This window comes from Boleophthalmus pectinirostris, unplaced genomic scaffold (assembly GCF_026225935.1).
Source record: "Boleophthalmus pectinirostris isolate CB_2022bp ecotype Guang Dong unplaced genomic scaffold, ASM2622593v1 HiC_scaffold_21, whole genome shotgun sequence".
Lineage (NCBI taxonomy): Eukaryota > Metazoa > Chordata > Actinopteri > Gobiiformes > Gobiidae > Boleophthalmus > Boleophthalmus pectinirostris.
Genome location: NW_026571175.1, coordinates 17263950 through 17408128, shown reverse-complemented (window position 1 = coordinate 17408128; position 144179 = coordinate 17263950). Strand labels below are relative to the sequence as shown.

At 39.0% G+C, this 144179-nt stretch overlaps 2 protein-coding genes across 2 annotated transcripts; one reads left to right on the top strand and one right to left on the bottom strand.

Annotated features, from left to right (window-relative positions):
- Positions 1 to 38823: 38823 nt before the first annotated feature.
- col16a1 (collagen, type XVI, alpha 1) lies at positions 38824 to 93611 on the top strand. The gene is made up of 69 exons (XM_055157616.1): positions 38824 to 38945; positions 46994 to 47081; positions 54383 to 54451; positions 55065 to 55182; positions 61497 to 61620; positions 62819 to 63100; positions 64065 to 64145; positions 64969 to 65037; positions 69117 to 69149; positions 71403 to 71453; positions 72035 to 72067; positions 72206 to 72250; positions 72958 to 72996; positions 73093 to 73155; positions 74066 to 74110; positions 74188 to 74283; positions 74482 to 74520; positions 74804 to 74848; positions 74954 to 74989; positions 75069 to 75191; positions 76019 to 76054; positions 76307 to 76342; positions 76977 to 77099; positions 77406 to 77450; positions 77704 to 77739; positions 77822 to 77875; positions 78134 to 78184; positions 78257 to 78388; positions 78823 to 78858; positions 78994 to 79101; positions 79193 to 79315; positions 79397 to 79450; positions 79540 to 79581; positions 79870 to 79905; positions 79979 to 80023; positions 80090 to 80158; positions 80527 to 80580; positions 80944 to 80970; positions 81953 to 82009; positions 82225 to 82269; positions 82356 to 82427; positions 84306 to 84353; positions 84490 to 84582; positions 85034 to 85072; positions 85147 to 85218; positions 85284 to 85328; positions 86226 to 86270; positions 87329 to 87382; positions 87462 to 87515; positions 87606 to 87659; positions 87738 to 87782; positions 87882 to 87935; positions 88010 to 88045; positions 88139 to 88201; positions 88331 to 88402; positions 88476 to 88529; positions 88689 to 88733; positions 88898 to 88942; positions 89081 to 89134; positions 89263 to 89316; positions 89408 to 89458; positions 89621 to 89710; positions 89813 to 89848; positions 89958 to 90002; positions 90953 to 91147; positions 91345 to 91408; positions 91490 to 91666; positions 91741 to 91818; positions 92521 to 93611. The coding sequence occupies exons 2-69, from the start codon at positions 47006 to 47008 to the stop codon at positions 92712 to 92714; spliced, it is 4704 nt and encodes a 1567-aa protein (XP_055013591.1). The 5' UTR covers positions 38824 to 38945; positions 46994 to 47005; the 3' UTR covers positions 92715 to 93611.
- A 199-nt stretch (positions 93612 to 93810) lies between these two features.
- Positions 93811 to 108719, bottom strand: col9a2 (procollagen, type IX, alpha 2). Its single transcript, XM_055157449.1, has 32 exons — positions 108533 to 108719; positions 107548 to 107622; positions 106862 to 106897; positions 106725 to 106787; positions 106409 to 106462; positions 106269 to 106304; positions 105503 to 105526; positions 105351 to 105404; positions 105223 to 105276; positions 104255 to 104305; positions 104117 to 104173; positions 103982 to 104035; positions 100973 to 101026; positions 100817 to 100870; positions 100301 to 100354; positions 100158 to 100211; positions 99705 to 99758; positions 99572 to 99625; positions 99437 to 99490; positions 98561 to 98605; positions 98238 to 98291; positions 98085 to 98138; positions 97960 to 98013; positions 97822 to 97893; positions 97438 to 97473; positions 97297 to 97341; positions 97091 to 97123; positions 95997 to 96143; positions 95819 to 95873; positions 95512 to 95700; positions 95351 to 95428; positions 93811 to 94942 (listed from the first exon to the last, which is right to left on the bottom strand). Exons 1-32 carry the CDS (start codon positions 108602 to 108604, stop codon positions 94737 to 94739), a joined length of 2076 nt encoding a protein of 691 aa, XP_055013424.1. The 5' UTR covers positions 108605 to 108719; the 3' UTR covers positions 93811 to 94736.
- Between the last annotated feature and the right edge of the window lie 35460 nt (positions 108720 to 144179).

The window sequence follows — 144179 nt, the reverse complement described above, 5'->3', positions numbered from 1 at the left end:
TATCATGCGCCCACTGCTTTTCAATTTATTCCACTGCTCCCATGACAACCATATAATATCTCAAAATGAACTTTGTGTTTGAAAAGTGGACCCGACCTATCAAATAAAAAACATGTGGGGATAGCAGGGTGAAAAGATGTATTTTACGAATTGTCTGAGTTATCTTGCTAAAAGACAAGTGACTGAAATAAAAAATATGCATTATTTTTTACTAAGATTAAGGTAGACTACGTTCCCCTACCCTAGGGAAATTTGTTCATCCTTTAATACAACTTGACAACCTGTCTGGAGCCATGGGAGACACCAGTGCATTCCCCAGTTACCCATCTCCAGATGTTGAGCTAGGCTTGGTCAGGACTACCTCAGCCGGAGGATTTTACATATTGTGCATGTTTTGAGTTGATCATGAAAACCAGAGAGCCTGGAGGAAATCCACCCAGAAACCAAGATAAACATGTAAACTCTTAACAGCCAGAACCACATGCTTGGACTTTATAAAAACGAGTGGATCTGGAGCTATATCATGGCTCACTGATTTCACAGGGCATGATTGACATGTGGATTAAACAATCAGAGAGATGCATGGTCTAAAGGACAGAGAAACAGCACAGATTTTAGCTGAATCAACAATCCAAGCACCGGGTAAAAGAAGTTATATATTTTGTTCAGAATGAAGTCTTCTGTATTTGAGAGACACGTTAGCAGCTCTGGTTGGATCGCCTCAAGTTAGGACGAAGAATTTTCAGTCTCTATTGTCCAGTTCCAGTCCCTTCAGGATTCAAACAGAATGTAGAAAGGAGTAGCTGGTCAAGCAATGTAAACTCCACACAGAAAGGCCTGATTTTAATCAAACTGAACCTTATTGCTGTGAGTGCTAACTACTATTTGAACTAAGAAGCACTAACCACCATTTGCTCCATAAGACATAAAGTTAGGATTGATTATGGTAGACATTTTTTTTTTTTTGGTATGGAAAATAAGCCTTGCATTTGACCCATCCTTTAATAGATCTTTTTCACAAAGGTCAGAAGTGCCATGATGTATAGGTAAATGTAACTCCCAGTTAATTTTTTTCTATGGAAAAATATCTGTGGAAATGTCTCTCGTATTTTCCACCAGCTTCATAAATCTGCCCCATCACCAAATCTTCATCCAACAAGCTCCAGAGAGGATATATTCTGTCCATGAAGAATTTATCCACAACTATCAAGGTAAGAAAAACGAAAACATAAATGCTAACAACGACTAGCATTAGTGAACTACTCCTGAACAAAACTGATCTTATGGTCATGAATAAATAACTTGTTAACTAAGACTGATTCTATAATTAAAAAAAAAAAAAAAAAAAAAAAAAAAAAAAATGATTTCATGAAGTAGATATTAGCATAGACAGATATTTGTGTAGCTCAAATGCTAGATGTGTAATCTGTAAACATCTATGTATGCTAATATCTACATCATGAAATGGATTTTTAATTTTAACTCTAAAAACAGTCTGAGTTAACAAGTTACTTATTAACGAATTACGTATTACTTATGTTTTATTCATGACCATAACATTAGTTTTGCTGAGTAGTTCACTGTTGCTAGTTGTTGTTAGCATTTATTTTTTCGTCTTTCTTACCTTGATAGTTGTGGATAAATCCTTCATGGACAGAATATGTTCTTTGTAGAGCTTGTTGAATGAAGATTTGGTGTTGGTTAAGCAGATTTATGAAGCTGGTGGAAAATACGTGAGGCATTTCCACAGATATTTTGCCATAGAAAAGCATTAACCGGGAGTTACTGTTAACTATACGTCACGGCACTTCCAACTGTAGTGAAAAAGGTCTATACTATTGAGGCAACAACTCAGGAATAGTGGGGGATATCATTCCAGCTTGAAACCGGTAGAAAGAGTACTCCTTTACGCCTGCACGCCCCTTCACTAAATTCACAGCCCAGTCTGCTTGTCGTCTCTAAATCTCTATCTTTTTTGGACAACTTAGCACTCACTTAACACTGGACTGTTTAATTCTATGGACAAAAACTCCTTTACGTAATTGTACTGAGGAAGACGAGACTTCAGCTGCCAGTCAAACAGCACCAGAGGAAAAAGCAAAGTGATAAAAGTTCCATAGACTTTCAAGGTGCTGCAATAAAGTAATTATTTCACCTGTGAGTGTTTGAAAACTCTTTGTGACTTTGACAGATGCGGCGGCGCTGGTAATATGACATTTCCACAGAGGAGCAGCAGAAATGTCAGACTGGCCGTCGCCCCCTCATCTGCCCTCTCTCTCCACTGTCTCTGCTCTGTGTATCATACTGTATCTGTCTGTGAGCTCACACTCGGGCCCCGTCTCCAAGGTAACATCACAGAAAACACAGGTAGCTGCATCGCACGTAAGGTACACTTTTTCACACTCATTTGTCCTATTTGGTTTATTCCTGTTTGCTTTGAATCTCTTGAGATGTTTTTCATTATTTTATTACTATTTTTTTATCATGTAGAAGTCACTGATGGCATACTAGTTTGAACAAATACTTAGTGGCAGTTTTCAAATACCAGAAATTAAATTAAAAGCTTTCATGAACTTTTAAGTTATAAAGGCATTCACTCATTATTAGTTTACTAAAATTTTGATTGATTTGCATGTGTTACAGTAATCCTACTTTGGCCTACATTTTTAGGCTTGAGTGGAGTTTTCACCTAGCCTGATTCATTAGCCAGTTTCACTTCGTAGAAACCATTTGACCTCGCAATGTTAGGATTCGTTCGCTCGACAGTAGGTGAGTACTTTAAATCATTTAAGAAATCGCTGCTATTTGGTAGTCACATATGTAATGCGCCGCTAACGGGGCCTACTGGTATATTAAGCTTTTCCCAAATCCTGTACGAAGAAGGGCAATTATGCTTTTCCCCTTGATGAAATTCACCCAACATTCTCTTTATTCCGGCTTTAAATCCTTGATCTCGGGAATCGTGGGCAACACTGAATATATGACTCTTCGCTGATTGGCTGGTGCCCAAACTTGCACTTACGGGGTTTTTGTGAACCGCCTAGTGTATTTTCATTCCTGACCCAGTTGCTGGAGAGAAATGAAATTGAGTGGAGGCACTAGGTGGCTAGTTTTCACCGGCCCAACTTCCCTATTTAAACTAGCAGACTCCGGGTCATAGGTGTAAGATTGTGAAATGTTCTGAAACCATTTTCAACAGCAAAAACACGAGAGAAATGCAAATAAGAAGAGGGGCTTATCAGTTCTGCATTTATTTAACAGGAAGTCAATTGGCCCATTTCTATTACTGACCCATTTTAGAAACACATAGTATGTCTCCATTAGAGGTGCACTAGGTAATTTTACTTTAAATAGCAAACACGTTTTAAAGGTCCTATATTACAAAATTTTACTCTTGTGAATGTTAAATAAAGTTAGAATGCTTAAAAAAATACCTGGAGTTGTGTTTTGTATATCTCCAAAGCTCAAAATGCTCTCTTCCACCTTGTGGAAACTCCATGAACCTGTGAGAAACCATGGAGCACTTCCTATATTACAACATGATGTAGTGCCTTTAGCATACATGTTTACATATAGAATTCACAGCTAACTAGAGACACATTAGTTACATGCTTACCTATGTTCAGTGTTCAGTTTTCAGGTTTGTGCTTTATATACAGTATAGTCGCGACCTTTTTAAGACCTGTTGATGTTTGAGGCACGCTGTTCTGTTTACCGTTATTAGCAGTTCTGTTGTGGTTAATAAAGCAACACAAGACTTTGAAGTTGTCGGCTTCTTTTTATTACGCACAACTTCCACAATGACATCACACGGTGGAAGAGACGTTTCTCAGATGAACTCAGCCTAAATATTCAGGATTTGTGTTAAAAATGTGTGAATGAAACAAAACACAACTCCAGGTATGTTTTTGATGAGGAAACAACCTTATAACATAGATCAGAACATAGAACGTTAGTATAACATAATATTTGCTCTTCGGGTTAAATATGACACATAAACTTCACTGTATACTTTCCAATATATACAAGGTCATAATCTTTCCCATTGCTTTAATGCGTTATAGGTTCCATTTGTGTTTTAAAAGTATTGCTGTATTGCTGCAGTGAGAGATGTGCTGATATTGTAGCCACCACTGCATCCTTATATTGATCCCTGTGATACATGTTTACCGTGACTATGGATATGAGAGGTAACACAAGGTTAACAGCACAACAGAATCTTTATTGAAATCCAATACAAACAATCATATCTTTTCACTTTGTTATTATATTGATTTAGATTAGGTTTAGGAAGTCACTACCCTGGCATATAGAGACCAGCAATATTTCCTTATGTACAAGAATATGCATCATTATTTTGGCGATATCTCTTTAAAAAGCTATAAAAATAGATTGGGATTTATAGCTTATAGTGAAGCAGATATGTTTCAGATTCACTGGCAGTAAAGGGGAGTATATTACAGTACATTCACAGCATGGCATTTCCAGTATTCACATTATCCTACAGCCTACAGCCCCTGACATTTGTGAACTGTTGCGGTGTGCTTTTAGAGCTTGTGCCATTTGTATCTGAAAAGGAGGCTCAGGGCATCTTTGCAGACCCAGATAGATCAGTGGAGAAAAATAGCATCCTGCATCTTGGATTTATGGGCCAGATATTAAATACAAGTGCCGTGGTATTAAGTGTAATGTCCAGGGAGATGAAGAAAGTTGAAGTACTTTTAAAGGTGCTATACCGTATTATGCTATTTTCTGACATGTTATAATGTTGTTTCCTCATCAAAAACATACCTGGAGTTGTTTCATTCACACAATCCCTGCATATTTAGGAGTTGAAAACACTTTGTTCCTCCTTGTGATGTAATGTGGTAATACAGGAAGTGCTCCACTGTGTTTTTAAACTCCATAAACCTTCTCTAGAGAATGTGAACTGGAGATGTAGACAGATTAATAATAAAGGGTTACTCAAACATGTGTGAATGAAACAAAACACAATTTTAGGTATGTTTTTGATGAGGCACGAACATTCTAACATGGCTAAAAGCTCACAAGAGTCAATTTTGTGTAATACAGGACCTTCAAAAATGCATATTAATTTAGCTCTAGTGTAATAAATCTATCACCAGAGCTAAATAAGTTTAAAAATTACTCAAATTGGATTTACTTGCTACTTTTACCACTACTTCAACAATAACTATAACCTCACTACACACTAATACTGCTACTTCCATTCTTCACATGCTTTTACATCATTTAATACTGCAATTCTGCTCAAAAGCCAATAATAGCCAGTAAGAAACTGGCTCCTCCTAAGAAGCTCTTCATATCATTTGTACCACTACTACAACGACTACAGCAACTACAGTTTTCACAAGTACTTCCCTCAGCCCAGACACGTCACCGGTTGCACCTCAAGGCATTCCCAGGCCAGCCAAGGAGCACCAAAAATAATTTAAAAAATGTTTTATGCATTTCTTCCAAATTATAATTCAAAGTGAGATTGCCTGTACAGTTACAATCAAAGTCAACAATAATCTTCATTTCCACTTTCTGTGTAGTTTGAATCTCATGTGAGAAAGCATTTTTACTTCTTCCCCACAAGACACAGATGCAAAGCAGCCTTCCAGTCTAATGTTGCTGGATTTGTGCGTCTGCATGCCCTCTCCTCGTGTGCCTACTCACACTTTATTTTTCCCTACGTGTCATAAACAGGAAAGCCGTACAAGGCACTGGGTGACAGAGATCCAAGTTGACAAGCTGGAATAACAGTTAACAGCTCCTCTGCCTGCTTCTCTCTGACAAATGTGCAGGGCTGATGTTAAATGGAGTGTACTGTGGACAGAGGCAGGTGCTCTCTCACACCAGGCCAGCACAGCTTTACGGCCTTCTTCTCTAACGCCATGATTATCAGCACTGCTAGACATATTCCTGTTTAATATTTTGAATGAAGCTGAAGACTCGACTCAGCAAATGCAATGTTACTACTACTCACATGTGGCTCTCAGCTAGCTATCTTCTTTGAACAATCTGTTCTCAAGCCATTTGCATGTGGCCTTGTGATTAGGGATGTACTGTTCCAGCTTTTTCAGTTCCTATACCAATTCCGATAGTATGACAGCCAATATATATCTGCCTATATATATCTGCTAATACCTTTTATCAACAGATACCAGTGCAGAGACTGACAACAGCATTTATTTCATTAAAACAAAAATAAAATAAGAAAAAACTGATACAAATGTGTTATGTAGATGTGATTTATCTCTTAAGTCACTATACAACAACATTGTGTAAGTGAGACTTTAAACATTATGAGACTACGACCACAAAATAATCTTATTACATCAATTAATATGTCCAACCAGGATATTGGCTGAACCAATAATTGGAAGCCAATAGCCAATCCAGCAAATTTTAAAGTACTGGCACCAATATTCTATACCAGTATTGGTATCGGTGCATCCCTACTTGTGATCACTGTTGCTGTTTACATGATCATGATACTTAAAAATATTTTCAACATTTAGAAGATGCATTTTATAAAATACATCTCAGTTTTTATCAGATTCCAATGAGGCTTTCTGGTGTTGGAGCTCAATTTGCTGTCAGGAATGTGAATCAACAATGAGAAAATAAAAAAATGAAGCCCTGAAGCCTGAAGGCAATGTGAATGCTACGCTAATAGAGTCATGTGTTAGTTGTGAACACAATTTGATCACAGAAAGAGTCAAAAAGAGTGATGTTTTATGAACTTAAAAACTGCACAGAAGAAGTCTTGGGTTTTAACTGTGATGCAACAATTCGGGCAGAATGCAGAAAGCCTTTTTTTAGTGCTCAAATGGTGAATTGCATGAATGGATTGATGAAACAATCAACAAATATACAACTCCAGGTATGTTTTTGATGAAGAGATCATGTTGACTAGTATGTTCCCGTTCAGCTACATACATTTATAGTCTCTAAACAAATCCTCTAAAACGTACAAAGTATCAAATTGCCAAGTTCATTCAACTCCTTTGAGAATATTGCTCACTGAACACGGCAAAATGCGTTTGATTCTGATTCACAATGCATGCATGTTTTATGCCTAAATCAAACCCATGTTAGATCAACTTTTTAATGTAAATATTATTTGAACAGTGTAAATTTCCCTACAGACACAGTAAATTATGCAGTTATTATGACGTTTTACTCTCGTAACTTTCAAAAGCCTTTAAAATACTGGCTTGGAGCAGATACTAATAATTAGGGATGCCAAGAGTTATTTCGCTGATTAATAATTGAGATTACAGGTGACACTAGGATTGTCAGAACAAAAAAATTAAACATAAAATTATTTCATTAGCAAAAATTGTATTTCAATTCAACCCATGACCCCAAAAGTTAATTTAACCTAAAATGTAATGATGTTGTGTCATGCTGTTTACGTCACGTTTACATAATTATTTTTCAGAAAGTTTCACAGAGCTAATTTACATATCTGACAAAGAATGACAAAGAACAAGAATTAAGGATATCACTGTAGCTTCATCAAGGTGTAAATAATTGAGAATAATCTTAAAAAATAATTGTAATACTAAAATTTTATGTTGTGAAATCACTGTTAGTGCTGGATTATAAATTCCAAAACTTTTTTTCATAACATTTCATTTCATTCACAATAGGAAATATGAAAAAAGTTGCTACTTTGATTTGAATCTTACTTCTTCATCACTGAACAGTCTAACTCTGTATGCACAGACGTCCTATATACTGCATGACCTCCAGCAGATTCCTCATTAGGAGCTCCATTGTAGTGAATCCCACCTCTGATTGCCTCTGCGTTTTACTGTGCACGTCTTTCTTTCAGTCCTTTTTTCTATGCCGCCTTTTGTTTCAGAGCAACCACTTTAATTACTTGAGCCTTTAGTGAGCTCTGCATGACAGCTTTCGCTCAACTGCAGCACCGGGGAGAGCAAGCTGAACTGATTTGTATTAATGATAGGTGGTCAAGAAGAAGGCATGACGAAACAGGGGAAAATTATATGAGACAGGAGCAGAGCCGGAGCTGTCGGGAGAAATGCATTTATCAGACTCAGATAAGGGTTGCAATGAAAACTTGGCCAGTCTCTTGGCATTGGTGACGGTACGAGTTGGGTAAACAGACAGGTGGAGGTACGAACAAGACAGATGGACTTGTGTGGGTTAAAACAGTAGCTCAGTTGGAGGTGCAGAGGTCCTTGAGAAAAACCATCAGGGGATGTATGAATGCAGTGAAAGATAGTTGAAAAGAGTGAAGAAGACATAGGAATGAACTGACCTTAAGGAAAAAAACTGAACTATGCTCAATTCCACTTAAGGAACTGTAGGGGAAAGGAGCAAATAAGAACTTGAAGCAAAACTTGACTAACAATTCTAGACTCTTTTACTGCATGTTTTTGTCCTTATAAGAGTGTATAAATGTAACACTAATGTAGTTTTCTATATTGAATGCATTGTGTCCTTGGGCAAGACACTTCACGAACCTAGCCTAGTATGAATGAATGAATGTGATGTGTGAGTGACTGGTGGAGGTCAGAGGAACCACTGGCTAAGACTGGCAGCCTTAAATTCTGTCAGGCTACCTCAGGGCAGGTGTGGCTACAGAAGTATCAAAAAGTTAATTCCTAATTGATTAATTACTATTTATAGTTACAACAGTTTTCTACTATATGTTACTATATTCAACTCAACAGAACCCCTGGTCTTGTCTCTGATATCTTACAAATAGGCCTTGCAGCAAGTCAGATTGGCGTACTTGCCATCAACATAAACCCAGACGATGTTATCATTTGAAAAGCTGAGAGGTGATCCACTCTGCCGCCTTCCGACGGGGTGGGCCACTTGGTAATGTCTGGATCTTCGTTTTGGTCTAAGCGTTGATCAATGCCCCCAAAGCAGGCCTGGACAGAGGAGAGGGGACTTTAAAAAAAACGTAGAGAGAAAGGCCAACGCCATCGCTCTTCCCTGACGCTGAGGATCTGGATGCGCTGTGCTCCCGGGCTAAATTAAAACAACGGGCATCCCATTGATTCCAGTGCTGACAGGGACCATACATCACCCTGGTAGCCCGCGCAGAGTCGGGCGGAGAGACCTGCGGAGGGCTACAGGAGGAGGCGGTGTAATAGAGAGGCAAAGGGAAGAAAATGATAACCAAAATGATAGGAGGAGAGGAGGAATAAGAGGTTGGGGTAAGAGAAAGAGGCTATTAGAGAAGTGACACGGAGAGAAAAGAGGCAGGGAACGGGCCAGAGAGAGAGAGGAGACATGCTGTAATCACATGACAAGTGGGTTTATAACTTATGCATTGGATATTTGTGTTAAGCCAAGGAAGGAGACAATGGAAATAAAGCGGCCAGTGTGCAGAGTGATAATGAAATATTAAATTGTGTTATTCTGAAATTGTCTTTTCCTTGGTGTGAGAAGACTTTAATGAAGCTAGAAGGAAGAAGTGGTTTTTAAGGGCTTAAGGGCTGAAAAATCAATTTTAGTATGACTGAAGAGGTGAGAATAACCAAAATTACTACTTATTTCAATGTTTTTAAGACAATGGGTTCTAATGCATTTTGATGTTGTGTTAATTTTTTGTGGAGTTTCATTTTGCACATATTATTTTAGTGAGATTCTTACTTCAAATTTTTTAACTTCTCAAATGGTTAACAATGCCATAGTAGGATTCCTATTAGTGGTACAAGTAGCAATTATAGTAAAAGAAGTTTTAGTTTTATGCTGACCTAAATGGCGCATTCATTAATTTCTTTTTGCCTATGTCACGGTTCATCCTCGACCAGCAGCAGCAGCAGCAGCAGCAGTAACAGTGGTAATATTAGAAACAAAAGTAGCACTAGTAGTAGCACATTTTCTTTTCATTGAGAAAAGCAGCACATACAAAATAAAAGAGCATCATTCTCAAAACTGTACTCCTTTGTAGGACTATTTTCATACCAAATTATTCTACAGTAGTTAGTAAAAGCAGGCTCTCCCCATTAATCCATAAATGACAGTGTTTTTGTTTCAGATAGCCGGCTCTAATGAGGTTTCAGAGTCCAGTGGAGGTCTCTTAACAGACACTATGGGTTTGACATTTCAGATGAGTTCCTGTGACAACCATTATACTGGGGAAGGCTGGAATAAGCCTTAGTAATTCCAGTGTAGTGCTGTGAAGGGTGCAAAACTAATCCACTAACTTAACTATAGGGGGGCAAAACATGTATAATTACTTAAAGGGATAGTCTGGAATTTTGGACATAAGGCCTCATTTCCTTGTGAGCCAGAGTATTGGAGACATGTGGAGACACTTTTTAAAATATTCCATCCAGTCATTGTATTTGCAGAGGTCGCTGTTGCTAGGCTAGTGCATGTCAAAGGCCATAGTTAACCTGCCACTAAAAACAGTCTTATCCACTCCACAAAGCACCTGAAGCAAATCTACTGTTATGCCAGACTGTCAATGTGAATGTCTGTGCTGATAGAAGCATTTTAGAAGTAAAACCAAACTTGCATTTCAAGGATTTATGTGTGGCAGCAGCAGCGAGTTGTACTTTGTGATAGAAAGCTTGGCAGCGGCGGACTGATATCACCTAGCACCTATCTTACCAGCAAAGTAAAATTCTGCTGCTGCTGAGAAACTAGTCCCTCAACATGCAAGGATCCATGCGATGCAAGGTTAGTTTAATTTCAAACATCTTTCAACACAGACAATTACATCGATAGAATGGCGTAATAATAGATTTGCCTCGGGTGCTTTGTGGAGTGGGTAAGACTGTTTTTAGTGGCAGGCTAACTATGGCCATTGACATGCACTAGCCTAGCACCAGCGACCTCTGCAAATACAAGGACTGGATGGAATATTTAAAAAAGTGTCTCCACACATCTCCAACACTCTGGCTCACTAGGAAATGAGGCCCTATGTCCAAAATTCGAGTCTGTCCCTTTAAAGGAAACTTATATAATAAAGATTATATGGTTGTCCTGTGATTACTGAATATATTTTTATGTCATGCAGTTATTAGTAGCTATAGTAAAGTCCAAATAGTATTAGAGTACTCAGTGGTGGTCTAAGAGTATACAAACTGTAAACTTGTAAAACAGGTATAAATTACTAACATCCAAAATAAATAATGTAAGAGAATCCCACAACAATACTTATTTTTCAACACAATTTCTCAGAAAGCACAACTAACAAAAAAGCTCCCTTGCAGCAGCACCACTGGAGACTCCTGCCTTGTAAAAGTGTGGGGTCTACTTAAAGGTTAATTCAACCTTGTTTTCAAAAAGTTTACTCATCATGTTGCACAAACATTTTGAAGTTTTGTTTGAAATTTATTGAGATTGAAAATGTTCTTTTCAAATTGAAATGTACTCTTTTAGTGTCTACTGTTATTTATTACTGGAGATTTGATATAGCCACCACCACCACCACCATTACTACTACTACTATTATTACTACGTGTAATTAAAATCTCTTCTCCAAAACCTGACAGGATTAAATTCTATGCGCGTCCATGATCCATCTTTTTATCATAGTAAGTAATCTTGGGTGCTTAGTCATTGAAATCCTTACTCCATGTTTCAGCTACTTTTCAGAATGCTCTGCCTTTGTTCCTCATATTCTCATTTCAGAGCCTGCTGTAGTTCTGCTCTCTCACTCCTCTCTCATTCATTGCAAAATCTTTGGGGTGTTCAGTGCTCTTTATTTTGCGCTCTCCACTCTCGCCTATTATGTCTTGTGATTTGGGCCTTTTAATATTTCTCTTATTATTTAAAGTATGCTTGCATGGGCCACAGGGTTTGGAATAAAAAGGGTTGCAGACTTGCAAGTGAAGATGGGTCTGTGCTTCCTCAGAAAATCAATATAATTAGTTCTGGAGAAAATTACTTCATACAATGTGATGTGTGACAGTGTGATGTAGTCAACTAATGTATAGTCAAGAGTATTAAAAAAAGTGTACATAGATTTGAAGAATAAAAAATCATTTTCAGTAATAGTAAAATATACCATCAACCATCAAGTTATTGTATGTACAGATACCTGTGATGCAATCACGCTGCGGGTGTTCTGCATGTATGTCTATGGTGGAATGTCTCCATGGTGACACAATGCACACATTAGCAAACAGACAAAAATGTTTTTTTAGAAAAAAAATACTAAATGAATTTAAATCACACATTTTCAGTGTGAGCGCTCATGGACCTGTTGTATTTTTTCCTGTTGATTTTCAACAAAAAGGTGAAAATGACTAACTGAAAAACTGTTGGTTAATGCTAGATACTGACTGTAATGTTATTTGAGAGGGACTTGTTTAGCAGCACAGATCAGCTTGCCTGTCCATAAGCTAAGTCAGTTCTTTATTTAGGTCATGTTGAACTCAGATTAAAGTCTAACATGAGTAACAGAGTTTCAGACACAACTAAGCCCACAGTTAGCATCAGATCCCGGCAAAGTATGCCTTTAAAATTATGCTTTAAAATTGTAATAAATACTAAAAGATTAAAAGAAATGATGGTAGGGGGGCACGGGGAGGAAGAGAGAGAGAGAGAAAAGGAATTTAAACTAGAAAAGCACTCAGAGAGCGCAGACCTCCGCCAAGGACTACCCCCATTTTTTATATAAATTGCGATAAAATCAGTCTTCTGGATCAGATCCGGATCAGCCTTTGGAATATGAAAGAGGATCCCATTGTCCATCCCCGAGTCAAATTTCATGGGGTTTGATCAATAATTAACCGAGATATTGAGAAACAAAATTTTTGGCCCCATTTACCACAATGTTAACTAAAATTTCAAAGTGATCCAGAATCCAGGATTTCTTCTGGATCACCCCCAAAATGAAATCAGTTCTTCCTTTTCACATTTCCAACAAATCCTGAAAATTTCATCAAAATCGGTCCATACATTTTTGAGTTATGTTGCTAACAGACAAACAAACAAACAGACAAACGCCGGCAAAAATATAACCTCCTTGGCGGAGGTAATTATAAATTGGCCAAATATCAATATAAGGGTGCCTAGCAGTGTGGTTATGCTGCACTACCACATTACTTTTGGTTTATTTAATTAAGTTTGTGTCAGTGTGTGTGTGTTTGGGGGGCTGGAATTGAATAAATGTTTTTGTGTTTTGTTTTTATGTTGATTGTTGTATTTTGTTAAATGTTATATGCTGTTGTCTTTTGAAAATACCAGTTCGGTTTTGTTCTTTTATAAATCAAATGATAAAACTGGTGTTACGACTGGATTCTTAAAATAATACTTAAGTTATGGTTAAGTTGTAGTTTCCCAAATACTACTATGCGTTACTCACTCACTTTTTTCTGCTAGGGTAGTAAAATGTGGAAGTAGCATTCTTGAATACAATGTTTAGCTATTCTCCCCACCCAAAGACAGAACACAATTGAATGTGAGCCTGATTCATGACCTTTTCTAAAACAGTAAAACAATTACAAGTACATGGGTATTTGAGTATCACATTTGTAGCTGGATTGGACTGGCGATAATAACACAGTAAATGAATGTAAATGAAAACCAGTGAACTCAAATACCCACACTTACATTCTGCACTCTGCTATTTTCTGGTTTGATGGGATTGGACTCACGCCACCGGCCATCACTGTGAAAGCCATCCCTGAAGCTGCTGGAGAGAGCTTTGGGCCTGAGTTTACCCCCACCTCCCCTGCCTCACCTGCCTGTGTACTCTCTGAGCGACGGGCAGTATGCTAATGACCAGGATGAATGCTGAGTTTCTAGGTCTTTTCCCATTCGAGCTTGTAGTATCGCTGTATGTGTGAATGTGCGTTGGGACAGGCCTGGACCCCCAGCTGCTCCCTTGGCCAGAGCAGCCATTACTGAGCAGCAGCAAGGCATCGGAGCATGGCACACACCAGCTGGAAATGCACACACCTCCACGGAGAGGTACAGGGCTGAGCCAATGAGACAAGAAAGCGGCGGTGAGAGAGTGAGAGAGCGAGGGAGTGAGGGAGGAGTGAGCAAGGAAGGGGGATGAGGGACAGAGGTGCCAGAGCACAGCCAAGGAGAGAGAGGAGATATAAGTCCTCAAGGTAAAATGAAAATGGTTTACAAGTAGGGACCGGAAGAACATGCATGTCGTTGCTCTGCTATACTGGCAGGTCCAAACGTTACAGTGACCTCCATGTCATATTATGTGTGAAAGGAAGTGTAGGCGGCCAAAAAAAAAAAAAGAAAAACCTGAAAATATCCTCATATTGTCATGGCGACCACCAGAGCAGTGGCAATGGCCTACGTCCAGCTCGGGGTGCGAGTACATAGGTGTTGGCAGCACAGCAGGAGCTGAAACTGCCTTCCATATTGTGCTAAATCAACATGTTTGAGCTTGTAAGCCTGTTGTAGGGATGGAGCCTATTCAAAGTTATACCTGGAGTAGTAGACCCTTTCATTCATGCATAGACAAATTAACTGAAAAGGCAAATATTCCTCTGCATCTATACAGCCTTATATTTTGAATCCTTTTCAGGTGACTGTATTCATTGTTTTCCATACGTTATCACCATAATCCCAAGGTACAAAATGTGAAATACTATTGCACATGCGGATCCTACAGCTGTTGGAAGGCCTAAGATATGCACAACATTTACCTTAGCGTCACTTAGCCTTAAAGGGAAGGTCCAGAATTTTTGACATAGGACCTCATTTCCTAGTTAGCCAATCTTGGAGATGTGTGAAGACACTTTTTAAAATATTCCATCCAGTCCTTGTATTTGCAGAGGTCGCTGGTGCTAGGCTAGTGCATGTCAATGGCCATAGTTAGCCTGCCAATAAAAACAGTCTTACCCACTCCACAAAGCACCTGAAGCAAATCTGTTATTACTCCAGACTATTGATGTGAATGTCTGAGTTGAATAATTTTATAAGTAAAACCAATCTTGCATTTGAAGGATATATGTGTGAGCAGCAGCAGCGAGTTGCACTTCCTGATAGAAAGCTTGGCAGTGGCATACTGATATCACCTAGCACCTATCTTACCAGCAAAGTAAAATTCCACTGCTGCTGAGAAAATAGTCCCTCAACATACGACAATTCAGGCGATGCAAGGTTAGTTTTATATCAACACAGACATTTACATCGATAGTCTGGCATTATAATTGTTTTGCCTCGGGTGCTTTGTGGAGTGGGTAAGACTGTTTTTAGTGGCAGGCTAACTATGGCCACTGACATGCGTTAGCCTGCACCAGTGACCTCTGAAAATACAAGGACTGGATAGAATATTTTAAAAGGTGTCTCCACATGTTCCCAACACAAGGAACTCACAAGGAAATGAGGCCCTATGTCCAAAATTCCAGACTGTCCCTTTAATATTTTCTGACCTATGGTATAATATTGTTTCCTTATCACAAACATACCTGGAGTTGTGTTTTATATTATTCATGCGTTCCACCCTGTGATGTCATGTGGTAATACAGAAGTGCTCCTCTGTGTTTTTAAACTCAATACACCTTCACTAGAATAATGTGGATCATTTCAGCCCTGCAATTTCCAACTTCTGTTGAACTACTAAAGGTAAAAGATGGCTATTAACTTGAAAACTAACACTACATGACATCACAAGCTGGAACAGAGCATTTTGAGCTTTGGAGAAGTCAGACTAATACTGAAGGTTTACTGAAAGATGTGAATGAAACAAAACACAACCCCGGGTTTTTGATGAGGTAACAACATTATAATATGGCTTAAAGCTCACAAGAATTCATTTTGAGTAATATTGGACCTTTAACAATGATTCAGGCTTAGTAACTTCTAAATTAATGGATCAGGATATTAACTCTTTATTAAAAGTGTGATGACTATAATGATGGAAAGGTATGGATGGATTTCTTTGGACTTTCACTATGGTTTAAATATAATTCATCGAAAAATTCTATGACAAAAATAGTACATGCTGGTATAATGCACTTACGTGTTATTATGTGTTTTCCAACAGCTGCATGTCCCTTTCCAACATACACTACCATATGTGTTACTTTGTCCACCATGTACTGTGCATCCCCAACCTTTGATGCCCCTTACTTAGCTCACCATCTTTTCTCTCTCACAGCTTTTACTGCGCCTTATCTGGTGATGAAGAAAAACATTATGCATGGACGTATCAGGGGTAGCTGCAACGGAGGTGTGGATGGAGGAGAGATTCATATGGCCCAAGATAAATGTATTTCCTCTCTCCTCCCTCATTCCCAGGCCTCCTCCATCTCTCCCTCTCTCCTCATTTCATATTCCTGGGTCCGGCCGCATTATTCCCGCTCTCTTTCCTTCTAGGCGGCTGTCTGGCGGGCTGACACGAGACGATAGAGCATTCTGTCATGGTGTTTTGGAACACACAGAACATCACTTTTCAGCAGAGGGACTACAATGGTTGGCACAGAGGCAGGCAAACGGCCGCTTAAGCCAGGCAATCTCTGCAGGCTTCTGTGTCGGTTTAAATGCCATTGTCCTAAGACTGGAGACTCATTTTGTTGGCTGCATTTTAATGAGAGTCTCACTTTGCCTCTGTTATTAAAAATACATTGAATTTGATACTCCACATTTGAGAAAGTAGTCCTATTACACATTAATTAATTTTAGAAACCACTCCGCCTGTCAAAGTCAAGATATCATTTTCATGCAGTTTGTTATTGAGTAGAGGCTGAAATTACTATAATTGATTTCTCAGAAAAGCATAACTTTTGGAAACATTTGAAAAGCTTATTAGTGAAGTATTGCAAACTGTTATGCTGTATAGTTGGTGGTTCAAACCTTGCTCTCCAGTTTGAATTGTTACTGTGTCGCTGAGCAGGACACTTCACCCTCCTCCATAAAAGTTTTAGTGTAGGCGGGGATGCTGTTGCTATATGGAAGATTACAAATACTGATACGAGTAAATTAACAGTCCACATAGAAAAGTGCTGTATCTATTGTGAATAGAAAAGTGCTGTATATACTGTATATCATCAGTGTTTGAGTCAATTTTTTTGAGTAGCGTCATGAAATTAACTGTAAACACACACTACACACACTGGGACTAATGTGGAGGACAAAAACCTGGAACTAAACTAAACTAGTCTTGACCATGAAAAAAACACAATTCAAACAGGACCAAGTCTGAGTGAGGCTACAGATGATCTTCTGAGAAAAAATAAACAAAGTAAAAATAAACATCTTGACCATTGCGTGTACAAAAAACACTCATAATTAACTTAGCTGAAAACAACAACTTCCCCACAGCTGTGATTGCCTCTTCACACTGTTGTATATAATTAATTTCTTCATCTGCACTCACTCTCCCTGCTATTTACCTGATTCAAAGCTACCTGCTCGGGGTGGCTGATGCCGGTGCCATCTGCGTCAGTCAGGAGTGGCCTATTTAAGGGCAGCTAATTCATCACGGCCAGAGCGCTTACATACGGCACATATAATTACCCCCCAACGCAAACAGAGCCTCTATGTCTGTGATTTATGGCCATGTCAGGGGAGAAGAGACGTATAGGTAAAGTTAGGCAGAGGGGTAAGGAGGAAGGTAGGGAGGGAGTAGAAGGAAGGGTGAGTAAAGGGCTCTAACAAAGGAAATACTTTGTTTTGTACGTGATTGGAGTAAGGATGGATTCAAAATCAGGTACACTTTTGAGTCAGTATGCTAATTTTCTAACACATTTTAAGGGACTGTGCCTTTTTTTTACCATTTCAGAAAAAGTTGTCATGCCCCAGTAGAGATATTGTATAAGCAGCTTTTGAGGTCAAAATAAGATAGCTGTGTGCTATCAGCATCTAATTATAAAGTGTTATATTGGCTGAGAATCAGGAAGTGTGCACTTAGCATGCTATTTGTTAGCACTAACATGGCAAACTCTGGTCTCTGAAAGTTGTGAAAAGCACATATGAACTAATTACAGTGAATAATTACGATTCATGGAATACTTTGGACTATCGCAAAGCATTTAAAATGAACTAGTTACATTTTTCATGTTTTAAGACTGTAAAAATCAGGTACAATGGTAAGAAACTATAATATACTTTCCCAGTGGATATTAAGGTATGACTTTACAAAATCATACTTTTTTTTAGCAAAAGCAAATTTTCAAATGTTGCAGTGTAATTAAGTAAATATTGAAGAGCTTTCTAATTCATTATCCTGATTTAATTGGTACTCTGAAAATATATTCATATGTTGTAATACTGTTTCTAAATGCATAAAACTAGCAATATTTTCTTTCATTGATGCCAGTAAACCAAAGAACAAAATCTACTTCTCTATTGATTGCTATTTCATCTTATCTCCAGGATGAGCACTGTTTTTATTTACCTCTGCATGTCCTCCTGTCCAGTCCCGAAGGTTCAGTCCATTGATTTTGAAGCCATGCACTTTGACTGCGTTGATGAACTTGTAGCTATTGTTTTGCCAGATCTGCCCCTGTGGTCCGCAGTCATTTCTGCTGCATGCTATTGTTGGACTACTACCACTCGACAGCTGCTGGAAGGGCTGCAGAGAGGAGAGAGAGAATACAAATAAATAAATAAGAGAAGAAGAGAGATGGTGGAGACAAGAGCAACAATGAAAGATTTATGACAGGCATTGAGCGCGAGCGGAGGATTTATCAGACTATTATCAACCAAATCAGCCCTACTCCGATGTATCCATGCAGTCCTGTGTACTCAGTGTGTTCTATAGACTGCAGTCTGATGCCTGACTTTGGCCAATCTCAACTTCAACCAATTGTTCAACCATGTTTTTACCTGGCATTATTCTATTTGTACAAGGAAAACACAAAACAGGACTCAACAAAAAGTCAAATAAAAAATACTGGTGCCAAGTCATAGCAATACTAATGCTATACACACATGTAGATGTTATAGAAATAAATAGATAACAAAGTAGAGTATTTGAAGTATGTGTTTTAAATATACAACAAAACTCTGAAATCAACCAATTTTATACTGACTCACACAATATACATACCCATTAGTAATCATACGTAGAATCACACAGTATCCATGATAGTTGGTTAGTTAAAATAACTCTGGTAAAAGTGCAAGACTTTTAACTAGAATGAATGGCGGCCATGTGTCCATGAAAACACTGAGCACATAAGCAACAATAATTTTATAAAAATAGTGCTCTGCCGAGAAGGTCTCTTTTCACTGGAAAGGCAATTCATATAAACATTCACAAATCGCAAAACTCTATAGTAGGCCTTCCTTTATAAACTTAGTATATTTGGGCTTTCTCAAGGTTTTGTTGTGTTTGCTAAAAACCTTAATGACTTGCAGCTCATATACTTATGCATATAGTGCTTTTTCTTTGAGATAAAAAATCTTTTAATACATGGTCCACTAAACACTTGAAAGCAGTAAAAATCATCTATCCCAAAAATGTTGTCTTTTACGATCCACCTTAAAGCATCATGGGAGGGAATGCTAATGCGTGACCTATATTTATGAAGGTGGGTGTAGAGATCTTAAGGTCAATGACAAGCAAGAAATAATGCCAAAGGGCATCTATGGATCACTGAAGAATGAAATAGGGACATTTAAGGTAGTTTCCGCTTGTGTTCATTGAATCAATAGATCAACAATTATTCAACAGCCTCAATACAAAACCATGTCTTTCTACTCCCCTTTCAACCACCTCTCATCTTGTTGCACCCCTTTACCTACCTGTACCTCCCCCCCCCCATGTTGAAGCCGGTGTATCAGCCTTCACGTTGTAACCCAGGGCTCTTAATCAATGCCAGTACTTCTCAGTCTCCACCAGCTCCCCAGCCTCTCTCCCAACTACCCCCTCCCCCACCACCCTGTCCTCCCCCCACCCTGTCCAAACCCTACCGCCCCTGTGGAGAAAAGCAAGGCACCTAAGGGTGAACAGGTTAATGTCTTGGCAGTTTGAGATACGCTTGTGACATTTCAATCCGGCATCTGTTTTTATCGCGGCTGATTTAAGGAGTGTGGGGTGAGTGCCGTTGAGGGGAGGGGTACGGGGTATAATGGAGAGAACAAGAGAAAGAAGAGAAAAAATAAAGGAAAGACCCCATGGGAGGATTTGGCGACCAGGGAACTGCAGGAAAAGTGCACAGCAAGATGATCTGCATTGGAGGGTGGGTGGATTAGTATATGGTTATGTCTCCCCCATGTGGCCGGGAGAGGAAGTGAAAAGCCACTGCAGTGCAATACATATCTGAAGCAAAGCGACGTGTCATGAGTATCTTGCACTCACAAAAGCCTCTGAATGTCAAAACGAGTAAAAAGAACGAAATGGTTGAGTTTAGTGAATAAAAAACAGGAAACGGCTTATTCAAACTGGCAACACAGAAGCTAAGTCAGGGGTTAAACAAGGACAAATAAAATGAGTGGTTTTTAAGGGGAAAATAGCAGACATATACAGTGGCTCCAGAGTTAGAAAGAAAAGTGCATGATACTCCGGAGAACCATGCACGGTTTTTTGAACAGCCAAAGAATCCTATAAAAGAAACTCTTGACGTTTGACCATGAGAAAAGAAAAAGACAATGTGGAGAGGGCAAGCAGACTTCCAATGAGAGCAAAAGGAAGTACCAGATCAAGCGAGGAAGTGATATGACAGAATAAGTAAATTAGAAAGAATAGTGGTTGGGGAAGAAGCAGCTAGGGCTTTCTATGCTGGCAAAAGGTCCTATAAGCACTTCTTTCTCCTTTCCAAGAAAGAGAGGGAGTTTTTATTTGATATGAATTCAATAAGCAGCAGCCCGATTCGTGCCCCGGGTGTAATTACCAGCGGAACAGCGGGGGCCATTGTTCGGCACGCCACCGACTAAACGCTCCCCCCGCTCACTTCCAGGTCAGCACTGATCTTGTCGGGGAATGTCAATTATCATCTTAAACAGCGTCTTAGGAGTGCGGCAAATAAAAAGAAGGAGAGAGAGAGGGAGAGAGGTGGGGTTGTGGGGGTGGATTGTTTAAAGATGAAAAATGGCAAGTTATATAGGAAATATTTGGCCAACATCGCAGTTTAAGAACAGAGGGAGGAAGAAAGATACGGCTAAAGGCTAGAATACTAATGCCCTCCTTACCAGTCTCTATTATTAGAGGGAGGGCGGACAATCTGTTTTGCCAAGTCTACTTCCCTTTATGTTCATGAGCTGCAGAACATGATCAACTACGAGCTGGTTGTTTAAGTGTGGGGTTTTGGATTAATCCGATAAGTGAAATAGTTCAACAGTGGAAAATGGTATGAACTCTCCAGACTATTTATCTCTTTGTCAAACCTTCTCAAACTCATCTCTCTGAACACTGTGCTCTTATGTACTTGTTTTGGAAGGTAGACTCATAGTTATCCTCCAATGCACATGCTATTTATTTTATTTACAGCTGAAGTCCATCAACAACCTCCTCTCAAGTACTACAATGACAAGATCAATATTCATCAAACTACCTGACTCCATGGTGCTATAATCTCATAGATGTTCCTTTAACAAATGTCATAATAGTTTTTGCACTTCACTACATGTGTATTATGAGTATAATGTACTTCAAAGTTCACTGTACTTGCCAGGAGCACACTTCCTCTTCACAGTAGACTTTCTGACCTTTTTGTAACATAAGCACTGTTAATCTCTGTCTATGTTGCTCTAGTGCTTGGCCACTAGCCATGTCGTTTTCATAATGAAAACTTGATCAATAACCATGGCGTATGTTATTTGATGAGAGTGGGTCTACAAGGTCCTTCATCGTGAATGCTATACATTCTCTACATGACATGAAGCTATTGTGCATGTGTGTACATCCATCCAAGTGTCTATTACTGAAGCCACACATTAATGATCTGAGAGAGCTAACCACTGTTCATAGACCCAAACTATAATGTATTTATGGATATAAATGTAGTTTGTTTTCTCGTCAGGCTTGTCATGATTATTACGATAGTGAATTATGCTTCAAAATATGCTAGATGTAACAATAATTTGTGTGGGTCAATATTTATCATGAGTATTGGAGAATTTGTGTTTTTTGTTTTCTGCTACATGATAAAATTTGAATTATGAACTAAAACTATACAATCTAATTACTAAAGTGTTGCATTTGGCTATTTATTTATTGCTGCTCATGTTTTTTAACAATAGTCCATATCGAAAACTTTGATCTGGATAAATCTACTTTGTGGTTTGGTTTCAGTATTATCGTTTATCATCTATATTTACTTCAGCAATTTATCTCATTCATATAATAATCAATGTGTGTGATGGGTTACACAAATAACTAACAAAGTGTTGTAGTCAGGATACACTATGGCTGAGAATTTAACTCATTTAAATGATGTTATATTAAGTTACATAATATTTTGTAGAAATTTCATCTTGTGATCTACTTATGTAATAAACATAATACGAACGTAGGTCAAATGCTGGAGGGTTTATTTGTTGCTGTTTTTAAGGACACGACAGAGAGCTTCCACTATTCTTGAACATGCTGCTTTAAAGAGATGCGTCTTTCCCCTCTTCAGATCTCACCAGACACCCATCACCCCCATCACCCCCATCACTCCCAGCTCCCATGGGTGCCAGTGGGAGTGGTCTTCTGTGGATGTGCTCTCTGAACAAACAGCCTGGTAAACATCATGAAACATTTAGAGGAGGCAGAGCAGCTTTCTCTAATTCACGCTGGCATCCCCAAGACGCTGTATAACATCTGCTCCCCCAGCTCACCGTGCAGCAGGGATTCACATGGAGTACGCGCCGCCATGTACTCAGTGTAACTCTAATACTGCTATGAGGCCTCTTATGGATTGTACACAGGGCTTTTGCATTGACAGGAAAGAATCAGTGTTAATAGGTAAAACAGTAGTTATGGTAACAAACACAATCTCATTTGAATATAAATCAAACCATCTAATAAATTGTAAAGTGCCTTCATGAAAATCTATCATGCAATATAAAAGGCATATTTTTCAAGTTAGGGGTCTTTACATAGAGTCTAGCCTGTGTTGTGTAATAGATCAGAATCTGAAGTACCTTGTGTGCCTGTGGTTGGGGAGAGCAGAGGGAGAAGAACAAATGAAGGGATTAGAACTTCCACTCTCACAGCTGGAGGTCTGAGACTATGCTTGTACAGAACAAAAACTCTCCTTATACTATGTTTCCTTCCAACTCTCGGCTCCAGAGAGTGCACTTGTGTTTTTACTGTTTAAAGTTATTTGTGAGAGTGGATTGCCTCGGGGGCCTGAGGAGAGCTACACAATATGCTCAGAGATCTCACCTGCATGTCAAAAGTATCAGGCGTAATCCCACGTACATTTAGCTCCTGTCACAGTCAAGTGCTATTAGGAATTTTGTAACTTACTGCTCCTGTCAGTCCTACGATGAGGGGTTTGATGATGTGGACTATTATTTTGTCATGGTATCCATACAAAACCTTTTAGTCATTTACTTGTTTGGTCCTATAAAATGTACTTTATTCTATCTCTACTCTACATTCAGTTCATTTTTTCAGTGCTGTAAAATCATTGTAATAATAATACATTTTTATTAGTTAAGTTATGAAGCTGAAATGTATTTTATTTTCACCAGGTACTCAGTTGTCAACAAAGACATATTTATTTACTTATTTTCCTCACTTTATTTAAAAAATATATATATATTTTTTTGCTTCTGGTCAACTGCATGTCTAAAATGAAAATAATTTCTCCTCAGGGATGAATAAAAGTCATTCTGATTCTGAAATAGTGGCTAACTGTGAGTTTTCTAAAAATGTGGATGTAATTAAAACTGTAATAAAATAAAATTTTATTCCCAAGAAAATAGTGTATGTGATGTTAGATCACAATATAAAAGACAACATTTATGAAAATGATCAAAACACAGTGAAATTAGATTAGATAATATTGATGCTACTTTCCAATGTTGATGCTTACATTGTTAGTGCTCATTTGTTTTACATATAGCCGAGCCCTTACACAGTATCCTCCAAGTAAGTTTTAATAGTTGTACTGAGCCCAAAGAATGACCAAACACTAACTTCAATTCTCATAAGTCAGTCATCACTGGTTTTATTTGAGCTTCGGAGAGTGGACAGCTCTTTTCCTCCTCCCTGTCTTTTTCACAGTGAAATATCCATTAAAATCAATGAATAATGAATTAAGGCATGCAGCCTCTTGCTCCTTTTTAATAAAATGTAGCAAGCAGAACAGCTTATTCAGTAATGTCATGGATAATTAGCCGCGCTGCCTAGACCACCTTCACGCAGTAATCTTTAGAGACCTAACCTGCATTCTTTTTTCTCTTCCTACCTCTTACAACATGCTTATCCGCACACATATTTTCCTGCACACTGCTTTATTCTATACCAGTTTACTTCTAATACTTTGTCTGAGAGATAGTAAAGTAAGAGAATACCTTCAAATAAGCAGCATCAAGGATATATCCTATAGCTACAGATTAAAGCCAAAACCTCCGTGTCAAACCCTGATCTCGCCTGATCTCAGAAGCTAAGCAGGGTTGAGCCTCGTTAGTACTGCTCATCTTTAGGCAAGGCACTTCTCCCACATTGTCTAGTATGATTAATGTGTGTGTGTGTGTGTTGGTCAAATGGTGCAGATTGGCAGCCTTGCTTCTGTCACTCTACCCCAGGGCAGCTGTGACTACATAAAATATCTCACCATCACAGAGTATGGGCTGAATTAATCGTGCACAAAATTGTAAAGCAACTTTGATCATCTGGAAAAGTCTTACATTATTCATTGTTATTATGAAAGCATCTTCTCATTTAATTGTCTAATTGCTAAGATTCTTCAAATGTCTTACAAGTTGTTTAAGGAACCAAATGCCATAATAGTGCTGCTGTATAATTTACCCAGTGTAAATTGTATTCATATGAGTTTTAATCAAAAATGTATAAAAAAAAATATAACAACATTTAGTTTTGTTAACTATGGGCCTTACATGTGGGATACAGGCAGAATTCAGTATCTGTCTTGATCAAACTATTTCCTGTTTCAATGATAGGTTATGTTTTTTATGACATTATAGGTTTGACTTGCAAAAAGAAGTGACATGTGTATTGAAAACAGGATAGCATAAATACTATTCCTTGTGAAAAGCATCATAATTTGGGTGTTCTGAATTTTGGAGCTGTAATATGTAGTGAGCACGCAATTCCGTTTTCTCTGTGATGGGTAAAAACAGAAAGAAATAAGCCTTTACATCAATAAACTCTGGACTGACTGAGCAACAGGTATTGAGGTTAACCACTCTGCCACCATGGATATAAGACAACAAATGTTTAACTGCATTGTTAGCAATTTTTTTACAGAAACTGAGAGAATTATTTTACAGTACAAACCCCAGAGAAACCGTAGAAAAATTTCCCTGGAACATGAACCACAGATCAGTCTCTTGATAAAAACTAAGCGATAATAGGCCTCCCGTGTAGCGCAGAATCCCTTGTGGTGTGGCAATTTATTTACTCACTCAATTTGAAAGCGTGCACTGTACATGTGAAGCCGCCCATGCTGCTTTAAGCCGTGACAAAAATAAAACTGTCCGAATTAAGAGCAGGCGTGTAAATAGTCATTGTGTAAGAGTTCGCCCATGTAGCAGCGCTGTGTGGCCATCTTCGCGCACTCTGGCTAGGCACCTACTTTACACTCCCGATCAATGCAACTAGGACCTGTTAGGGAGGGAATCGATCAGCTTAAGACTTGATGTGGAACAGTCTCTTTTCTCGCAATATAACTCCTGACTCCTCTCTGTTTGCTTTCCTTCTTCTGTTCTGCACAATCATTGATATCCGGAGATGATAGCACACATATTGAATGGTGGAAGGGTCGGTGTGAATCCCCGGGAGACAGTCTAATGACTAGAACAATAGGGGAGGGAAATTCAGGCATGGCTAACAGGCCTGAAAGCAAGGCTGTGCTAGAAATAGAAAATATCACCTGTCAGGTTTGAAGAAGAGGAGTGAGGTTATGTTGAGGTGCTTGGTAATTAGTAGAATCATGGATGCTGCATAGAACAAGTTCATTCTCCAGAGGGTGACGGTTTTAAAGGTCTTATATTACACAAAACAGACTCTAGTGAGCGTCAAGTCATGTTATAATGCTGTTACTTCAACAAACGTACCTGGAGTTTTGTTTCATTCACACAACCTTAAGTCTACATCTCCAAAGCTCAAAATGCTCTGTTCCATCTTATGATGCCCCAGCTCCTATTATCTTTGGTTTAGTAGAGTTTGTTATGTAGAGATTGGCAATTCCATGTCTGAAATAATCCAAATAATTCTAATAAAGGCATGTGGAGTTTAAAAACACAGTGGAGCACTTCCTGTATTAATTAAATATGTGTGTTTGTGTGTTAAACGAGTGAATGAACCAAAACACAACTCATGGTAGGTTTGTGATTACATACATTTATAACATAACATAGATCAGCTAGAAAATGGCATAATATGGGCCCTTTAAATTAGAAAATTATACAATTGCAGTAGTTGTGTTGCATGTTCATTTGTTCAGTGGTACTCTGAAACTCAAAAGCATGTTCCAGAACCATTGAACAATATTGGCCGATTGACTGTTGCTGGTGATTCTCTACCATTTCCCCACTACTATGCTGCAGAGGAGTTGGCACATACAAAGTCTAAATGAAGAATAATTCTTTTCATCTTCAGGAAATCTAATTTCACTCAGCTAACTCTTTCTTATTTGAAATTCACAACTGCTACCCAATAATCACTGTCTACATTTAAATGGCTCTGTCTCTCTGGTGAATTGGTATTTTTTATTTTTTTTTACAGACTGAAACAGCACAGCTACACTGTCTCCTCTTGTATAAGCACATTTAACAATTATGGAAAGAGCAAAGAAAGCTACAAAAAATGTCATACTGTCTTAACATATTTATTAGACAGAGACAATGTGATCAGGCATCGTTACAAAGAGTGTTTAGCTACTTGATCAACTCCCTTAATCTTTACCTATACAAAGAAGAGGATATTTTGGTATCCCTCTCTTCCACAAATACCTTCTGGACAAGTTAGAACACAAAAGAATAACACATCGCCATTCATTTCTTGTTGCATCACCATTCATTTTATCTGTATTGCCAGTATTAGCAGAGGACACTAGCTTACTTTGTCCAATCTCTCTGTTTCTCAGTCATTTGTGTATTTGTTCCATAGACTGTAGACAAAGGTGGACTAAGGGGGTGTGACGTCACATAGCATTTGGCTCCAGTCAAATGAAGCTCACGATGCCAGCAGTTATAGGAGCAAATTTAGAGCCAGGTCCACACTAGGGATATGAAAGTATTTACAGCCAAAATAGTAAAATAAAAACGCCAAAATGATGTAGAGCGGGTCAATACGAAATATTTTAAGACCACAATGACGAGGCTCACTGCAGCTGTTACAAAGAGGTGATACTTTTTCTACATGAAGTTGATGGAGCCGGAAGTGCCCGCATGAACACTTCCTATATGGAACACAGTGGCTAGTGGGTTAGTTATGTCCATTTATATATACATGGTATGAAATCTTCACAATATACGTTATTTTGGGTTAGACATGGAAAGGGCCATGCATTTCTCGATTGGTTTATTCTTCTGTCAATCCTGCTCATTGAAACTCAGGCAGAGCTTCATCTTGCCTTTTCACCACCTTAGCAGCAAAACTACCCTCCTCATCTAATTTCTGCAGTAGATGGATCATCTAAACCTTCTCCACCCATCATCTCCAAGCAGCCCAAAACATGCATTTCCCCCAGGCCACGCCAACACAACACACTCCACACAACACACTCCTCCATCAGCAGAACCATCTCATCCTTCTGTCCCATCTCAGCTGTTGTTTGGACCAGGCTTTAAGTCAGCAATCCAAACCCAAATCATGTGTACTGAGGTTGTTGCAAGATAACTCTGTTGACTGATACCCATGTCTATGTCTTTATCTATAATACGGACAGACTGCTAACAAAAGACAGCTCTGGGCTTCGGAGTGTTTAACCATCTGTTTTGTTTGTTGCTTCTAATTCAACCCATTCATTAACCCAAATGCTTTGGAACAATTCTGTCCACTGGTATTTGGAAAAAACACAAAAGTTATACGCACTAGGCAGGGAATGTTATTTTTACTACTTTTTCTACATTCTATAAGTACCCATCAATCAAAGTTTTAACTTATAACAGATGCATACTTCATAAGCTGTGAACTAAATAAAGAACACAGCAGACTGTATTGTTCTCAGAAATCTCAACATGGTGTCAAAGGTATCCCAGAACAAAAAGCCAAGGGAGCCTATTGTATCTACACTTCTTTTCTCCACCTTTTCTATAAATTAAATACAAAGCACTTCGAGGTGCAGCGCCGCTCACTTGATCAGCTTTGCGACTTAGGCTGCCTCAGGCTCTTTCCCTTCTTGTCAGGAGTTCTGCTTTTATGAGGAATAAAAACTGTGTAAGTTCTCAGCCCAGGAGAGTCAGGTACAGAAGTAATAATTTGGTAATCATAAGATCTATTCTGTAAGGAAAGGCCAATGATCGCTACAGAATGTGGAATGGAGGGTAGAAAGGGTAGAAAATAACATGTTTTTATGGATCAAATAGAGCCACCACTGTTACAGTCTTTATAATTTACAGACATTTGACCTTTACTTTTTTCTGTAACCTTTTGGGTGAAAAGCATGTTTATTGTTTATTGGTCAGGTTGCAAGTCACAAAATTTCACCTGCTGTTCCTGGGCAGCCCGATGTTAGTATTCATAAAAGCAGAGAATAGTAATACGTTAGTTAACCATGAGGAGTTATGGCCCAGCTCCACTAAGAACAGCAAGTAAAAATAGTACATACAAAGAGTTAATTGTAGTAGCAGTGGTAGTAGCATTCTAGAGTTGTTGTTTTTTTTACTCCCTGGGTTACTCTGGTCTTAGCCAGGCTGGTGCCACCCAGTGCTTCTGCTCAATTTTGTTTCTCTCCAGCGACTAGGTCAGGAATCAGAATATACTAGATGGTTTGCAAGAACCCCAGAAGTGTGAGTTTGGGCACCAGCCAATCAGCGAAGAGCCATACATTCTATGTTGGCAGCAATTCCTGAGATCGAGGATTTAAAGCCGGAACAAAGAGAATGTTTGGTGAATTTTATCAAGAAGAAAGACGTTATTGCCCTTCTTCCTACGGAATCTGGGGAAAAAATATATAAATATAAATATAAATATATATATTTAATATACCAGTTAGCCCCATTAGAGGCGCATTACATACATCACGACCAAATAGCAGTGATTGGTTAAATAAAAAAGTACCCGCCTATCGTCGAGCGAACAAATCCTAATGCTGCAAGGTCAGACAGTTTCCACAAAGTGAAACTGGCTGATGAATCAGGCTACTCTGGTCTAAGATCATAGAAAAAAAATAGTAGTTGAAATGACACGACTCAACTCGGAATAGTAATATAAGTAGAAATAGGATGTAGTAATAGTATTTAGTACTAGTAATAGTAGCAGTAGCAGTAGTATAGTTTGTTGTTTGTTACAGTGTATTACCTATGAGCGGTACAGAAATACACCCACTTACAGCTAAATGCACAGGCTTTGAAGGCAATAAGTCTGACCCCTGCGGTGCCACTGATTGCACAGCTCTAAAACAACCTGTTCTAACATTTCTTCAAACTCCTGCAAATGTTTTTAGTGCTGAAACCAATTACAGCCATTGCCGTGGAAGATATCTAGTGGGATAACAAGCTCCGAAGGACTACTGTCTCGGGCCTATGTTAATGAGGGGACAGTTTCATTAAAGCCACCATCATGAGCTGCCACCCTTCCCCTGAACTCCCGGTGTCCCGACTTGATTTGATTAACATAAAAACTTGTGGCATAGGGCTGATTTGCATTTACACTCCGATCGGCTTTCCAGTCTGGGAAGCCAGCCACTTGTGACAGTGCCTATATCCAACTACTTTCAGGACACATTCTGTTTCGTGAAAATGCATGAATATTGATTTGTAAAATGGGAGATATTTCTAATGCATGCACAAAATTTTTTTTTCTGAATACAAGCTATGGAGGTTCTTGTACATTTCATTCCCACTTGAGTTAATAATAGAGCAGATAAAAAAGACAGGCATATGGATGAGTTTACAGCCGCGATATACAGCACTCATTGGTGATATTGATTTGGTGATAAACTTGCGGTGTCTGTTTGCGTGGCCGGGCAAGTCTGTGCCCACATGGAGACTAGTTCATATTGATTCAGACTGCTGTTAGCTGTAGTATGTGTTTTGCATGTTCCTCATCTATTCTTTTTTTCCCCCAAAGCCCCCGGTGAATGGATTCCCGGTATGCTATTTGGGTTTCTTCAATATTTGCTTTTGAGCTGTGCAGACACACTCTATGAACTTGTTGACAGAGAGAAACAGTCTTGCTGCTAAAAAGGTAATAGGTATTCTAGCTGTGTCTTTGTAATCTCTTAAAGTGCTGTTTGAATTGAAAGCAGATTGCAGGTCCAACCAGCCCCTGGCAATTAATAGGCGAGTGTCAACATTCGACCTTGGACAAGCTTAATCCTCCTCTGGCCACTTCTGATACGAAAAGCATCACTTCCTGTTTATTCATTGAAGCTATTTATTCTGCGCTGTATTGTTTTGAACTGATTTAAGTACGTAGGTTATATCTACAAAGAGTACCAGAGTCATCATCATCATCAAACCTTTATGGCTGTAGTCCATATTGATATCAGGTTTGAATCAGTTCAATCAGACTAGTAGGTAAGGGTTTCTAATTCTGTTGTTGTAATAAACTTCAAATGTACTGTATGCCCTACAGCAGTGATTCTCAACCACTGTGCCGCGGCACACTAGTGTGCCGTGAGAAATTATCCAATATCACATAATTATTACCTGCAAATATTATGTCATTGTCGAGTGTCCGTGCTGTAGTACAGTGTAGTGTATATGACTGGCAGAGTGATCTAATATTCGTCCGGGTGGCGACAGGCAGCTAATTGCCTCGTTCCTTTAAAACAGAGGTGCTCAATACGTCGATCGCGATCTACCAGTCGATCGCCAAGGTCGTGTGGGTAGATCGCCGTGTCTCGTCTCGGACTCGCGTTTGGACTCGGTCTTGTCTCTCACTCAAGGTCTGACACTCAACAAGTGCGATCATATTTCATTACGGCCGCTGCTGTTGGCAATAAACTTGTACAGGTGTGCCAGAGCGTGTGGGGCGTCTCAGTGCAGCCTGTGCGCTCATTTGAAACCCGCGGAGACTCTACGGCACATCACAAACACACACGCTCCCTACGCACGGCTTGTCTGCAACAGCGTGTGCCCTCGTGTACCAGCGTGCATCACAGGGCAGATTAAACTTCCTAAACATCCTACCTGTCCATCTGCCTCACGTCAGCACGCCGCCCCTCGCCTTTTCACGCTCTCACCTTCCTGCGTACAGCGAACCCAAGCCCCTCCCACAGTGCGCGCTGATTAGAAGAGCAAGACGAAACGTGGAGCAAAAACGAGTCTAAATTTGTGTTCCAGTGTTGGCACAAAGCAGGTCTACAGCATAGAGCAGATCTACAGAACAGACCTACTGCCACATTTGGCTGAAGTTCGCCTAACAAAAGTGCACAAATGCATCTGTGTTTGTCACGATGTGCGTTTGGTTTGGTAAACGTGCAGAGGCTGGTAAATATCACTGCAAAACCAGAAAAGAATGCAACTCCAGTTTGGAACTTTAAAAAACAGGTTTAAAAAATCTTCCTTCACTTTTTTCACAGTTTTGTGTAAAGTGCCAGAGGAAGTTCTCTTAAAGAAGGGGTTCTCAAACTGTGGGTGAGGGTCCAAAAAAGGGGCACAGAGTGTTTCAGTGCAGTTTGCTTGGTTTTGTATTAGGTAGATCTTTATGACTTGGTCATTTTGTAAGTAGCTCGTATGCTGAAAAAGTGTGAGCACCCCTGCTTTAAAAGAATTAGTAACGCATGTGCGTGGTGACAGTCATGGAAAAGTTTTTAAAATGGAAGAATGCAAACTCCGAAATGGGCCCTGGACAAGATTCTGACCCAGAAGAAGAGCTTTTCAAGCTTAACTGCTATAAAAACTAAAAACAGAGAGAGACTGAGAGCTGTTGATGAAGAGCTTCGTGTGTGTCTTTCTTCTATTCCTGCCAGGATATCAGCTTTGTGTTCATCTAAACAGGCGCAGGTCTCACACTGAGTAAGTAGAAATTAATGTAGAAATTATATTGTAATTAAATATACTGTATAGTGTCATTTTGTAACATTTTGGTTAGTCGTGTGCCGCAAGATTTTTCCAATGTAAAAAAATGTGCCGTGGCTCAAAAAAGGTTGAAAAACACTGCCCTACAGTATATTATGCTATTTTCTGATCTATGTTATAATGTTGTTTCCTCATCAAAAAAACATACCTGCAGTTGTGTTTTCTTCCATTCACACAGAGTTCTTCTCTCAAACCTCATGATGTCATGTACAGGAAGTGCACCAATGTGTTTTTAAACTCCAGACGCATTTACTAGAATCATTTTAGCGCTGGAATTGACCATCTCTACTGAACTAAAGCTAGAAGGTACCTGGAAACTACAGTTTCATGACATCACAAGGTGAAACAGAGCATTTTGAGGTTTGGTGATGTAGTCAGACTAATAATAAAGGATAACTTAAACAGTTCTATGCATGTTTTTGATGACATGGCTTAAATCTCATAAGAATCAACTGTGTGTAATATAGGACCTTTAAGTAAGCAATCCTTATTCAAACATTCTAAGCAGAAATAAAAAAAAAAAGTACAATACGCTGAATAGGATAATTTATTAATGTGTGCCACGTTGGATCTGTGATTCATGTTTAAGCAAATCTGGACCACTGTTCTGAGTAGAGGATTACGTGGCTGGTCATGTGACTATAAAACATCAATTCTTTCCAGACTCCATGGAAAACTACAACTACAGTACTGCCTCTGCCCTGCAGTCTCTAGCTCGCCTCCTCTGTATCTGACTGTCTGCTCAGCCTTGTTCTCATTAGCCTGTGTCAGCATATTCCACAGACCCTCCCCCACTTCCTTACTGAGGTTTTAGCTCCAATGGAAAAAAATTAAAAAAAAATGAGAGGGGAAACTTTGTTGTGCACTTTGAACATGTGTCACTTGGCTACAAAGTCCTCATCAGACCCAGGATGTGGCAGCTCTCCTCCGCTAGCCTCTTTTGGCCTCTATCTCTAACCGTTTACTTTATAGAGCCCATTCCCTCACTTTATTGTGCACTATTTTGTGCTTTTCCCTGATGTCGTGACAGGCAAATTAGACTTTAGCAAAGCATTACGGCATGCTCCTGTGTGGTGATGTTGTAAGTTAAGTTGGAGTTTGCCACTTTTGCAGCAGCGGTGGGACTTCCTCGGCCCAATGGCGGCGCTCTGACTTTATTCCATGGCTTATTGCAGCAATAATGCAGACCAGCAAACTGAGAAACCCCACATACACGCACTGTTTTATTTATGCTAAGCCCAGGCTTTGGTTACATTATCAGGCCGACAAGAGCTGATGTTCTGTGTTAAGCCAATTTGCTGGGGGTGTACTGAAGCCTTTTAATGATTATCAAAACAAGAGCCTCACACTAATTCACTGGTGTGTGCTACAGTGGCTCTCTGTGACTGTCCATTTATAAGCATTTGTGGCTATCTCTCTCCATACTGATTGACTGATTTATATCGGCACTCGAGCTTGAAATAGAATCCACTGTTCTTTCTGCAGAAAAACCCACAAGAGCATGGACTGTACCTTCCAACTTTGTGTGTGTGAGAATTTATGCATGTGTACGTGACTGCAGTGCACTCCAAATGCAAGGTTCAGTGACCCAGACCGCGAGGGCAGCCTTGTATTCTCTTCTTCGGGCTATTTCTAAAAACCTGACCAACGCCCACCCACCCATCTCATTTGGCCCTTTGCTTCCTCATTCCTCATCCTTTTAGGGAGCCACAGGGGCATGCAATGGAAATAACTGAGGCAATAAAGACACTGCCAGGATCCATCCTCTCCCTGCGCTTCACACAGTTACTGAGGGTAGACGCTGGAATAGTGTGGAGGCTACAGCCAGATTGGGCTGAAAAGAACTGAAAAAGTAGTGCCACAGATGAGAGCGGCAGTAGCGGCTAAGATGTTGGAGGTGTGTGCTTAGAACAAGATGAATGAGGAGGGATGGGTGAAAGATGGACTGAGCAGAATGAAGATGGAGGGGTTTGAGTAGTGGGAGGAGAGCTCTGGGAGAGAAGAATTTGCACTCACATATGGAGCTTTGACGTCTCATCCTGGCTGCAGGGTGTATGTGATGGAGAGCCAGCCTGGTGGATTCTTCAAGGCAACAAGTGCACTTCTTTCATACGTCCTATGGCAAAAGTTTCGAAAAAAGTTATTATTTCTGGCAAGGATTTAAGCATGACAAAGGCACCAAATTAGAAGAGATGGTAATAGGAAAATTCCACATTAACAGCTTAGTATTTAATTACTCAAGGATTATACCTACTCATGCAATTATTTCTTAACCACACCAAGACAGAGTGGATGGAGGTCTGCACTGTCTGTGGTAGAATAAAAAGACCATTAAAGCTGCACTGTGTGACTTTTCTTGTGGATTGTCAATGTCTTCTGCTTGTCTCCAAGGAGATGTTATCGTTTTGCCTGTAATGTTGCACAATGTGGCATTAAAATAATCAGTCTCCATGGAGATAAGCTTGGGATGACACCGAGCCAGAAAGCATATTTTTCATGGCAAGTAACAAAAAACCTGTATTGAAGTGAATTCTGGACAGACGGACAGACGGACATACAGATAGATAGAGGATTGTAGAACATTACACACAAAACAATAACAATCCCAGGAAGAAAAAAAAGGGTGGACAAAACAGTTACACAGTACACCTTTAACAAAGCATTGCTGTATATTCCATTACTGCTCTTTGTAATATATTATTATAATATAAATCAGCAGGAGCTTTGGAGTGAAACACTAGAAGCACAGTTCAACAGAAGGTGAAATGAACGAGTGATGACAGAATAAAGCTGGTTAGAGCATGGCCTCTCACATCATAAATCATGAATATTCTCCACCACCATATGATGCCACTTGACATGCTCATTGATCCTGCTTAACAAAGATGGCTCCCTGCTGAGATTTGGAAATCAGCTGAGCCCACCCACAAAGGACAGTATACAGGGCTTTGGTTTATGCACAGCAACAAAAACAACTACTGGGTTTTGAAAATTAATTTTAAAAATAGCAGTTTTTTTTATATATATATATTTAACTCTACTGCAACATCCTCACAAGCAACATACGGTAAATATAACAGACTAACAGAGCACAGCAGATAGAAAGACTAGAGACATTTGACATTTGAATTCTGTCAGCAGGACAAATCTTATTTGATAATGAATATGTTTCACCATGCAGCCAAAAGGCTTCTTTAGTTCTGACAGGGTTCTGGTAAGTGCTTTATGTCTGTCTGATGAGAGGAGCTAACTACACTGAAATTAACACACTCTAGTTATTAAGTCAACTGAACAACCCAAAGGTGTGAACTGATTCCTGGGTGATATTTGCATAATCGGTCATTCCACCAATGAGACATGTAACTCCTTGCATACTCTTGCTAGTCCTATTGTTTTCTTCTTTGTTTTGGTTTGGGCCTGCAGGTGGAGTAAATTTTTGACTAGTTGTGCCTTAGACCTCCATTTCTGTTCAGAGATGGACTGTCTTTCCTGACAAATACAAAACTTCTTTGACCCCTCACTCAAAACACCTCTGCTCCTGAGCATGGATCTGTTAAGGAGTAAAGAGACAACAGACAAATACAAGAGCGTACAGACAAGGTAGAAAATAGTCTTCCTGGTTGAATATACTCTGTAATTTTCATTCTAAATATCGCTGCTTTAAAGCCAAACCAAACCTCTTAGGCTATGCTTTGAAGCTCCATGGCACAGTTAGCACTGGAAGACAACCACATAGATAACCGTTTGAGAAGGGGCCAATTTCATCTCGACCCGTGATCCCTGAAGGCCCAAAGACAGAGGATAGTGCAGATATCTTGTCTGTCAATCCCTCACTGAAATTTAATATTCTGCATTATCATTTTTGTTTTGTTTTCACGATGAAGCATTCATTATTCCATCTCTCAGGGTTGTCATCACAGTTTAGTCCCATCAGGTGGGAGGGGGGACACGAATGGCTCATATGCATGTGAACCGGAGCATTAACATCAGCCTTGTGTGGAGCTGGCGTAGCATGCTGCTCCATGGCCTGATTTCCCTTCTTCAGAAAGAGACGCTGTGAAGAATAGGAAGACAAGACAAATCTGTTACCCATATGGAGCTCTCCGGAGGCCGCCGAAATGACATCCTTTCATGTATAATACAGAAAGTAGGAAAATAATTGCATCGTTCTTGTCAATCCATATTCACTTTCTATTTCATTCCAGCCACAAACACGCCTTTGAAGGAAAAGGTCTAGTAATTATTAAATGTGCCACTCCGCCATATTGACATGTTTGAAGCCAGTGCTATAATGCAGAAAGCTTTGGCAGAAAGATTTATCTCAGCTTCATAATCGATGGCCCCTGCATTGATGATGACAAAGTGGATCAGGCATAATAACTACAAGTCGATTATGAGGAACACAGAGGTAAGTGTTGCACTAGAACGTGAGCAAATAGCTTCTTCTAAGTGGTTTAACGCCTGTTTATGTTACTACCACCACAACAGGACGTGATGAACTACCTACAAACTCAACACAAGGGAAAGGAGCTTTAGTCTGGGTATAAGTGCACTACATACCAGCAGTCTTTCACACACATTGTTATGCACAAGCATAGTCAATATGCTGCCAATTGCTGTACTATTAAAAAAAAGCATACAAATATAAACACAAAATACGGAAACAAAGCATAATAACACTGAAAAGTTGGAATGTTCCATATAATGTTAAATTATCAGCCTCTTTGGAGACAAGTAGCATACAAAGTTACATGCAAGACCAGTGGAAAAGCAAGCTCACTGATAATAAGAATTAATGTTTTAGGGTAATTTTTAGTAACAATGCAAAGAAATAGCTCCATAGCATTCTCTATGAAGACAAACAGTGCCGGACCCCCAACCAGAAAAGTCTGTAAATGATTGGCGTTAATAGTGCAATTTAAAGCTGTGTACAAAAAAGTTGTATAAAATGTTCAAGTGTTGAAAATGCATTTGAGTTCTCAGCAGGCATGCTGATTGTACATTGTAAAGCTAAGGATTTAGTGTGGACATGTGATTTGCTGAAAGCTTTTATATGTTGTGAATAAACGTATAATGTAGGTCGTGTGTGGCAGCCTCCGTTGTGCAGGCTTCAACCAGAACATGTACATCCAGACAGGCTGTCTCCACATGCCGCACAGGCTACCATCACACAACCTAATTTCTTCCAGTCTGTAAAGTAAAAGGTTACATCCAGGTCAAACATGTGCTAACAGCTACAAAGGGAGCGCTGGAACATGCACATTTGCTGGTTTGAAGAAGAGGGGAAAAGAGGTGAAAATCCTGCAAAGTATTATAGACCAGTGACAGCAGGGAAATGGTGTACAGAGCATTTTAGGCCACAGCAGCGAAGGAGGTCTCATAAATCTACCCCCAAATAAATAGTTATTTAGAACCTGAACAATTTATTTACAGACAATAACAGTAGGATTTATGTGGCTATTAGAATGAGTGCTTCTGTATGGCCAAATCTAAGCCATATTCCAGGTCTAAAAAACAATACTGATGTCATGGACTCAAAGTATTTCTAGTTAGTTCATTCATTATCTGGTGTGAATGTGTGTGGTGGAAAATACCTAATTAACACAATAATTAAGTCGGCTGTTTTCCTTTTCTCCATACAGGGCAAGATAAAGGTACATTCTTCAGAAAATAATAGTTCTAGTTAATCATACTTAGTAGTACTTAATAGTAGTTATTAGTAGTAGGTAGTAGTAGTTAGTAGTACTTAATAGTAGTTGGTCTAGAAGTAGGTCGTAGTCATCATAATACAAAAATACCACAGGTTCTTCAGTCCAAAGATACATTAGGTATATTTCCTGGTGGAGAGTTCACTTCCTTGTATCATGAAAATGTTAGTTTTGTTTGGAATGTCCCAGTGTATAAATGTGTCCATCTTTTATTCAATTACAGATATTTTTATTGCCTAAAAATACTTGGCCTGCTTTCACATACTCGTCTCCATGGAAATTGCCATCCTGAGCCATTCTGGGGCAGATTCCTGGCAAAACAATGACATCTCCATGGAGAAATAAAGCTCCAGACTTTGCACCTAAAAAGTCATCAGCACCTATAATAGTAATATGGTAACACAGTCGTGAAAGGTGTGAGGCGCTCCTAAGTCAACCTTAACAACATGACCTGACAGCAACACTACTTTCCCCTCATCTGTCATAATACTCTAGAACCAAGTCTTTCCTTATGCCTCCAGAAAGTCATGAATCACACAGTAAGAGGTGAGCTGGTGGGGGTATGGATTTGGGTGGTACAAAGAGGAGGCAGAGGGCAAAGACAGCACCAGGAAAAACTTAAGATAAGGCCTGAAGGAAGCATGATGATGTCATTACTGTTTCACCAAGGGATATCCCTATGAGGAGTTCAGCAGGGGCTCTGGAGAAGAGGGGGGATAGTCTGAAGGAGTAATAGGACACCCCCGAGACAGACGGAAAACTGTGAGACAGAGAGAGAAAGAGTGGGCTGAGGCATTTGAGCAAAAAGGGGAGGGGAGGAAAAGTTGAACAATCTTACGGCAAACTTTTTTTCTTCTTCTTTCCCTTCACCCAGAAAGAAAGATATACAAAAAAGGACCAAACTGGATTTGCACTGTACTGGCCTAACCCCGACCTAAACGCGCCTGGATATTCTAGCTACATGTGGACCTAAACGCGTGGATCTATCTGTCACTGAAGGTTCGTACGTTTTGTTGACAGTTTTTACTTTTTCTTAGTTTTTTCAGTTTCTTGTTTAACTATAACACAATGAGCATACTACCTTAAGAAGTAACTGTTTCACTCTATTATCTGGAACCCAAGTTTGTAATAGTCATAGTGTTGAAGCCAGACATTACAATGGAATAAGTAGATGTTCAGTTGCTGTATACTATATGGCATTCCTCCAACTATTGTGAGAACGTGGCTTCAAGTTTTCGCTTCACAACCATGCATTCCAACTCATGCAAATACATAAACAACCGCTGACTATTCAAAGCAATGTTAGTTAGCACAAAGAAGCCACGGTAACATCTGTTTTGTTCATTACCCAGCAAGCCCCTGTTTTGGGGGATTTTGCATCCTGTCTCTACAACCCCTTCCCCTCTACAAGTCCCAAAGGCTCCTCACAGTTGGAAACAGGCAGATTTATAATCTGTTGCATGCATGTAATGTGCCTTATCTGCTTTATACAACACTGAAGGTCTGAGGCTTTTTAATAGTAGGGAAGTCTTCAGGGTCTCTTGGGATACTGATTCTCCCGCAGTGACAGATAGCGGTTCCTTTGCCTCAGCCTCTGGGGAATGGAGCCCTGTAAGCGATACAAATCGGTGTCCCTGAATTTAACTACATTAAGAGGTGCTCACTTAACCTGCTGCAGTGAGAATATGGAAAGTTTAACTGCAAGCTGGGCACAACTGCACTTTTAAATGCTGCTACTGCATCGCTACAAAAACTGGAATTTAAAGATTAGTTCTTTACTATGTGGTTAGCCAGAATTAACGATACGGCCCATTTGAATATCTTAATAATAATATGACAACAGCTGACATTTACATTGTGGTTTACAAGCTTTGGCAAGCCGCTCAAAGTGCTACACTCAAGTCATTCATTCGCTGGATACTTGGTGCTGGTAAGCTTATTTTCTTGATACAAATGTTCTGAGTTGACTGATGCAAAAGAAGCTGCCAATCTGCGCCACTAGTCCCTGCCCACTACACATCACAGTCATACATAGGCCAGTTGGGTGAATGATTGAATTGTTTAGCCCAAAGACACAACAACAGCAACTGCGTTTTGAAACAGTAGCCTACCATGAGAACTAAAGGGGTTAACAATGCTATCAATAATAAAATACTGATACGGTTTGAGTCCTGACTAGTCATACTTTTAAATGTAACATGTAGACACAGATCTGTATGTTTTTTTTGTTTGTTTTTTTTCATAGCCGATGTCAATTGCTTAGCATCCAGAGCAACAGATGGCCAATGAGCTCTGCCAATATTTTTGGGCTCATATGTAGGGCCAATTTAGATTTTCTTCCATAAATGATGTAATTTTAATTTACTACAAACTCACCCACAGCCTTCATATTTTGTGCAATTATCTCTTCAAAGTATTAAATAAAGCTTACTGTGTATTTTTTAGACAGCAAGTCGGCCAAAACTAAATATCAACCTGTGCAGGATATTTAAGACCAATCACCAATATACTAAAAAGTCTAAATATTGGCCTTATCAGTCTATACTTGTAATAACATACAAGTATAGGGTGTTAAGAAATACATTCTAAACAATAACAAACAAAAATGTCACAGTAGCTTTAATGTTACTTAATATGTGGTTTGACCCTGCAGCTGAACTCTACCATAAACACATAGTTGGATCTTGTCTTGATGTCATCAGAACATGCTTCTCTTTACGTCAGTTGTAAAAGCAAAATGGGGCTGGGTTTTTCTGCGCCTGGAGTGTCTTTCTGAGCAGAGTGGCAGATATTCAAAATCGGCCTTCATAGTGGAGCTAGTAAAAACTTGCTGCAGCTGCACTTCAGTAACTCTGGATAATAGTGCGATGAAATTGCCAAGTTTCCATTTCCTTTACATCAGTCTCTTTTTGTATTATTAGAAGTGATAAGGTTGTGTCTCTTCTCTCCAAAAGGAACGTTTGTAAGATTGATTGATTTTCTCTCTTTCAGTGGTGCGTGAGCTAGTCTATGGACAAAGTTTTATTATCACTCATGGAATGTACAGCTAGTAAAAACTTGTAGTGTTGTCCTAGTTTTAACAGTCTGTGTAGCTTCCTGTGCCTTCTGGTCAATAGTAATGAGATGATGATATTAAAGCCGCAAGGCCTGTTAATCTCCAGACTTCTATAATTTTCTGTCAGAACAAGTCTGAAAAATATGATTTGTTTTGAGGCAGTCCAAACATCTGTTATCTATTGGCTGTCATTGTCTTAGAAATATTCCATCACAGTAAAAGCATGCAAACTGAAGGAAATAAAGTGGCTAGTACAACTTCAAATAGATTGTGGGCTGGACACACGCATTGTTGTTTCAGACTGTCTCTGTCTAATCAAGGCTGCAGTTTCTTGTGTTACTATGGAATATGTCCTATTGTCTCACCCCAAATTCTGAAGTGAGTGAACAAGCACACAAAGGAACGTCACTGAAATATATATATATATATATATATATATATATATATATATATATATATATATATATATATATATGCGCCTTGGACTGAGCCTTGAATTTCCATGGTACTTGTGCAATTATATCCTATTCTTCTAAGATGAAAGTAGTGCACAGTAACTTTTTAGTGGAGAACTTGGAGAACTGTTTTGCTTTGCCTCAACCAGTTTGACACTAGATGTGTGTTTTAATGCTCAAAAACACTTTGAAAAACATGAATTCCTGGTGTGGTTGCATCTCCACAGACCACTTGTTCGCCTCCATGGAGATATGTCAATGTCACACATAGAACAAAAAGTGCAAAGCAATTAAAAATCAAATGTTGGACCCTTCACCAGAATAGTTGCATAGTGTATCTTTAAGGTTGGTTTTTCACACAAATTTTCAATCTATTTTAATTTAACCAGGCTCAGGACCAGCATTAATTGTGTGTGCAGCCTCTGGCTCCATTATTTAGCATGATGAAACCAGAAGTCAAATATTTCCCGGCTACATCAGTATTTACCTGCACCTGTTCAGGCCCTTAGTATTATGAATGTGTTTGGCTTTGACTTTATGTACAGCTGTGCATCTACTTACCCATGCATTATTCAGGCCTTCAGCATCATTGCAGAATCTCTGTCAGACTTTCTCCACACACTGGAGCAGACATCCCGTGCTAGGAAAGGTGCCTCTTGTGAGATTTCAATAGAGGTCATGACTCAACACGCCGATCAGCCGCTTGTTTTCTTAGCCAAGCTCCAAAAGCTCTCTGAGCTTGTGTTTGTGGGTAAGACTTGCTGAGATTGGAGGCAAATATCTTGTAAGTGAGCTGTCCATCAATCTCCCTGCAGCAGCAGAGGACAGGGTGGGTGAGAGGGAAAAGGGAAAAACAAAAAACAACAACAGTACAGTTTTACAGCACTGTAACTTTAATATGAGCTCTTATTGGAAATATAAATAGCTATGACAAGCAAATTGTCCGGGAATACTGGATTTGTGGGAGTTTTAGTCAAGAACAGAAATATATGTCAAGTTGAATTCTACTGAATTATGAGTCCAGTTCCAACTCATAACATAAGATGACATGATTATTAGTATTTGTATCACAATAACTTTAACTATTCTCACTGTTTTTCAGTGTAGTTGTAATAAATGAAAACTTGACTCAAATGTGCTGTAATTGGCAGCTCTATATTGTAAACGGGGTGCAATTATCATACTGATGTTGAGATAGCTGGTGACAGTTAACAATTTAAACCCTACATTTGACATTTTTGTTTTCATATAGTACATCAAATAGATTTAGATTGTTGTGCAAATAATCCAGTATCCTGGAAGAGAAGCAGGAGATTCTGGATGTTTTAACACAGCTGAAGTTTTCACCATCAGTACAAGACCCGAAGACATTCCCTCACCACACCGTGGAAACATTATTTATTCAAGTCTGTCCATGCTTCTATTGTAGGGAGCATTATAACTTCTGATGATGTAGATCAGATAGAGCTATCGGCAAAGAAATGTCAAAAAGGACAGAGCCAGAGGTGTCCTTGGTACAGTACTGCAATTTCCACTTCAGATATTAGCGTTGAAGAAAACTATGAAGTCTTTATTTTAAGATGGTAACAATCAAGTTGTGAGTCCTGGACAAGAGAAGAGACCATCAAATCAACACCTAAAACATGTCCTCTAGCCCTCTGTCTCTGCTGCGTAACAGTATGCACTTTTCTCTTTATATCACATTTGATTCCACGCTGTCAAAGTCACTTCTCACTGCTCTGACTCCATTGTAAGTGATGGCAATGATGATGAAATATGCCACAGCAATAACCGAACATGGCATGCACCACAAACTTTGGAATTTTACATTTATACTGTATCCCTACGTGTGAAAGTAGAAGGTCAGTCTTTTAAAATGTTAGTAATGATTTTATGTTGAAAATATGTGACTACTGCAGCACACTAAACAGACTAAACTGCAGTTGTGTAAATCCTTGGTTGATTTCACTACAAAACACGGAATCAAATATTTAGCTAACCAATTAAGCAGTACTTTGCGATAAATTGCTGTTGTTAATCTCTTCGCAGGTGCCAACTGAGCATATGCAGCTGAGACAATGCGACTAAAACAACATCAATCAATCCTCAATTGTTGAAATAGAAAGAGAGCAACTCAGTTGAAGAACTGGGCGAATTATCACAAAAAAGCGTATGTAATTTCTATTGTTGAATTCAAAGAAGAACAACAGGAAGTAGGGTTTCATAATTTTAATTTAATATGTTTTTCTTTGGATGAATTATCACAAAAAAGCATATGTCTTTTTTGTGGTTGAATTCAAAGAAGAACAGCAGAGAGTAGTGTTATGCAATGTTTTTTTTTTCTATCTAATTGTATTGCATGTGACGTACACAGCATGTCTACAGTATGCAAAGCAATTGAAGACCTGCTTGTTGTGGCTGTTGCGGTTGTATTGGCACCTATACTAGATGTTGGATTTTGTTATTGGCTGTGAGCTGTTCAGTCATAGCTCTTATGATTCTGGTAGTTTGTGAATTGGTAATTGTTTTCCTTCCCTGCACTGGCTGTGAGCTCTGTGGCTTACCGGGCATAGGTCCAGCTCTCAGTGACCTCACCCTGCACTTCTGCCTTTATCGCCTGAATCCAGATGGGTGGTTCTGAAGCTGCAGTCGGGCCGGAGGCGAGAAGAGAAGGAGACGTTCACTGTGTAGGACATATTAGAAAGGTTATTAGGCAGGATTGGATTACTGCCAGATAATAACAGCAACGAGGTGAAACTTTCCTTCAGCATGTGCTTTCTGGACGGATGCATTATGCGCTATGTACTGCGAGCGCTTTCCCATTACTGTGATCATAGGCCATGAAGCCTGTAATAATGGTTGTAGCTTCACTGTGAGCAAACCAAGTCGTCTTAGGCTTTGATTAACCTTCCAGCGGCTTAACACAATGCAGACACGCTGGGAACTTTGAGTTAACAATGCGTTTTTGTTCAGACAAAAGGCATTTACAGATGGAACCAATGTTTGCTGAGAAAGGAAAGTATTAAAGCACAATTTACCAAAGTTGAACATTTTTAATACTGTTGTTGCAACTATAAAAATGCATTGATGTAATGTTTAGTTTTGATGTGTGACTTGGACTTGCAAAATTGTTAGTTTGTTAACTGGCTTGTTTAGTAGTTGTTGAGTGGCCACCTGCTTGCTTCCATGGAGATGTTATTGGTTTGCCTGAAATGTTACACAGCACGGCAATTAACTGATCTGTCTCCCATTCATTCAGTTACAGGACTTTTATAGCTAAACAAAACATGCATTCATACTGTGACCTGACTTACCACTCCACTAATCTCACCTGTAACTAGGCCAAGAGGTACCACTTGCTATTCTCTATAGAGACAGATAAATGTAATGCCATACTGATGCTCATACATTCCAGGCAAAGCAATAACATTTTCATTAAGACATGCAGGTGGCTGATTCTCCACGAGAAAAGTTACCCAGTGCAACTCATGTTGATTTTGCCACAACACCAGCTCCTAATCTTAAAGTTGCAATGAGTAACTTTTCTGGTAAAGAGGTATTTTTAACAATAAAAACATAAAATAAATGCTGCATAGATGTTTAGTGCAATACTGTGGAATATCCAAGGCAAAACAATCATTTCTATGGAGACAAGCACATTGCAGACCCTCAAGAAACATATTGCACATTGCACCTTTAAATATTGCCCACCATCAACACACAGCCATTTTGACTCACAGTGCAGGTAGGCAAGCATTCACAGAGTGTCTCCGGTCAGACAGGGGACAGGACACTTGCAGAGCCCCTGGGAGCCCGGGGTCACGTCTCCAGGCAGATGGGACAGGTGTGCACAGAGACAGCCTGCCTGCCTCCTGCTGCATTAGGCTCCAGCTCTATCAGTAACCAGGGCAGATTTATGGTGTCCAAACACTCAAGGGGCAGGACTAGGTCACAGGGGGTATGTTTATGCCAGTGAGTGAAAGGTCTAATCCTGTTTACATGTATGGTCAGTGTAGGGCAGAGGCAAGGAATAATAAATTCTAACTTCAGTGCCTGAATCGTGTGGTAAAATGCAGAAACAACATTACAATTGCCTGGCAACTCTATCAATGTGTCTTTGGTTGTACTCGTAAATATTAGGTTTTTGGTTGTGGTATTTGTTAACTACATACCTACTATTCGTGGGTTTCAAGCTATAGCAATGGTCTTCTGTCAACACAAGAAATTCCAAAAAATCTATAATTTTGCTTTGGGAAAGGTCCTCATGTAAACACAGGGAGGATACTTTGGCTATCATTGTAAATGTAACCAAGTTTGAAGTGGTATTCTTTCTGATGTTTGCAAAAAGTGGAAACATATTTAAAGAGTGTGCTATATTCTGTTATAATGCTGTTTCCTCATCAAAAAGGAGTTTTGTTTTGTTTAATTCACACTTGTGTAACACCAATCCTGCATATTTAGGCTCCCTCTTCTCTCAAATGCAAAACACTGTATTTTAAACTCCATACACATTTAGTAGAATCATTTGGATAATTTCAGCCCTGGAATTGTCAGTCTCTACTGGTAAATGGTAGTTGTTAACTTGAAAACTACCTCCGCATGACATCACAAAGTGGAACAGAGTATTTTGAGTTTTGAAGATGTAGACAAACAATAATAAATAATAATAATAATAACGGATTACCCAATCATGTGTGAATTAAACAAAGCACAACTCCAGGTATGTTTTGGTAACAACATTATAACATGACTTAAAGCTCAAAAGAAACAGGTTTGTACAATACAGGACCTTTACATTTCATAGTTTTGCATTATCACTATTCTGTTTGGAAATACCAAATACTAAAACATATATTAGTGCTTATATGTTTAAATGTGCCTACTCTACTCTACCTACCTTTCATAATAAGGTAGTGCAATGGGACTTTTGCAGACTAAATTTGATGATTATTCAGACAAGCCCTGAATTCTAATGTGCATGTCTGATGTGGAGCCACGTGGAAGCATCTGCTACAACACAAGCCCGAATCCAAGCCCAATCGTCTCCAGATGTGTTTATGTGTTTTGGCCCCACTGTCTGTGTGCGAATAAGAGCGTTCTGCATGTAAATCATCTAGCTTCTTCTCCTTGCCACTGCAGTGTGCAATATTAACAGCTAAACTTTCTTGCTGCAGTTGTGGAGTGGTCATTTGCCATATTCAAGTGTGGGTGTGCATGAGCGCGTGTGTGGGAGTCTCACAGCTGCCCAGCGAAAGGCCAAGCAGATGGACAGAATAATGACTATGATCAGACTTTATAGAGTAACACTCCTTAATGAGAGACATTAAGGTTAATTCGTATGCCACTAACAAAGCCTGCATCATATCACATAATTAACACACCAGCCGCGAATGACTCATAAATATACATCAACGCCTATTTAGGAGTCAGACCCAACTCGCAGCTGTCGACGTGTTGTTGTGGAAGCCGGTGGTGTTGTGCTGTCAAAATGGAGGAAGAGTTTCACTTACTGAGTTTTTTCTGTTTGTCATTGTCAGAGGAGTGGAACCATGTGGCTTCTCTGCTCTTCACTGACGCTCCTGGTTTTTACCATTGGATCATGTGAGCCTATGACAGAAACACAAGGTGAGTGTAACCCCGCACTACACTTATCAACACATGCCACTGATGGTATTAGGGTTGAATACTTCAAACTAACTATATTTGATAACAACTTTGCTCTGTACATTTCATATTGTGCCTTTGTCTGCTATATAGTTAAAATATGACACCCAATGATAACTATTTCATATTTTGGATATTAAATGGCAATATTAATCTAAAGGTATTTAATAAAAGAAACAAGTCTGCTTAGCTCCGGTAGCGAGCAGTGCAATTAAGGAAGTAAATAGGAGTGGGCGTGTATGGGGCAGTGGGAAATGGGAATTTTAGGAGCACTGGTATTTTGATTCCAGCACAGATGACTCAAGCGTGAACAAATCACTCTAAATACAACATGTGAAAGAAAAAACTATTATAACAGGGTTTGAAGCTCTTATGTTGCATAGTGTGTCCCCTTCTATGAACATGATAAAAACTAATAATACCAAGGTCTGTTATTGATTTCTGACACAACTAGCTGAAAGTTGTAAATAATATTTAGGTCAATGTGTTGTTGTTTTTTTTATACCAGCAAAGTAACACTCTCCCAGTATTTGTCAATACTAAATAACTAAACTGAACAACCTTTTTCAATTTCAACTTGAACTGGTGGTGAATGAAATTGCTGCAATTAAGGCTCAAATTGTTCCAAAAGAATGAACATGTTCTGTGCTTGTCTGGAATTTTTATTTTTCACCATTTTAGCTTAGTTGGTGAAGATGTTCATGTTCACAAACTAAGCAAAAGGTTGAAAGTTCAAACTATGAAGCAGGAATTGCCTTATTTGGACAAGACACTTCACACATTTTGCAGAACGGTAGCCATGTTTTTCACAGTCTGCCCAGTGGTGACTTTGGCCAGCTTACTTGCAAAAAGTATCACTGAAAAAAGAATGAATAATATGAGTAACATGTATTATTATTTGTAGTTTCAAATACATATAAATATTTAGATTACTTTTACAATTTCATAACCCTGTTTTTGAGAGTTATATGCCCAGTCTTTAAAGGTAGTTCCTGTATCCTTCTAAGGCTACATAGATTTGAACACGTGCAATCAAAACAAGTAAACAATACTGCCATTTATAGTAAAGATCATATTATTTCTGAATCAACCTGACAAGTCTAGTTGGCATGGTAACAGTCCAGCATCAGTCACTCAGCTGAACAGTAGCACATTCAGAGCTTAAATGAGAACAAAGTGGTGTTCTTTTGACGGGAGTTGAGGGCTGTTAAAACTTTTTTTATGTTGGTCATCACACTTTAAAAGCCATTGAGGTCTGGTGGCATTTGTCTGTACTTCCCATTTGTCTACAGGCTGCAGTCACAGGGAGTATAATGATGGCTTATATGACTGGCTGCTTGCGGTTAGTGTGGTACTGTGGTTAAGCTGTGTAAAGGCAATGCATGTAACAAAGTGCTTTTGACTTTGAATGGTTGTACTTCATTCACTGCCAATGCCACACACAAAAAGGCTAAAGCTATTGTTTCCCTTATTTATTTAGTCCCAGAAAAATGATAGTTGCTAGTGTATCTTATAGTCCAGACAGTTTGTTCCCTCGCACTTTGTCAGTTGGTGGGGGCAGGCTCTATTTTCCACAGCTCTCGGAGATCAGAAGTGTCCCTCGTGGGAGACCCTCGGTTGGGGTTTTTGTGAGACGTCTGAGTCAGCGCGGAGCTCCCTTGGGTCATATCTTCTCCAGTAGCTCCAAAAAAGTGCTTTCTCAAGTGCGACGGCAACATTTTGTACCAGCAAGCAGCGCACACACTTCAGTATATTATGAGTGTGTTTTTCAGACTCATCCAAAATCTGCTCTTACCACTAATCTGCTGACATTAGTCTAAAAAAAAGGCAGGTTTAAGAAAAACTAGGGCTGAAGAGTAGAGTGGGAATTGCTATTTGAAAGTTGAAAAGTGCAAGTATTTAAATAAAAAAAATAACTATAGTTATCTCTTTGGCTTCAGTTTTAACTATCACTTCCTTAAACTATTATTTAAAAGCAGATCTCATTCAGGACCAAGACATGGTCAATGGTCACATTAAAATATAGTGTTTTTACACTCAAGGCACTCAAAGACTTTTATACACCAAAGAAAGCAGACTTTGTGGGTTAGGAGGGTTAAGTGTCTTGCGCTTGTCTGAGGAAGCTGGGATTGAACCACCAACCTGTGAGTCAGTGGATCAGAGAATAAACCCTCTATCATTATCACTATAAGACTCTACCATACTGTTTCCCAAAGACTGGGTCACCGCACTTCAGGTGGGTCGCAAGAGATTTTTTTGGGGTCACCTTGTCATGATCTGCATGCTTTGTATAATCTCTAATCTTTTTGTAATTTGTAATTTTATTAACTATTTTGTTCCAATATTGCTGGTTCAATGACAGTTTTCCATTGTTTAAAACTTAAGTAATACTAATTGTTCAGAGAGACATGATCACTCAGTCAACAATAAAATATCGTCATTAATGTTCAATAATGGTCAAGTCCACCTTAATTTTGCAATTTACAAATAAGGTCTATTGACTTGTATCGCGAAGGTTTGTGACTTTTAAAATATGGGTCCCCAGAAAAAAAGTTTGGGAATCACTGCTCTACCACATTAATACAGCAGCAGCACAGATTTTTAAATTTAAATTGAATTTTCTAGAACACATATTCTTCCCTTTTTGAATGCGGACAAAGTTTCTAACTCTACATTGTCCTATGCTGTTACCTCTTCATTATCTGACCATTTCTCTATAATTCATCACGCCTCCTATGCATGTTAGTCACGTCTTCAATATGTGTCCAGTCTTATCTTATTTTAGTACCACTGTGTTTTTCTCTATTGTGATAATAGCATTTCAATTGAACATACCTGACATTTTTCTGCCCCCATTCCAAACTGCTTGCAGCATTTTTGCACATATTACACCCCAAAAATCCTTTATCTCTCCACTTGTGTTCTCTGTGTTGCTTTTAATACCTTTCCTCTCCTCTCCATACCTGTGTCAATAGATTGCTCTGTCCACACAACAATAAAAACAACCTAAATCAAATCTCACACGCTACACTGAAAATAACCAGATTGTGCAGGTATGAAAAGCCCTTTAAATACAGTTTTTGCCCATGTGCGCATTTATCGCCTGTAAATTTGTCATAGGTCCAGCGCTGGCCGGTGAGTGAAAGCTGAATGCTGGCCTGCGGCTACATTTGAAGTTTGCTGAATCTCTGTTGTGTAGCTATCTCTGGGAAAACAACCAGGAATGTTCGCTCTAGTCTACCTCATTTGGCCAAAAGCACAGCACCGATCTCTAACCTCTCCCAGTCTACAGTTTGTTATTCTCTCTTCTCATCTCTGCAACACCTATGGGCTATTTTCAGTAATTTTGGTGAATCATTACAACATCACACAGCATGCACCTATCCTGTCTAGGTTTTCATTAGATTCCCAGTATAAGGACTTTCATCTCCCCTACACATCTGGGTGATTACTTTGGAATGTCAGTCTATAGTGGAACATTTAATAACTAGCCCTGTGTTCTTATTGTCTCATTTAACACACACACACACACACACACTGGAAAATGAAAAGGTGTGGGACTATTTCCACTCCAATGTCTGGTAAGGTTCAAAGTTTAACAGCCCACAGCTTTTACATGTTCTCCCTGTAGCATGTTGAGTTTCCTCAAGATATTCTGGTCTTCTCATTCAGCACTATCCTTCAGCTAGGTAACATGGCCAGCCAGAACCACACGCTTTGAAACTTTAAGACGAGTGGATCTGGAGCTGTAACATGTCTCCTTGATTTCAGAGGGCGTGATTGACAGGTGGATTAAGATAAAATAATCCTTTACTGTCTCCCATGGGAGAAATTTGTCTTGGGACAGGGGGTAACATGCTTTATCAAAAAACAGGACAACACAACACAAAGCACCACATAAACAAACACCATAGATTAACCAATAAGAGAGATGCATGCTCAGTTCATGTCAAAAACAAATATGGCTGCTTACATCTAAAAAAGAACAGAGAAAGAGCATGGATTTTCTTAGAATCAACAACTGAAGCACCAAACTATTACTTATCTCAGATAAAAGAAGTGATATATTTTGTTCTGAATGTCACGAAACTTTTCAAGAGGAGATGTCTTCCGCATTTGACAGATATGTGCTAAAAACTAGCAGCTGTGGTTTTTGAGTTGAGTTTTTTCATGTTCTATAGTCTGATTACAGACACTTCTAGATCTGAACAGAATGTAGAAAGGACTGGTTAGGCAATGGGTGTTCCAGACTAGCCTGATTTATCAGCCGGTTTCACTTCTTGCACCATTAGAATTTGTTTGCGCCGCTAACGGGGCTAACTGCTATATTAATCCCGTAGGAAGAAGGGCAATAACGTCTTTCCCCTCGATAAAGTTCACCAAACATTCTTGTTGTTCCAGCTTTAAATCCTCAATCTCGGGAATCGTTGCCAAAACAGAATGTATGGCTCTTTGCTGACTGGCTGGTGCCCAGACTCACACTATCGGGGTATTTGCGAGCCATCTAGTGTATTCCAATTCCTGACCTAGTCGCTGGAGAAAAATGTAATTGAGCGAAGGCACTAGGTGGCACCAGCCTGGCTAGTTCCATACCAATTGTGAGAAAGATAATTGTGTCAGTGAAGAATTTTTCAAATATAGGTGAATAATCCTATGAAAACAGTAACCATATAGCTATCCTTGTGTGGTCCTAAAATACATGGGCTTTAAATTGACTAAACAATGATCAAAAGGCCTAGAAATATACAGACAGAAAGAAACCACCATTCATGTTACATTTACAGTAGTTAATAGTCACTAATTACTAATTCTCTAGAACATCAACAACAAATGCTGACGTTTGTAATAGAAATCCTTGTGGCTTAGACTAACACTGAATATAGCATATACATTTAACTTTGGTATAGTTTTCAATTTCTCATTCTCGGCAGAGCGTAGCGCTTAGGGAGCACTCCTGCAGTGTTCTTCATTGCTGTCAGTGGTAGAATCATTACCTGCTTTGGCACCACTCAGACACACCCCATCAAAGAGGAAGAGAACTCAGCCAGGACTATCCATTCACTTTAAACTACATGCAGATAGTAGCAAGATCCTGGTGAGGCACTCATACTCTGTTCTAATTAGCCCGTGAACAAGCAAATGTGCTGCTTTGATCACAGCTTGAGAGGAAAAGGGGTGCAACTTCACTCAATCACTCCTGCCAAAAGTGGCAAAGTGCTGGATCTGACAACAATCTACAACATGTCATCTGTTAAGTGCAAATGTTTTGTTTTGCAATCAGTGTAGAACAAATCAGATGTTGCTGCGATGCATATCTTACAGGTGTGTTCTTTGGCATCTTATTTCAAAAGGAGTTTCAGGCCAAGCCCAGACAGATGGTGGTTGCAAATCAGAATTCATTCCTGAAGTCATTATCAATTATAGTGATTTAAATACAAATATTAGTAAAAAGGTCAGTGGCCAGTGTGCCTTTTGCAGTTAAAAAAAAGATAATGTATTATGTGATGCAAAAGCAAAGAAAACTGGGGGAGATATAACAAATAACACAACAAATAATTGTGGTTTACTGTCCAGAAACAAGTCCACAAGCGAGATTGCACATTGTTATCTGGCAAATGTGCTGATGTGATTTGGACTGGAAAGTTTGCTTGTGAGATATCCAGTTTAGGGAACTATTAATTATACTACTACTAACTTATGAACTGATAATAAAACTAGAATGCTAACACAATTGCTTCTTTTGTGCACATATTCCGATTGTAAACCAAAAAATTAAATCAATTGCAAAAAAGTTATGCACAAAATGTTCTGTTTAGATAGAGGTAAATATGGATTTTTAGAGATTGTGCACACAAAAGAAAAGTGAGAGAGTAAAAGTTATGGTCTTAGTGACTAAAATACTTTATGGTATCAAACATTACGTTTCAAACATACATGTATTTTAGTCTAAGAAAGGATTATGATTCGGCTCGACAGGGGAAAAAAGTAGTTTAATAGAACATCATAGAACTCAATAAAGCCGGAAAACAGTACTTTAGTTTGGTATCATTTTTTAATGTTCTGAAAGACATTTACTGCAGGGCGTCTGTAGCCTTTTCCCGCCTTAGCAGCAGGAATCAATAGTGACCTTCATCCGAATCAGACCTTGAATACAACTTTGGCATTGTGTGGTCAAATTCACTCACAAACAAGTCGTGCGCTTAGTTTTGCTTGTACGTGCACAAAGCTAAAGTTGCACTACGTAACATTTTGGTGGAGGGTACGTTACCTGCTCGTCTCCATGGGGATGTTAATTTGCAGTCTTCCATGCAGATGTTCTTGCTTTGCCTGGAATATTCCTCGGCATTAATGGCATTAAACTTTTCTATACCCATTGAGACAAGCGAGTGACACCAACAGGACAAGATGCATCTGTGGAGTTGTGACCATGTTCATATTTTAATAAATGCAAGATAAGTTTAATACCGTACTGTGGAACATTTCAGGCAAAGCAATAGTATCGCAACAGTGACAAGCAGATTGCAAACCTTCCACCAGAAATATTATATAGTGCACTTTTAAATAGTACTATACCACTAACTAACTAATTATAATCAAAAGCCTTTTTTAGATTGACTAAAATCATAGCATTTGTAGGCATAGCTTTTTAATTTGTTCCATTTGCATTTACAAGGATTTACATGAAAATAACGGTAAAATAAAAAGTGGAAAAACTGCAGTCATATCGCTCAGAGAAAAATCATTACAACTTATTTTTGTCTAATGCCTTCAGCACGTTTGCAATGATTGAGAAGACGAAAAAGACTTTTTGGTGCCCGGAAAAACACCTTGCTCGTGGCCTGTGCCCTTGGCCCCAAAGAGATCAATTAACTGTGGATGGCAGTAATTCACAGGGTCTGCTTCTACCTGTATCGAGGCTACATTTTCTTCACATCTCCCATCTCCCCACAGCGCTCTGGCAAGGCACCCTGACAGACAACGCTTTTCCCCCTAACCCCATATGACAGGGCGAGAACATATCCATCAACTGGAGGCTACCCCGTCTGACAAGTGCGGAGCTAGACAAGTCGTCAAAGCGGGCTGTGCTCCTCTTTGTACAGCTTTGCCATCATTTCATCTGTTTTCCCCTCAGACGCGCTTTCTCTGCTCCAAGTTTTGATTCAAAGTGCTTGAAATGCATGTTGGATCAGAAGAGAAGGGCTGAGTGACATTGAAGTACAGCTCATAAATACTCAACTATGCGTCTGATCTCTCTCCTGCAGATGAACTGTGCCCGTCCGTGCAAGTGGATGAGTGGAGGTTTCCCCAAGCGGCCAGGGAAAACATCACAGGTGACAAAACATGATATAACAAGTGTACTCTACCGTGTTTGGCTTCAATATTCTTTTTCTGTCTTGCTTTTCAGTTTACATTTGCTCTGCACCACCTGATATAAAACATTTATATCTTGTCTTATGTATTCAATACGGTGGTGGAAAGAATTCTGGAAATTTCAACTCAAGTAAAAGTAAAAAGTATGCAAAAATGCTACCCTAAATAATAGTTACTTCTTAAGAAGTATTGTAAGACAAATAAAAAATAAAAAAAAGTAACAGTTTTAAGATGAATTGGGTAAGTAACATAACTATTTTGCATTTAGCAATTTTCCTCCTTTGTTATTTGGATGTCACTACACTACTACACTTTATTTTAGAGAAGCATTGCATCTAAATATGTTTCAAATATAGACACTGATTGAGCCTGATACTTTCACATAAGTTAAATCACTATGTTAAAAGATTCCTGAGACCAGTAACAGCAAGTATGATCCAAGGGCTTGTTTCTGATTAAGTATTTGACATGTATGGACATAAATATCCAATCTGCATAAACTCCAATCTGTTTCCCTGCATAAATACATAAATCAACAAGATTACTGATGTTGCTTTATACATGTGTTGATAGGATTTAATCTGGTGAGGCGCTTCTCCCTCCTCAAAAGTCAAGATGTGAAAAAGATCCGCAATCCAAAGGGACCAGCCATCCTGCGCCTCGGAAAGACTGCCCTCGTCCGCCCCACTGAGTAAGTGAGCCTCACCTCTCTGCAAGCAGCTCTCACTCAGCTGAAGATGGCTGTTTCATGATAACACATAAACAGAGGTGGGTAGAGTAGCCAATAATTGTATTTGAGTAAGAGTAATGTTACTTCGCCCAGGCCCCATCAACCAAAAACATGCACCACCAGGTAAAATCCTACAGCTAAGGTAGTCCTGACCAAGCCTGGCAACAAGATCACAGAAATGGGTCGCTGGGTGCTGCACTGCGCACCCACTGTTCCTGAGGAGATGCAGCAGAGGCATTGAAAAATGGGTCAAATGCAGAGGGCAAATATTCCCAGGGAGTCAATAAAGTGTATCTTAGTAGTTCAAGAAATCACTCAAGTAAGAGTAAAAATGGGAAAAAAGCTCCTCAAATAAAAGAAATTGTAAAATTAAATAGTGCGTTTCTGGACTTAACATTTGCTGTGTAATTTAATCAATGCTAAAGCTATTATTTTAAAAGCACTGACCAAACAAGTGAGGAGAAAAAACTACATCATATCTGAAGAAGAAAATGTTGTATTATTATGATCAATTGTGGTTAAGGCTTGAGGGAAAGAGTAAGAGCTTTACTCAAGTGCACTGTTGTAGCAAAGAAATTATTACTCACATTCACATAGGAGTAAAAGTATGCAATCTGAATACTACTAAAAGTACAATTTCTTTAAAAAAATTAATTAAGTAAATGGTAAGTGAGCACTATCTTCCTCTGCACAACATGAACACTTACACAGATACATCAAAAAAGCACATTTAACGGACTGAAACAGAAGACAAACCTAGACGTAAACCTAGCCCCAAACGAGACTGAATCGAGGCTAAACTTAACTTACACTTCAAAAAATAATACCACCAGCAAGAAAACTACAAAAAATACTGCCAGCAGCCATAGCATAGTCTGCAAACCTCTGCAATAGACTGTAAGAAATAGAATCACCTCTCTGCAGGACTTTGAGCCGGTGTTAGCCTGAGTCAACGGGGTCTCACTTCTCGTAGCACGTGTGGAGAAAGATAAAGGCAGAGAGTCGGACATCCTATGGTGTATCGTGCATGCTACCCAAATACATTCTGCGAGGGCTAATCATTGTGTAAAAAGCAAGGACTCTAAAAACCACACAGCATGCTGACTGGTATTTCATTTTTATTTTTTTTATTTTTTCAGCTTTGGCAACATGTATTTACTACTTGTAAACACTATTTTACTTTATAATAGGTGTAAATATAGCAGTAGTGTTTGACAGTTTGAACTTGTTTGGTGGTTGAAGAACATCCCACAATAAAAGCCTGAAGTGCAAAGCTTTGTGCAGTGATGAGAGTTGACATGCTATAATTATGGGTTCATGGATTTTATGATGTTATTTCAAAGGGAAGTAGAATGTGTTCCACATGGTTCATAATCTCAAATTTGTAAGGATAGTTATGTTTTTGGGTTGGTTCGCAAGATAGTTTTGTCATGTATTTTCATCTTAGTGTCAGTAAAAGTTAAGTAAATGCTGAATGAAATGCAGAAATTAAGATACCAACTCCTACCACAATGTGCCAGTCAAATAATGCATTATTCATTTTAGTGAGTTCAATAGTATGAATGGTATTATTGAATTAAGTATACCATTCTCTGTACTATTGACCTACTTGAATTTTTCACACTAAGTAAGTACTAATTACACAAGTAGTAGTAGCAGTAGTTAGTAAATGTGATAGAAGTAATAGTAGGAGGAATAATTACTCTCCAGGGATCAAAAAAGCCCAGGCGTATTTTTACTGCTGTGGATAATAAGTACAAATAAATACTTTTCTATTTGGCCTTGCATGCCATTAAAAGTTTCAGGGGCAATAAACTTTTTACTATTACTGGTATTTTTTTATTTATTTCAGTCCTAAAAATGGGATCTCAAAACTGAAGACAATGGTTTTCAAAACTGTCAATACTCAGATTCTAATTGACAAAAAGACATAGAAATGGTAAAAGTGTGCCTTGTTTTAGAATGCTGATGCTCTATAACATTACATTCTATTGCTTAAACAGATGGTTTTGTATTAACAATGTATACAAATTTGTATTGTTGTTTTGTATTGTATCAAGTCTTTTTCTTTATATCAAAATTGAATTACAGTGAATTAGTGTCATAACAACACTTCTTACTACAAAAAACATTCACTCATTTGCTGCTTCTTAGGCTTCAATAGATGAGCCTCTGTCTGTTTAGACCAGGATCAAGACCTTGACAACATGCCATCAGTTTTGATCGAGACAGTTTCTAGCTAGAAGGCACCATAATTCATCCAAACAAGAAGTGCACACACAATGAAAACACGTTGTTTTAAGTGTACCCAACGTGTTTTTTTGTTTTTTTTTCCTGAACGGGCAAAGACTAGAAATTCAGTAACAACATCTGACATTTAAAAGTAAGCAGACAATAGCAGTTTTGTTCTGCCTCCAACCAAACATGGAGACAATGCAATCATTTATTGTTTAGTTGTTTTTTTGTCATGGGATTTTTGTCATTTTGCAGAGATTCATAATTTGGATGGCAACAAATGTCGCTGTCAGTAAGATTTTTAGGTAACTTCTTTGTCACTTTTAACTTTTTCACAATATTCCAAACTTCAATTATGTTTTGTACTGTATCCTCTGCAGACTCTTGGCATCGATTAGTTTCCAAATACATCAACACTGAATCCAACTTGATCTTGCCGAGATCAACACTGAATGACACCCATTAACACCAGTTAGCGAGGATCTGCTCAGTATAACCACTTTTGAAATTGCAGGAGCATTAGCCGTGTCAAACTGTGGAACTGTGGAGGCGGAGTATAGAGAGGACTTTTACGGGATGCGCAGATAATTTGTGAGGGTTAAAGGTTTTTATCGAGGAAATAAGAGCAGAACAAACCCTCAGGCAGATGTGGTTACATAAAGGGTGCATAATCAGTGCATTTGTGGATCTGTCAGCAGTTTGAATGCCTGCTGCATCTACCCATTCTCTTCGGTCATACAGTCTCTATGGCATAAACTGTCAGGTCAATCAATAGCACTGATGCTGAAGGAAGTGTACAATTGGATGAAGTGAAATAATATAAGACACCATAGTTCACACACTGCAAGTAAACTCCAATGCACAAGTCAAAGTTATAACACAAAAGAAAAGGCCATTTGAGTACCAGTAACTATCACATGAGTTGTGATGATAGATGGACAACAGGGCTGGGTATCATTAAGAAGTTGCCGATATGATACATACCTCGATACATAGGCCATGATATGATACATACCTCAATACATAGGCCATGATACGATACATATCTTGATACATAAGGCATGATACGATACATATCTCGATACAGTGTACATATGTTTCAAATCGATTCAATACTGTTCAATAAAAAAATAAAGGCTAAATCCAGGCTGTGATATTAAAAGTCTTTGTTAAACCACTTCTTTGTGCAAAGTGAATATGAAACACGCACATTTTAATCCTCAAAACAGTGAAAATATCAAATGTGTTTCCTTCCTCTGAACAGGTAAGAAAATTGTGGCGCTGTAACAAAATAATTTAATAAAATATACCAAAAAATACTCTTGGCGAGATTTTGATACAGCAGCCCACAATATCGATACTGCATCAATACTCACCACATTAAACAAAACAATGTATCAATATTTCGATATTTTTGCACACCCCTAATGGACAATTTATCAAATTATTGATAATACTACAAATGTTGTTTTGAAGATATGCACAGTACGGGGTGTATCATTTCAAATAAAAACGCTGCAAAAAGAGCTGATGGATTGCCAAAATTGGTACTGGGATAATCCAAGAAATACAGAGATATTCACTGGGTCAATATCATTCATCTCTATGGTGTGACTGACATAAATATACAAAGTATGGTAGAAAGATGAATCACAGTCAAATGAAAATCTCAATTTGATCAGTAGTAAATTGTAAACGGTGCAGTTATTTATCTAATATAATGTCACCACACACAGAACATCTGCAGCATTCCATCGTGTATAAAATCAGAAAATGCTGTAGCTTTGACATCTTAAGCAATTCTGAAGAAATGTGCATCTTGTATTCATTTAGCAGTTTACATAACGGACTTCTCTGGATAAGTTTAAAATGTGCACTATGAACTGAAATCGGACTGCAGCAAACCAAACCGCAATTGCAAATATTGAAGAATCAGTGCTATATAGTATGATCATGATCCAAAATATCAGTGAAAATTATCCAATATCTGCGGTGACCTCTGGCTCACCACTGCAGACCAATAATTCACACAAGATGTCCTGACTCGTGTGTGTTCTGACTATCACGTAACAGCTTACGTCAAAGTTACTCAACACATGTTTGCACTTCTTTCTGAACTCTTCTATGGAAACGCTTCACATGTCATAACTAATATTACCAAGTAAGCATCTTGATATATGTATGGTTAAAATTAGCTCATAGTTTTCCAGCGCAAGCACTTTAGATACATCCCACCGGTCAATATCACAAAGCACAAGTGCATATTTCCTAGCATGACCGGCTGTTTGTGTAAGCCTCTTTACTTCTACATTACCTCCCCCATGGTCCTTGTATATTCTCGGGACACTGCTGAATACATTTATGGTCAGCCTCGCAGTATCTGTACCTCTACTCTTAAATCTCATCTCCCAGGGTCCTCTTAGGTTCAACATTCTCTCTTTCTCACCTTTTCTTTCCACTCTCCCTCCTTTGTTTTGACATCCTGTAGTTGGCTGTTTTTCCCTGGGATCTTCTCTCCGTCATAAATCACTGTCACCCCACTTCTAGGAGAGGGAAACCGGCTGCCAGCATCGACAATTCCGTGAAAATGCCTGCGCAAAGAGAACAGGAGAACGGGGAGTGAATATCTCAAAGTACTCGCCAATCTGTGTACACATTTCACTGTTTGTGGACCTCTCATGTCTCGTGATATCTCCGCTCCACCATCTTCCAGGCGAAATTGTGCCCATGTTTTTTTCGTGCTTAGATGCCCTTGACCGAAAACTGGAGGGATGAGGTGTGCTGGACTGGATCTGCTAGGAAAATTAATGCCACAGGGTTACACACACAGCAGGCTTTTCCATTGAAGTAGCAGCAATGACATACACAAAGAGGAGAAAAGGGAGAACAGTAGACTGCACACCTACCACACAAAACATTCACTTGGAAAAAACAAAAGGATGACTAAATCATGAGGATATCAAAGAGGTGACGCCCAGAAGTGGTCTTAAATTTTCAAAAGGCTGACTCATTTCAATGCTAGTGTCTCCTGGTTATTTTCTTGTCTCCATTTAAAAGCCCCATAAAATCAGCTAAAGAACACTGGAATTCAGATCATTTTCCATTTATACGCATGAGTGAGACTGGAGTTATTTACCTGATTATGTCCTGTCTGAGCAAATGCTAGCTTGTGTTTCAGGTCAAGGAAAGATCACTTTTCGAAAGCTACTGTCAGAATAAAGAGAATTCAGAATAATGCTAGATAATGTTGCGACAAGTAAAACAAAGCTTAAGAGTACTTGGTGACACGTTAATATGTTAATAAATAGCATGTTTTTTGACAAGGAATGGCCAAGGTTGCAGCAAAATACTAGTATATTTATTTCAAAAGAAAACTTTCTTTTATCATTATACTTTATGAAGCAGAGTATTAACATTAAAATCATAGAATGTGTTAAAAATCTCCAACAATGCCATACTCCAGAGAGTGGGTGACATTAACAAAACATATCTATTTAATTTGCGCATTACTTTGTGTACAAATTGTGCTCTACAAATAAACTTGCTTTGCCTATTTTTTTCCACTCTACAAATAACTAAAACATGTATCATTTATCAATTAAAAAGCGTAAGTGCAGAATTATAACTCACTGCCATTGCTTGTGCTTGGATGATTATACAGCAAGTTCTTTTTAATTATTTTTTCTTATTTGAACTAATCTAATTTTACAATTTTCCTTTAAAACAGCAATTTCAATATTATCTTGCAGTTGATATATTTCTAATTACAAGGAGTCAAAATTTAATTTAATAACTCACAACTACCACTTAATACTGAACTAAAGTTTTGAGTTTTTTTAATACACAAATTGTCCTTTCTTGATGCAAGTTTTTAATTTGAGCCCGTTTTTAATATTCAACAAGGACACGTCTTCACAAAAAGGACAATTTCCACTGGGTGATTTCCTTGTGGCCTTGCCTTTTAAGTCTTTTATAAAAATTGCTTCATGGTTTCTTCAAGGGGAGGTGTGTGTGTATGACCTTTTTGATTTGTTCTGCAGTCAGGTGTTCCCTCGTGGCCTCCCCGATGACTTCGCTCTAATCTTCACCCTGGCTCTAAAGAAGCCTGCCCTACGGGACGCCATTTACCTCTTCCAGATATCAGACCAGCAGGGATACCCACAGGTGCCGTCCACAATACTCCAAGATCTCTTTATCACAGAGTTTTGTGATTCTCTGTGTGGTTATCTTCTTATCTCAAATCCAAACTTTTGCCTTATACACTGTGTGCTGCTCTTATGTGCACTACTCTCTACACATTTTATCTCCTCTGCCCTAGTCTGCCTCTGCTATAATTAAACGTAACTCTCAGATAGTGCTACTGCTACCATTTCAATTCATTCTATCAATTTCTCATGACTTTTCTACACTTTCATTTTATAATAGGCAGGTTCCATTGAAACATATTTCCTGCAGACACATTATAGTATCATGGATATTGAGTTAAATAATTGACGTTCGCTTATCATTCATAGCATAAAATAGTGTTTGGGATTAGACTGGAATCACAGGTCACACAGACTTTGTAAATAAGACCAAAACATTAAGTAACTGAAAAATTTTTACTAGTTCGTTGGGAAATTAAGAAGTGAACAGATTTAACATATATGCAAATTGAACATCAGGGCATTTGATTTGAAGAAAGGCCGTAGTACATTTTAGATTCTGTGGTCAGGCATTCACCTTTGAATAAAATATGTGTCTGGTGGTCCCTGTTTAATTTAAATCAGCAGAGTAAATGGAAGTGGATTGGAACAAAGTAAATGGAAGTGGATTAAACACTATTTGATGCTTCTTTGAAAAAGAGCTACCCAAATATGATCAAATGCAGGGTAATTTAAATTTAAAGAGAACTAAAAAGATATTGAGGCTTCAGATACATATATTGAGTGAGAGGTAGACAGAAACAAGTCATGAGGACAACTTGAAAGCATCAGGTCAGACACTTAGGCAACTTACTCAAGGTTGTCAATATTTTTCTGTTTGTTTATTCAGATCCTTTGAATGCATTCAGCTGTCCTTTGTGATCTCTCATTCATTTTTCAAAGTTCAATAATGTGTGTGTACCATCCATGACAAACCACAAGGGTCTATATCATAATCACGTCTGGACCCTGATCTAACTATGTGTGATGGATGGGGGTTGGGCTATCTCATTAGAATAGAATTACTGGTAGAAGATCTTGAATGTGTGGTTAATCCCTCATTGCGTTACCCTCTTCCCTGACAGTCCTCTTATTTACTTGTCACATGCACACTCAGGCAATGTAATATAAAGTGGATTTCAAGTGGCCTTAATGATCTTTCTTTTGTGAACTTCTAGCTGTCTGTGGAACTCAACAGCCCTGATGCCACCTTGTCTTTGAGGGCCGTGGGGACACACCCTACCTCGGAGCTGGTGAGCTGTGACTTCAGCGGGGAGGTGGTGGAGTCTCTTCTGGATCTGCGCTGGCATAAGGTGGCGTTGAGTGTTGAAGCGGGTTTGGCCACGCTGCAAGTGGACTGCAACTCTGTGGAAACCAAGCCCATGGAGCCCCGCGGAACAGTGCCCACAGACGGATACACTCTGCTGGGGGTGCGGGCGGCCGATGCTGCCTCTACACAGGTATGGGGAAACACAAGTTAAAATTGATAGATAATGTGCAACAGATTACAATAGCTATAAGTATAAGCAATTATATATGCAAAATAAAATACAAAATAAATCATAACAGAAAGCAGATAATATAACAATAATATGCTTTGTACTAAAGCTTCCCAAAAGTATAGAAGTTTTCCTTTGCAGAGTGAATTAAACTGTATTCATGAAACAACCAACAGCATATATAATAGTACAGCAGTATGATGAAATGACCCATATTTAAAGGGCCTAAAAACATCCCTGGAGTTGTGGTTTTAGTTTTTTTTTCTTCACACATGTTTAACACTCAAATCCTTCATATTACACAGAGTTCCTCTCACAAACAAAACACTCTGTTCCATCCATCACTACATGACATCACAAGTTGGAACAAGAGCATTTTTATCTTTAGAGATCAGAAGCGTGAGATGCAGACAGACTAATAATAGAGAATTACTCAGACATGCAAGAATGAAACAAAACATAACTCTAGATATGTTTTGAAGAGAACTGAAAGCTTGTGTAATATAGGATCTTTAACAACTAAACAAAATATCAATTGAGTATTGTGCATTTCAAATGTACATTAAATGTGCATTAGTAGATAAATAGTCTTTTTTTGTAATTTGTTGACCCTGATAACATATCCAACAAATCTCTCTGAAAGACCTGCTTAACATTGTGACAGCGGCTGATTTGGCTCACTTTTTAAACCCCAGGCATTTTCTCTGCAGCAATGGTCCTATTCTGTCATGATTAAAAAGCAGTAAGATTACCTGGGATTAGTCGATCGCGAGGAGGGACTATTATTGCAGTAATCTCAGTACTTAGTCTCAATGATCAATTAACTGCCACAACTTTAAATTCTAACCAACTGAGCTCTACTTTGGACAAATGTATGCTATTTGTACTGTCTTAGTTTGACCTAATTTTTGTTTTGTCTTTCTAGATGGACATTCAACAGGTGATGCTGTATTGTGACCCAACACTGGCACTTCAAGAAGTTTGCTGTGAAATCCCTGGAGCTCGGGTGAGATATTTTACTTTCAAGTTAACACCCTAAAATAAATATAACCAAAGATGGTCTATTTTTTTTTTTGTTCCAAAAAACACAGATCAAAATTTTTTTTTATTTTTTATAATTAATACTTTGAAATGTGCATAATGCCAATGAATATAATTAAGTAATTAAAACATTGGTGGTGAAACAGAAAAGTAGTAGAGTTTTGCCAGCTCCAAGCCTGGATACATATTCAACACTAAAAACCAAAAACAGATGATACATAATTTCTGATTTGACAAATATGTTTTTGAAATGTGTGGTATGAATGGAATTGCAAATACTTTTTTTGTGTGTGTTCTTCCAAATTCCTGTCTCGATTTCTTGCGCCAGATTAAAGGTGCATGATGTTTAGCATAAATTCGTATGGGGCAAATCAGGGAGTGTTCATTTTGAGGCAAAAAATGCACAGTTCCTGCAGGGGAAAGGACACAGTACTATAATATTGATTAGGATTCAGGGGCAAGAGGAAACCAGGCCTGTTTAGCTCAGAGCGGGTGTGCTGCAGGGCTCCCTCCAAGCTCTGTTTAAATTTAAAATGAGAAATGGTGAAGCATGCACATGTACACCCACACACAATAGCAGAGGAAACATCTAACTCAACAGAAACACCACTATTAGATAAGATATACTGTCAAACTCTGTTTTTAATAATTGATCGTGTACGGTTGAGGCAACATATTTTTTCTGTATGAAACATAATGCCCAAGAAAATATGATGGATTTCATGTCAGAAACTTTTTATGTGAATAAAGTAGGGGCACATGTTTATTTAATTTCTGTGTTTCTGCAGTGTCCACCAGAGGCCTCCAAGAGCCGCCGTGCTGCTGAGAATGACCTACTAGAAAATACGTTTAGCCAGGTAAAACACCAAAGTGTAACCAAAGTTGCCATCGTTTTGATTTTTTCATAAACTTAATTATTATCCAAATTAAAATTTGAGAAAATACAAATGACGCAGAAGGACCAGGTGCAGTTATGGGGAAAATCATGCAGTTTCAAATCATGCCTTTCTCCCATTCTTTATGAAGTCATGAGCAGTAGCACCTATAAATTTTGTGTCACTACATCTGTCAATCATCTTCCCAAGAGACTCCAAATTATCTTGGATTATATTACATTACAATTCACATTCTCATCTTTTTTTTCTGTTTGATTACCAGTGTCGATACTTTAGCCTTATCTGCCGATACCTGATCTTGACCAATGCTACGGCAGAGACTGAAAACATAATTTATTTCCTCTAAAAACAAAAAAAACAAAAATCAAACTTATCATTTAAATTAATTAAAATGGCTTTGTAAAAATACAAGTTTAATATTAAGAGACACTTTGGGTCAACACTAATCTTACACATCTTACACCACTCTATAAACCAAAATGGATATCAGCTAAACCGATATCTTGAAAGGTGAAATCTGATCCACCAAAATTTTCAGTATCGTTGAGAAATATCTGATACCAGCATTGTATCGTTGCATCCATACTCTCCTCCCCATGTGTGTTTTTGTAGAAGGGGGTATCAAAAAACATTGATCACTTAAAAGATAAACTAGAGTATGAATTTTATCTTTTTTTTTTAAGGCATGCACCATTACAAAAACCTGTAGAGCAGCTGTCAGCTCAATGTGTTCAGACGACTCCTCGTGTAGATCATTTTCCGTCTCTTGACATTCTGTGCCCTAAAAACAGCTACAGTGTTTCCCATCTTCCCCATCAGTGTTTGCCTGGACATTGTTTTATCGCTCCACTTTCTATTCTGGACAAATATGGAAATCACAACAGAAGCTCCGATCCGTTACACATGGCTTACATGCGGCTCTGACATACCATTCACTTGGTTTTACAGTCTTGTTTTTGAGCGTGGAGATACTTGCTGTGGCAAACTACCCCTGAACTGTTACACATTTATAGCGAATGGCAGATCTGTCTCCAAAATCTCAAAGTGAAAAAGTTGTTTTCTTCACTGCTTTTCACATAGTTCTTGAGTTCACTTCAGTTGACTGGTAGCGATTGTTCTAAATGTCCGTAGGCTATAGGAAAAGCATGACAGCAAGAACCTGATGCAGCACGTGGGAGATTTTTCACAAACTTCTATGGTTATGGTGTCATTTTATACATGTATTCAGCATAGTATAAATCCAATTTGTTTTATACTTCCCCAGCTACTTGTTTCATATTTCATATTAATAGCATCTGTATCTAATTATCTATTCATTAAAGCCTGGTTTCTTCTGGGGAGAGTTAACTTATCAATTCCAGACATGTTTCCAAGGAGACTAATAATTCAAGCAAGCTGTCTTAATCCATCTAGGGCCGAGCGTGTAATTTAAGTTGTAGTAACATGTAAAGTAACATGCAATGATTTTAGTAGTAGACAAAAATCAATAAATGAAATGGTACTTGGGAGTGGATGGCATTGGTTGCAGTGTTAGTAGTACAAAATGTTGTCACCATAGTAGCAGCAGTAATAAGATGAGTGGTATCTGTATGAAGCAGTTAAAACTAAATAAGGAAACAACTTTATTTAATTGTTTTATTTGTATTGTACCTGTGTTAGGACATAAAAAGATTTATTTTACTTTTACTTTTGTTTTCTATGTTTCGGTTCACCTTTCTTGGCCCGCCACAAAGTCTATTCATTCTCAGACTCTGCCCAAGTCCCACTGCTATGTTTGTCTTCACTTTGAATTCGATACCAGGAGTATTACATCTGAAATTCCAGCGTGGCACCCAGATGTTTCTAAGCAATTGCAGTTCTTTATTAGACTAAGCCTGATAGAGCATTATAAACAGCACACATGGAATGCAGTAGTTTTGTACTATATAAGACATGGCAAGATGAAGTAGCAGGTTAAGAGGCACTCAAAATTTGCAATAGCCAATGATAATCACTATTTATTGACTATACTATAACAAAACTGTGGCTGCCACTACAACTACTTTGTAGTTATGTTCACAGCTTGAATTGTTACTGTAACTACTAAAATGACTACTTACTGCCATTACTCTACAATCAGGCAATACATAAGGCTGATATCAAACAGTTACATGTCACAGCTACTATACAATGACACTTATGCCATTACCTTGCTTGTTACTTCCACTTTTTATTTTTTATGCACTGTTATTAGTATCTACTACTACTACTAAAGATCAATCCATGGGTTTAAGCATCTTGTCTATCAATTGGGACCATAGCCATAGCATTTAACAATTTTAAATTAAATATTAGATCTTTTAAAATAGCAAAAAGTGCTCAAAACGGTACATATATAAAATATGAAACCCATGGATACCATTTTCATATAATTTTATTATTGGGGTTCAAATTGCAGTAACCTATACATGGAAAAAAAATCTACAGTATGGACAAAAACATACCTAATTGATAGTCAGCTATTTAGCCTTTGAGACCACTACTGGGCATAGGTCAAACTTGAGTCAGCTTTTGAACTATGCTATGAAAATATCAACCCCAGTATACAACATGCTGCTCTGGATATAAAGGGTAATTCGTATTGTCTGTATGTGGGGCACAGCTGCTCCTGCCTTTTGAGGGATTACAAATTTCCCTCACACTGTTCCTTATCGCACTGCACTGTAAACCTTATCTCGCAGGCTTTCAACTCTTCTTAAAGGTCACCTAGTCCTCTGAAGACCAAAAAGAATTGTGTGTGTTTTATTTGCCCACTCCTCTGGCCTTCTTTTCTTCAGTCCAAAACTGCCCATAGGGTATATTCTCTGTTTTCTGCTTTTAGACATACCTCAGATATTTAAAAGGCCGTTCTCATCCTTGCATCTTCTTCTTGTTGGCTTTGTGTCTTGATTTACAAAGTTGGCACAGCGGGGCACATGTCTTGTATTTGCCCGAGGACATCGCGAGGTACTGCACTTTACATTTCTCTCCTCTGCCATCGGCTTTCATCTTGGGCGCTCCCTGAGAACACAAAAATAACCGTTAATGACCCACGCGTGAAGCCAAGTTGGCCCTCATTTCGACTGTCTTTGTTGTGCGGGTCTGATGCAACTCAGGGTAAGAGCGTTCCAGTCGAGTGGGATGCACTGCAGATGCAACAGGAAAAACAACAGCTTGCCGTTGCCAGGGTTGTCGTGTGACATTTATTGGAGACTTTTAAAAATGCAGATCCCTGCCATTCCTGGAAGCATCTTTGAGAGGTGTGAGAGTTGCCATGGATTCACTATAACCTACTGTACAGTACACACTATAGCTGCCAACTAGTCAGCAAAATCAAATATGTTGGAGAATACAAGCAATGTCTGCCATAAAGCTGTCAGTGGTAATCTGCAAAAACACAACAAACACTAAACTCCTCTCTTGTCTTCCATTTCAAAAATGTTTAACCTAGCACTGTATACTGGAGGCTCATTGAGACACACAAATCTACAATATCGACCTGAAGCAAATCCAGTCACAATCTCAATAGCTAATGATATATCAGAAGGTGTGGCTGTACTGTTATTGAGATGGCAGCAGCAAAATGTAGTACTTGGAATAAATCAGTCAAAAGTATTCATGGGTTTCAAGTCACGGCATGATCCTCTGTCACCATAGAGATTAAGCAATTCAAATGACTATATTATGTCTTCTGAATTGGAAAAGAACTGGCAGTATCCTTCAAATCAGGAAGGAATCAAGTGTATAAAACCCATGAGTCTAGAATTTCAGATGATAATATCAATATTTAATTGTTATTTGCACATTTTAGGAAGACTGCAAAGTATAATATTCAAATAGTCAAATAACATGTATTGTTTTTCTACAGAGTAACATAAAATGAGAATTTAGAGATGCAAACCCCAAACTTATTTTTGCATTTTGTTGATGTTTCATTGTGAACTGTTCGTGCTGCTCTTGTTTATATTTCTACTAAACTTTATTAGAATTGGATTTCAACGTGTATTCTTTTCCTCTTGCAGGACAATTTTGGCTCTAGAGATCTCGTGCAGAAGGTAAGGTCTCACATTTCAAAGTGCAAAACACCACACATTCAATTTTCAAAAATATTGGATATTTTCAACATGTGCTTCTGTGCCTAAAAAAATAAATAAATAAAAATCTTCAAAGCTCGCAAGTCGTGGGCTAAAACCTGCACCCATTTCCCCTCTCCCTGTGTTCAAAGGGACACAATTTTGAGCCTAAATTGGCATCTAGCGTGAGACCCAACTCTTTTCTACTGAGTTCATACAAAAATACCAGCACAGTGCGGTATAATCATGTGGAAGTCGCAGCAGAAATCCACTCAGGGTGCTTCCAAGTTGAGTGTCTCTTGGTCCCGCATGTGGGGAGCATGGGCAAGAATGGCTGCATTTGTTGGTCCTATCCTTAACACAGCCGGGATGCTGACTGACTGATTTACACCTCATTATGCGCAGCGCCTCAGTCCAGGGAGTTGCTTGTGCCTATTAATTTTGTCATTCACCTACTACTATGGCCATGTGCTGTTCACAAATAGAACACAAAACTCCAGATGCATCATTATGGAGCTCCTGTGTGTGCTTACTAATGCAGTCGGACTTCTCTCCCATGGCCTGCTTCTTCCTCTTCAGTGCAGATTACCTGGCTGGTTTGAAGTGTGTGCACCTCCACCTGCCACTAGGGGCACAAAAACAAAGACCTTTTCACACCACTGACTTAAAATTGTCCAGGTAGTACCACACAGGGTGAAAATAGGCAAAGGGCAAATGAGAATAACACAATGATTATACAACCTGATATTAGGCTCATTCTCTACTAAAATATTGAGCAGGCTGATTATTATAGTGTGGTTATGGTAGAAATGATCCTGGTGAGGGGTAGATTTGGCTTTTAGAGTACAATCTCAGGGCTTAGTCAGAAACCAATTTTCATCATTTATGTCATGCTGGTTTGGCCATGTCTACCGAGGTTCTTTGTGACATCCCTGGCTTCCTCATTATCCCATTGTCAAGCTTCAAAGCATAATACAATTTCTTTCAGATGTTCTCTAAGGCAGACATGTACAGTACAGTAATTTGAGTGTTATTATTTACTATTTAAAGGTACACTATGTAAATTTTCTGATGGAGAGCATGTCACCTGCTTGTCTGCACTGAGATGTTATGGCTTCAAATTGAAGGCTCCACATTATGGCATTAAACTTATCTAGCTTCATGGAGAAAATAAAACCCCCTGTAATTTAATACATGCAAGATAGAAAGTTTAAAGCAACACTGTGTAATTTTCTGTAGTTGGCATGTCACCTGCATGATTCCATAATGTGGTCAAATAAGAATCAGGTTTGTGGACATGCAAGCCATTTTACTTTACAACATGAGGTAGCCCTATATAAAGTAATATTTATTTATTTGTTTATTTATGCATTATTAATTGATTAATTAGTTGTTTTTTTTATTATGATTAAATAAAAAACTAATTTCATATAACTAATTGATTTTTTACACTTACTGTCACTTTAAATGTACGAGGAAACGAGAATAATTCCAGAGTTGACTAAATAAATAGATAACTCACAGTTTTGTGCATGAGTGTGCTGAGAATTGTAGTTTATGGAGATGCCAGGCTGACTGCTGACGTCTGAAGTGGAATTACTACATCACAGGAGAGTTATGATGGACCTTGGAAAGAGTGACTCATCACACTTTACCTTTGCCTGCCTCTGATGTACTGTAGGCTGTGTACATGTCATGAGGGGCCTCTTGTACCGTATTACACTTGGAAATGTGCACACTTCCAGCTTCTATCAACACCGGATGGGGCAATCTGCTTTAATTACGCACTCGCACTAAACACGCTTGGGCTATGAATAATAACTCTACTTACTTACGTGTGTACGCAGCAGCTGGCCGAACTACTCGTGTGCTTTGGGAATCAGACATTCTTATTGATCTCCATCTCTCCCGTGAGGTGTGTGCAAGTTAGCGCGTAGATTACCTCCTCCTGGCCGCAACCAACCTGCTGCATGCGCTGCTCCATTTTGCTTTTGGTAACAGTGCCATCACCTGGAGGCTACGTAAACTGCAGAATAATCCAAAAATACTTTGTCCACCAGCAGTGACACAATGCAGCTAAATTATTGTGCAACATAAAGTAATAATTCCACACTCTCTTTTTAGTGCGCTGTTGTTTACTTCTTTAAGAGAGAGGGATCGATGAGCTCTACGTCTTATGAGTTAACTTGTGCGTCAACTGCAGACTAAATAAATGTGTTTATGTAATTGTTGCAGGTAGTAAATCTCGGTGGAGTCACTGGAATAAAAGGAGAAAAAGGCGATCGGGTGAGCGAAAAACAAACGTACACACAATGGATTAAGGCACGTGTGTCCTTGTAAAGCTAAATAAAGGAGGAATGTATGATGTCATCACGTGTCCAGGCACGCACTTTTCTGTCAACTCATCATTATGCACCAGTCAGGCAGGAGTATTTGGTTTCCTCTGATCTGTTTCATCATATAGATCATAAAAACAAAGCTCTGCGTGCCTATTATATTTAGATTAGATTAAATGTTAAATATTTAAACAATAAAAAGTTGTAGAGTGATGTAGTATATTATGTTATTTAATTTATGTAGTCATTTGGTTTTGGTCTGGCTTTATATGTTGGTTTCAAGCCTGGATTAATTGAGATGGTTGCACCAGAGGCATGTGTCATTATATGTACAACAAATTAGCAATGCTGCACCCAGTAGAATATTGGAATATACATGGTAAGGTATCCCTCAGGGGAATGTCAGTTCAACAATCATGTATTTAATTCCTGTAGTCTTAATAGTGAATATGGTGCTAAATATACCACAGCACTTGAACTCATTGCAATAGCTTTGTTATTACTTCCCCCTTTCTGCCTCTTCCGTTTTAGGGTGATGACTGCTCTGGCTCCCCTTCAGGTCCTGTAAGTCACTTTGCAATTTGTCTCACTCCTGCACGCTGCACAGAAATATTGTCTTGCCACTTGGCATGCAACACACTCTGACAGTTAAAACTGGCACAGAAAGTACTCTATGATAATACTGTGTGCCTCTAACCTTAGTGTGCTGCGGGACCCAAGGGCCAGAAAGGAGACAAAGGCGAATCGGTGAGTGCCAATCTTCTGACAGGTTACAGCACTACATCCAACACTCCTCCATCCCCAACAACCCTCTGGTCTGATCTTTATTCAAAACCTCCTTTTCGAGCATGCAGTCCCAACATTAATTATGCAACAGGAGTGTGTGCTTTGTGAGTTTATTTACTGGTGAGTCATTTGCCTGTATGAATATGCATGTCAGTGAATGTGCTTAAACCTGCTGTGTATGCCATATTCCAGTCTCTTCCATCAGTCACTGCATATTGCTCGACTCATCTGAGAGCTACTTCAAGTTTTGAAATTACGGCTGTGTTGTGAAGAGGTCTTTATTGCATCCAAGTATTGTTACATTAGAACTCAGGTAGTCACTAATATTTACTTCTTTCTTCATCATTATCCCTGCTACTGCTGCTACTTTCGTTCTTCTAATGGCTACACTACACCTGCTCCTTCAGCTGTTGATATCCACTTATTAACTGATGTTATTAAGGGTGCTTCACCTATGCAGAGATTGCTTTCACTCTGTTGGAGAACATGAATTGTAAATATTGGATATTTTGCTTCATGGTTAGTCACTACTGACAGAAGAGAAATGATATATTAGTTCAGCCTGTGTCTCAAAACTTTCTACACCCAGCTTCTATTTGTTTTTATGAGTGTCTGCTTTGCCAATGGATTGCCCTGGTCATTGATCTAAGTCTGTCCTCTATCCACAGGCAGGGCCTAGCAACTGGGGAGAAGCACTCGTGTACAAGGTGAAAGGTTTATACTTGTGATTTTAAATTATTAAGATGTAGCCTCAATATAATGTCCTCAAATGTTCTATAAAATCTTCCACTCTTTCTGTGCAGGGTGAAAAAGGTCAGAAAGGAGATATCGGTCCACAGGGTCTCACTGGCACTCCAGGAAAAGATGTATGTATAGTTTTAGTTTGTACTTGCTTGTACATAACTTGTTGTTATTTAGTTTTATTTAGTTGTACAATGTGCAACATAGTTAAAGTTAGTCACCAATTAGAAGTAGTGTTCGATTTTGTTGTTGGGAGCCTCTAAAATGTGTTTTTTATTTCCCTAAAGAGAACACATGCATTTTATCAGGCTAATAAGGGCATTCAGTAAACTTAGTATATAGCATTACTCTTTAAGCTCCCACTGATATGTGAGCCCCCTTCTCAGGGCCAGGGCGCTAAGTCGTCCTGCTAATGCCTGTTAGATTAGGCTAGGGCAACAAAGCTTGCACAATCAATGCTGCCTCATTGACTGTGCTGTTCGTCTCACATAGGCAGCCTCCCATTCAGGAAGACTTAAACCTTTTAATCTTTGCTGTTCACCATAGTGATCCAGCCGATGCAAGCTTGGAAAGTTTTGAGGAACAAATTACAACGTGTGTGCTGAGGTTGAGGCCCAATTGTATTTGTCAGGTTACTAGTGCATGCCTTGGGCAGATGGAGGATAGATTCTCTTAAGCCAGCCATCCATCTGACATTGGGATGTGGCTTAATTGAGGCAACCCCCCAATGTACAAGCAAATGAGGACAAAGCACACACTGACAGAAGTAAAGTGATGAATTCTGAACTCTAGACTTGGGCCATGCTGAATATTAAGTTAAATTTAAGGCTCCTTGATTTGGTTGTTATTACAGTCCCAATCAAGAGAGTATATAAATTGATAGTACAGTATAAATTGATAGTACAAGTGCAATTTTCAGTGAATCACAAAAAAAAAAAAAAATCACTTAAACTTTTTATGTTTGATTTTACTTTACCTTGCAGATGCATACACCAAAATGCCTGATTTTTTCTTTTCATATTCTTGATTCCTCAGGGACGAGAAGGTTCCATTTGTGTGGTGGGCCCTAAGGGACAAAAGGTCAGCTATAAACACTAGTTAAAACTTTGGTGTACATCATACAATTCATTAGCCTTACAGTGATTGTGTCTTTCCAGGGTACACCAGGAAAAGTGGGTCCTGAAGGATTAGCAGGAGAGCCGGGTCAGCCAGGACTCCCAGGACTTCCAGGAGAGGGCAAACCAGGACTCCCGGTCAGTGCCTAAAATGAAATCTACCAACACCAGCAGTGACAATATGTTGTGCTGTGATGAGGTCACTGCACAAGGGCACAGTTGGACTTGTAGTTTTCTTGTTGTCAATTACAGAAACATAGAAACACTGCGTCAAAGGTTTCAAAAGATGTATCTGAGGAAAAAAGTTCTAAACTATTAACTTTTTTTTTCCATCAGGGCCCTCCTGGTCCCCCAGGTGGTGCAAAAGGCGAGAAGGTAGGTCTATACTGAAACATGATAATATATTACGTGAGGAAATTGAACTGATCAGAAAATGTGATTCTGTTTTATAAAATTAGAGTGTATAGTAGTTACTGTAATACTGCTTCTTCTAACAAAGCCTGTTTTCATGTGAACCTAATTAGTGGCCACATTACATGTTTATGTGTCTTGCAACAAAAAGTGGCTATAATAACTGTACAAACTGAAAAAAATGTGATCATGTAATGGGTAACAAATGTGAATCTATTTTGAACTAAGAATCTTGGTATCTCTACAGGGAGATTTTGGACCTCCAGGACAGGACGGATTTCCAGGAGATCCAGTAGGGGGCATTTAAACATTTATCAGTTCTCAGTGATGTATGCTTGAACCACCACTTACATTAATAAATCTGATTGTCTTTATCATAAATGTAATGTTTATATAGGGTCCAAGAGGTCCTGGTGGTGTTAAAGGAGAGAAGGTAATGCATAACTTAAACATTGCAAGTATTAAAGACCACTCTGGGATATAGCTTATCTTACTTTCTGTTTGTCATCCAGGGTGATCCATGTGAGATATGCCCTGTGCTTCCATCAGACTTCAGTAAAACAGTGGCTCTTCAGGGGAAACCCGGGCCAAAAGGAGAACCTGGAATACCGGGTGTGGGAGAGAGAGGACTTATTGTGAGTATAGTGAAAAGCAAATATCTAAACCAAGAAATGTCATGTGAACATCTTGGTCTTTAACTAACCAAGACACAGAGAATATTGCTACTACTCATTTATATTTATTAGATTATATTTTAATATTTTTAACAATTTATTTAAGTATATTCTGTGATTTTCAAGTGCATAGTTTTTTATTAGGTATGTCTTTTTTGTTGTAACATCGAAATTTTCCTATTTCCTACAAATAATGGTCAAATCTTATTTTCTACCACTGCTACTATCTACTATCTATGCCATGGCTACTGGTACTTCTTTCACTATAGTACTGCTTCTGAATTGTAACCTCGCGAGTCTTGCTGTTGAAATCTAACCCCGATCCCATTTTTATTCAGCATCTGTGGCCTTTTTATGTTCTATACCTGTGGATGTAGTGACTTTCATTTCTATATATTCTACTTGGTACACTTCAGTACAAATCTACTTATGTAGCTCCTGCTGTTGAAAATGTATTCTTTGAGCCAGTGGTCATTTAGGTAATGTAACCTCAACATGTTTTCGCAAACCACATCCCTGCTACTCTGATTTCTGCACACTCCTTAGCACACCAACCAAATGATTTGTGGAGAGTGGTATAAATCTGGAGTCTTATGAGATTCTCCCTGCAACGATTTCCAATAGTGCCAGCATCCATCTGTCATACCTGGTTAGGGCGGATGGAGGAGAGGGTGGGGTTGCAAAGTGGGCTAGGGTACCATTTCAACTTCTTTTTCCAACAAAGTCTTGGTAATTCTTCACCCATTCTCCTTTTCTGTCATTTTTTCTCCTTGTTCCACATATAACAGGGGCCTCAAGGAAAGGACGGCAAAGCAGGACAAAAGGTATATAAGTTTCAATCATTAATTTGCAGTACATTTATATTTTGTGAAAGCATGATCAGTATGCCTGCTTATGCAAATATGCTAACATCAGCAGCTGAAGATGCAGGCAGGCAGGTAGATGAATTATAACTAGCTCCAAAAAAGAACGTCATGTAACACAGAGGTTCAATGTACACTCAGCTCTGACAAACCTCATCTTTGTGCATTCTGAGAGCTTGGACTCTGAAGTAAGCATTTTGTTTTGATTTTCAGGGGGAACCGGGATCTGATGGTGTCAAAGGTGAAAAGGTGAGATGCTGTCAATAAAACAGCAATAATGGCTAAAACACAAAAACAAATATATCGCAACAACATAAAGCTCTCCATTTTACAGAAAAATGCAGATTTTATTATTTATTTTTTCTTTTAAAGGGCCCATATTATGTGTTTTTTTGTGTGTGTGTGTTTTTTAAACTATTTTGCCGTATTACAAACATACCTGGAGTTTTGTTTCATTCACACATTTAACACGCAGATCCTTCCTATTTAGGCTGAATTCTCTGAAACACTATGTCCCCCCTTGTGATGTCATGTGGTAATACAAGAAGTGCTCCAATGTGTTTTTGAACAACATACATCTTCACTAGCATCATTTGGATGATTCCAGCTCTGGAATTGCAAATCTCTACTGAACTAAAGGAAAAAGGTAGCTGTTAACTTGAAAATTACCACTAGCATTTTGAGCTGAATAATGAGATGAATAATAAAGGATTACTCAACCATGTGTGAATGAAACAAAACACAACTCCGGGTATGTTTTTGATGAGGTACCAACATTATAACATTGCTTAAAGCCTTCAAGAATCCAAGCAAAACTCTCCTAGAATATATTGATCATTCAAATTTGTGATAATGATTTTTTTTATTCTGTCCTTGGTTATAGGGTGATTCGTGTTCTGCTTGCCCAACTGTGGGTCAGTTGCCAGCTAACCTGCTCCCTGGAGTCATGAGCCAAACTCTGAAAGGAGAGAAAGGTGAACCGGGGACAGGGCAGAAAGGCGAGCAAGTAAGTCAAAGCACTTTAGGTTTAGGTTTAAATTAGAAGTAATGTAGTTTCACAGCAAAATTCTGGACCCAATGCTTCAAGGTGAAAACAAAAACAAACAGTGTTATCTTGTTTAAGTGTAAAGACTTTGTTCTTGTGGTAAGAGATATAATTGATGATACATTGATATTGAAATGATGGATAATTGTTTTGCTTGATGAAAGATCTGCTGCTGATTTAGTTTACTTGTTTGTGATTGCTTGCATGTGTGGGCAGTGATAAGAAGCCTCATTAAAGTGATGCATTGTTTGCTGTTGTGCTCCACAGGGGAAGGCCGGTGCTGTGGGCTTACCAGGGCCTAGTGGAGAAAAGGTATGTTGAGGAGTAGGCGACCCCATTAACGCAGTGTTTAAGCTTTCACAAGGTGCATAGTCTACTACAGAATGAGGCTCTTAGCAGACTTTAAAGAATGATCACTGCATAAGAGCCCCCATTTTAGAGATAAAGATGCAAGATGTGGGGTTTCACTCAGTGGGATAGTTAGTAAGAAACGCTGGGATAGCTCTTAAATTTTACCAGTTTAAAAATAAATGTTTAATCCTCCATCTGATTAACTTGTCTACAGGGTATTGCTGGCAGCAAAGGAGCTGATGGAAAGTCGGTGAGTGCAAAGTTATTGCGGCTGGAAGTGAAAACATAATAGGATGTGGTGAAATAATTGTGTCATGTTCCCCATACATCAGGGAAAGCCTGGACCACGAGGGCACAGTGGGAAAGATGGACCAAAAGGAGAAAAGGTATGTTATCAATGAATGATGGGGTTTAGGGCTGGGTGATATAAAATATGTTCTGATCCCTGTGATAATATTGCTATATTCTTGAAACTGCCATAGCATAATTCAGTTATTTTACATTACTATTTTCAGTTACATGGATTACAATCAAAATTAAAATCATGATTTAGGTGATTTATTGGAGTTACTGCCCTGTGATTGTGGCTGGCCTAAATTTTATTTTTTACAGTTGTTAATGTATTGTTGTTGTTGTCTCCATAGGGAGATCAAGGACTCCCGGGTATTGGGCTTCCTGGTGCTAAAGGAGAAAAAGTATGTCCATTATTTTGTGTTTTATTTTTGATAGAATGTTTATGAATACATCTAAAGTGCTGTTTGTCCTAGGGCGAATGCGGTGTGTGTCAGCCATCAGAGGTTGGTGGTTTGCCCCCAAATATCAAACTGCCTAAAGGAGTTGGTGAACCAGGCCCCCCAGGTCCACCTGGGCCTCCAGGCCTGGGAGCTGATGGCAAACAGGTGACTTGTTTTTTTATTTTATTTTATTTAACTATTATTCTATATTTTTTGTTTGTTTGCTTGCTTGTTTTTTCATATTGGCACTTTTTAATGATTTAATCTCAGAATAAAAAGTGTACAGAATCTTTACTGGGACCAAGTACAGAGAAATTGCCCTTGTGAATGCACCATGCTTTAGTTTATTGGGCAAATAGAATGTAAAGTGGCTCCTCTGACCACAGAAGTGCTGGTAGGTATTATAAATCTCTGTAGGATCCTGTCATCCCACCCAATTACATGCTTTATGCTTATGCGGTTAGTTTTATGTCAACAATTATTTTAGGCTAAATAGACAACGGATTGTGTTTCAAGATGACTGCCTTTGCATATTAAGTACGTGCATACTGTACGTGCATTCGCATGTATTAGGGTTCACCTTTCATGTGTTTGCACAGGGTCTACCGGGTGCTACGGGTGCTAAAGGAGAAAAGGTATATTTTTCCTCTCTGCTATGTTCTTACAGTGTCAGGATTGGTTGTAACACAGACTATAAACCATTAAAACCACCAAAGCACATTTGAAACCACAGTGACGTTTTTATAATGTGACTAGTTTTGTGTCACCAGGGAGAAACAGGAGATCAGGGGGATAAAGGACTAGATGGTGGCCCTGGAGTCCCAGGTTTGCCTGGAGAGCCAGGACAAGATGGACAAAGAGGCTTGAAAGGAGAGAAGGTATTGTTTTTTTCTCATGACTGTAATATGGCTGAAATTTTTAAATAAATGTATATAGTCATGGTCGCTAGCCTGGCTGTTTCCTCTCTAGGGTGATGCTTGCACCAGCTGCCCATCGGTGGGAGCTACAGGAGGTGAAGGTGTATCTGTCCCAGGTCCCAAAGGGGAGAGGGGTGAGCCCGGTCCACCAGGACAAGGGAAACCAGGCAAACAGGTAAGAGAATTATGTATGAGGTTATTATAATAAGATTATAATAAGACATTCGCTCACATTCAACTGCTGTGATATTCCTAGGGGTTACCAGGCTCAGCAGGTGTTAGGGGCACCCCTGGATCTAAAGGAGCCAAGGTATAAAAGATCATAGTGTTACTTTTAGAAAGGACTTTAAGCATGTGTATTAATAACTGTTTTCAATACGGGTCTGTTTCTTTTCATAGGGAGAGCCTGGAGATGCTGGAGTTGGTCTTCCCGGGCCTCAGGTACAATACTTGTCCTTGAAAAGAGTTACTTCGATACGCAAAGGAATCACACATACTCAAAAACCGTAGCTATATACTAAAGCCTGTTGTAAAAATGTCCTCTGCAAGCACCAATTTGTGTAAAGCAACAGCAGATGTTTGTTTCTATATGCAACAGGACAAAATCATTTTTGCTTTACTTTCAGCGTATGTAAATGTAAAACAAAGTCAATGACACAGATTTAAAGTTCACCAGTTGACAGGTTCACTCACATGAGAGATTCTATTTGTTGCTCTTTTGTATCCTAGGGAGAAGAGGGGCCAAGAGGGCTGCCTGGACCTGTTGTAAGTTTCCATATTTCCAAACGATCTTTTCTGTGCAGTGTAATTATATTGACATTAATTCATTTTTTGAAAGGGACCCCAAGGAGAAAGAGGATATCCTGGCATTGGAGGAGAAAAGGTACTACTTAAAAATATACTTGTAGTTAATGTTCAAATGAAATTACATGTGTATTCTTACAAACAGGGATCCAAAGGAGATGCTGGACCTCCAGGACAACAGGGGCCAGTAGGGCCCTCAGTTGAAGGACCTCCGGTGAGATTCTTTTCCATTTTTTTGCCACATTGAAAATGATAAACATGGCCTTTTTTGGTGTTATGTCATGGCATATGTGACTACAACATGTGCAAAAGTATGCTTAAAGGAGGCTCAGTGGATCAATGGCAAGCACTCTATCCTCACAGAAAGAAGGTCTTGGCTTAGATTCACGGGCGAGGGGAAATCTGGAGTTTGTATTTTTGCAACTTTCCTTAATGAATTAAATCTTGTTATAATCAATTACTCATTGAAATTGTCACTCTACCTCTATGATATCCACCTCTGAACAATCCATATTAATTGTAACGAAACTGTTTACTCACACAAACTTTTACATGATTTTCCATTTTTCTATTTAACCATAGGGCAAAGATGGAAAACCAGGCCTTAGTGGATTGCCAGGAACAGAAGGAAAGCCGGTAGGTTTGTCATTTTTTCTTTTGTTTCGCAAATGGGACACTAATTGGAGTTGCTTCTCTGTGATTTTGCATAAGCTATTTGATAAAATGTAAGGGGATTTAAGTAGCAAACAAGGGTGACTGCTTCCACGTTAACACCTTCAATTTTCTTTGAGCTTCTTTGGGAATTGTCCTTGATTTAGGCATCATTTGTAACCAAGTATGCCTGCCTCGATCCATAACAGAGGCAATGTCTGCTCTCATCTCATCTGCTGTCCCCTCATCTCCTCCCAGCTCAGTACCCCACGAGCTTTCTTCTGGAACAACAAATATGGAGTAACTAAATGTTTCTCTATGCATGTGTGTCTCCTCTCTCTCTTGCAGGGGCGAGATGGAGCTAAGGGGGACAAGGTAAGTCTAGCGTTTTGTTTGGATGACGGAATCTGGAGGGGTTTGAGTATAAAGGAAAGAAACAGATGGTAATGGCAGGAGATAGTTTAGCGCCCCCTTGCACATACATATGCACTCTGAATTGAACATAGGTATGCACAGGGACGCCTCATGGGGGGCACACATGGAGGAACAGTGGAGGTGACAAGTGCATTGTGGCTGACAGACTAGAGGAGTTTGAGGCCCTTAAGAGAAGGAGCGTATATGACTATTAAATATTGCCTTTACCAGCCAATGTCTTCAGAGTGAGTGAGAGAGACAGAGACAGAGAGAGCGAGAGGCAGAGGCAGCACTGCAGGGAAAAGCTAACATAGATTTAGATTGAAAAATGTTTCAAAATGCAGTATGAAAATCAACATTTTTTTTTTCTAAAACATGTTCAAGCCAGTAGCAGGTGAAGTAAACAGAAATATTACTATAGTTATTAAGGACAGTACAGTATTCAACTTTTCCACAATTACTACTTGAAGTAATTCTGAACTTGGCCAAAACCCAAATTTTGGACATGTTTTGCAGAATAAGCATGTTCAATGGCTTCATCTTTGTCTCAACAAGGAAAATTAACCAACAATGATTGTCAACACACAATTAAAGTCCTGATTATCCATACCACAAAACTATAACAACAGGAGCAAAAGTTACAACTGCAACATTATAGCTTATAGGAGAACAGTCTTTTTTGAAGCCAAAAAGAAATTTGCAAAAATCACAACACACGTCACATACAAATTCAAGTCCTGCCAATTGTTTTATACGTTTCTCATGTTTTATCCTTTCTCATGCCCCAATCACTCAATTAAAACGATGTAATACATTATACATGTGTTTAGTAAACTAAAAGATCTTAAAGCCTACAGCTTACAGAGAGCTGGGCTATCTTTAAAGTAGAATGAAGATTCACTTGCATCTTATCCTTCTGTAAGTGCTTTGATGTATATTTTAGGGTGAACCTGGAGAGTGCAACTGCATAATCCCCTCATACCCGGGTGTGGGCGGACCAGTGAGTATATGTGCTGCACTACTGAAATACTAACACATTGTGAATGTACTTATGTAACCTCTTCTTCTAATGGGCTCTGTTTACCTTGTACCAGAGTCACTTCTATCTCAAAGCACTGACTTGACATACATTACCAGTCTGCTTCCTCCTTCAGCATCTGTCTGCTCATACATCTACTCTTATTCTGCTCTGATTCAACTGTGCTTGCCTTCCAGGGAGCTCCAGGAACTGCAGTAAACATGTGGCAAGCTGGCCCTCAGGTGGGTACTGTCAGCAGCTCCATAACTTAGGCTTAAGTGCTGTAAACTTACAAACTCAAGGTGTAAACATACAACACTTTTGGTAGGGCCCTCCTGGACCCCCTGGGCCACCAGGACCCCCGGGGCCTCAAGGAGTCACAGGAATCCAAGGACCCCAGGTAAGATGAACTTCCCTTAATTAGCTTACTCCTTTGTTCAATTCAGCAGCCGCTCAATGAACTGAATTGAACTATGAGCTTCTCATAAACCTGCTTGGGCACAAATGGGACTCTTGAGAAAGGCTTTAACATGCTTTGCATCATGATTAGGACATGTGACATAAACCATGCATGTGGATGATTAGCCACAAGGCTAATTACAATCCTCAGACTGTCAGAGGGCCCAGCCCAGGTAAAAGACCCTGGCAACAGAATGAGTGGGTTGTCATCACAGAAGTTGCAAGCTTTCAACATACTTGCATAAAGACACATATGCATGTAGGACATTACGCACTTGTAGGCTTATACTGTCCTGTATATTTATATGTGAAAATACTAACAAAGCTGTAGCTAGGCTTCACTCATGGGTCATCTGAGCAGGCTGGGCAATGTCCTAGACATAAACAGTTATTTGAAGGTATGCCTCTGAATGAATACACCCTCATCCATATCACCGTTAGATTTTATACATTACAAAACAATCAAGCACACCTTCAAATAAAGTGTTGCTATGTTCTGCTTGAAGAGTCAAAGGTGGCAGAGGCCTAGAGTGGTGCTCATGACTGGAAGAAGAAGTGGTGTCATTGACTGTACATACCTGTAAGAAGAAGGAGCATGTGACCCTTTGACTCTGCCTGTAACACTGGTGGAGATGGGAGTGGTTAGCCTTTAGCAGGCAACATCTACCTCAACCACTGCCTTCTTTTTAGGGTATCCCTGGAAACGACGGGATACCGGGGAATCCGGGTTTGCCTGGAAAGATCGTAAGTAAAAATGGAGTCAAACAGAATGGTCACAAGCTTAATAAAGCACTTAATAATAAGTTAAAAAAAATACCTCCCATACACCTACATTTAATTTTGTACAAAGGGAACAATATTTTTTAAGAGTAATTTTAATTTCTTTTTCTGTTAAAATAAGTAATTGGGAAGACATTTGATTAACTAGTTGAAAGAAACCACTTGTTTATAGTGACCCTTGTTGGTACGGGGCACAGATGCAAGATCGATACCATACATGGTGTACGAACATGCTTTTTTGTTGAGCCAGAGGTGAGAGACCAGCTCCCAAACATGCACACCACACAATGTACTGCAATGTCTAATTCATCACATACTTACTCCTATCGTCCAACATGTTTGTATACTTATTTGTGTACCTCATAATATGCCCATCAATGTTTTCAAAAAGCATAAATTGGTATAATTAAAGTCTAGACACTGTGGAAATGAACAGTACACAACAACATAATTATAGAGAGTCTTCACCTACACAAAGCAGTTAATGCACTGGACCAGTGTTGATAGCACTCAGTATACAATATATGGTGGAACATTAAACAGCGCCTCTCTAATGGCTTCCCTTTGAACAATGTCAGATGGGTTTGTAATGACTTTGAAACCAGGCCAGGTGCTATTGATGGACTCTTTTAGGAGATAGGTCCTTGTGCTTTGTTAGGGAGGGAGCAATTTCATTTATTTTAGAGCATATGTCTATAAATTGTCTTTACTGGGGCATTCTAATGGGGCTTCAGGATAATTATTTGTAGAGTAGTGGACTTTAAGTTAAAACCTTCAAATGGGGGTCTCCTATATGTTGCAATCATTGGTTCCAATTTAAACTGCTGAGAGCTTCAAAGGTCTTTTTTTCCTTTACACTTTTACTGTCTGGTCAAGGATAAGTCAATTCCATGTTTAAGGAAAAAAAATGAAATGAAATGCTGAATTGTTTGGTCATTTGGTTACTTACATTACAAATGCACCAATGTTATTGTCATGAAAAAAACATAGTTTGAGGCATAGTCTGGAAGATTAATTATATGATTGTTTCTTTGTCTAGGTTCCTGTTGGTATACATCAGCTGCCGCAAGACTCCACAGGCACAGATGTAAGTTCAACTGTCATCTGAAGAACAGTCATTACAGAGACACTTGAGCTGTGACAGTTTTGGTTCTAAAAAACTGTTGATCAGTTTGTGTATGCATGTTCACAACTCAGAGGGCTGTGTTGGGGGATGTTTCCAGGGCTTGCCAGGGGTCCCAGGTATGGCAGGTGCCAAAGGACAAAAAGGAGAGCAGGGAAAACCTGGTGTAACTCCACTGGACAGCTGTGACATGGTATGATTGGGCACAATTGGGAAATTTGGGAGTATTGTAATTGTTCTCATTTAGAATAATGCAATAACAAATCTTGATAAGTTTTATTTTTTATGCAAAATGTCCAGTTAGCATTTTGCATGCTGCAGTTTTTGTGTAGGTGCACAGATAAACATTGGTTGAAAACTTATTTTCCTCTATTCAAAGTGAAACATATTGCATTGATTTAGTAGATGCACAATGAATGCATTATCTTGGATGCACTTTATGGAAAAATGTTATTCCTAAGCCTGGATAAAAGACAAGAGCATGTGAAGTGTAAGAAATGCTTGGAATACTTACCTCAGTGTGAATCCATGGATCCATGTTTCACTTTTTGAATTGAACCAGTAATTGTACCTTTTAAGTGTAATGACTATTAGATTACATTTTGTATCAGAATAACTTCCACACTCCTCTCCCATCTTTACAGTGTTTGGAGAAACTGCAGAAGATGCAGGCAACACAAGCGGTCAGATCATAATAACAAATCTCTTTCACTTATACTGAAGGTGGTTGAATATACAAATTCTCCTACGCTTACAGAATGACCAGTCCTACATGGGACCACCCGGAGTCCCAGGAGTGCCTGGATCACCAGGAGTGAAGGGGGAGCCGGTGGGTATTTCAGTTTTTATTTGACTACTGAAAATCAAGGTTAATACTTATTTTTCTAACAACAGGGCATACCGGGAGACAGAGGGCCTGCTGGGATACCAGGAAACATGGTGAGGCTTCTGATTAGGATCACATAGCTCATATCAAACATGGATAATTCATACTGTATATAGTGTAGTAAATATGAATTCAAGTTACTTCAAAAGCAAAAAAAAACCCAAAAACCTCTAAACCAGGAAAGTAGTTTAGTAAACATGTAAGGCACTTACGTAAGATCCACAAACAGATCATTGTTCACTATGACTACTGTAAATGTGGATCTTGTTTTCCCTTTTAAATCAGTTTGTATTAAAAGAACTGCCAATTGTAATGTCTTTGTGAGGATCTGAGGCTTTGAAGTTTAACTGCTTCTGCATCACAGACTAGCTGTTCTTTATTGAGTGAAAATACTTGATCCTACATGTGTTTATGAGTGCACTTTAGTCCTTTTGAGATTATGATATCCAGTGTCATGGGGAGGCTCTACTTGTAACCTTCGTGCTGTGAGAGAGCCCCCTGCTGGTGTGTCTGCCAAACATAGAAACAGGCGATCAATATTCAACAAATATTATATTTTTACTGATTATTATGCATTCAGGTATGAAATGTAAAATTTTGTTCAGAACAGGCACAGCATTTTTACCCCCTGCCAAATGATGGTCATTACCACCTGATTATTGTACCACCCCATGTACTATGTATCAGGAGCCAACTTTTATATGGAACTCACTCAGTAACAAGCTGCTGCTTTGCATTCCAATTTTTGCCTGCTGAGATGTCTGCTGACCGCCACAGACAAGTGCTAGAATCTAACATAAAAAAGATCACCATTGACAAACTCAAATTATAGTAATTTTTCCATCTTCAGCACATCACTAATTGTCATTTGCGACCTAAAATGCAGTGAAGAGACTGATTGATGTATTTTTTACACACTGCACATTGATTCTCCTGTATTATATCCATAGGGACCCCCTGGATTCCCTGGTCCGCAAGGTCCACCTGGTTCACCTGTAAGTTTTTAATGAGCCTCTCTTACTGGCACACTCGTCTCCTAGTTTCCTCTGCTCCTTATTGATAGTGTTTTTAGATGAGGAAATGATTCTATAGTGTTTCTCTGCTGTAGCTCAATTATCCCCGTGTCCAAGTGATGGAGAGGGGAGCGACTCTGCATACAGCGTACCCTCCTCCTCCTCTTGATTTATTGTTTTAGTAAAATTGAGATGCTAAATGACTGAGCCCTGTGTGAAAAACATTTGGATCATAGTCAATGTGTGCAACAGGCTCTACTTTTTACTCTGAGCACCTGTTGAGTTGTGCCACAATTTCTTAAGTGTGAGCATTCTACAAAATATTACTCAAGCTTTATTACTGCTGTATGAATTAAATAATTGAAGAATTTCATTTGCAAAAATAAATAAGTGCCATAAAAAGGCTAGACAAAGATTACATTTCAAAGCTAGCCTTGAAGTGTAATCTTTGCATAGCTATTTAACAACCAAGTCTCTTTTTGTGCAGTAAATATCAAGCCATTCTCTGTGGATCAAATCCACTGAACCCATCTTCTGCTGATATTGCCAGTAGTAACAAAAATAAATAAAAAACAAATACACTTTTATAACATTAAAAAATAGACATCTGTCTTTGCAAATGGAATCACCAATAGGTCGCATTCACATGCATGTCATAATTTCAGATGCAGAGCGGGGCCTATATAACCTTGTTGAGTTGACCATAAACAAGATCAATCTGCAATCTGCCATAGAATTCTTTTCAACAGACACTGGTGTGAAAAACAACAGACGGAAAGCCAAAATCCAATGCCATTTTTATCAGAGAGTATTTGAGTTTATGATACACCTACTCATGCATTATAACTCGCGGGTGAAGGTCCTCCCAAGATACCAAAATCTCTGATGAAATCCAATTAAATTAATGTCTGGCTGAGAGATGTGTATTTGATCATTCATGTGTTATTGACAGTCATGTCCTTGTTCTATTCACAAGTGACAGTTTCTTGAGAATTTGAAATCCATATTCTCTCCTTTACTGCTCTATGTCTTATTTCCAGGGTCAGAGGGGTGAGCAAGGGTCAGCTGGACTCCCAGGACTAAAAGGAGAGCAGGTTAGTACTGCATGTGCTGAAAAATACATGTAAATGACCATGACTTAAATATTAAATATTATATTTTCTGTATATTAAGGGCCCTTCGGGAACCCCTGGGTATCCAGGAACCATGGGACCACCAGGGCTGCCTGTAAAGTCTTCCCTACACATAAAGACTGTTTCCAAAAAAGACATGCATTTTGCAGCTAATCCAGTTTTTTTCATTTGTTTCATTCCTTAGGGACTTAAAGGTGAACGTGGAAGTCCGGGAAGTGCAGGGAGCAACGGAGAAGCAGTAAGCAAATGGCTACTGGACAAACATGGACAAACGTATGGATGGTTCTAGCAATAAGACTATATATTCTCTTTTTAGGGTGCTCCAGGCAGTCCAGGGTTCCCAGGACCTGCTGGGCCTCCGGTTAGCATGTTATAGTGAAGTAAAGACATGTACAAACATACATTTGACTTTTGTTTTTCTGTTTTGTTTTTCTTGTTTGTTTGGGTTTTTTTTTAATAGGGCATTAAAGGCGATACAGGACCAGCTGGGCCTGTTGGGTCCAAAGGCGACCAGGTAAGTATGAAAAATATAAATTATCTTAATGGACATTTTCTCATCAGGGCTGACAAAGACTCAATTATTTATAGGGATTCCCGGGACCACCAGGTTTCCCAGGACCTCCTGTATGTACAAAGAAACAGTGTATATTATTATAAAGCATAATTATTATAACCTCCTTTGTTCTAGCTTGCATGTTGTATTGTGTTGTGTTTCAGGGTGCACCAGGACCAGCTGGTAAATCTGGAAGAGAAGGGCTTCCAGGTCTCAAAGGTGAAAGGGTGAGACATTTTGGTCAAATATTTATATGTATTAGCATTCACTCTAAGTGTATAACAGTTTATTTGGATTGAGCCATCAACCATTTCCCCCTTTGCCCAACAATGAGTTTGTATAATACTATTTTATAGGGAAATGATGGACTCCAAGGACCTCAAGGGGCTACTGGACCCCCAGGCTCGCGTGGCTCTCCAGGGTTAATGGTAGTCTCCAAGTTTCTTTTATTAAAAACAATATGGAACCTATGAAGTTACTGGAGCTGTGTTTTACTGACAGGGCCCCCCTGGCATTGAAGGGGTTGATGGAAAAGATGGAAAACCAGGGTTACGTGTAAGTTATATGCATTCATCTGCATGGGCACACTATTGGCTAATAAAATATACATAAAAGTAAAGAAATCCTATTAAGAATTTAATGAATTAATTGCATAATTTTAAAGATAAAATTCATAGTTTAAGCAGTTTACTTGATTTACCTTTATATGGTTAGGGTGAACCAGGACCTGCAGGCCCAGTGGGACCACGGGGAATCCCAGTAAGTATTCTTATAAATAAGAGTGAAACTTTCACTCTTACCATCATAAATACACTATGCATGCATGTTTGATCCAAGAGCAGGTGCTGCTCTTCTCTTTGACATATTGGTCTTCTAATATTTTGATAAGGCATCAGTTGTATTTCTTTGATGTCTCTCCTTAGGGTTTCAAGGGAAAAACTGGTCATGTGGGCTTCCCTGGAGCAAAGGTTGGACAGTATAGTGTTTATTTATGTATTTATTTGTTTGTTTGTTTCATTATTTTGATTTTAACTTTATGTTATCTGATTTCATTTACATGTGAATTTCCTTACATTTAATCAGAATTACGTCTTCATTTGTTTCAGGGTGAAATTGGCCCATCAGGTCCTCCTGGTCCACCAGGCCGGCCTGGTCATGAGGTGAGGACGTTGACACAGTACATAGTAGACCTACAATAGAAGAAGTAAACATACATTTTACACCATACACTGCTTATACTATATAGAAAGTCAGAATGAATCTAAATGTCAAGTTTTGACCTACTCAGGGTGACCCCGGTACTCCAGGGCTACAGGGCCGACCAGGACCACCTGGACATGCTGTAAGTTGGTGTTATTTCTTATTTAAATCTCATTATTTAGCTTTAAATGTCAGCACACTGTTGAAAAGATTGACTTCACTTCTATTATCAGGGTTCCACGGGCCCAGCTGGGCCCCCTGGTCCCCCCGGTCCAAGTGGAGTGGTAAGTTTAGTCATTTTCTGGCTGCATGTCACCCCTGCTTTTTTCAAACTGCTTAGTCTTGTTCTTCATTTTGTATATGTTTGCCTCAAATGCCTTAAATAATACCTATTACATACTTATTTGTTTTTAAAAATATAACTTTAATTAAAATTGTATGTTCAGGGTACCAAAGGAGACAAGGGTCAGGCTGGTGAAAGAGGTTTACCTGGCATGGTGGGACCTCCAGGACCTCCTGGACATCCAGGCCCAATGGTTAGTAACCTCCTCTGAGTGATCACAAGTCTAAATTAAGAGTGGTTTGATATGCCTGTTTAAATGACCTTGTCATGAGTCTGAATTTGGTCTTTTATTTAGGGCGACCCGGGCAGTGATGGTGCCGCTGGTAAAGATGTGAGTGATGGAACATTTGCACCCATTAGACTCAGACAGCTCTATTGATCTGGTCCTCTGTGCATCCTTCATGTCTTTGATGAATGTGAACTTTTTTGGCTTCTGACAGGGAGCAGCGGGCACACCCGGGGACACTGGACAGCCAGGTCAAAAGGTAGTGCACACTCAGCATGCTTCACAGTAATTCATGACTATACAGCTTCTCCTCTACTCCCAGTGAATCCATATACACCCTTGTGTTTATTTTAGCTGTAGAGTCCCAGGTTCAACCACTATGCTGCCATTTCTGCACCCTCAGCGCTCATCATTATACAGTCAATGCACTAAATAATTTCATTATCCCAAAGACACTCACCTCTTTTTACCTCACTTCACCCTGGTCACCCTTGCCAGTATTCTGTAGGTAACTCCTGTTGGGTCGGTCTGCAGTGTGCAAAGGCTTTTGGAGACTGGGTACAGTGATAAAGTTATTCTCTGCCTCTGGGATAATGCTATTAAGCATGAGGGGAGATGCTAGATGAGGCTATTTGTCACACTGACAGGATGCCATTGTCAGGGCTTTAGCTGCACAGAAGAGGAGAAGAGAGACAGAAGATGAGGATGGACTCCTCTATTCTTCTCTCCCTTCTCCATTTCAAGAGCCAGTTCTCTGTCTGTGACATGTAAACATTAGACGTCCATTATGGCTGCTTTGTTCTTCATAAATCACTGCTGCTAATGCAGTGCATTTTAGAGACAGTTTTTTCATAGGACAAAAAGGCTTTCACTAGTGCTGAGGAATCAAAATAAAATTTAACATAATTTTACTAAAGGTCAGAATTCTGTTTAGTAAACATTTAAAAATATGTCATATTGTAATTAATCATATTCATCTGAAGAAACTGTGAATGTCATCTAATGAGTTCATATTAGAGTTTGTCAAATCAAAATCAGAAGTTGACAATGTCTGAAACAGACAGGGTCAGGACAATGAAGTTGACAATGTCTGAAATATAATTCAGAGAGCCAAACAGGACAGCAGGCTCTGATTTCTTTCTTTCCACCTTTCTACTTTCAGTAGGATAATATGAAATTATAATTATGTATATATTTCTTCTTGCACAGGGTGAACAAGGGTCCCCTGGTCAGAGAGGGCCACCAGGTGAAAGAGGTAGACCAGGGCCTCCTGGAGGTGGGGGGTACCACAGCAAAGATGCACAGCCCCTGATGGGGCCAGCAGGGCCCAGGGGCGAGAGAGGAAGTCCTGGCACAGACGGTCCCCCTGGATCTCCTGGATCACCAGGAATACCAGGAAATGATGTAAGCTAGCAAACAACTTTGCATTCTATGTTTCCTAAGAGTTACTGTGTAACGTTTTAAAACTATTCAGATTTATGCCAAATAGGACTGTGACACTGTTACAGTAGCCACTGGCAGCTCCATCTACTCATGCAAATAATGGATATTTTAATTAATTTCTCTGATCAATGATGGTTCTTGTAACTCCTGTATCAAAGGCTGTGGTGAACTATGACGAAATCAAGAACTTCATACGGCAGCAGGTTATCAAAATATTTGACGGTGAGGGTTTTTTAAATTTTTTTGTTATCGCTATTGCTATTGTGTTGTTATTGAATGGGCTCTCAATGTATCCTTTTTCAGAGAGAATGGCCTACTACATGTCCCGAATACAGATGCCAGTAGAAATGGTGGCTTCTCCAGGGCGCCCCGGACCTCCAGGTAAAGATGGGATCCCTGGCAGTCCGGGGGCCCCTGGATCCCCTGGCATGCCTGGACACATTGGCAGACAAGGCCGGCCTGGTGGACCAGGACCAGCTGGTGAGCCTCACTCAGAAATGCTGTTGTTATTTGTTGGAATATATATATAATATTTCTGTGCTATGTGCCTAAAGGACCACGAGGACCACCGGGAGAAAAGGGAGATAAAGGAATTGGTGAAATGGGAGATGTAGGACCTCCTGGTCCACCAGGTAAAAAAAATAAATAAAAAATTAAAATAAAAGTACAATTAATTTGTATACAATATTATACAATATTAGTCATTTAATCAGTCAAATGGTGTCAGCCACATTTTTATTCACAAATTAGTACTTTTTGAATATTTGTAAAGATAATACAAGGATATATATATATACACATACATACATACATACATACATACAGACACACACACACACTGTATATGTATATGGAGAACAGCAAAGAGGAGAAAGCATGGCATCAGCTGGAATTTTGGGAGTGACTGGACAGTTCTGCCTTTCACTTATGCAGATGTTTATGTACTCTATCGTTTATATGTGAGATCCTGAAAAGTTTGAGACCTTTAGCCAGTGCCGCGGCAAACATGAGATTTGAACTATGAACATCTGCAACACTGCAGTCACATTGTTTATTATGACATGCATTAGCAACTTGCACCTGATGCTTGAGTTTTCTGCCAGCTTTGAATTGGGTTTCATAATGGTAACAAATGCTTGTGCTGATTGCCACTAAGATTAGCATAGCTTTCTCACCTTACAGCTCTCTGCTGATAGCAGCCCAGCTATGTTTTATTTTTTTATTTTTTTAACATTACATAACTGAGACACTTTTTGAGACAATTCTTGGCATGAACCATTTTAAACGAGAAGTTATTTCACCTTTTGTCATTCGTTCGTCTTGTCTTCTCATAGGTATTCCAGGATCTCCAGGTTATGGAAAGATGGGACCTCCAGGACCTGTGGGCCAACAGGGAGTTCCTGGTATCCCAGGCCCTCCCGGAGCAACTGGCTCGAAGGGGAAGGATGGCCGCTGTAATCCAGGAGACTGTATGAGCCATCAAGTAGAATACAGTCCTAAAGGTCCACCTGTGAAGGGCCCCTGGTAGAGTCTATGGACAGAGGCATCCAAATGACTGATGCAAGGAGATGGAAGGAGAAACACAAGCTACACATGGATTAATATAAATAAATTCCACATCAATTTTAAAATAAAGCAGCTACGGTCAAGCACCCAACTCAAGGGCCACACTGGAACAAAGGCCTTCCATTAACTGGCAGTGTATTCTTACTATGAACGTTTACACCGCTGTGTTTTTACCATTTTCAACTAATTTTCACTTGTGCTTAGTACTGTGCACTAGGCCATTACTGTATTGTTCCCTGCCATTGCATTTCTGTGACATCCAGTTTACTTAGAAAATGTAAATGTTTTGGTACATTTTTATGGTACAAAATCTGATCATTTTGTATATATTTTATGTATATATTTGTGTTATGGCTATTTTTTACTTTTTGACTATTTGACAAAAGACAAATACCAAAAAGCATCTGAAATGCAGATATGCGATTAAAGGTTTGAGATCTTCCCCTCCCAAATAAATCAAAATTAGTTAGTTGGCAAATTATTTATGAGAAATTATTTATTTGTGTTTGATCTTTTTTGCTAATTAACCTCAAGAGTTGATGAACATTGTAATTCTGAAACGTCCTGTACAATTTATATAATCCATAGTAGATTTTAAAGCCATCTGTCACTATCACTATACTGTTGTTGAGAGAGAAAAATGAATAATTAAGGCTATTCACCATTCATGCAACAGACTCGACTTGGGCATTTAGCCTCAGCGATCATACATAACGATAAGAAAGAGAATTCTGATTCAGTAGAAAACACCAACACGTTTTACTGCCATTTCAGTCATCATCTGATCCATACCACCTGGAAATGTTTTTAAACATGAAGAGCTATACTTTATGTTTTAAGATAATAAAATGTTGCTAAATACTGTGAGCCATGGCTACAACAGTCGTGTTAAAGTGTGGTTGTTCTTCACTGCAAACACGTATGCATGGGCCATTTTAATGTGTAATCACATATTTTATTCACAATAAATATGTATATAGTTTTAAAATACTGAGCTGTCTCATGTAAGAGAGAAAAAACATGGATTTTACAAAAGATTCCTCTTTATTGGTCCGGGCCCTGAACAACCAAAAAAACAATCATATTACAGATGATTAAGAACAATAAATAGCTTGTGTCCATATACATAATTCAGTCATTAATTCACTGACAGCCTGTGAAAGTCGACAGTGGCATAGAGAGCACATTGAGACTCTGAATCGAGTTGAGAAAAGTGAAAAACTTTGAGAAGTTCTTTTTATTACTCGTTTAGGTCATTCACAGGATTTTTGTTGGAGCATATCGTAACCCATTTCTTTTTTCTCTACATAATAATCAACACACATTTACAAAGATTTACAGCACTGCATTGTGGGAGATGGGAGGGCCTGTCGGGATACACTGTTGCCAGGCAACAAGAGCAAAGATAAAACTAGTAGTTAGTTTCTAAAATGAGATTTGGTAGAGGGAATGGAGTACTCATGAGGTAAGTAAGGGATGTGACCTAACCTTACAGACAAAATGTTTCAATTACTCATGATAACAAAGTACAGTACAGATGTCCTTTATTGTTTGGTCTGGTAAAAATACTTAATCAGGTCAGATGTTACACACAAAGCATCGTGGGAAGAAAAGCACCTTTTACCACCATAACCGCACCTCCTCGTTTTGTAGTGGGTGACATCAAGAGCGCTCCTTTCTCACAGCTGAAACCGGAATAGGGGCTGTGGCAGGACTGACACTGGCATCATCCAAAACACTGGAGAATTTAGAAGGTAGTGGGAGGCTGTGAGCTGCTGTTGTCATGGTGATGTTTGGGATTAAGATCAAAATAAGTCCCACCAGTCAAAACGTCAGATCATCACTTACGAAAGGGGCACTACATCCAGTCTGTGTATGGTCCCTTCCACCTGGGTGTTGTCCATCTACAAGAAGAGTGGTCTCTCCTTCGTTCATGTTCTTGTTTCTCTCCTCTTGTCTCACTTATTGCCAGTAAGGCTGCTTTCTAAACACTGGGTCCTTTGATCCTTCCTGCCTCCTGTAGTCGTGGAGAGGTATATGCTGATGCAGCCAGACACATAGCGGCCTCACAGTATCCTGGGAGACCTTGTGGCCCGGCTTTACCGGGCCGACCACCCTCTCCAGCTGCTCCCTGAGGTCCTCTCTCCCCAGGCCGGCCATCCCGAGCCACACCATCAATACCAGGAGGACCTGTAATCAAATCAGTTTTCATTCAAGTTAATCGTTACATTTTTAGCCAACTTGTACACTAAGATTGACAATAACCAAAACCGATTTGACTCTTTGACTCTTGAGAATTTTTGGAGTGGTATTTAATTATACAGATGTGTGTGCATATATTAACCCTGTGTGACTGTGCCTTTTCCCACTTAAGATAGTGTGCACTGTTGCAATCCTATTACTTTTCAAGAGCATCTGTTAAATGACTGGAGTTAATGATGCTTTAAAATGCCTTTGAGAAGACTCTCGTGTGGTGAAAGCTTTAAAACAAAGTCCTTGGGCTTTACCCTGGTCCCCATTTGGCCAGTTTAGAAACCAATTTACATTTAAACTACCAAACACCTGCACTCAAGTGCACTTGGGCAGTGGTTGTGTTACCTTGTAATCCAGGTGGTCCGGGAGGTCCTGGATGGGGTTTACCTGGATCTCCTCTCTCTCCCTTTGCTCCTCTTTTTCCTTTGGGGAAAGAGTACATTTAATTATCCTCTGCCTCTGACTACACATTTACTGATACCGGTCATAACATTAATGATAGTTACCTTTAAGTCCTGTGTTTCCAATTTGTCCAGGAGCTCCAATAATTCCAGGAATACCACGAGGCCCAGGCAGTCCATGGGGGCCCTGACCACCAGGTGCACCAGGAGGACCAGGGGGGCCTGGAGGTCCCATCACACCTGCTCCACCAAGCACTGCTCTCTTGGCACTCACTGCTACTGCTGCTAGCCTCTCTGTATCATTAGGTTCAGTTAATAAATGAGCACATATTCTACCTATTATAGCTCAGATAAATGTTAAGATGAACAAAACTAATGAATCTGTTCTTAGTTAAGGTCTAGAAATGTTCACCTTGCAACATCTTCAGCACCACCTCAATGATATGCTGGTCTGATGCGTCACGTCCCTGAAGGAGAGGAGCATGGAGGATGACAGGAACACAGCTGTTGTCTGCTTTGGTAATCAATCTCCGCATTGTTTGTGCATCTGTACGGGCTTATGGCTTTGACTGAGAGTAGGGCAGACTTACCGCTGATCCGGGAATTCCTGGCATGCCTGGCACTCCCCGCTCCCCGTTTAGTCCCCGAGGACCAGGCAGGCCTGGTGGACCCTGGTCTCCTGGTTTGCCTGGGTCACCAGTTGGACCATTGTGTCCTGGGTCACCCCTAATACCTTGCTGTAAATAAATATAGAGTAAATACAGAAACATAGGACTTAACTTCACAACAACTGCAGAAGATAGTAAAAGCCGCTGAGCGCATCTATGGCTGTAGTCTGCCCTGAACTGAAGACATTTACATCAGCAGGTGCAGGAAAAAAGCCCACAGCATCATGGAGGAATCCGCCCATCCAGCACATGGACTTTTTACAGCTCGCCCATCAGGCAGAAGACTGCGCCACCTTTGGGCCAGGACTTCGAAACCCTGATGCGGTCAGGCAGATCAATTCTGTCAGAAAGCCCACACACTAATGCACCTTACAAGATAGCACTGACTTGGGACGCACTTTAGAGAATGGGGGCGGGTGGAGGCTGTTTTTAAAGATTGTATTTGACATACAATATTTTAAACTATTTATTCCTATTATTATTTATGCTGCTGTTGATCTGGACCTGAGTGCAGTGTTTCGTTTCTGTGTATTTTTTATACTGAAATGACAAATAAATTCTGATTCTGATTCTGACAACAAAAGTGTGAACAACAAGTGATATCTGCAGTTTTTTCAGTTCTGATACTGATTCTGATACTAGAGCTTAGTACCAACCAATACCACTGCAGAACAAAAATAAAATAAGACAAAACTGATTCAAATTTGTCATGTAGCTGTATTTTATCTCAAGTAACCACAGAACAAATTTGTATAAATAAATGTTCAAACATTTTGAGACTACTACCAGTTAACAGTCTTATTACATCAATCAATATATCCATTGAACAGATATTTGGAAGCTGATATTGATCCAGCAGATTTTTCAGTATCGGTACCAATATCCAACACCAGTATCGGACTGGCGCATCTCTAAAAACTTTATGTCTTGAGGGGCAATTTAAGCACATTGTGCAGTAAAATGCAATAATAATAAACAGTTCAAAGAAAAGTCGGATCAGAGTCAGTGTTACTCACCTGTCCTTTAGGTCCAGGTTCACCAGACATTCCCTGTGACAGCAAAGATATTTTTTTTCACAAACACAAATCAAATTTAATCAGAACTTATAATTGTTTGTGTCTGAATATATGTTAGTTTGTATTAGTGCTTAGAATTTAGCAATGAAGCATCGCTGAATAGTTTGAAACCAAATCCCCCCCATTCTGATGTAATACATTTTTACCTTTTCACCTTTCTCACCACCTAGTCCTTCAACACCTGGGTCACCCTAAAATAGGCACAAAAACAAAACAAAAAAATGTGTAGAGATGTGTAGCTTGGAATATTTGAAAATGCAGACTGTATTATTATCATGTTTAATTACCACATCTCCCTTTGACCCAGGCTTTCCTTGGAAACCCTGAAAAAAATGCACAGTGAGTTTGCATGCAGTAGACAAAAGATAAAAAGAACATAGTGTTGATTCAATGCTGTAAGATCAGAGAAGAGAAAATGGCTCTTTGTAGTGCTCAGAAAAAGAAATGGTTGCTTAGATATAATTTTATCCAGTGTTTTAATGCATCTTGGATAGTATGGGTTTAATATTTGGGTAAACACTGCCCCCAATGGACAAATCTGTGTATCCCAAATAAATGAAAAGTAGAGATTTACGGGTGTAGTGCAACCGAAGTGGATACCAAACATGGAGCTAAACCGGGACTACTGAAAGTCATCACCTGAAAGAAAATGAATAAGAAGACATCCTCACCTTGTCTCCTTTGGTTCCACCGAGGCCTTGAGCTCCTGGAACACCAATAGGTCCTCGCTCCCCTTTACCTCCCTAATAGAACACATTTTTAAGTATGTTAAATAAACAAGCTCATCTGAATATAAAATGTATACTTACAGGCTTGCCAATAGGTCCAGGCTCACCAACAGGTCCTCTTTGGCCTCTATCTCCCTGTGTAAAAGTGAGTATTAGGCTCTAACTTCATTAAGAATTTGCACTAATTGTTATTGCTGAATATCTACCTTTGGCCCAGGGACTCCCTCCATGCCAGCCTCTCCGGGAAGACCAGGCTCACCCTAAATCATAAAATATAAATTGTCTCATGATATGGACCTACACAAATGCGATGGTTGTGGATGATGAATACTTCAATGCTTCTTATAAATTGTTGTTACCAATGGTCCAGGGGCTCCTGCCATGCCAACATGGCCTCTGGGTCCAGTTTCTCCCTAACAAGAGAGAAGCAAAGACATGTTACAGGCAAAAAAAACAACAACAAAAAACCCAACAACAAGCAAGCAAAAGAAAAACAACAACAACTTGAGACAGATTACTCATTAGAAATGAAACATGCAATCCAGTTTTGCTTCTACATTGAATTTGAACACAATATAATGGTATAACAGCAATGTTGTCAAATTGAGAACATTATTCTGAAGTTTGAAGCTAAATGTTAACCCTGGTCAAATGTAAAAAGAAATTCTTATTAAACATCTACCTTGTCACCAGGTCCACCCTTTACACCAGGACTTCCAGGTAATCCCTAAAACATTGAACATACTATTTAGTTCATTGTTGTATATAGTAGCTGACTTACATAGAACAAGTATTCTAAATATAATATGTTGGCTCTACTTTGCATTCAAATATGGTGCTAATGCAGGATTGAAGTTTTAATTTCCCCCACATGTATACAAACTGTGGTGATTATGTGACGGTGTATACGTGTAAACTTCAGGGTAAGTGGTGTTTGAGTTCGGGGCACTGTTAGAGGCACTGCAGTGACCGTACAGCAAAGTGGCACTCATGGCCCATTACCCCCTCATCGGCGCACTGTCCACACAAACACACAGAGGCCTACAGACCTCAGGGGTGTGTGTGTGTGTAGCCTCTGCTATGATTGTGATAAATTGTTGGTCCTAGGAATGCTATTTCAAGGTGGTTTAAATTCTAAAGTGCACAGGTGAGCGGTCACCGTTTCTGGATAACTGCCCAGAAAGAAAAACACACTGATATTTAAAGGATATGTCATGCCGTGTATCCCCTTTTGAGCACACAATCATTAAAGTGACAATGACATAATTACAGTGTCAAAATCTTTACACAGTGACCAAAGTTTTTTTTTCCTAACTTAATTCATTATGTTCATCAACTAGATCCTTATATCTTAATCATTCAGTATTTTGTTTGCATAAACCACTTAATAGATTATGCATGTAATTAATGTAAATTTTGTAAGATATCTTTCTGAGGAACAATTCTTGTCTACTTCTAAAACATGATGTTTGCCAAAGCAGTAGGGTTAATGTTGTTCTCTGTGTTGTACATAATTTACGAAGGTGGTTAAATAAACATAGAATTCAAAATCACTCACTGCAGCTCCCTGTGGACCGGGTGGGCCAGGCCTGCCAGCCTGTCCAGGAGCACCCTACACACAAGAAATCAGCATTAGAAAAGCTGCTGTCAGAAGTAGAAAATGTTGCTTTTTTCTAAAGCTGGTAACCCTTGCCTTGATTCCAGGAATACCAGGTGTGCCATCCTTTCCATCAATCCCCGGCAGACCCTGTAAGAACAGAGCAGAAAAATGTATTTGCTATTCTCGTCAGATATCAGCAGATCCACATGGTGCTGGGAAAACTCACATTCTCGCCTTTTTTGCCCACTCCTCCCTGTGGCCCCTGGATACCGCGGTCGCCCTGCACAACAGAAGCAAATCCATGTAAGGGTACTTTTAACAACACTGCAGATCAATCTAACTTATGAGAGAAGCAGGCAGAATGGACTTTGTATATTTCTTTTTAATATATAAGGCACTTACTGTAAAGAAAAAAATACATATATAACAGCAAATTCCTATGCCGTTTTTCACTACAACCACAACTGGTCATTTCTTAAGTCTAGAAACTCTATAAGAATCTTTTACTGACTGTGTTCTCTCGTCTCTCTGGCAAAGTCAAAGTCATCTCAATCTGGCCTTGTGGACTTTATTATGGAGACATCAAACATGACTAGGCCCACGCATTTCTAAAACTGTACCAGTAGAAGAGATAACTTGATCCTTGCGCTAAACTGAAAAATATTGACCGAGGACTTACTTTGTCTCCTTTATCGCCGGGCTCACCAGGTCCTCCTTGGGGGCCCTCTTCACCCTGAAATGAAGTTTAGACAGAATAAAGATGAGAAAGTTTTAGTTTTTTATTAGCTGTGTTAAATATAATTCTTAAAAGCGTGATCTTACTGGAGGTCCAGGAATGCCAACTGGTCCTGTGATGCCCTTGTAACCACGAGGCCCCTGTTGAGTAAAAATACAAATGTGTCAGTTCAGATTAGCCAAGGTGCTAAGTCACTGTGGCTCACTCGTCATTGTGATAAACACATAATTAATGCTCAACTCACTTCACTCCACTAATAGGCAATACACAGAGTTCCCAACACCACTCTCGCTTTGGCTCCGCGCCGGGGGTTGCTAACTTGGCTAACACGGCTAATGTTAACAGTAAGACGGATGGCTACAGTGGATCATTAACTACAGATGGAGGCACCGTGGACCCAGACAACCCCAACTCATTAGAGGAGGGGAGAGATTTGTGCTAGCATCATTTCCATATGTCCCCATTGCTGGTAATGGATGATGTTTGTGCAGCGGGGGCAGGTCTAACTGTGCCTCTATGGAGCTCATCTCTGAGTAGGAGAGCAGCCGTGTGCCCAAAGAGAAGGAGGACACTAACTTCATCACCATTGTGTTGGTCCTTACCGCTTCACCTTTAGGACCCATCATTCCGGGGTAACCTCTGAGACCTATTGGACCCTAAAAAAAAAACAAAAGGTCAAAGGTCAAGTACTATTCATTACTTTACAAATGAAACATGGCCGAGCGCTGATAAAATATGAATCAAAATAATGCACGTACTGGGGGTCCTGGGATGCCCTGCTCTCCGGAGATGCCAGTCTCTCCCTTGATACCCTACACAAGACAGAAGAAATGAGAACAGGGTGATTAGTTAGAGTCCTTCCACACACCTGCAGAACAGGTGCCTGCAACAACAGATGATGGATAGGAGAATATTCACAAAATACACGTGACAAGTTATTTGGGTAGATTATGTAAGTAGAAAACTTTATTTAAAATACATTTTCAGAGTTCTTTCTATCCAAGTTTACTCAATATATTTCACAAAAAAATACTTTTCGTATATGAGGAGTTCATTCAGTTGAATTAAAACAAGGACATTCTAATATACTTGCAGTTGCAGTTCCCTTTTTGTAAGAAGCCAAACCATGGTCATTGTTTACGCAAGATGCCCTTTACTGATGCCACCTCACTGGAATCAGAGGGTAATGGTTGTAGAGTACATCGACGCAAATTAACTCCAAGAGATTTGAGAAGAATCAAACATGAAGCTACCAGGAACCCATTATCCTCCAGCTCTGTCATATTCCAGAACTAAAATCTACCTTGAGTGCCCAGGAGTACAAGGTGTTCAGTGCTCAGAGACATGGCCAAGGTAAGGAAAGTTGAAACCTGACCCACCACTGAACAAGAAACATAAGCTGAAACATCAAGACTGGGCCAAGAAACATTTGAAGACAGATTTTTCAAAGGTTTTATGGACTGATGAGATGAGAGTGACTCTTGACGGACCAGATGGATGGGCCCATGGCCCAGTAATAGGCACAGAGCTCCACTACGACTCAGACGCCAACAAGGTGGAGGAGGGGTACTGGTATGAGCTGGTATTATTAAAGATGAGTTTGTTTAACCTTTCTGGGTTGAAGATGGACTCAAAATGAACTCCAAAACCTACTGCAAGTCTTTAGAAGACACTTTCTTCAAGCAGTGGTATAGGAAAGTCTGCATCTTTCAAGAGGACCATGGCAGGTCAATGCTCCATCGCATGCATCAAAGTACTCCACTGTGTGGCTACCCAGTAAAGGCCTTAAAGATGACATTGCGCCTTCCTCACTTGACCTAAAAACTATTGAGAACTTGTGGGCCCTTCTGAAACTGGAGATTTACGGTGAAGGAAACAATACACCTCTCTGAACTCTGTCTGGGAGGCTGTGGTTGCTGCTGCACAAAAAATTGATTGTCAACATATCAAGAAACTGACCGACTGCATGAATGGAAGGCTTATGATCATTATTGAGAAAAAATATGGCTATATTGGTTGTTTACTACTGAAAGATGAAAATAAACAAGTGAGAATGGAAAATGTTCATTTTTTCATTTAGTTCATATAATTCTGCATATTAATAGTTGCCCAATAACTGTGCACACAGATTTTCTCCTCAGAAAACCAAAACTTCACTTTTACTTTCTTAAATACTCAGGTTTGAGGTTTATTAACATTTTGGAATGACTAAGAGCACTGTGGTTGTTCAATAAAACATTTTTCCTCATGAATACAACTTGCCTAATAATTATGTATTATGTATTATTATACACAGTGTAGATACCAATTGATACCAATACCAAATACCAAATCTAACCATGATGATAAATAGCATTTTTTAGAAATGCATTCTGCACATTGTACTACAGCTTGACATTGTCCAGCTGTCAGGAAAGTGTGTGTAAACATTAGAGTTACACTAGACTGGCCAATCTGAACCTTTGAACCTATGACTAGGGGGGTGCTCACCCACTGCACTGAGTGTTTTTGAGCTTCTAAGTACAGCTTGAAGGCTCCTTGTGTGGGAAGATCACAGGCTAATTCTTAGGGCTCTACTGCCTGTTCCCTGGGAACCCACCGTATGCTCATTAACCAGGCTGAATACAGAGAGGTGAAAGGGGCCTGCTGAGCTCTGCCTCTCTCATCTGCCTCTTCATGTACCTGCTCCACTGCACCAGGACTGCAGGACAGGAGCAGACAGGACTAATCGCACCCAGATTAGTGCCAGTCATGTGCCGCAGGAGGCTTCATTAGAGCTAATCCCTGCTCCTGCAGGTCAGGTATGTTGGCCAGCCATGCAGACTACTGTACAACATGGAACGTCTAGATCAGATCTTCATTTCAGCCAAATATCACTTACTCAAAACTTAAGGAAATATTCACAATCTAGGTTAATCAAACATACACCTTGAATTATGTATATATTTTTATTTCTAATTACTAATCATGCATAAATTCGGGGGTCCTGCAGGTTCCTGATGACACAATACTAGTCTATGATTTATGTACTCTTATGTAAACATTTGATGAAAACGTCTTATGTTAACTGCAAATTTTCTTTCTTTTTTTTTTTTTTTTTTACATTATCAGGTGGCTAGAATTGTATTCGGAATAACAGACACTGAAAACAGATTTTTCAACCTCCTTTTTCTACCTCACTCCAGCCTAATCTGTCACATAACTGTGCAAGCGCTTGTAACAAACAGCTGTATGTGAAGCATATTCTGTATATATAAATGGCCATAGCTAATGAGCTAGCCGCTGCGTTCCAAAAGTAAAGTTTGCGTGTGAGCTCTTCCAGGTCCTACTGAACCTGGCTCCCATTGAATTATACAAGAATATTATGGTTTCTCTCTCTGTAACTGCTGCAGTGCGCCTCGTCATTTTGCTATTAAAATGTTCGTATTAACCTAAAAATCCTATTCATAATAGGCTGGCCCCAAATTTGCTCCTGTAACTGTTAGCATCGCAAGCTTCATTTGAGCGGTGCTGGACGCTATGGGTCACACTCGCTTAGTCCACTTTTTAATACAGTCTATGATGTGATGCAAACACTAAAAAACACTATTTTTCACACTTATACTAAGATATGATGATATCGTAAATATGATGTTATCTTGTGTGAACTAAATTTTTAAGTGCTTACAGTGCCTTGAAGGTGGAAAAACGCTACATAAAAATGTGACCATGTGGCTTTTGTATTGCAAATACTTAATATTCTTAACTCTACAAGGTCATGTGCTCACCGTCTTGCCAATGCTTCCTGGGTCACCGAGAATACCAGCTCTGCCTTTGTGCCCCTGGAGAAGAATAGTTCATTAGAGTCACAAAGAAAATAGTATTATAATATTGTGGTTGTTGCTGTGGGTTTAGTTATTCACCTTGACTCCTTGTAGTCCTTGTGGGCCCTTCGGTCCTGCTGGACAGTTAAGAGGACACTATTGTAGAAAAACGAAATACATCTATATTAGGGAGAGGAAATTCATGTGAGACTGAAATGTAAAAAGCATAGTTCTTACCTGGAAGTCTGCACTACCCTCTTCTCCACCAATGAACTTTCCAGGTGAACCCTGAAGGTGGAACACAGACAGTTTTGAGGTGGTCAGATAAAATTTAAAAAGACCAACTATAGCCTGAAACAGTGTTGAAAGAGGGGTCCAGGTTGAATTTTTTTTTTAAATCATCCATGTGTTCATCTATCTGCTTCCCTTTGTTGTCAGAGATTGCCTTTGGCAGATTTGGCAGTCGTTTCTCACTATACAGGTACGACATCTACAGGTTTTGTCCGGTTTAAAGAAATTATTGTTACTGGTCTGACTTTAACTGCAAATAAAAAAAGGAAACAAGAGTTCTACAGAGGACAAAAGTTTAAGTGTACAGTTTGGTCATAAATCTAATAATACAATAATGTTATAACAGTATAATTATAAAATTTCACCATTTGGGCAAAAATGTAGAAAACTTCCCACATCTTTTATTAGATTTGAACCGTGTGAGCACAATGTGTGACTCTTCGAACAGTGCTGACCCAGCACTCCCTGACTCCATCCTTCTTCCTCTGCCTTCATGGGCAGGATACAAATTAAGTAGGGCACATGCATTCACACTACAGTCAGACAAGCTGTCCACAAATTTAATTGGAGGTTATTTCCTAAAACAAACTAAACAAAAACACCTCCCTGGCTGGAGCATCATGTCTCAGTGGAAACTCTATTGGGGATGCACACAGTGAGTCCAGGAATACAATGGCTCTTACAGGTTGTATTACTTACATAGGATGTAAGTAATTTTGTACAGGTAGCTTCTTATATTAACAAATTTTGTCCTCCTTTTCACATGCCTTAGGTGGGGATGCAGTGACCAATTAGCTGGTCAATTGTATCATATCCCCATTGCAGTAAACAAAATGATACACATGTTTGGTTTTTTTGTCATTGTCTAATCCTTTATGTAAGAATGTGTGTAGTTGTTGAAGAGAATCCCTTACTGGTTTTCCAGGAGGGCCAGGAAGTCCAGGAGCACCAGGTGGACCCATGAGACCCTGACAAAACCAAAAAAAGATGAGCTACTGTGCAAGTGAATCCGTCACAGGAAGGAAGTAAACTACAAGTTTACCTTAGGTCCAACTGGTCCAATCTCACCAGGGAGACCAATTGGCCCCGGAGCACCCTACACACAGACAAGATGTCCCACAAGTATTTATAATGTTACAGTGAAAACAAAAGGCTGTTAAGTGATAAATGTAGTGTAGTGTACAAGCTACTTACCGGTAACCCTGGAAGGCCCAGTCCCTGTTTGCACAAAGGGGCACAAAAGTTTGCATTACTGAATAACAAGTGGAACCAGACCATCAAAGTATCAATTAATATTTGTGAAAGTCAATTAATAATATCCCCACTAATGCATATAACCCATACAGCATCAGAGTACTGGGTAAACAGAGCTTGAAGAAAACAAAGACACAATATACACAGCTCCACTCATGTGTGTTACAATTAATTAAACATAAGTTAATGAAATGAACCAAGAGACTTCCTGAAGGAACAGTAGTCCACAGGGCAGGATGTCCTCTCTGTGTACAATGTGAACCAGACAGAGAGAGGGTTTAAGAAATGCTGTTTCACTGAAGCACTTTTATGGCTACTAAACATTGAAATCGATGGACAAAGAGCACCATCTAGTGGATACACGTGTCCTACATATTCTTCTCTTGCTTTATGCATGATTGGTAATAATGAGGTGAACAGCCTTGTGCTAAATGGTAAAGATAGATTCATTTAGCAAATTAGCTACAGATTATAATGTGAACTAAATTAGAGTTGAGCATTTAAGCATGAAGAAGCAGCTCTGGAGGTTGCCCTATGAGACCAGCTGGGGTACAGTATGTTTGTGAGGAAGCTAATGTGACTTCAAGCAGTGACTAAATTGGTACGCTGTGAGATGGAGTCATTATGTTATAGTTAACGCTCAATGCATTGTACTTATTTTTTAGACTATATGCTTTACTGGGAAGGGGAGATAAAAGATACTCACAGGGGCTCCAGGCTCTCCAGTTGGTCCAGGTTGTCCCTACAAAGAATGCAGATTTACATTAGTAGCAATATAAACCATGATAAATGTCACTCAACCAAAAGAATGCAAAAATACTTGAATATAGAGAATAGGAGACTTGCCTTAGGACCTGGACTTCCCACAGGACCACGATCCCCCTTAGCTCCAATTAAACCCTTTATGAAGAGGAACAAATGTTATCCTTTTTAAAATAGTCCAAATGTATAAAAAATAGTCCAAATCTATTTTAGAGCTGGATTAAAGTGGACAGTGTAATGTAGTAATTGGGATAACAAAGATCAAAGATTCCAGAGGAGATTAAAGACTAAACCGCAGTGGAATGCCAAGTTTTGGAGTGAGGGTTATTAGATGAGAACTTTTTAGCAGAGAAAGTCTAAGTGTTGTTTTCTGTGTGCATGTTTTTAAAGCCAAACTTACGTCAATCCCGTTCTCTCCTGGTGGTCCATCAACTCCGGGTTCTCCAGGCTCACCTTTCTGCCCCTGATGATTAATATTAATGATTAATAATAAAAAGTCTACCTAATTTCATGTTGACAACACAGAAGCAAACTTACAGGAGGTCCTGGAGGCCCAGGAGGTCCTTTTTCACCCTGATTAAGAGAGAGAATTCAGGTTAGATGCAGTGTAGCGTTAGCATGTTTGACCAATGATCATTTTCTAATGTAATTCTTAGGTAAGAAGAGATGCTTAGGATATTACACAATAATAATTAGCCCCTTAGAATTATATCTGTGTTCTGGGTTTTTCTGAAATATTGAGATATTAGGTTTTTGCTCATATAAATATAAAAAAATCAAACCCTTAATACAAATTTACAGAAGGTATCAAGAAGAATATATGAATACCTCAGTTTGGACAAAAATCACATAAAACCTTATAAATCAAGACAACACAAATAATGACAAATACTTTACTTTTCTTTCTTTTTTGTGTATTTTAGTATACTAGAGCAGTTCTCTGTGCAGAATCCCCTCAGTGTTTGCACAAGCTGTGTGTCATTAACCCTCAACATCCCAAATGTATCACATTACTGCGACAAACTCCACAGTATTAGCCCAGGTTGTTCTCAAAGAGCACTCTCTATACTGGGAACAGAGCCCCATTGTGCCTCGGTATTTTTAAAAATACTGCCCTCTGCAGGTGAGACTTCAATATTACAGACGGAACTCTGCAGGTATCAGTCCTGCACAAAGCGGCTCTTTGTGGCCAACCTGTTGGACACAGTGCAGTGGATACTTACATCTATGCCGTCCGAGCCAGGAGTGCCAGAGGGGCCTGCGGGGCCGGGCTGGCCCTGAGGCCCTTGTGGACCTCTCTAAAAACAGAAAAACAAAGACACATATTTAATGCTAATAATGTAGTGGCATAGGGCAATTATTGAAGTATAATGTATGTCAATGTCAACTAATTTAGCAGGTTTTTTTATGGGGAAAAAAAAAGAGAAAAAACACACTACTCAGCCAGTAAATAAAATATTATCCAAAATAATTAATTCATTTACAAATGTGTAACAATTAATGATAATAAATACATTTATTATCAATAAAATTGTGTGACAAACATCCCCTGTCCAGTGAAAGTTGTTTTAATTCATCGATAATGGTTAAATTTGGGGGGAAAAAATTAAAAATAGTGATCAACAAAAAGGGGAAACCGCTTAAATTTATGTTATTGTAAAGGTGAGAGATGAAACAGAAGACACAGCAGGAATGTGGAGGGAGGGGTCATGTGACCGGCACTGTTTACCTCCTTCCCCTCACCACCCCCCACTGTCCAATTAGGCATCTCCATCTCTGTAAATCCACTGGGACGAGAAAATTCTTCATATTAAAAAGCATTCAGAAATATTTTTAAATCCCAAAATAATATCAAAAAGCGTAAGTAATTCCACATTCTTCCAAGTTATTCAGGTGATGCAAATGAAGTCCAGTGGAGTGGTGTTGTCCTTGTAGTTCGCTTATATCGAGGAAAAGTTCACGTAGTCCAAGGTCCATCAACAAAAGTAATCCACGGGAAATGCAGTAATCCATAATGTTCCCACAGAGGACACTCCACTATACTCAAGTGAAATAATACACTTGACTTTTGATGCCTTACCTTAACCAACTATCAAAATCCTACATATTTATACATGTCACATATTTCAGGAGACCTACATTCCCCAATCACCAAACATTTAAAACTTAAGGGTAGCTTTACAATCCTATATGTCCCTGTGCACTCACCACTTGGGCCAGAGCCAGGCACAGGGCATGCAGCAGGACCCAGGTCTTCAGTAGGGCAGACGGAGCAGCCATGGTCCCGGTTCGGACCTGTTATTCACTCCTTGGTTCACCAAATCCTCGCTGGCCGCCGCTCTCTGTGCTGCCTTATTCCTCTGCGGGCCGGCACGGTGCAGTACTGCTGGAGCAAAGGGGGATGGGGGGTTGTGTGCACTGCCCCACAAAAAACCCACTTGGAGAGGACTGGGGAGAGCAATGAGGACAGGGCAGGACGGTGGGGTGGCGGGAGTGGAGGAGAGGGTGGGGAGGGACCAGGAGAAACAGAGGTGGGATCCAGAACCAACTGGCAGGCAGCATCCTGTGTGACAAAAAAAAACAAAAAAAAAAACATAATCTAGGCTATTTATAGTTAGACACTGGCATCTGTCTGGCACATAAAAACCATCACTTTTTATCAATGTGGGCTGTACATGCCTAAAATGATGAAGAAAACGACCATTTCCTAATTATTCTCTCTGTGCAAAGCTTTTGTCATCACATTGTCTAATAGACTGACATTTCTGTGTATGACCATTGTTATTAAATCAAACTTTCTGAATGAAAAAATAAAGTCATCCTACCTAGTAACAAATATAAATGATTTATTATAACCAAATAACCTTTACATCGCCAATATTAATAATAAAAGTTTTGGGATTTCTTTTCAGTTTGATGAATTTGATCAAAAGGCTATTTATGATTGGCATGAAAAAACATCGTACCTTCTTATCAATACACACTGTGAGGGCAGAAGGAGCAGGCTACAGTTGACTTTGTTATTCTTTATGCTTCTATTACCCTTAGTTCAGGATTGTCTGAGCAGATAAATAGATTAGGTTGAGTATGTTCCCTAGACACACCGACAACGCGGTCTGTAGAGTTTAGGCTATTTAAGATGGGTGCAGAGAAATTTGCCTCTCGTGAATGATAGTTTGACATCATCACATTTACATATAACTTAGGCAAAAGGTTGGACAATTAACTGAATTTTAAAGAGCTCAATAGTATTCTAGGTAAACAACCATTTCCAAACCTATAGTTGTACCTGCCATAAACCTGATGCAAAGAATAAAAACCTCTTCATGTTTTAATTAGATTAAGATCTAATCATTTGTACACCACAATTACTGGCTCTCTGTTTGCTTAATTGGGAATTTGGGAATAAATTGCTCTGGATGAAGTGTTTGCCTGTTGTTTAAGATTTGTTAGTTTTTTTTATTAGTGTAAATGTCTTATATATTTTTGCTTTACATAAGAAAACAAAAGTCAAATACAAAAATTAGATTGATCAATGAAGAGAAAATGGCTTGTCTAGCTCTACTTAGGCAGCCCCTTGTCTTGTGCTCAGCTGTCATTATAATTTGACTTTACCTGCACTAATTTCACAAAATGGCATCCTCTTTTAGCAGAATGCTGTTGTTTGGCAGCCTCTCACTGACACTGCATTTACACAGTGATGTTAATTCCAGTCCATTTCCACCTCTGTTCTGGAGGAGTTGTATTCTGTTGCTCGAGATAACCAATAACCATATCCAGAGAGGCACAGTGTACTCAGGTGCAAAACATATGAAAAGGATACACGGTAAAATGTAATAAAAAAATATATATATAGCATGTAATTCAAAATTCTTAAAGCAAAAGGTGGCTGAATTGGATGAGCGGTGAAAAGTAGCCATTTGGAGTATCTTCTTCATTTCTGACAGAGCTCTGGTAAAAGGAGAAGCTAAATTAAAACTAACACACTCTAAGGAGTATGTGTATTTGTTCATGATCCTAAAGAGTCATCTAGCACCTATTTCATTCTCTGAGCACCAGTGTTGTTTTACTTTGTTTTGGTTTAGGTTTAAAAAAAAAAAAAAAAAAACCTCACAAGCTTAGTGTTTTGTTTTCATTATTCTACGAACAGGCTTAAAAACACTGGAGTTCTGTGAGTGGAATGGCTGCTTTTAGATTGAGTATAGTGCCATCTAGTGCTCACTAACTAAATTCCCACACTCATCAACAGGAGCATGTTGAAGCTGCAAGTGTCATGGGAATTTCATAAATGACCTGACAGTGACCCCTATTGCACAAAAGGTACATTACACTTAGTAAGGCAAATATAAAAATGTCCACTAGGTGTCAGCAGAGACACACCGCCAAACCAGTCACAAGAGCGGCAGTTACTATGGAGACTGCAGCATGAGAGGATGACACATTTGGTCCTCCAATATGAAATCAGGGCTGTGAATGTTAACAGGAAATGAATTTGTTTGTAAATTGAGATTTATGATGTGCAATGAGGAACACAACAAACTCCTCATAAACACCAAAGAAGCTAGCCGTGTTTTGGACACCGAGCATTAATCTTAGTTTAAAATATTGTTAGATTTGTTTTTTCCCAATAAAAATAATGATATAGATTCTAGTGCCAGAATGACAATTCATGTTATATAAGGTTGAGGATTACGTTGTGCACTTTTTTAAACAATTACCCAATTAAAAAACAAATAATGGCACAGTGGAGTGGTTAATGCTCTAAGCTCACAGCAAGAAGGACCTGGGATCGATTTCCAGTTGGGGAAGTTAAGTGTAGTATGTTCTTTCAGTGTCTGTGCAGGATTCTTTTGAGCCCTACTGTAACTAACTCCTCACCGCTGTTAATGCTATAGGGTGGCCCTTTGAGGCAGTTTTAATCATGGCCCTATCTAAGTGTGCAATTGTAGAACATAGTTATAGTTCAAATGTATGTTTCATTTACTACTACTGCTAATGAACTTCGTAATTGTATTGGGTGATGACAGAGCAAGGTAGGCCAAGAGAAAAGGTCTAAGTGTGCACACAGTACAAACAGTGCAGAAGACAGAAAGACTACATGTTATTTTTGCATGTAGGTGTGGGGAGTTGCAGCATAGTGTTATTTAACCAGCAAAGGCCCACAGAGTACAGTACAGAGGGAGGGAGCCTCTTTCTGAAAGCCTGAAAATATACAAGTATTGTCTTGGAGAAATTCACATTAGGAAACATCTCAAGTCACCTTTTTGAACATGCTATATGAGTAATAAAAGATTTCTTGTCCACCATAATGTGGGTCACTGCACAGTGCTTTCAACTGGCACTGATAGCCCCAAGTAACAATATTTTGTATGTGTTGTATGATGGAATATCATTATGAAGTTAAAAAAAAAAAAAAAAAAGCTTTTCTACACACTTTACAATAATGCATAAAAAAACAACTAAGACTGTTTTATAATGGGCAGAAGTAAGGGCTTTCTTAGAACATTATTCAACTGTGTCTACCAGAGAAATATCTTTTTTTTTCCTTCTCTCAAAAGTCTTTTTATAAGTGTGCCTTCTCCTCTCTAAGGTAACTCTGTCCTTGTGCATACTCTCAGATGGCAGGGAGAGAGTGCTGCTGACTGAGGTGCTACCTGACTTGATCCTGATGTAGTGGCGGGACCCAGCTGTACGGTGGGAACTGGCCTGAACTCTGGGGGACAGAGCAATGGCCGCAGCAAGATTTAAAAAAACACATCACTTAGCAGCCACTGACCCCAGTCTGTGGAGGGTTAGGTGTTCCCAAGCAACACGCTATAGTGCACAAATCACATCACTGACATCTCGCACAGTGGCACTGAGGAGGCAGGACAGAAGACAGAATCTGTGCATACATCTTTTTTTATAGTTTTGATATTTTATGTAGTGTTCGTTTTGTCCAGAGGTGCAGTAGTGGGTTTGAAGAACGTAATTAAAGGAACTGCTGTGTATAACAACTTAATTTTTTGGCAAGAAAAAGTAAAGTAAGAGGGTTCCTTAATGGTCACTGTGTTCTGTGTTTACCATCAATCAGTGCTCACTAGGAGGCACATGATCCATTACAGAGATTACACAAGACTCCTGAAGAAAAAGTCAAAAAGTACACATACACCAGACACACAAGAGTGGTTTTCACGCAAAGGTACATAAATCAGAAAATTCTACTTTCATAATTCTACTTTTAGAAGCAACAATTTTGTAATTTTTCAATACAGTTAATTGTTTAAAAGGTCCTGCACTCAGTAACAAGAACAAGTGAGGACAGGGTTGATACTTGAACAGAATTTCCAACAGCAGACACACTCATAAACATTTAATGTTTAAGAGATGTATTAAAAACTCATAATATCTTGCATGAATGAGCGAGTAAGTGCTCTGAGGACCACTATGTATGATGCAAGCTTGACAGAAAAGATGACCTTATTCACTCCCTGTTCTAATATCAAAATGTAACATTGGATGTGAATACTGGGACGTGAGGATAAAGATTATTAGAAGCCATACATATAGCCACAAATACATCCACTCAAATTGTAGCATTTTCAGTTAATAGTGGGACTCACATTACACTACTCAAGAGTTCTGCCTATAATGTTACACATTATAGGCAGAACTCTTACAAAGAGAGAGAAGTGCCTTTAGGTGCTGCTGTCAAAGAGAGGAAAATATCTGCAAAGAAGCTTAGAGGTCATGTGTTTTACATGAATCTAATTTTGTAGTGAGGGAAAATAGCTCTGCTAGAATGTAGTATTATGTTAAAGGTGAGCGTTATAAACAAGGTTAAACACTGCATTTCAATAATTATGCTAACAAATACATCTGTATAAGAATAGATAGCAAAGATTAGTAATTATTCTGTAAGATTCTGGTACCCAAAACCAGACCAATCCCCGTGCATGTGAGATAACCCACGCACACAAACCCTATTATGAGATCTGTTTGGACTAGAGGAATATGGGGGCATGACAAGATGTAGAACAAATTAACTTCCATGTTTGAATAAATGAATTTCATTCAACATGACATATATTTGCATACTAGAGCTATGCGGTAAATGGTATGGAAGGGAGAGAGAGTTACGGTTGTTTTACAGTCAAAAAACATATTAAACCGAAAGGCAAATAAAATCACGTGAAGGAGGCACAAAGCAAGACGTGTATGTAAGTGCCCATGGTCGCAAAGTTAGGTTACATTAAGAAACCTAATATTATGCGTTAAACAAATACCCAAGCCATTTGCAGTTTATTTAAGATAATTGTTAGCTGTTTGGTTTGACACATGAGGTTTAACCAAGCTTTACTCCCTGAAGCGCTGACCCTTATTTCTTTTCAAATACCAGAGTCCCATGCTATGATTTTGATCTTAATGGCTGTAACCAGTACTTTTAAGCCCACACATTTCAAACAGACAAATGATTGATATCCATTAAAAATACATGCTTTTCCCAGAAAGAGTGATAGGTCCCACTGGATAGACAACCCACGCACTCTAGAATAAGACAATCAAAGGGCGGAAAATGCCAATAAAATAAATGAGACATAAAAAAGACTTTTGTTCATTTTCCCCAGCTATTAGTGGTTACAGGGTTGTCAAAAGTATCGAAAATCAAGATACTAATTGATGCTAAAACTAGTATCAAATCTTGTTACGTGAACAAGTATCAAGACACAAACCTTTCCTGAGTAGCTTCAGAATGATCCTGACCTGTATCATGAACAAGTACAAGACCGCATACTATATCTGGACAATAGGTTTTGAGTACTGAGACTATTTCTTAGTATCAGAGTCAGCTTTGAAATTTTAGTACTGTGACAACATTAGTTACACTGACTTCGGTTGATTCACAGCATTGCCTATACAGTAGTTGAAGAAAGACAGCAAGGAGAGAGAAAGGCTCAGTGTCACCTTCAGATGTGGGAGGACTGGTGTGTGGTCTTCAGGGAGCGCAGGCTGTACCTCAGGCTAAAGGCAGAGACCAAAGCAAGCGGCTGTCCCCAGAGACGCCTGACCTGCAACACAGCGCAGCACCATCTATTGGTTTGTGAAGTAGGAAGTATGTTGATGTACAAAGAAAAAGAAAATCAAAACGGTCAAGGCTCTTTATTAACGTCACCAACAAATTTCAACAAATAACTGACTTTATGCACTAACTATGACCTCGGGCTGCACAATTAATGGCAGTCAAATTAAAACCTCAATTTGAATGGACACAAAGGCTTCAGTTTTTGAAGTACCATAATTCCCTCCACAAACAACATATCCTGTCTTTATCTGGATAAAAACCGCTAACCCTGCTGTTTAGAGCTGCACAAACACTGAAATGTGATTCTTCTGCTTGTCTGTTCACATTTGAGTTTGTCAATTCCTGAAGACATGTTTAAAATGTGAACTTTGAACAGAATCCTACAATTAAAACATATAAATGCAAATCTAAATGCAATCGTAATGCTCGTCAAGAAAAACACAATTACATATTTAAAAAATAAAATAACAGAAGAAATGAAGAAAATGAAAATGACTGAGCTAAAACATGTTGGTGTAAATAAAACAGAAACCAAAAATAAATCAGAAGTGGTATGACTACAATTCATTTTTATGGTATAATCATCGGGCTTAGATAATAAGGGCCCAAAACATAATAAATGTAAAGCACATACGGTCTGTTTACATGGTCACAAAATCTACAAAGCTGATGTAAACTGAATACTGACTGTGAAAGTATTTAGAGACTCTGATGAAGCAAGTTTGTTCAGTTTGGTCTTCTACTTTATCATTGTCACTTAAAACTATTAAAAACAATAGGGGGAACTAAATGGTCCGACTTGATGCACTGAAGTGGTCAGATGCCAAGCTTATAAATAATACAATAACAAAATCAATACAGACTATATATTAGGGTTGGGCAATATGACAAAAAAATCATCACATTATTTTTCCTCATATTGATCGACCTCTTTGTACATTTTATTTTGACTGCTAAGAACAAATACAAATGGCTTTCAATGTTAATTTCCTGAACTAAAAAATACACTTGACTATTGCCATTTAAAGGAACCGTATGCAATTTTCTGGAGGCGGCTCATCACCTGCATGATTCTATAGAGACAGAAAGTTAAAACCACACTTCAGAACATTCTCTAGATAGGTTTTATGACATACTATGGAAGACAACAACATTACCATGGAAACATCAGGAAAAGGCCCTTCTCCAAATCAGGTTTGTGGAAATAAGCCCACTCACTGTACAGACATGCGCTTTTTCACTGCAATAAAAACATGGTTATCTAATTTTTATTTTTTGCTAAAAAAATAAAAAAACAAAAACAAAAACATACTGTGATCTTAACACAGGGGTGGGCAAACTACGGCCCGGGGGCCATATGCGGCCCTTTAAACCTTTCAATCTGGCCCGCCGAACTGGAATAAATTACAATAATAAACCTTGTTGATGTTTTATTTTTCCTGCATTTCCGGCATTTCCCAGTAGATGGCGCACTATATATATACATTGAGGTGCGGCGTATTATGTTGGCCGCAATGCTTTATGGGAAAGTGTTCTTACAGGAGTTATTCGGACCATGAGTGAAGTAGTGGTGTTCAAGATATAAGTCTGCACTGCTTCCATTTCACATTGATAAAAATCAAACATGGAAAACCTATAGACTCTTGTTGTAATTCTCAATGCAAAGAAAGTCATAAAGTCTGATTTCACTGCACTCACAGGTGTGTACATGTGTAATTGTATGGTGAGAGCTCTGTTCTCGAACTATTGTTTAATAAGTGTTGGGAATAAATGGCTCATGACACTCATTCACCTGTGATGTGCCGTGGAACAGGTCTATACACTTGTATGTGTTCTGAATCTCTCGTGAGAAAGTTACAGTGCGTAGTGTGTGTCCTATGTCCTACATAAGTATGAATGTAATGAAAGTGAGCTCTTAACAAGTTATGTCCCTACAGTCAAATTCTAGGACCCTATGTGGCCCGTGAGTCAAAAAGTTTGCCCACCCCTGTCTTAATACAATAAACAATTAGAATAGAACATTCTAGGCAAAGCAATAACATCTCCACTAAGACAAGTAGGTGATGGACTCTTACGCAATGCACCTTTAAGAAAGCAATCTATAACAAACTATATTTGTTGTCTTTTCCCTCTTGCACATCTGATAATAGATATAGACAATTCCTTATCGTCTCATTTTAGGGCCTTTGTGGAGCCAAAGCATGCAACAGAAAATGTTTGAATGATGACAGTGTAGGGGGTTAGAGTTGTGCACAGATCCGCCGCTCTGCTTTTTGAGCCAACAGACTTATTCCTCTCTCCTTCTCCCCTCCTCTCTCATGTACTCTATAACAGCCTGGTGAAAAGACTACCAACTACCTCACAGCAAAATTGAACAGCTTTTTCTTGCACTTTCTTCCATTTGTTATTTACAGTACAGAGGAATAAGGAAAAAATCTGCAAAAATCTGGATCAAGAACAGTTTGGACTAATCTTCATTTTCTTCATCTGACCAACACAAGACATTACAATTCAGAAAAGCAGTATTAAAAAAACAAGACAAAAACCTAACTACCCTTTTGTTTTGGAAGATCAAGACGTGCCCAAAACACTTGAGTGTCGTCCACAGTAACATCAGTAACGCTCACAGAGATCAGGAACAATCTAACAATCTGCAGACCAATCCCCACCCAGCTGTAGACCTCCATAAAACAGAGCCAGGAAGAACCTCTAGGCAGAAGAAGCAGGATATTCTGAAAAGTGCAATGGAGAGTTAAACTTAGTGGTTACTTGTTAGAGAAGGTATTGTTGGCTGTTTCAATGGAAATATCACCAAACGTATTTCTCTGTATTTGTTATACAGCTCCATGGTACAGCGATGAGTCTGGATTCGTCCAGGGAAAGTCTGTAATGGATTTAAAAAGCAAATCTCAATGTTATTTGGAAAGAGTTTATTGACATTGGAACTCTGTCTTAAAGGTGCACTATGTATGTTATCTCCTGTCTCCATGGAGATGTTAATGCTTGCTGAGAATATCCCAATTTATGCCATTAAACTTAAATGAAGACAGATAAGTTTAATCCCACAGAGGAACAAAACAAAGCTGCAAAGCAACAGCATCTTCATGAAAACAACAGTATGTATGTGGGTATTTTTGTTACATTCTAGCTCATCTGTGAACCATAGCATTTTATTTAAATGCAGATTAGGCACATGTAATTTTCTGGGGTGAGAAGTGACTTTATCTGTGGGTGACACATTTCAGAGAGATGTTGGCCTTAGCTTCTCTGTTTAGTCTGCATTATGGATGACTAAAAGGCACTGATGTGATTAAAGCTGCTCTCACAATAGTGTTTTCATTACTAAGGTCATCAGTGCGCAGAATCAGAGCTATTGTCTGGGGCGCACTGACACACCCGCTTTCTATTCCTGTTTGCAGCTCACACAATTATCCCTGCATTACACTGGGCCATAATTTGGGTGTTAGAGTGAAGCAGCGAGTTTAGAATAGAAACGGGATTTGAGAGAATTATAGTCAATGCAAACTTACTCTGTTTCATTATAATAATTTAGATTTGATTGTTCTGAAGCAGTGCAGTCTTAACTAATCACATGAATATATAGTGATAACTGTATCCTATTACACTTAGGAAAGGTTATTAGTCAATTGACACGTTGATGACAGAATAACATAAGATATTTAATCACTGAACCAGGAACAAATCTGTTTTTCCTAATAACAAACTCAGTTTGGCCGATTATGTAACCACTAACTAAAATGATCAATCCTTCTTAGCATAGTCTGTAAATGTAAGATTGTGATCATGCTTGGGATGCAATTTTTGTCACCCATGAATCTTTCAGTTTTCAAATGGGTGTGATTGACAGGTAACCAATCAGCTGGTTCCATGTGCCATTGAAAAAAAAACAAAAAAAACATTTTGATTGCATGATCACGTTTGGTCCGGCTGTATAAAAAACAAAACAAACAAAAAAAAAACACAGAGATGTTATTACTACCAGTGGTCAGTGACCTTTCACCTCAGAAATAATATTTGCCATGACGTTATAGAGGCAAGATGATCAGTCTGCAAACACCTGAGAGCCCACATGAGCCTTTCGCTGGGCATTAACTCATTCTAAAATTCTGAAATTACCTTCAACCTGAACTGCCCAACAGCAGGATGGGAAAACATGCACCCAACATGTCATCTTTAACAAATACTGACGCCTCAAAATTAACCACTCCATTCTGTTCCGAGATTAAGACCAATTCACTATATTCAATCCATATCATTGTTCCTCAGAAGGTATTCTTAAAGTATTCCATTATTAACCTATGCATGGATTTCTGCTCTCTGTTATAAGCAACATTTTGAGGATTTTTTCTACTCAAAAGATAATATATCCTCTTATAAATTTGTAGTATCTTACAAAATGTATCCTCATAGAAACTTCAGTAGTCAATGTTAAACATTGACATTCCATTCTTGGCAGAATTGTTGTGTTCTGATGCAACATGATATTTTTCACTCAGCAATAGGAAATGATTGATAAGAGTTCAGCTGGGGGTATCTTCTGAATTTCAACACAAAAGTTCTGTCTATACTGATTTTCTATACGAGCGCCCAGAAGATATTTTTCACCATTGTAAACATATGGTTTATTATGGGCTTCTTCTCCTCTCACAGCTGGAGACTTTGATTCAGGAAAATGTACGTTCCGGGTTGGAGAAAATAAAAGCTATGTGCAGTACACTCCCACACAGCTGCCATATTGGAGATGGGCACAAACCTTCAGAGCCAAACAGCAGAGCAGAGCCGGAAACTGACAGATGTCGAGACCCAGGTAAGGCCAATCATGGTCTTGGTTGCAATATTTTCCATTTTTCCATATTTTAGCATTGATTAGCAAACAGTAATTTGCATATACATTTGAAATACGTTTTTATATTTTGCAATTTGCAAGTTTTGCATAGAGACAAAAATGTATGAGACCACTAGTAAAAGCTTGAGAATAATTAAACTCATTCATAACTTGCTGTGCCTTGAGGTAGTGGGAAATGCTTTAAGAACAGCTGCTTCTTTGATTTGTGAGATTTGATTGACGCATGAAGTTGACCATGACGTCTTACAACAAGCTACTTAAAACACAAAGCACAGATGGGACGCTGACAATAGCATCTAGTTGTAGTTATAGATCAAGATTCCAAAACATCCTTTTTGGATTTATCGAAGTGTGCGTAAAAGAAGAATTACATATTTATCTGATGGATCATATTCTTATCTGCAACATCAAAACATCTCAACTCCACAGAAAGGACTTGGTTTTTGAAGATTTAATTTAGAAAACAACAAGTGCACATTAAAAGCCTGTAATGTGATTGCTGTTTCACTTTGTTTATGCCCAAGGCCCTTCACTGAATTAGGTATGCTGGAAAGTGCTTTAATTTTTTTTTTTTCTAATATCTTGCCTTACCCAAGAGATTTAAAGATTGTTTTGATTAAATGTATGTTTGTTGGATTGTTTAAAACTGACTGGGGCTGGCTTTCAGTGGGTTTCTCTCATTACCAGACAGAATGATTCTTCTATTCCAATGCCAAATTCTCCACATTGCATAGGTAATTTTCCTCTCTCTTGACTAGTGCCTCTTAGTCCCAGCTTTTTGTGTACGCATATCTGTTTTCTTTGTCTGTGTTTGTTTCTCTGCCTTATAAAGAACACACATTATGCATGCATGCATTCATGTTGTTCATTGGTTAGTGTACTTCACTGTGAGTGTATGGGTTCAATTTATATTTATTACTGTAGTGTACCTGTAGATCCAGAGCGTACTCCCTCTTCAGAACACGACTGGAGAAATGAATAAATCCTTAGTAGTACCTTAGAGAGGACTGAGTTATTCTATCTACAGAATAAAATGTAAATGTTCTTTGGAGCACACTGTAAATCATAGGGATGGTAAATCTAATAAAACACATCATCTGCCCTTTTAATGACCCCCTGTGGCCAGAGCTGGGTTATAAAATAATGAAAATAAAACAAAATTGTTCCTTGCTTTATCACAGCAAGTAATACAATATACAACACTAAAATATACCAAAATTACTTGGATGTTACATTTTGCCTTGTCAATACCCAATCTAGTCTTATGTCAGAAGCTAAGCAGGGTTGGTTACTTGTATGAGAGACCTCTGGGAATACCAAGTGTCATAGCGGGACAGCAGTGGCTTTAATGGAAACTGCCTTTTTGTCGTTACGCAAGACATTTCACCTACCGCCTAGCATAGTGGTATTTGCGTGAGTGCTGGTTGGATGGACCTATTGGGGCAGATTAGCAGCCTCATATCCATCCGCCCAGGGCAACTGTGGCTAGCATCAAATTTAAATAATATGATATAAATAAAAAACGAACATAGTTTAGAATGCGTGATTATTTGCTTCGCATTTCTTTTTGCTTCAGTACATGATGTAATCCTCTGATCATTTGCCCACACTCCCTCGCTCCCTCACTCCCTTCCTCTCTCTCTCTCTGGCCACATAGAGAGCATGTGCCTACAGCAGCAGATGTGAACCCTGGTGTTCAGTGGTGGTGTGTGGTTTGGGGACTAGCTTGTTCAATCTGTGCGCCTGGATTGTTTCAATAAATAACGGCTGCACAGTTGTTAGTCAGAGCCATAAAAATCAAGCTGAGGGGATTTATGGTGATCATTTGTAGGTAGGGGGTGTGGTTTTGGGCATGCACACATATTTGTTCACATTGTCAGATTCCCCCCTCTCTCTGTGAAGTTGATGATGACGATGTTTAGTATGCAAACTCGCATGCCGGGTGCTGAATTGCAGGTGTTGATAAGACATTACTCAAGTGGCCTGCAGTGGCATTTGTCATTGTCATGTTTATTCAAATTTGTGTAACCTCTGCTGCGATGAGTTAACGGACAGATGGCAAACTAATGCAATGATTAGATGAATTAGAATCAAGATTTTTGCACTAAACTGACTTTAATTAAAGCGGCTGTACTTGATTGTGTCATGTAATAAAGTAAAATCTGTTTTGCTTCAGTACAGACACAGTGTAAAATTTCCTCTGCAAAACTGTTAGCATGTTAGTTGGATGCGATGTTGGAGAGTGAATAATACATTTGATCTGCTGCAAATAATTTGCAAAATTAAAATGTGACAAATGTTTACATATGAAACAACGTTAAACATGGCAAAAAGTTTTGGTTATCTTTACATTTTTGCCTTATTAATTAACTGAATAAATTCCATCCATCCATCCATTTTCGTCCGCTTATCCGGGGCCGGGTCGCGGGGGCAGCAGCCTAAGCAGGGACTCCCAGACTTCCTTCACCCCAGACACGTCCTCCAGCTCCTCCGGGAGGACCCCGAGGCGTTCCCAGGCCAGCCGAGAGACATAGTCCCTCCAGCGTGTCCTGGGTCTTCCCCGGGGCCTCCTCCTGGCGGGCGGGACATGCCCGGAACACCTCCCGAGGGAGGCGCCCAGGAGGCATCCGGAACAGATGCCCGAGCCACCTCAACTGGCTCCTCTCGACGTGGAGGAGCAGCGGCTCTACTCCGAGCTCCTCCCGTGTGACTGAGCTCCTCACCCTATCTCTAAGGGAGCGCCCAGCCACCCTGCGGAGGAAACTCATTTCGAGCGCTTGTATCCGCGATCTCGTCCTTTCGGTCACTACCCAGAGCTCATGACCATAGGTGAGAGTAGGAACGAAGACTGACCGGTAAATCGAGAGCTTCGCCTTTCGACTCAGCTCCCTCTTCACCACAACGGTCCGATACAGCGACCGCATCACTGCCGAAGCTGCACCGATCCGCCTGTCAATCTCACGTTCCGTCCTTCCCTCACTCGTGAACAAGACCCCGAGATACTTGAACTCCTCCACTTGAGGCAAAGACTCCCCACCCACTCGGAGAGGGCAAGCCACCTTTTTCCGGTCGAGAACCATGGCCTCGGACTTGGAAGAGCTGATCTTCATCCCAGCCGCTTCACACTCGGCTGCAAACCGCCCCAGTGCACACTGCAGGTCCTGGCTCGATGAAGCCAACAGAACAACATCGTCCGCAAACAGCAGAGATGAAATCCTGTGGTCCCCGAAACGGACCCCCTCCGGCCCCTGACTGCGCCTAGAAATTCTGTCCATAAATACAATGAACAGAACCGGCGACAAAGGGCAGCCCTGGCGGAGTCCAACATGCACCGGGAACAGGTCTGACTTACTGCTGGCAATGCGAACACAGCTCCTGCTCCGGTCATACAGGGAGCGGACATCCCTTAGCACCGTCGACTGCTGCCCAGATCTCTCTGCACCGGCCCCATATGGATCCTCCTGCGGGTGGTGGGCCCACGTGAGGACGGCCCCACGTCGCTCCTTCGGGCTGAGCCCGGCCGAGCCCCGTGGGGGGAGGCTCGGCCACCAGGCGCTCGCTGGCGAGCACCCACCCCAGGCCTGGCTCCAGGGTGAGGCCCCGGTGACGCCAATCCGGGCGACGTAACTGGCCTCTGTGTTGCACTCATCATAGGGGCTTCTGAACCGTTCTTCGTCTGACCCGTCCCCCCGGACCTGTTTGCCTTGGGTGACCCTACCAGGGGCATGAAGCCCCCGACAACATAGCTCCTGGGATCATTCGGGCACTCAAACCCCTCCACCACGATAAGGTGACGGTTCAAGGAGGAGACTGAATAAATTAATTTGGTGAAATCTAACACTCAATGGTTGGACATATAGTTCTGATCAAGATTTTCTTACAACAAAAAAGGTTAAACAAACTAAAAAAAAACAAAACAAAACAAAACAAAACTGGTTGTTTGGTTGAGTTTATCCAAACCAAAAAAAAAAAAAAACATATCAAGGGATATTTGTAATTTGTTATTACACCATCACTGGGTCTGCAACATGACACTGCATTGCACTAGAGTCCAGTTGAAAGACTAGAACAATTGCTGTGTGCACTGTTTTATTTAAAGCAATACCTCTGTGGGCTGCCTTTCTTATCCTGACAGTTTTTTGGAGGAGAAGCTCACAGGGCTGGAGGCTGATATGGCTGAGAAGTGCGAAGCCTGCAGAATGAGAGGCAGAGGCAGCACAGGCGGGTGGAGGGTGGAGTGACCTGGGCAGCGAGCCGCAGTCCGCACACAACAGCACCAGTCTACAAAGGCAGCAAGACTTACTCATGCTTGGTTCAACAGCTGCTGGCTATGAGCACGCACTGCAATGGTAAGGCAATACAACTGTTCTGTAGACCATGATAAAGATAATGTACAATTTATAATCTCTGACATGCAGGCACGGATTTTGGCAAAAAATGCCCCCTGCCCAATGCCCCAGCAACTTGATTTTGACACCCTTTAGACAATGAACTGAAAGACCAAACTACAAAAGTGCACAGACAACCGAATACTATAAAGAAAAAAGTTTGGCTCTCAAAAAATGTCTGTGAGCAGACTAGTGTAGCCATGATACTAACATTTCAAACTAAATTTAAATACTAAAAGGAAAAGTAGGGAAAAGGCTATTTGATAAAATAAATGTCATTTTCAATAAAATAATTGTACTTTATTCAGTGCTCTCACACTTCTAATATGGAACAAGACCATTCTAAAACCATTCACTAAAAAGGTCCAAATTCTGAATGTCTTGTATGTGATTTTTCCCCGCATCAATTCTTGTACAAATTCAATACTAGTTTTAATATCCAACAGCATCTGGATATCTTTTTTTTCTTTTTAAATTGTGGCCATATGTGTATAAATTGAATTTTTTACAGATTTTAACTGTGATATAGTAATTTCCCCTTCTCATTTACTCTCTTAAAGTTCTATTTAGTGTGACTCATGCATGTTTAAATAATCTTTACTCCTGCATTCATGACGTCATTGCTTTGTTCTACCTCCATTTTCACAGATGAATAAACAATTACTCATCTGTGAATGAAATGAAATGACTAACTGTTTTTAAGGAGCTAACAGCATTATAACATGGCTAAAAGCTCACAAGAGTCAATTTTGTGTAATATAAGTCTTTAAATGTCCAAATGATATGTGTATAGCATATAGCAGACACAAGCACAATACGTCTTCTTTAATTCAATCTCTAAAATGTTTTATATTGTTGTGCAGCTATACAGCTCAGTCAACTCAAGTGCAAGGGTTGTGAGGACCAAGGTAATTAGAATATGGATAAGGATGCAAAAATAAAACATCCACACAAACATCTTTATGCTTATTTTTCATTTTTCACCTTTAGACATTTCACACAAGCCCAAGGAGGAGCCAGTGCGTTTCAAGGATTGCACTGCTGATGTCCTTCACGCCGGAGTGACAGAAAGGTATATACTCCATCCTTCTCCATAACTCCAATCAAACCGCCAAGGTACAATGCCTTAAGAAACGTCTGGCCTTCTGTCATAAATATCACCAAATTCAGTGTGTAATAAAACTCCTCATGAATACATTTGAGAAATATTTCCTGAAATGGGATAGAGTGCATGTAATGTGAAAAGTTTTAATACAATTCTTAATGCAACCCAAGGTCTTGTTTTAAATATTGGAAGGGCAAAGCTGATGTTAAGGTAATTTGCCGTGTTGTGGCAAGAATGCTAGAATAGATTGGGATGCCACGCCGTGCTGCGATAACAAGCAACAGGAGCAGTTTGCCTGGCAGGCCTCATGTGAATGAATGAGGGCAACAACACAAGGTCAGATAGGCTGCACATGTTTTCTGCAATACAATAACAAACATACAAACATACATACAGCTCTATCAGTAAAAATTAGATGAATATCTCAATAACAAGTAGCAGTAGTAGCAGTATGGGGCAGTGGGGGCAAAAGAAGCAGTGATGGTACAAGAGGACTACTGTATATACAGTATAGTACAAAATACACAATAGGGCTGCCACAAGTATCAAATACTCATGTGAACAGGTATCAATACTGGTCACATTCACAGGACAGAAATGGACGTCTCTTGAAAAGCTTTAGAATGATCTTGAGCTGTATCAAGTATTAGACAAGAAAAAAATACTAGTATACACCCATGGACCCCTATGGAACCTGCCTGGATAACAGAATAACACAGATATAAAGCCATATGGTAATTTAAAAGAAAGAACTACAATAATTTAATACTGAAAATCACATCCTATTATCTAAAAGTGTTTATGTATCGAAATCGGTATTTGGTATCAAGTCTGTTCTTTGGTATGAAAATTAAGTTTGAAATTTCAGCAGTGCAGTACCTATTTACCTGTATGTTTTTGTTTTGCTAAATTATTTTTTAAAAAAGAAGAAAATGGTCCTAGTAAATGTAAACTGCACATTTTTCATTATTTTGGCCCTGTGTCCTGCCCCACTTTTCCACATCATGTTACTTAAGTTCTCCTGCATGTGAGGCAGCCAGGTGCTGGGCACAGATCCTGTGTTATAACTGCCAATTTAGGCCAATTCACGCCTGTGCAGACATCACCAAGCATTACTCAAATTATGCATTCTTTCAATCTGTACGTCACAGTGGGTGGCCACGTAAAACTGGGGCACGAACAAAGCGCTCATTATTCCCAGAAGTAAGTAGATTTTTATTGGCAGATGAAAGGGCTGAAGAAGCACTGTCAATATCCACAAAAAGCTCAATATGTAATCAGTGTAACGTTATTTCTGTTCATTCAAATCAGCTATAAATTGCATATTCTTATGAAACAACAAATGAACAGTCAGTACCAACTGTATGTGCAGATGCAATGGATAATGTATAATTTACCGACAAACTAAATATTCTGGTCGAAAACACGTTGTTTCAATATACTACACCATTACTTTGCAATCATACATTAGAGATGCATAATTTTCTTTCATTTTAATATGTAATGTACTGTAATGTGCTCTGCATATCCACATGTGTTCTTTGACATACAGACTCTGGCTGGAGGGTGGACAGTCTTCCAGCATCGCAGAAATGATTTTCACTGAGACAAGAGATTACAAAACAGTGAATTCTACAATCTCTAAAGCTACCAACCATTCTCTACATTCTGTTTAAGTTCCTCAAAATTGACTCCCATTGCAATAGCAAACTATACATTTCTTCCCCTAAAAAACTGGATATGAGCAAACAACCTGGTCAGTTAAGTTTCCTACAGTCATGATACATTTTAGCGTAACCAAACAAATCCGACACGCACAGATGTGAAACTGAAGTACTTATGACCGGTAATGATTACGTTCTAATGTGATGCTTTCTTATGATACTACATTGCCACAGAAACCAATATTTAAAAAGCATAGGGGAAATTAAGTGAAATATCAGTAAAATCTTACAGGTTCTTAATATTTTCCACAAGTGAATGATGAATATTTGTTCCAGTTGTGCTGTGCTGGGAGCTTGGTGGCTCGATTATAGAAGATAACAACAATCTGCTCCACTGCTCTGGTCTCCTCCACTCTCTCTGAGGTGGAGCTGTGCGTTGATCAAAGTCACACGAGGCCTTCAGGTGAAATGTGTGATAAATGATGCTGACTTCACTGTACTGTCTCATGTCTGCCGTCTCCAAATAGCACTATAAATATTATACCAATTTAGTTTGTCTTTTCTTTCAGCCATATCATTTAATAAAGCACTTCATCCATAGCAAATTTAATTACTGTTTCAATATACACGTTTAGCAGTTATTGATAGGAACTTGTATCTGCTGAAGCTAATTTCTTGGTAACTTTATTTGTAAATTTCCACTAAATTCTTCCTGTTTCAGTCATGGCAATTGACAATGCAATTAGGCAGAACATGACTTTGAGGGCCCTCCCTGCATATGTGATGGCAATGGAAGACAAATTGTATTTGTACCTCCACTAGACTGAGACCTCCCCATCGGAGCTTCTGCCATTTGTTCAAATATTACTGCTTCATTATACTGCATGTATTCCCCTGCAACAAGATCAAGATAATTGAAATCATATAATCGGATAGAGCTAGGATTCTGAAGGGATTGAAAACATCTGGATCCAAGGCTTTTTATTACTTCTCCATTATGGCAAAGAGATTGCCTGGGATCCAGAATACACACTTCTCAAATAAACTCCAAGAATCAATGAGCGAAGCAGGGAACTCTGTTAATCTGAGGAGAGAAATTTCATTTAGTTCAAAAACAAATCTGATTGCAAGGTCGTGTTTGAGTGGACCAGACTGAGGTGTCCAAACCCATATCAAACACAGAGAGACATTATTCTGGACTCTCTAAGCAAACATAGAAGCTACAAATACACACTGCAATACAATAGGGTGAAGTAAAACACAAATGGTTCTTTTATGGCAATTTTGATTTAAAAAAAGGTAACAAAATTGCAATCGTACAAACAAGGTAAAATGTTTTATATTTGTGTGAAACAAGGTTAAAAAAAAATGCTGAAATGAAGAATGACCTAAACTTAAATGAATAAATTGGACGTGGACAAAAAGAGGTGTTGATCCCAACAGGTAAACAACAGTCAAATAGGACTTGATAATTCCATTTTAAAATTCAAGTTAGGGTTCTGATTGGTAAAAAAGTGCTTGAAATTGTGCTTAGAAACAAGAAACAGAAAACCCATGCACGCTTAATTTTCATGGTTTTAGTTAATTTGATGAGGGACAAGCACTAAGCCAATTTAATTCAGATAGAAACAGATGTACTTCCTTGTAACTACTTGTGGTGGTTGCAGTCCATGTTGTGGCTGACTTTGGCTCATTATTTATAGATGAGTGGCAGATTAAATAGTAGAGCCACATAAAGCCTCTTAGTGGGAAGAGGCGCGCTGCATTAAAGCATTAACATCCATTTACCATTCTTGGGTAAAAATGTGCAGCATTAGCAGGCCATTAGAGCATGTTCTTCTGTCTGCCCCTGTCTCTCTAAATAACAACTCCACCTCCTCCTGCACGCATCTGTTTTGAGATTAAGCATTAAACAAGATGCTGCTCGTAAAACAATTTCCAATGTGTACTTCTATTAGTACAAAAAGTTTAATGTCCTATATTATATAAAATTGACTCTTGTGAGCTTTAAGCTGTTATAATATTGTTACCTCATCAAAAAGATACCTGGAGTTGTAATAATTATTAATAAGTTTAAGTTAATAGCTACCTTTTAATTAAATTTCATGAGAGATTGGCAATGCAAAGGCTGAAATCAACCAAAAGATTTTAGTGAAGGTGTATATAAAAACCCGGTGAAACACTTCATCACAAGATGGAACAAATGGAGATGGAACTGCTCTCTTTGAGAGAAGAACTCATCTTAAACATGCAGGGTTTGTGTGTTAAACATGTGTGAATGAAACAAAACACAACTCCAGGAATGTTTTTGATAAGATTTGAACATGGATCAGAAAATAGTAAAATATGGGCCCTTTAAAGTTTGAGTAAACTACGGAAGTAGAAAGTACAGTTTCCATTATCATCTGATCATTTCATTCAGTGTAAAAAAAAAAAAAAAAAAAAAGAAGTTGCCCCAAGTATGTTTCAGTAAGTATAATAGTTACTAGCACCACTTAGATTTAATTAACCCTATAATGTGAGCCTTTTAAGGGACTTGAGTGGATTTTCATCATAAAGCTTAGTCAACATTGGCTGATATTTTGTTTGAGTTGGCAACTTGACTAAAGGAGATACATAAAGCTTTCTTTAAATACTTATTTATTGCACCCAGTTGCAAAATTTGTTTCAGTCTACATCAGGTACAGCACTAAATGGGACTATACTGCTCTCAAATTGATGAAGAGCTGTTGTGAATGTATATTACACGTTTTTAATTCCTTATTATACTTAAAATATTTAGACAATGTTTCATTCAAAGTAATGTCATGTTATTTGAGAAAAAGAAAAAGAAGACAATAATAAAGCCTAATCACAATATGACCTGTTGGAGATTTAACATAACCTGGATGCATTTGAATCTGTGGACCCAAATAATGTCTTATCTTTACCTTGTAGTTAAAGGAATAATAACAGTGTGTTTGGATTTTGGTCTGTTTTGTGAACAAATTGGGGACATGACTTCATCAACTTCCCCTTTCAGGAGAAGGCACTTGGACATATTTATAATTGTCACTCAAAAAGATGGGCTCTTCGAGATGGAACGTAGCCCAGTAAATAAAAGGTGGCAATTCAATTCTACTCTTTAATCAAATTGGTAAAAGTAAAAGTAAAGAAAACATTAAAAAAATAATAATAATAACATTATTTCCGAGTTAAATGACAATCCAGACATTACAAGGTCTATACTTGGGGAAACATTCAAAGCTTATATCATTAAGTTGTCTTCAAAACAAATAGCGTGGGGAGAGGGAGTCAAAAATAAACCAAGAGCTTTTGGAGGTTGACAGAGTATATGCCAACTCTACTACAGCTGATATTTATAGCAAAAAAGCTGTTTACGAATGGAATTATTTTACTTTATACAACAGAAACTAAAAAATTACTGACACAACTTAAACCCAGACATTACGAATATGGGGAAAAGCCTGGTGAATTTTTGTCTCAGCAAATTAAAGAGGAAGCTACGTAAAGACTAATAATGGAAATATGAACTGATACAGGATTACCACAGATCCTACAGTAATTAATGACACTAATGACATTAATGACTGAACACAACCCAAATATAAAAGACCAATTTTTTATAATATTCAAATACCTACCATAAGTTTAGAGAATAGACATTTGTTGGAGGAACTATTCTATTAACTTCCTATTTCAAAGGAAGAAATAAAACAGGCAATTAATAGTATGCAAAGCTCAAAAAACCCTGGCCCACATGGGTACAGTGCAGAGTGCTACAAAGCATTCAGTGGGCAACACACACCACTTCTGTTAAATGTTTATAATAAGGCCTTATCAACTGGTTTCCTCCCACCTACTATAAAATTAGCTAGGCATTTGGAAGCAGTTCTTCCAACTGTTGTATCTCAAGATCAAACTGGATTCATTAAATACCGACAACTATTCTTTAACATAAAAAAATTAAGCAATCTTATCTATACTTACAGCTCCAACAATCAAGTACCAGAAGTTCTGCTCTCACTGGACACCGAGAAGGCCTTTGACAGGGTTAAGGGAGATTTTCTCTTCTCGGCCCTGTCGAGGTTTGGATTTGGACCCCGTTAAATCTCTTTATCCCTTTGGTAAAGTTGCTCTATGCCTGGCCAAAAGCATCAGTCCAAATGAATAATATTAGCTCGAGGTCTTTCCCTCTTTATCGTTCAACAAGATAGGGCTGTCCATTATCACCCCTGTTATTCGCATTAGCTATAGAACCTCTCGCCATATCATTGTGCTCCACAGTAGGTTATACTACTCCCAACCACTTTGAAGGAGGCTTAGAGCAATGACTTAACAATAAATATCACAGAAGACCAGTGGTCTGAAGCTCTGGAACCGGTCCACTCCTCCTTGGTGTGTAGCACACATGGATTAATCCAGTTAAGGATCCTGCACAGACTGCACCTTTCCAATCAGAGACTGTCCAAGATGTTTCCAGGAGTTAACCCGTCCCGTGAGCATTGGATATAGACATGCCTCTTTGTCCCATACATTTTGAAAATGTCCCAATATCACTCTTTACTGGACAAAGATGTTTGAGACTATCAGTGATCCTCAAGACTCAGATTCCAATTTATCCTATGAAGGCAATTTTTGGAGTGCCGACTACTGATGTGTGTTTTAACAGTACGCATAAGAATGTCCTGAGTTGTCATAAGAGGTGTTCACACCAAAGCATCAAAAAACGCCAATGTGCGTCTTTGACGCCGTGGACAATCGGAAGAAAAATACTTGACGTGCGTCCGTTGCCCTGGAAACAAGTGCCCGGTCCTACTCTTTTCCCGAAACAATTGCAGACCAGACTGAGAGAGACTTCAGTGTTTTTATTACATAAAACCATCAGCGGAGGAGATCAGGTCGATGACTGCAGTGAATATATATGTATACGCCACTAATGATACTGGTTCAGTCCTGGTTTAGTCCTGGTCTAGTACTGGTTTAGTCCTGGTTTAGTCCCGGTCTATCGGCTCGGTGATTGTGGTGTATATATTTATGCTCTGCTGATGTTTGTGGCTCTCGCTCTGGTTCTCAGGTGTTTCTCTTCCTCATAATAACATTGCTACATCTCTGGATCCTGATTGATTGGTTGACGTGGTGCGTCTGATGCGAAAAGTTCAGCATTTTCAACTTCTGATGCTGACGCCTTAGACGCGCATCTAGAACATTCACACCAAAACACTCAAGATGCGCTGCATCAATGGCAGATTCGCGAAGCGCTGATGCCTAAAGACACGCTGCAAAAACGCAGGATGCCCAAGACGCGTGTCCACAAAGACTTTACATTGAAACTGGACGCTTTGACGCTCTGGTGTGAACGGCCCCTTACAATATTAGCCAGGCACCTGATTATACTGAATTGAAAAAATAAATAAATAAATAAATAATAAATAATATATAATATATATATATATATATATATATATATATAATATATATATATATATTATATATATATATATATATAGGTTCAAATATGCAGAACTGCAAAGTATGTTATTGGAAACAATGTTCTGTATATACTGTAAATCGCAATATTGTAACAAACTGTAAAAAAAAAAGAAAATAAAAAGATGGGCTCTTCTAAATGTACAGTGTTATTCTTTTCTCGTCACCGTGGCTACCACTGGCTCAGGAAAGTCCCAGAGGGTGGCAACATCCACCAGAGTATAACAGCAACACTGGATAGGACCTGCCTCTGCCCACAACTGACAAGTTCAACGCAGCCTCCCTGGTAACCTCGCTATCACTAACAAGACCGTGTGGGCGTGCTCAACCAAGGTCCTCGCATACAGGCCAAGAATAGCAAACAGATATTATTTGAATCTCCATTGCAAACTTTGTTACTGTCCAACATCTTGATGTAAAGACAGATTTATGGGAGAAAACACTGCAAGAATATTGTCACCCTACTAAAATTTCAACACTAAAATTCGATAATAAAGGGCTTGCTACTCAATTTCAATACCACCCCAAAAACAAAACAAAAAACAACACTCCAGCTCATTCTAAAACTATTCAGGATAGACTGTATTTCATCCCATTTATTGATTTTGTCAGCATACTTTCAAATGAGTATAGTTTCAATGTTAGTTTTGGTATTTGTCGTTCATTTTGATTCAGATTTGAATGGTACATACTCATTTGCCCAAAATTAATTACACAAGTTATTTAAATTTACGTGAGCTGAGTGGTCAAAGGATAAAATACTATAATGATCATCATAATGCACATATAAAGTGGTTGGTTGCTAGACGTATTTTTATGCCACATTTTTGACCCAAAAACGTGTATACTATTTCAGCTTGCAAGTTCTCACAATTAGCCTTTCAGACCCAGCAGTCACACTTTTCCCTGGTGTAGAGAATATTAGCACCTCTGCTCCTTCTCAGACCCAAGAGTTCACAATCTCTTTAGCAAAAGCAATATGTAGCAGGCCTCCTGGTATGCACCAAAGTCATATGAGGTTATTTTTGTAACTCCAAACTGAGCTACTGAAGCTTTGTGTCACGAGTCAGCCAAAGCCATCACCTCCACTGCACTCCCTTTAGGTACAAGGTCCTCATCTAACAATGAACACTATTTAAGCATTCATTAGGAGCATGTCAATCCATCCTTGGTCTTTTAGAGGACACTCAAATAGAAATAATATTTAAAGAGACACTAAGTAACTTCTTGTGAATGGTAGGCCACTTGCGTTTTACAAAAGAATATTCTGCAGAAAGCTATAAAAAGTATCTACCATTTATTTAATTTCAGGTGCTTTTATTACTCTAAAAAGCATGGATTCTTTCTGAAGCTGGTCCCACCTGCTTGCAACCATAAAGATAGACAATTCATACTATGGAACATTCCAGACAAAGCAAAAGCATCTCCATGGATACAAGCAGGTGATGGAGACTCCATCAGAAAAGTACATAGTGCACCTTTAATTTCACTTGTGACCTAATGAATCTGGTTTGACATTTGTTGCATTCCAAGATACATGGATTTTCTCAGATTCCCAGTCCGCCAACAATACTCACTAGCCATACAATACAACATAATGATGCCTTACAAATACACTGCGAGAGAGAGGGCTGCCCCTGACCTTCTGACCCATTGCCTCCATGCAACAGCCATTGAGGGGCAAGGGCTTGCTCGCTAACAGAGTGCCACAGTGATGGACAAATCAGTTCACACATACATGTTTTTAACAGTATTTGGTTTGTAGCACAGCGTGAAGAGATATAATGATATATTTGATGCTAGTTTTCTATCTGAAAAGGGACACAAGTGGATTATCAAAGCAGCTGATAAAAGGCTGTCATCTTCTATAGCTGATACTGTATTTGATCAGGGTTTTATTTGATGTAAAATTTTGTGTGTGAATTTGATTTAAACATGTTTAAAATGTCAAAAAGAGATTTTATCCTACTAAATGATAATTACTAAATGAGTAAGAAATGCTACTAATGTCAAGGGTAGAAGTAGTAATAGCAGTAGAAATTTGAATGCAATTTGAAATGGAAAATGGAATTTATAGTAACATTTCTTAGAAGTAGTAATTTTAGAAGTCATAGTTGTAGTAGGGCTGGGCAATTAATCATGAATGTGTGATCGGCAATGATATGATTGGGGTTACTGTATCCAGAGGTCAATAAATCATTTGGTTTGGAGAAGAATTAATTATTTGGATGAAGAAACTCATTTTGGGGGTTAAATTCACACATACATGTTTTATTACATATTGCCCAGACCTATCATATAGCATATATAGTAGTCATAGTCACAGATTAAGGATAATAAAATAATAATAATAATAATAATAATAACAATAATAATAATAACAATAATAATCATCATCATCATCATAATGCTACTACTACTACTACTGCTTTTCATGACACTCAAAGAGACTTCACATAGTCACACAGGATATTCATTCATTACGCCATGCATCCTTTATGTGAACATTTTAAAAACACCAGTACCTGAGAGATCTGATACTCTCTTGTCATCTCCCTGTAGCCTCCATGCCGAGGGCTGCAGTGGCACAGCTGGTCCAAGCTGCAGTCTGGGGCAGAAGGACACTCGCTCAGCACCAAGGACAGAGACAACCACCACTGCAGCTGGGTACAGGAGGTAGGCATTTTCAAAAGTCTGTGCATAAGAAAAATGATAAACAAATTAAAACATACAAGTTTTTTTGTTGTTGTTGTTTTTTTTAATTGTGTGAACTAGCTCATACGGTTGCAGGTTGGTGGTTCGAAGCTTGAGGCTCCTCTAACTTCTATGGTACGTATATGTAAGCTGATTATGCACTACAGTAGAATCAAATGATATTGTTGGAAAAAGTTTTAAGGTTATTTATTACAGTATTGGCACAGCTAAACTAACATCAAGACATTTTAACAATAAAATAATATTTGTACATTTATATGATCATTGACATCCTTTTTGTATACTTGTACATCATGTTATTTGAAAGTTATACTAATAGCATAAAGATGGTCTGTAGTGAGACCATACTTATGCAGAGACCTGTAGAAAACACTAGATACAGATGGATTTTAATGACTTATTTGTTGATGCCCATTGGCTCATCTTATTTTACTTCTCAAATCCCTGGTGGACAAAAATATAAATAAATAGAAATATGTTGGGGACGGGTTACATAGTTGTGTGCATCTTAGCATTGTTCTGTTGACAAAAACAGTCAAAAACTCATCAGAGCAGCCCAGACTCATAATGTTGGATGGAGACAGGCTTACACCAATGCTCCGATGAATCATCTAATAACATGGACACCTGTAGTGGATGGACTAACAATGGCCTAGATTTGGTCATGCTCTGGGGACAGTTGGAGCAGTTAGAGGTTCCACATTTAGAAGCTAATTGACATGCTACACCACACACTGTGGCCAGAGCACAAAACCAGCTCTCCATCTTTGCCTTGTGACTGATCTAATTCTGTGTATGGAAAAAGCAAGCACAGGAAGCTAATTTAATTTTAGCTTTTGGCTCACTAGATGTCTTGGAATAATTATATTGAGGGAAAGAGGTGAATAGAAACCAGTAAGTACGAGTCTAAACATAGTAAAACTAGTTATATGTATTGTTTAGCTGACTTATCGTTGTGTTTGGTGATGCAACAGCATGTAACGGCAACAACACAAATAAAAATAAACACAAATAAATTAAAGTAATATTAGGTGTAGTAATGATCGATGAACCGTAGAACCAGAATTTAAATCATTTTAAAGTAGCAGTAATAGCAGCCGGTGAACAATGCAGACTAAATAGCTTTTTTTGGGTAATGGTAGTAATAGTAGTAACAGCAGTAACATCACATTAGCTGATGTCCCCAAAGGTCATCTGCAGGTAAAACATCCACCCACATAAAGAATGCATAAGAGCATGCCCTGTTGCTTAACAAGTTTATTACGACCCCCTGCGTCCGACAGGCGATAGATCACAGGGGAGCGGGCCAGGGGTGAATCCATCAAAGGAGGTTTGATGAAGACTACATGATTTGGCCTTCTGGCTGCACAGACGAGGAACTGGTATTTACGTCCACTGAAGCAAGACTCCCAGTCCTCGCACATGTCACAGCCCATATGACACCCCACTTAAAGCTGTTTGTAGGCACAGAGGTGTGAAGAGAAGGGAGCCCAGTTTAGTGCTCTAGGGTTTTTTTTTTGTTTTTTTTAAATCACTCAGAAAACAAATGGTCATGTCATAAGTATCCTCAATGGCCAATTTGACTGCTAAAACAGAATGGCAAAAAGAATCAATGGTTTAATTAAAACAAAACAAGATTCAGTAGAAAGGGTAAAAAGAAATATTGGAAAAAACATAATGTTATTAGAGAGTACAGTATGTGAGCAATAGAAATGCCTGAACCAATGCCACATGTCCAGTGCAGCAACGAATGAGGTAAGTGAATGGTGCTTAAAAAAAAAGGCCAGTAAAACAATGTGACAAAGCCACTGCCTTCTCCTTACAGTCGAGTGTAAATTACAGATGTAAAGTTATTCTACCCAGAGTACAATAGATGACATAGAGGACACAGAGGAGTAAGAAAGTCAAGGGAAGCTACAGCCAAGTGGCCATGCACCCTCAGTGCTGTTCCAGTCTGTTTGATTCATAATGGCGCTGATGGCAGTTGGAGGCAGGGGCCAGGAGGGGCGTTGTTGGCAGGGATTGAAAAGAGGAAGTGAACAGCCCTGATTTGTAATGCCCCTTATGCAGTACAGGTTACTGTGTCAGCACTGGGTCACTTTGACAATGGTCATCGACAAAGCAGTCCAGCCTCTGTGACTGTAGGTGCTCTGTGAAGAAAAAGAACAAGTGAAGTACCAGGTATTATGTCAGACTTAAAAAGGCAAACCGAAATGCATACTACTACCACTTGGGGGCACTGGCGTTCTTAAGACTGAATTACCTTTCACATCTCAGACTGACATCTGCAGCGGTGGTAAAAGGTCTATAATGCTGCAAATTATACAATGTTATCCTTCCTTTTCATCCTACTTGTCTTTCTGTCTTTTTTTTGTGTGTCACAATTAAGACAACTCTAATAACTTGCTTCCTCAGGTTCAGTGTTCTTTAAATAAGATGCAACAGACTGAAGCATGGTTAACATTGGGGAAATGACAAAGGGAAGACAATACCAAATGTTCACTATTTTAGATGAATGAAGAGTGGAAAAAAAACAACACTAACCCACAGACATAGGTGAGCTGCCATATGTTCTTCTGCTCCGCCACTGAGCCACCAGACAGCACCAAAATCACATTTGTTAGAGGAGTGCTCTTTTTAGGTTCTGGCAGCTGTCATACAGAGGCATTCCCCCAACAACCCATAACCTTAAACACTCCAGAAAGATGGATCTCACAAACAGTTGGACACGTGCATGACACTGACCTGACTCTGAGTATGTGTCAAGTGCTAGTATCCACTGCGATTGATTTTTTTCCTTTGACGCTTTAAAAAAAAAAAAAAAATTGTGATGATTTTTCTCTAAAACTGATCATGATTAACATTTGTGCCAAAAGTACGCTTTACTATCAAAACTCTGGAGCAGAGCCAGGATTTGTTTTTCTTCTCCAAAGGGAGAAAAAAACATTTGCAAACTGTCTAGAAACTATGAACTGTGTTCAAGGTTTAGACTGAATGGCTTTATTGTATATAATTAGTCAAATGTAAGAGTTGAGTTTTTAGTCTATACATATGCTTCAGTCTTTCAAGTCTTTCTGTTCACCCCAAAATAGCCAACTACTTTACAGTCGATGGACAATCTTAAACTAAACAGTGAAAAATGCCAGCAATCCCTTGCCCGTGCGTGTGTGGAGAATGTGTATTAGTTCAGACAGTGTCCAAAATTACTGATAAGATGTATTTTAGAAGGAAGAAATAAAACCATTATGATTTAAATTTCAGTGCTCAGATGAGAACAGGTCATATAATGATTTACCCCAAAAATAAATACAATTATAATACAATTAAAAGCCAACACAATTTGGTAAAGCGTCAACATGAAAACTTAGTACAAGCACAGAATTTAGATCTTTAGAGAATCCCAAAATTCTATATTGTCATTACTTGTACAATGAAATGTATTCTTCAATGTAGGGATGCCCTAATGCCAGTAGAGGTATTTTTCAGGATCAGCAGAGATACTGAAAAATTTGCTGGACTGAGTATCGTTCTATGACATATGTTCAGCCGTGGTCCTGATTGGGCCTTTAATTAGATGTAATAAGATATTTAAAGGCTAATTTTAGCTTAAGTGCCATTTTCCATCCCTACACTGGTATACACTTATAAATATAAAACTGTATAAAACTGAAAAAGCTGGATCAGTGCATCCTTACTTCAATGTATTCTTTTAATCTAAGAGCTAAAATAGACAATTAACAAATGTTCAACATATCCTCATAAACTAAATGGATGACTAACCAGCTCATCTAGGTTTGTCGAATATTTAGGTATTTTACTTCACTCTGTCAGTGCCAAGCATGGATAAAATGACAGGGATTTATGTCAGTGTAACAACAACAGGATTTTACCAATGACCAAAGAGTTGGCATGTAATATTGCAGATACAAAAAAACTGTTAAAAGCATGTATTCAACAGAATCCCTACAGTTCAGCAAATCAACAGAGAGAGAGGGAGAGGCAGAGAGGCAGAGAGAGAGAGAGGAGATACAGGGAGAAGTGATGGAGAGACAGAAAGGATTTTTATGCATGATGCAGCCTTTAAGTGTTTTAGGGTCATCAAAGGAAGGCTTTTATAGCAATTTGTCTTTGAAAAGTACAGCTATTCAATAAATTGCTGTAGAAAGACTTAAGAAAAAGCACAATTGCAATTGACAGTGCAACATACAATAATAATGCATGTTTTCCATGTCCTTTCTCTGGATTTAAATTTTTTTGAAGTGTATAAGATAAACTGAAATATGCAGCAAATAAGAGATTTTCTATATTTTGAAAGATGTACGGAAGGACCTTTAGGTGCGGTTGGAGATTATTCTTGGCAAAAACAAATGCATGCATTGTATTTGTAACCTCACATCTCTGTTGCTTTAAAATGGCATTTAATTAACTTTTCACTGTAGCCATCCATTAAAAAGAAGAACCAACCCTCCCAAGATCTCAGATTTCTTTCAGGATCAATAAGGTATCCGTCTGATTGCACATTATACTCCTTCATACTCTCTTGAAACACTTTCTTTTTAGTATTCAACATATTTGCTACTGAAAAAGGTTGTCAAAAATGTATAAACGCAGATATTGAATGAACCTTTAACTAGCAAAAATTCTACCCTCAACTCATTTAAAGAAGTACCACAAAGTGTGCGACCACTTGGTAATAAGGTAACTATTTGGTGTTGACAAAGTGTTAAAAATAATGGCAGTAATGTGTTAAGACTTTGCTTTCTCAATTCTTAGTACACAGTCTCTCTCACACTCAACAAACCACACTGCACACACTGCACAGGGCTTTATAATGGCTTTGATCAATAATTGATCAAGGGAATCTTCTAACTGTTCAAAGCGCACAAGGAGTCTGTGGAGGAAACCACTTTGGCTTCTCTCAGTTCCACACACAGCGGCACCCCATGAGCCAGTCGCAGATCCAGCCACTTCTGAACAACCACCAAACAAACCATAGTAACAATTGGGTGGCATGTCTGACAACTCCCAAGTCAATGACAAGGATTTCTACATGAGGGATAAGTAACAGCTACATAACACATCTGGATCTGTTTTGTCTTATTTTATCTTTGTTTAAAAGAAATAAATGATCTTTTCAGTCTCTGCACCAGTGTTGGTCAATATTACCTAATAACTGAAATGTAGTATAGTATCAGGACTGGAACTCAAAGACCTGGATCGATGCATCCAAATAAAATAATGACAATAATTTAACATTAGTCTTATATTGTGATTTATCAGATGCCGTTATACAATGTTGTGCATTTTTCATTCACTCCATACTCAGTGGTGAAAAGCTATTATCATATCCATAGCTGCCTTGGAGTAGAATGGCAAAGTGAGGCTGTCGGTCTTTGTCATAGGCCCATCCAGATACCACCACCAATCACTCACTCACTTACACTCTTTCATTTCAAGGTGGGTGAAGTGTCTTGTCTAAGAATGGCAGTAGGCAAGGCAAGGCAAGGCAAGTTTATTTGTATAGCACAATTCGTACACAAAGTAATTCAAAGTGCTTTACAGAATAAGAAATACATTAAGATCATAATAAAAACAAATCAAAACATAAATAATCATGAAGATTAAAATTTAAAAAGAGAGACATAAATTGGAGAGAAGAGTGCGGAATGAAAACCTTTCAGTTATATGCACAGTTAAACAAAAATGTTTTGAGTCTAGATTTAAACAGCATCACAGAAGAGTCTGTCTCACATGTTCAGGAAGACTGTTCCAGGTTTTAGCCGCATAAACCTGAAATGCTGACTCCCCTTGTTTAGTCCTGACTCTGGGCACCAGCAGGAGGCCGGTCCCTGAGGTCCTCAGAGTGCGAGATGGTTCATATGACACTAACATGTCACAGATGTACTTTGGTGCTCGGCCATGGAGAGACTTGTACACAAGTAGAGCTGCTTTAAAGTCTATTCTCTGAGGCACAGGAAGCCAGTGCAGAGACCTGAGCACAGGACTTATGTGCTGTTACTTCCTAGTTCGAGTAAGGACCCGAGCTGCAGCGTTCTGGATGTACTGCAGCGTCTCACAGCTCGTTTGGAGAGACCAGTGAGCAGACCATTACAGTAGTCTAATCTACTGGAGACAAACGCATGGATAAGTTTCTCCAAGTTTGCTTTAGACAGTAAACCTTTGATTTTCGCTATGTTTTTTAGATGGTAAAAGGCTGCAGATGTTATTGATTTGATGTGGCTGTTAAAGTTCAAGTCTGAGTCCATTATTACCCCTAGATTTCTTGCCTGATTTGAAGGTTTTAGAGAGAGAGACTGGAGGTGACTGCTGACATTGTCCCTTTGTTTCTGTAGACCAAACACTATGACTTCAGTCTTGTCAGAGTTTAGCTGGAGAGCTTGTTTTGCATCCACACACTGATATGTTGGATGCAGTGACAAAGTGAGTCCACTGGTCCATAGTCTCCTGCTGCCAGAGAGACGTAGATCTGAGTGTCATCTGCATAACTGTGGTAGGACACGTTATTGCTGCTTATTAACTGGCCTAATGGCAGCATGTAGAGATTGAACAACAGGGGGCCCAGGATTATGTCTAACCATGGCTGGTATTCCCAGTAGTCTCTCATCCAAATACTAACCAGCCCCAAACCTGCTGTTTTTGAGATCAGGCATTGAAAAGGCAATACTATGAAATATAATATTAAGAGTTATATATAAGGCCAGCCCGTAATTATTGCTTCATGGAAAAAAGCAACCATACTAGTCAATATTTGATAACTATAGTGACTCAGATTTAGCTCAAACATCACAAAAAATAGAAATGGTAATAAAAAAAATCTAAATAAGAAGCAAAAACGCAAGAAACTGGTGTCAAATAAGACATAACTGTATAAATGTATATGTACAAATAAAAATAAAATATTGAACTGTAGTAATACAAAAACATCCCTCAGCTAAGCTGCCACTCTCTCAGGTGCTCAGGTCAGAATGATATACCATTTACTGGTTCCACACAACATACACAATAACTAAAGCCACCTCTAATCCACTTCTAACCCATTGTTGTTAATGTTCCAAAACAAAGGCATAACAACAATATCTTGACATTAACTGAAGCTCTAGGAGCTGCCAAGTCGCATACATCCAATGGCAGAAAGCCCTGGCCAAGGTAACATGTCACCTACTGGGCTCTCAAATGTCTGGAGAGCTGAGATCTGAAAATGTCACGCCCTCCGGGTTCAAGCGCTTCCTGATGGGCAATTTTGCTTGAGAAATCTGTCCTAGGTCCAATAGCTTCGGCCCCACTTGACGGCTCCATTTTGTGGCCCATGAAAAGGACATGTCAGCCTGTCTTGTGTGGTGATTGTTCTCTGTTGGATGTGCACGGATGCAGAAGTGATGCGTCTGTTGAAGAATAAGTAAGATGCCTCTGATGATGTATGTCATCCCTGTCATACCGTTCCATCCTGATCGGGGAGAAATACATTTGAGATATTTAATGGTGCGTTTAAGATGAGTGGGATTAGTTTGTATTTTAGTGCCAGTCTGTGTGGTATTTTTTTTAACAAATACATTTTGAGTGCAACTTTCGTCTATGAAAGGCAAAAAGGCACAAATGGAAAAAGCTGGAAAAAATTGTTTAAATTTGTCTATCAATGTATCTTCATAAATCTATCTATCTTACAGTGGTCCAAACTCATTCATTTTAAAAGGTACTTAACTCCTCACCTCAATGTTTTTGAGCATGTTTCAAAACTTTCTATAGGCAGCGGACTTTGGGGATCATGTCTTTGCTGACAACTAGCATGCTAACAGTGCAAAGTGTGTGGTTTACTAGATTATTGTCTAGATTAGAGCAGAGTAACCCAAACAAACAAAGCAACAGAACTGCAAATCTTCAGCAGATTTCACCAAAAGCCATTTCTTTCTGGCAAGTCTTTTACTCTTCAAAGTTATGGTTGGACAGAGATGACATTTTACAAAAAAGCATAAAACCAAACTTTGCTGTTAAAATTTTATAGACCCTTCTATATCTGAACACGACTTAAACACCAAAGTCGTTTGTGGGAGGCAGAAGAGGAGCTAAGGGACAAAGCGAGACATGTTCATATGTTCCAATCAACATTCCATGATTTTTTACTGCTGCAACTGTCCTAAACCTCAGTGCACTACTTGTGCAACCGTGTCATTTTACTGTAGTCTTTGAGTATTTAGAACCAATTGGCTAAAATAGTTTATTCCTCTAAAGAGAATTCATTCAAAATAGTCTCCAAGCTCATATGATGTTGCAACTGCAAACTCCTGTGATAGTCCCTGGCTTGTATGCCCTGTTAAACTAATAACTGTGCCACCGGAAAAATGAAAAGGGAAAAAATTGAACCACGGTGAGTAAAAATAAAAATCTGAAAGTCTAACAGGTCACCTTGTAACCTTCAACAGATTTCTTAACATTCCTCTGGTCTTTTCTCTGCTCAACTCCAGTGACACATGAAAAAGCAAATGGGGAATAGACTAGGAAGAAAAATTGGAAAGAAGAATAGCGGAGCTTCACAGTCTAGGAGCTGTTTATTTTGTCTGCGGGCGACTCTGTGTGTTTGAACAAGTGTGAGTGTATGTTTGTTAGTGTGGAGGGGTCATGCTTTTGTGTTTACTGCAGAGGCTTGCATGGGTACCAGGTGTGCTATCGCAGCCAGAGCAAGAGACAATAGTGGAGTGAGTGAGTGTGGGCCGAGAGAGCTGCACAGACTGAAAGAGAGAGAGGGAGCGGGCAGAGAAGAGTGAATGAAAAATTCATATGGCTACAGGTCCCAAAAGCCCTTCTGTCTTTGCCAGGAGTCTTCAAGCCTCAAACCGCTGGGCAGTGGTGAGGGGACTGTGCCAGGGAGAACAGCATAAACACACATTGAAATAAAGGAGGTAAAGTCAGATTGCACAGATTAAGCCATGAAAACTATGTATTACAGAAAAATATGTACTTATTATTTATCCTCAATTAAATGTTCATGTCCCTATACATGTCCAATTCAGTAGGGCGTTACCAAATTAAAGCCTTAGACAGTACTTACAGCAAGGATATTGTATATTGATAGCATTAGTGAGGACTATTCCAAAAAGGTTTATTTGGTCTTCTTTGGTCTTATTATGATAATTACAATGTCAACATATTGTTATAATATATCATATATGAAAGCGGGAACAACACATATTGGGACTTTGCAATAGTGGGGAGATTTTAGTCATTTTTTGCAATGCCATAACATTTGAGCTGTAGAAGGTAGAATATATTACTGCTATAGCTAATTACTGGTTCATTCTACCATTTATTTGTTGCAACTCATTTATCGCAGCATATCTCTGAAGCAATATATCTTGCTTCGAAATTTTCTATCATGGCAGGCCTAGTCTTCTTTTCTTCAGATTATAATTTTTTTTCTATCTAACACATCAGTTTATTTACCTTGCACTTTAAACTGGAAGGAAGATGTCAAGGTAAATAAATAAACAAACAAACTGATCTATTTGATGAAAACAAAAAAGTAATTAGTTATTACTGATGTTTGTTTAG

Excerpts from the sequence above, each read along its gene's own strand:
- col16a1 (XM_055157616.1), top strand. The coding sequence starts at position 47,006 with ATGTGGCTTCTCTGCTCTTCACTGACGCTCCTGGTTTTTACCATTGGA. Across the intron at positions 82,428-84,305 it reads CAGGAATCCAAGGACCCCAG|GTTCCTGTTGGTATACATCA; the intron begins GTAAGATGAACT and ends TTCTTTGTCTAG. Across the intron at positions 89,711-89,812 it reads CTGGACATCCAGGCCCAATG|GGCGACCCGGGCAGTGATGG; the intron begins GTTAGTAACCTC and ends TCTTTTATTTAG.
- col9a2 (XM_055157449.1), bottom strand. The coding sequence starts at position 108,604 with ATGGCTGCTCCGTCTGCCCTACTGAAGACCTGGGTCCTGCTGCATGCC. Across the intron at positions 106,788-106,861 it reads CTGGGCCTCCAGGACCTCCT|GGGCAGAAAGGTGAGCCTGG; the intron begins GTAAGTTTGCTT and ends ATTAATCATCAG. Across the intron at positions 104,174-104,254 it reads AGGGTAGTGCAGACTTCCAG|TGTCCTCTTAACTGTCCAGC; the intron begins GTAAGAACTATG and ends TTTCTACAATAG.